Raw genomic sequence first — 144179 nt, forward strand, 5'->3', positions numbered from 1 at the left:
AGTTTCTTTCAGTTGAAACACCTCAGATTCACATTTTAGTCTGGGACTAGGCTTAAGCCTTGTCTGTGAAACCGGGGGATAGCGTTTAAAATATACCTTCTGTAAAAGTCGTCTTAAAGACATATCAGAGGCAAAATCGATTTGGTTATAGTTTAGGGGCATTTTTTTTTTCTTGTAAACTGTTATTTTTGTATAAAAAAAAAAATGGTTTCATCATGTTTGTATGAGAAAGTGATTTAGTCTAACTGTGTGGACTGCATGATGTACAATAAAAAACATTTAATGCATAAAATAACTGATTAAACACAGTAACTACCAAAGTATATACTTTATTCCAGGCCAATTTTAAAGTAATATGTAAAGAGATATAATGTAACAGAACTTAAGGTTCTAAGGTACATGCACATACACGGATTAAAAAAAAAAAAGAGATACATGGATATAAATTCATTCTGGGTGCATTTAAAAGAAATCTAAATACCAATCCATTAACTTGTGTGATTAGTACTACCACTACAAAAAAAAAGTAAACAGTTACTATATATTCTGAACAGTTGCACACTAAGCAAGCATAAAATCATGTTTAAGTGACATACATACACATTTTAGTCAATGTTCTATAAACGTGCAATACAATCACTGTATCCACAATTCAGAAAACATTGTTGCATTGCTCTCTCCAACACTGTTTTACCCCATTAGAGTCTGCCATCAATACTATGTTTGCAAAAATATATTTCTCTTAGCTTCTCTTTTTTTTTTTCTCACCACTCTTATTTTCTCTATCTTTCATTACTATGGCCTAGTTTGCTGTTTTTGATCATAAAATTTGACCATAACATTTTTGCTTACAGAGGCAAGTGAATTATAAACTTCAGCGGTATATTCACCCCCAACAGATATTATACTGATAAAACTTCACCTTTTTTGAGAAACAAAAGAATCAGTACAACACACATTTAGTGTACGGGCCAGTTATTGAGCCATAATCATGTAGTGTAAAGGTATATTGTAAACAAGAGGAAATATTCATATTACTGAATTCAAAGCATCTGCAGCAAATCTGTAATGGGCAAAGTCCATGTAGTGTTCTGCTTTAGTGAAATAATGTAAACCTAGGTAACCTGCCTAATGTGTTTTATTAGTACTGACATCAGAACCAGCATAAGAGGACCTGTCAAATCTTGCTTCATTAGAAATCTCCTCACAAATCAATTAGACCTTTTCTCATTAGCTTATGTCTTACGTGTACATAAAAGTATAAGAAAGAAATAAAAACGTCTTTGGAAGCCTCAAAGAAATCCTGACAGAAACGATAACTGATTGTTTCCATAAAAGTCTACTCTATCATTCATATCCACAGTTACCAAATTCGAATTCAAGCTAACAGCTAATCTACAGCACTAACCCTCAAGACATGCTCATCTATCCATCTAAATGTATCAGAACCTTCCTTTTCCTGCCCAATATCCGTCTCGGCACCAAACACCATCAACTGGCACAGACTCTACTGGAGCTCATATCAGAGATGTCTGTCTATTGATCAAAGTGCCCTTGATATTTTGTTCATTGCTTTTGGATTAAAAAAAAAACTGATATTTTCACTAAAATAAGCAAGCAACAACATATCAACTGAGATACTAAAATCGTAAGATATAAAAAAAAAAAAAAAAAAAAAGATAATCGGTAACAAAACCAAACGATCCCCCCCTCAGATGTAGCAGAAATGATAGCGTCCATCCAGTTAGTGTTCTTTGTGAATCAGTTCATATACTATAAGGCAGCTCTTAGAATAGTTTTTCTGTCTGAAACTTTTAAAATGAGAGCAAAAACAGAGACGATTTGTTCTTTGATCACACATGAATGCCATAACCCTCAAGAAATCAAAATGAGGCTTAAATAAAACTAACACACAAAGAGGCTAGGGTTCTTTAAAGAAAAAAAAAAAAAAAAAAAAAAGGCAAATCAAACCCTAATTCCCAACATATTTTTTATAAAACCTTTGAAAGAAATATACTTTGATTAATGAAGGGAGTAAGTAAAAGCAAACGTCAAATTTGATCTACGATCGCTAGCGTAAAAACGTCAGGAACATGTTTCAATTTTTTTGTCTGAAGGCACTTGATTACAGAGTTTCTAGTGTGATATGCTGGCACAGCCAAGCAGCAGTATTTGTTTAACCAAAGCCACACGGTAAAACCCTTACGATTTAGACCTTTCGATCACAATCCCATCACGTACAGACGACCTCCTCATCGCTTTTTGGTTTCTCAGGCTCATTACTGTACGAGGAAACAGTCAGTTGTAGGCGAGCTGAGATCAGGGATGTTCTGAGACGGGAGCTGGAGTCACAGGAGGTTGATTTCGGGGTTCGTCTGTCTTTATTTCTCTCGGAGCCCTCTCGGCCCTGTTCGCCCAGCGAGGCGAGAAACGACACTTCGCGCACACAACTTCACATTCGCATACTTGCACACAGTACAGCCGTGAAAGAGATTTGGGTACTTGTGGATGCTTGTCTGTTCATGGGCCAGCCTTGAGGATGCAGACATGAAAAAAGACATAAGAAAACAAAAAAAGAAGCCCAAAAGGACCAAAGGTTAAATACCTCGGCCAAACGTAGTGAATAGAAGATAACGAAAAAACAAAAACTGTCCAGTAGAGTGAAATGTCTGTTCTTTTCTCAACTTAGCGCATCTACACATCCTTCACAGATTGTATTAGGCAGCAGTTCAGCATGTTGGAAGAGAAGGCGTAGTGCTGGATCCCGGTGCTCTATAGCCAGGTTAGAAAGTTCTCCTTGTCAATCTTGGTAGCTGCCAGCACTGACTCCATGTCGTTGAGGATGTCGGAGCTCAGGGCTTCCTGCAGGCTGGGCATCAGCTCCTCGCCCTCCACCGCCATGCTCTCCCCCTCCAGGGTGCCCAGGTCCACGTCTGTGCCCGGGATCGCGTCTAGGTAGTCGGGGAAACGGCTGGGCTGTGTTGCCATCGAGCTGGGGCCGAGGGTATCGCCTGAGAGCGAGACGGTTGCTCTTAAAATGTGCTGACATCATGTGTGTGGTTAGATTGAGTGTTCTTGTTGTGGCGTACCTGTCTCCATCTCGTCCACGCTGTTGAGGAAGTCATCAGGAGTGCGGGGGACGCTGTAACTGCTCATGCTCAGGCCACTGTCTGTGCTCTCGTCTCTGGAGTGATATGTCCCACTGCACAGGAAAACACCAGGCCACAACTGCTTAGACCAATCTAAACTGTGTGCATATGTATATTGTACACTTACACTACTCGTTCAAAAGTTTGAAAAAGCAAGATCATTTGGAAATAAATTAATACTTTTATTCAGTTAGAATGCATTAAATTGTTTAAAAGGAGGCATTAAAAAGACATTTAAAATGTTACAAAAGATTTGCATTTCAAATGAATGCTGAACTTTATATTCATTAAAGAATCCTGGGGAAAAAATGATCACGGTTTCCACAAAAATATTAAGCAGCACAACTGTTTTCAACACTGATAATAATCCAAATGTCTCCCGAGCATCAAATCAGCGTATTATAATGATTTCTGAAGAATCGTGTGACAATGAAGACTAGAGTAATGGCTGCTAAAAATTCAGTAATAAAATAACAAATTACATTAGAAAAAATATACTAAGACAGAAAAGAGTTATTCAAGATATATAGATATATATATATATAAACTTAAAAGAACTCTTTCCTGTTTTAGTATATTTTTATAATGTAATTTATTCCACTTGTATTTAATAATAATTACATATATACACACACATATACAACTTTTTAGCAGTTTTATACAGTGTATATAAATATACGTTTTCCATGTTTGTTTGTATTGTAAAATGTATCCACTACACAGATGATGTCTACAAAAACTAAATATACGGTGCCATTAGGTCAACACACACTTGATTATTTATTTTTGACCACAATCCAAACCCAAAACAAGCTAAGAATATAACCGTGCAACGCACTGAAATCCAGCACAGATGACTGGGAAAAAAAGTTACTTAGAGAATCACAATATTATTAGTTGGAAGAGAAGCTGTGGAGACTGTACATAAGTATGTTTTGATTTGTTTAAAACACTTTCATATTTGTGTTATTTCAAGGTTTTGACGACTATAAATAAAATAAAAATTCATCCACTCATTCTTAACTTGTGCAGATTTATCCAGAATAATTGCTAACAATTATTGCTCATTCCACTAGTGATTACTTGAACTACACGCAATGGCCTGCTCTGAACTGCCTTTGAGAGTCATCGTAAAAGGTGTTGTTTTGCTGGTGGTCTCTCTATAAATAGCAGGCAGGCAGTTCAGTACAGAGTGCTCAAATAAAGAGGGCAGAGGACAGCTACATTGAAGGAAAATACAGCAAGTTTCTTCTAATTAAGAGAATGAAATGTGGCTTCAGTGCATGAGAGCTGCTGGATGAATGAGCTCTTTGTGAACGCAGCAGAGGTGGGAGGGGGCGGCCTTGTCTTAGACCGAGACCACATGTTCTCACGGACCGCCTTGTTATTCACATCAATCCCTTATCTACTCTCATGTAGGAGGAGAGATTTATGTGCTTGACCGCCACTGGAGGACGCAATTCTCTGCAAAAGCAGCTTAATCGGGACTTGCTTTCAACCGCTTCTCCAGTGAGTGTCACTCAGCGCACACACAATGCAGCCAAACATCCTTTGTGGGAAGGTTCATTGCACTTATGTGCCTTTTAACTGGTAAATACTACCATGTGCAAATGCAAAAGTGATTTTTCTTGTATGACTGCTTGATGGGTCTTACCTGTTCAAGAACGGGTCAGAACTGTTGGTGGTCATGTTACGTGCGTCTTGTCCCATGCTGGGTGAGGACACAGGGTTTTGAGTGCCGCCATCCTGCTCCATGCTGGTCGGCAGCTGGTTTCTCAGGGCGAGCTCCTGTATGCACACGCACAAATGAAAGAATGTGTGTCAAAGTGCGAAATTCATAAAGTGAGCAGACTGGGTTTGCAGGAACGGAAGCTTAACGCAAGACAAAATTAATGATTTTCTTTGGAATTACTCCAAGTACTGAGATGAGAGCGGATACATTTTTTTTCTATTGAAGGAAAAAGGACAGAACAAACTATACTGGTTTTTACTTTCAATCTACACACACGTACGCGAAACAGTAAGTGAGATATGGGAAGGGGGGGAGGGGGGAAACTAACTTAACCTACAAGTTTTACTTCGTTTCCTGTATCACCCACTTGAGCCTCTCTCATCCAACAAGTCATGAGTTACAAATCTGGTTATCATTTGTCAATGGATTGTGCAAGATTGTCTGTCAACATCCTTCATTATTTTACTGCCTCAGCTCAAATTGGTGGTTTGCAGAGACTCAAGCGAAGGTGTGGGTTTATTGCACATCATTTAGTTTACAGCAGAAGGGTCAGATCTTTGCTTTTTATTACAGACTTCCTATGACTAATTGAAACTTAAATACGGTCACAACTTTCACTGATTAAAGGACAACTCAACAGGCTGTCACCACAGAAAAGTCTCTAACACGTCAACATGACATTAACGCTGACCCTATTGACTATCTTAAAAGTGCTTTGGTCATCTTGTTGCAAATGATTCATTTAATCACATTTAAGTTTTAATTTTTGTGGGCTTTTTTTATGCTTTATTGGATAGGACAGTAGAGAAATAACATGTCCTTCTGTTTTGACTGATATCTTTAAATTTAGTTTGTATTATTTTCATTAGTTTTTACACTTCATTTGATCGGTTTATTTTAGTTGAGTTTTAAATTTTGTGTTTTTTTATTTTTTAAATATTAGCTTTCATATTTGAGCTGCCAGAGTTGGTGTGTTAACTGATATCATTTAAATAAGGGTATTACATATCAATGCAGGTGGCTTATAAAATTAAAAAAAAATTATAATGCATTCTGTATTTAAAACTAAAATGAAAAAATAAAAAAGTAAAAAATAAAATGTGCCTATTTTTATTCTTATTTTAATTAAGTTTAGAATCATGCAAATGTTTATTTCGTTTATATCCAAATTTAATGTTTTACATATCTTTTAGAAAATTTTATAATATGTTTTTAGTAGGAAATATGTAATAATATTAAAATAGGCTGTGAATGCAATTTTATGATGACTGAGCGATTCATTATAGGATTTCCAGCCACCACATCAATGCTTTCAAGTGTATTTGAAGGCCTATCTTTACTGGTCTTTTAAGTGAGCTGCTTCTAGACCCGGTAAGATCATCCCTGAAGATCTCTGTTTATTTAGTTTTCCAGCAGGGGGGTCTGCAGCACTGAGTCAACACCGTGTTTACATTCCAAAGCAGGGGCAGCTGAGTAAAACCTCCTCCACCTCCCCATCTGCCCCCTCATCTTCCAACCTCTCATTTAATAGCTCACAAAAACATACACAGCAAGTATCTCTACCTCAGATTTACCCACCCTACACCATGTACTGAGAAACAAAGTGCAACAGGTTGCTTTGAGGTGCAAGGTGGACCAGACCTCATGCCAATAATCTGTCAAAACAACCAGCACAATTCTACGATACGGTACATTACAAACAAAAATACGCAACATGAACAGCGAGTACACACAGCACAGATCAGGCTTGTTTCTGCAGCAGAAGACTATGTGCCCATCTAGCATGTGAGGACATTATGTTCTGACAGGTGTGTGTGTGTGTGTGTGTGTGTCAGACCTGGGGTCTCTGGCGAAGGAGCTCTTGTTTGATCCTCAGTCTCTCTTTCTCCATCTGGATCTGCTGCAGCCTGATCTGGTTGTTTCCACCCAGCACTCCACTCTGTGGACTGGAGGGCAACTGGGAGCCTTGCTTCACTGGAGCACTCTGGGAAATTCGCTGCTGGTTCATAGCTGACGACACAAAATCGATTACGTTATGATGCTTCAATCTATTATTGATTAGCGTTAATTATATAGATTATATTTAAAAGCAAATATCCTAGCACTAGAAAATACAGTATCACACATGTAAATAAAACATAATACTTTTCATTTTTGGCATTATAGTGTTACTATTTTGTATATGTATGTATGTGAAACAGATTACTTCAGATATTAATCAGAACCCAGGACGTTAATCATAATAATGTATGCGTTTATGTATGAAATCTGATTATACATTTATAAATTCAAATAAGCACTTACAAGTCTGAATTTATTTAGTCATTTATCATTTATTACATATTCAGATTTACATCTACATTTTCCATATTTAGACCTATAAATGTATGCATGCATGTATGTGTATTTACACACACACACACACACACACACACACACACACACACACACACACAGATTTGCATCTATAGCATTATATATTCAGATTTATAAATATTCAGAATTTTAAATATATACTCAGATTTTCCTGTTGGGCTCTTCATGCACAGTCTATACTTTAAAACAATAATACATTATTTTCAATAATTTTGTATTAATTTATTTACAAAAATTGGCGTTCTAATTTTAAATAAATGTTTAATTTATGTAAACACCTAAGATTCAATCTCCAGTCAAAAATAACATTCATAAAATCTGTCACTAAAAGGGGTAGTAGCAATAGCCAGGTATACGATAGAGGGTATAAAAAGGCCTATCAATGTAAGTGAATGGAGCAATGTGTATCGCCACAGATGCAAACACAGAAAAAGATGTTTTGGACAACAAGTTGGGGTGGGGTGTTACAGTAATTGGACCAATGAAAATGGCTGTTTACTTATGCACTGAGGCCACCAGTGACAACAAAGCTGTGATGGAGCTGGCGTTGTCATGCGCAAGGGAGCCCCGTCTTCCCCACTTATCCTCATCACCATTCAATCAGAGTGTGTTTACACTACCTCAGGCCTGAATGGGTCTCCGCTCCCCTCTCACCATGGGAATCAGATCAGAGACTCACCACGCCTCACACACACACACACACACACACACCGCAACCACCATCCCCCACACTGCCTGAGGCGTGGAAGAGTGTGTGGGAATGTATACGAGTGCTAGTGGGGGAGAGTGTGTGCGTGTTTGTTTCTCTTTAAAGACTCTTATCTCGCATAGATAGGGGTCTATTGAAGCCGAATGGTGGAGCAGTATGGCTGATCTCAGGGCAGGAGTGACCAGTTAACACAGGCTGAACAGGAACACAACAAAAACAACCTCTTGATTCTCAGGTCTGGATTTCCCTGACTAGTCTGTACTTGACTGCTGTGGGTTTCTCACTTGGGAAACTCCATACCACAGCACGAAGATGACAAGAACACACAAACAAGTCTTATCCATGTGGCGGAATGACTCCGTGTTGCATAAGTTCGTGCCACAGACGTGTTCTTCTACGAGCCAGCAGGAGGAGGAGGAAACGTGCCAGAGGAACACAATTAAAACAAGCGAGTGAGAAAGATAAACTCAGATTGACGTACACTTCTTCTGGAACACATCCATCCAGTAATAAGTCTTTATCAGGCACATCTCACAAAGCTGCCAGCCAATAGCAGCTCCCCTGTCATTTGCAGGTGAGACTGAAGGGGTGTTGGGAAACGTCAGGAAACGCAGTGCCAGGACCTTTGAAGCCTTTGTAAATATTTGCTGGCTGTCGATTTAACAGGTTTATTGTAGAAAAGCAGCACTCAAATTGCGTTTCCAGTTAATAGATATGCACATAAAGCAGAGGAGACAGGGAAAGAGAGTCAATCTGTGTCCACAAGAAAAGCCTCTCTATATCCTATCATACATAAACCTCAGCGGGCCACACAAAAGCAAGCTGTGAGCTGCCGGAAGCCAGCATGAGGAAACTCAGCTGTGACTAGAGTGTAGTAGAAAACCAGTTGAAAGCAAGATGGAAGCCGTATCACTTACAAGTAGAAACAGCAGGCGGTATATTTATACATCAAGACTTGGAGACTTTCACAGTTATTATTAGTGATTACTGCAGTGAGAAATGCAAATGTGTTTCCGTTATTCACAATAAGCCACTCAAGTAATATGTATCGCAGTTACGTTGCAAATAATTAATCCGGACTGAGTCATTAAAGTGATTTCTAATAGGTCCTTGACTTTTTCTTTTCACACACACACTGTGTTCTTCCAATATGCTCACTAGGGCTGCACGAGATATCGCATGCGATTGTCATGCACATCTCGTCAGTAAAGCCGGTTCTGTCATTAGTCAGTGAACTACAGCTGTGTATTAAATGCCGCTCCATTTGAAAACAGGTGATGGAGATTTATTACTAATCACAGAACCGGCTTTATTGACGAGATGCGTATGACAATCGCATGCAATATATCGTGCAGCCCTAACGCTCACCTTATTTAGACACAAATATCTGATCATTTATCCAATTATTTCACTAGATTACACTTGGAATGCTTTTTTGCTCTCATTTCTTTATACTTTTTCAGAGAAAGAAATGAATTGTGTGCACAAAATAATAATTCATTCTACTTCCCGTCCACATACTCATAAGCATGTTGCTGCATAAAACAATAATTATTTTGTGCACGATTTACTTAAAACGAGGGAACAAATTAGTAAATCATACATACAGTTTACTTTTTTTGCATGTCATGTGCTCCGTAGTTTTGAGTAGTTCAGAGTAAAATAAATATGAATTTTGTTTACTAAATAAATTGTTTACTACTTATGCATTTACATAACGACTGTTACTTTTGTATTGTGATTACTCAAATTACACAAATTTGACTGTTAATAGTGTTTACATAATAATGCATAGTTCTGAGTCTGAGGATGTGAACAGCTTGAGTAAACATCCCATGTTGCCATCTTGTAATTATGACATAGTATGAACGCAGCAAAAGATGTACATGTAATCTGGTTTAAAAAAAACAAAAATCCAGATACTATCCGAGTGAACGTTAATGCCATGTGTTAACTGGGAAATAGGCACTTGGGAGTAGCCTATTTTGACTTGGGCTTGTAAGCAACCACCCAAAACATGCTAGCACCCAAATAGCAACAGAACACCCCAGCAACAACCATTTGAACTGCAAGACGAAGCACTGCTAACATTTACTTCAGAATACAAACTCTATGAATGCACTGATATTCTGTCACCTTTGAATGTGAACCACTGATGTCACATTCGTCATCCTGTTTCCCAATAAGGCGAGCGCCTTGGGAGTCGTCAAGTGTTTATGCAACCGTTCATGAGTTTGTGAGTCAGCTCAAAGCTCTGGAAAAGATGAGTGCTTCACAAGAGCATGACATCACTCTGCACTTGCCAACAAGGTGCCAACTCCTGAGCTTAAGTACTATGATAATTCCAGCACATGGCCGATAACCAAAGGTTCCAATCAGCCTTTGTGCTCAAAAACTACACCACCACCACAAAAAAAAGATGGAGTTTGCATGATTGTTTTTGAGTCTAATGGCCAGATGAAGTGTGAAATACATCATAAAGTCCCATGGTGGACTCTCAAACCAGATCTCGCAGCCTGTTCGCCACCTCTTAGGAAGGAGGCATAAGTTTATCCTGTGGGCTTTCTTCCTTTTTCTCCTATTCCTCTTTCTTTTCCCTCTTCCCTTCCCCCTCTCTGGCCCTGCCTCCGCATGCCCCCTTCCTCTCTCTCTCTCTCTCTCTCTCTCTCTCTCTCTCTCTCTAACATTGGGTCTCTGACTGAAAAGGTCTGGAACAGATTAGGAGTAGAGCTGCAGCATCGAGAGGCCTGGCACCGACTCAAGTCCGTCTAGATGTGCAGCTGAGAACAGTTCTGCCTGTGCTTTGCCTCACGAGGGGTGGGAAGTGTGTGTGTGTGGGGGGGGGGGGGGGGGGTACAGAAAGAGAGAATGTCCAGACTTCAGTTCTCTGTTAAAGGAGTACAATCCCAAGTGTACCCAATGGGTGAGCGGAGAGCCAGACGGGACAACATGTCAGGTTAGCCACACATTTAATGTTTTTTTGGGGTTCAACTGGTGCAAGTAGGAGCTAACACGTTTTTGAAGTAGGCGGGACCTCACTGAGAGGAGCTGAGGGATGAAAACACAAAAACAAAGGTCATAATAAAATGCAGATACAAGCAGTTAAATAAAAACTGCATGGGAACGCCCAAACATTCTCAACTTGAGGCAAGGAACGAGTTAACCATGTCTAGCCCCTTGCAGTTCTCCCCCTCACATTACGGCTGTAATTCAGGGGCCCACCAGCCTTGTCCGCTGAACACTTATAAATCTTCAAAGGGCTTCACCCACCAGTGCCGACCCCCCCCCCCCTTTTTTTGTCTTTCGTTCTTTCTCGCTCTCTCTCCTGCCTGACCCAGCCCTTCACAGACTGTTTACCACTCTACCCACGACCAGTTGTGTGTTAGGTGTACGTAAATCTGTTTTGTAGTTGAGGATTTTGGTCAAAAATGGTGCAGAACATGCTTGTTCATACATGAAGGTGATAGTGAGATAGTGTCCCAGAGGAAAAATCTTTTGGGATGAAGGGAAAGCACTTCAAGCGTGAGTAACTAAAAGTGACATAAGTAGAAGGCTTCATCTCTTTGTGAGCCTTACGTGCTCATAGAAAGAGATTAAAGAGAGGGACTGAAAGGGGTAGAAAAAGGACAAACATCTCAGTCTGACAACCTTTCAGTGAACCATTTATCTCCACAGCAAAAAAACAGATGATTAGATTAACGTGACAGTTCCGCTGCTTAGATATGTTTCATTGTCTCTGCGTATGGATTATGGATGCATATCTGAACAAGGGGTTTAAGGAACAGCATAATCAGATGCAGTTTGAGCTAGTTTGTGTTTGTGTGTGAGTAAAGGGATCACATAGCAGAGTAGTGTGGAGCAGTTTTGGCTAACCTCAGTATGAGTCACAGGAAGCAGGAATACTCTCTGAATATTGTGGCACAAAAACACACTCTCACTTTCATTCGCACACAGCGCAGAGAGTAGCCATCTATACTCGGTTTGTAATCAGTATAATAATACAACAGTAAGAGATAGTTGCAGTTATTTTACCGCAGTGGAACCAAAATTAAAGTTCTCGTTGATTCAAAAACAGAAACCAAAAATAAAAATTCTGTAATTAAATTTGGGTAACTGAACTCGGTTCGCAGCTGAGGGTGTTCACAGGTGATAAACCAATTATAGTAAAGCTCGGTCGCCTCTCAATACTTTTTTTTTTTTTCTTTTTTTTTTTACACATACTTCTAGTAACAATTTTGGTCATAGTGGACCATGCAGACGTGTTTAATTGTTGTTTGCTCATCCACACACTTGAACATATGTTCAAAACATGTCATCGAAGAAGCGTTAACTGTTTCCATCAATGAAACTTAATTTTTTTGCAATTTCGATTAATATTTTTAGTTGCCGAAATTTCAGTGCATCACTACTCGGGTGGCTTATTTCTTTTCAAAAATGGTGGCGACGCTGTCATGCTAAGAGATCAATGTTCAATGAAAAGTTTGATTTATTATGAGACTATTTTTATTTTTATGAACTTTTATGACTTTAAGCTCACCGTAACGCGGGTCAAGTCGTGGGTCCAGCCAAGAGGTGGTTTTGTTCTTGTGATTGATGTAGTAGATCTCTCCTTCTGAGGTAATAGCTTGCTCCCAACCATCAGGAAGAGGACCTGAGAGAGAACAGCCAGTGTACAGAAAATTATCCATTACTAACGAAATGATCATTTTAGAAATCTTTGGCCATAATCCACATATTTGTTTTAAATCCAACATTTTCACGAGGCCATGAAATTTTGGAAAGAAATCTCCACCAATCACAGGATCTTGGAAAGCAAAGTGATTTTTGCTTTGATTCAAAGTTTGTCATGTTGTGATTCACCTCCTAGCTGGCTTATAACTATTTAACAAGACTTTTTAAAAATTCCAATTGAAAAAATTAATAGGAAACATTCTTCCGGAATCAAGGCCGCTTCGAAAAAAGTGGGCAGAAACTGCTGCACTCCATAGTTTCCAGGACCAAACGACTTTCCAAAGAATGACATCAAAGTCTGTGGGGAACACCTTAAAACACTGAACAGGACCGGTCTTGTCTGATTCTAACAGCTCCTGTTGAACCTTTCATAGTTTGGACACCCAGGTCACTATTGTCACTCCAACCAGACATGTCTACCTAATCATCAACTGTCATTCACATGCATTCGTCTGCCCTGATAAGGTTTCCGTGTTTGCTGAGGTAGAGGCGGGTTTGGGTGGGATGTAAACAGAGACTGATACACCCGTAGAATTACCATAAGAATGCAGGGACTGAGAGTGTAGTGTTTTATATTAAATGAGTGTCTGGAGTTTCTGACCTGAGGCAGGGTTCATGATGTTCTGCTGCTGCAAAGGCACTGGGCTGGCCGGGGCGGCCTGGTTCATCTGAAGGAGGGCCTTACGTGGATCCTGCCAGGTGGTCGTCTGGTCATTATGGCTATGAGGAGAAAGAGACGTACATAAGCAGGACTATTAGACAAAAATACTGTGGCTGTGACCCAAATCCTCATGAGCTTTCTCTTTGGCTTGACATATAGGATCAAAACAACCTGCCAATTTTATACACAAGTATGTATGCGTGTACAGACAAACACTTATTCAGACACCTTCAACATTTCTCAAATTATCACAGTTTATTCGCTATAGTTTAGAAAATGGTAATAAAATATGACAAGAACTCATCAAGAACAAATTCATCTTGATAATGTCAGATAACTTTGATAGAAAGGTATGTAATGAACAGCTGTCAGCTGTTAAATTTAATACACACTTCGATAATACCAATTTATGTCAAGCCGCTACCAAGCAATGCTTAATTTTGTTCAGTCTGTGGTGTAAAAAGGTCGCATTAGAAATTAAAGAAAAACACTCAGGTCAAAGTGTCTGAATAATTTTTTATCAATTTTACCGGTAGTCCACTGTATGAAGAATTTTGGGTGTAAAATGTCACAGTTTACTTTATTTTGCTATCTTCACTTACCTAAATGAACTATAGTGTCGTGCACCCATTAATAAAAAGATAATCAAAAATTATATCTGGTGTCTGAATAATTTTTGGTTTGACTGTATGCATTATACTTTTATAAGTGACAAAACTTGAGTGCATAAATCTATAATATTTCAAGGGCAGTGCACTACCATATAAACCAGTGTTATATATCCCACATTGGTTTATTTGATTCAAACAGAGTGCTCAGATAAAACTCCCAGCAAGTGGAGATCTTTACAAGATCTTTGTAAACACCTGAACACAGATCCATTTGGACAGCATCTCAGTCCTTTAATCTGCATAAGCAAAAGCGAGCAGGAACCAAAACATCTCCGAAGCCTCCTACAAGCAAGTGTAAATGATGGTCTGTCCTGTTAGCAATGAAACTCCCATTCATTTTGTTTGCCCTGGCTGCTAAAAATAGGCTCTTATAAAAGTCCATTTCATAAACTTTACAATTGCCACCCACTCTTGTGTCAGACCTGCTGATGCATTGCTGTGGAGGAGGGAGCATGGATAACCGTAGGCCGTTGAGTGAACTTCGACCCCGTTTACATGTGATTTGCCTGCGTGCAGTGGACTGAACCGGTGTCATCTGCACATGAAGTCACAGATTACTGTGTAAGGTCAGCGATGAATAACACTGTTACTGGAAAACGAATCAGCAAGTCTAAAAGGAGAGACTGAAGCCAGGCTTACACCCTTCTGTTTATTCAGATCTTAGACAGCAGGGTGGCAGGGAAAGCAGTGCTGCTTGACGCAGTCAGTGTTGTTCTCTTTTTTCACTGCAGTTTATCACTTAAAGGTTAAGCAGTTTATGCTGAAAAGGAGGGCGTTTTTTGCCTCAATCTCAGCATGAATACCCAACAGAAGTACTTTCATTCGAACAACCAAAAGAAACAAGTTAATCCTGAATTATTTACCTCCAAAACCAACATTTGTATGTTTTCAGGTGTACTATCACGCCACATTTCATGATCTAATCTCGCAGCTTCCTTAAGATCAAACCTGACAAGACATCACCTTCCAAAACACTAGCTGCTATCTTTCACATTTTCTTTGAAACAAGTAAAGTTTTCCAAGAAAATGGTTTTGGTGTCCTGAAGGCACAAGCATGCAATTTACGAGCAGTGTTAGGGATGGAGTGGGCGGCTCAAAAGACCTGCGATTAGAGGCGTTGCACGTTCTGTCAGGTCTATGAAACTACAGCCAGAGCAGATTAGGTTTTTAATTCAAAATATTGCTGCAAGTACACACTCTTGAAGGAAGCAGATTTATGTAACTTCAGGACAAACCAGGAGGCTGTGAAACACTACTCGCATCTATTCTGCAGTGAGAACGGGCTGCAGCACTCGGTGTAGAGGCGTTTCTAATGACTGCTTTGTCGAGGCTTGTTGCTCGATTAAGATGTAGAGTTAACACAGGAAAAGGCCCCTCTCTTTCCCGTTCTCTTTCTCTCTCTCTCTCAGGCGAGGGCCTGTACATTCAGGCAGGGTCAGTCATGGGTCTCCTCCCAGGAGGTTTCTTTCTCTCACTGTCTGTTCCAACACACTGAAGTGTCAGGCTCTTTAACAATCTGGCGCCAGTTTTACAAAGCTTTCACCTGCTGGACAAAAGCTCAGACCAAGCTACGACCCAAAACCCTAAATGCTATTCACTTGCTCCTCTTTTCCCCCAGTTCTGCTCTCTTTGCCTATTTAAGACAGTTTTTGTCACTGAAAACATAAGATTTGCATGCACTGAACTTATGTTTGGCCATCCTGACTAGTGATAGACCAATAAATCTATTTTGAGATTATTTGCATTGACTGATAAACATGTTTGATTGGCTAATAAATAAGTGTCACCACCTCCTTGTGTCAGTTTCTGAATCTACTGACAGCCTTTTCAATAGAAAAAAAAAAAAAAAAAAGAAAAGTCAATTTTATAAAAATATTATGAAACATATTCTGTAATTTCCAGTAATTCCTTAATTTAAGACAATTTATATGACCTTATTTACATTATATAACTGAACTATGTATAATTAGGGTTGTCAATAAGTACATTAAATTGCAATCTAATTGTTTTCATAGTTAACACGTTAGGGCCTTAACATTTCTATAAAGGATGATTTTTTTAAAAGTTTCAGTTACTAATAAATTATATGTAGAAAGGTTTAATTGTTTTAGAAATCACACAGAACACAATTCACTCTACTGTTCATAAGATTTTTTTGTTAATGTTAATTTTTTAAAGGTGCCATAGAATGAAAAACTGTCTTTACCCTGGCATATTTAAATAATAACAGTTCTGTACATGGAAATGACATACAGTGAGCCTCAAACACCATAGTTTTCTCCTTCATATGTAAATCTCGTGATTAAAAAAGACCACTGAAAAACAGGCGAATCAGAACATAACACCGACTGTGACGCAACAGTCGGGATCACTACGCCCCCAACATTTGCATAAACCCGCCCTTGTTCTAAGCCGGCCGAACCATCAGAAGCTCTGCAGGTATTGTAAATAAACAAGTGCGGACAACAGCGAAAATAACAAAATAAATGTTATGTTCCAGGCCGTGCAGGGGGTGTGAAGTGCAGGGATGGGTTGGTGTCTGTATTCAGAAAGGCACAGAAAGCAAATAACGCGAGCCACTAAAGGGACATGGTTAGCTCCTTGCTAGCGGTAGCCTGTTACAGTACATAAGATTTCACTCTCAGTAAGGAGAGATGAGGATGATGGCGAATGACTTACAGATCCTGAGCACCACTGACAAGCATCTGATCTTGTGAAATGTGTGGTAAGTAATGTTGCTCCATAATGTAAACAGTTTGTGTGATCGCGTCTCTTAAAAGTGAAACTATAACGCGATCGATGGATCGTTCAAAAGCAGTTTCAATGCCTCGCATATTAATAACGGCTCCCTGATGCCCGCGTTTTATATACAGTATAATTACACGACGATATAACTGCGAGAGAAAGTATTTAAATATATATTTTCCTCCCTGTGCTTCCTTGTTGCTGATGAGCCGTACTGTGAAACAGCCAGTCAGAGCAGAGCTCATTATTATTCATGACCCTGCCAAATAAGCCAATAACAGACCGTTTCATTCTAGGGAGAAATCCTAGGGTTGTAAATGGACATGTAAAATCGTTTCTGGAGATTTTTTGCCCTTACCTAAGCCACATACCTTCTGTGTAGATATCAGAGAACAATTTAAAATACTGTATCAATGCATTCTATGGCACCTTTAAATATGTTTGTAATAAATCTATTATGCTCATTTAATACAGTAAAACTAGTAATTTTGTGAAATATAATTACAGTGTAAATATACAATAGAATTTTCAGTGTCAGTGATCCTTCAGTAAATGTTTTTTTTTCCCAAGACTCTTTGATCAACAAAGTTCAAAAGAACAGCATTTATTTGAAATTTGTAACATTAAAATGTCTTTACTGTCACTTTTTATCAATTTAATGCATCCTTTTCTGAATAAAAGTATTAATTTATTGGAAAACAAATCTTACTGATCCAAAGCTTTGAAAAGTGGTGTATATTTTTATTATATGGGCATCAATGTATACTAATATACTAGCATTATATGAGCCACACTGAACTCTTGATACTGGAATCAGTGATTGAAAAATCCATGCTGTTTTTGCCACTAGTCTTGATAGATAGACGGCTGACCACTAGTCTACTGGAAGAGAAACCACAGCACAAAAAAAGAGCCTGGGAGGATGTTTGACCTTGGATGAATGAATTCTGCATCTTTTTGACAGATTTTGTTTGCAATACTGAATTGGCAAGACCCTTCCCCATCATAAACACAACCCAGTGACCATTTTTTTTTCTGCCGTCACTTTCTCTTTGCCACCAATTAGTCACTATTCCGCCATCACTGCCTTATGAGAGACGGAGGGAGCAAGAATAACAAAAAGAGGAGAAAGAGAAAGAGAGCGACTGACTCAGCACTTCACCACCCCCTCTTCTCTAAGCTCCCTCTTGTTTATGCTTTACTGATCAAAGGATCTGCCAAAAACTGCCCCTCTCCCACCTACCTACCAGTAAGCCACCCTACCCCCAACCCACACACACACACACACTCACTCCAGGAAAACAGCCCAGGCCGCAGCAGACGAGGAACAGGGGGCCTCTTCAGGAGGGTCACGGGGGAGGGCCGAATGACCGTCAAACAAAAAGAAAAGGCCACAGAGGAGGAAAAGGAGGAGGAAAAAACGAGCACGGAAGCAATCCCTCAGAACTCCATTGGCTGAGTGGATCGCTGTGGTCCTGTTACACTTTGTCACCCCGATCCTCCCCCTCCTATTGCTGCTGGAAACTATGACAGAGACACGGGGGGAGCGAGGGAGGGAGAGGCGGTGTGAGTTAATTTTAATTGGAGCACAGGATGTCGAGTATGAAGATCTCCTCTTGGGTTTCAGCGAGGGCAGACGCAGGCGCACTCACACAGGTGGGCTTTATTACCCCAAGCACTCTGCCCACACGGTGCCTTTTCCATGCAAAACACTGACGCTTATGTTTAATTCAGTGCCGCGATGATCCAGAACGAGAACTATTGACTGTAACCAACACAAGCGACAGCTAACTTGTAACGTGCTGTTTTCTGGCAGTGGTTTGAATGCAAAAATCTCCAAACACTCTGAACTCAAACTAAAAGATTAGCTTTGTTCCAAGACCTTCTTCGGGGGCATCCTAAACATCAGAGAACCTCAAAAGAATGATTTGGAGTGCACTATATAGTGAGCAACTCTACAAAACACACATTTGACTCTGTACGGAAGTTTTATGAAATGAAAAAAATAGCCATTCCTCTCGTCTTATTTCTTTACTGACCTCAAGGCAAAGCATTATGGGATTGCCGTCTTTGTGAAGAATCTCTTAGAAGGCAGCATAATTATGTTGCTCACCTTCTGGAACAGATTTTATGTCTGATGCTGCTGTCTGTACAGGCAGCTCTCTAGCTTTTGGAAGAGAGCAAATGTGTTTTTGTAGTCAAAAGCACACCATCCAGTCTGGGTCAGAGCCCTACATTGCATCACTCTTGAGCGTCTGCTCATGCAATGTTCTCTCTGCACTTCCAGCACACACGAACAAACAAAACTTCACAAATGAGGCAGACTGGCTTCCCTTTACTCAGTGGGAAAGTACCGGGAAAATGGGAGGATAGTCAAAAAGCAGCCAATAGTAACAATAATGGTGAAACCCATATGCATATATTACTTTGCCTGCCATATATTCATGATGCCAACCTGCATTTGATGAATTGAAGTGTTAAAGTCCTTGCACACCGAGTCCGAAAAGTTTGTACATGTTTTTTCTTTTTTTCTAGTGCTGTCAAACAATTAAATCGCATCCAAAATAAAAGTTTGTTTACATAATATGTGTGAGTACTGTGTATATTTATTATGTCTATATAAATACACACATATACATGTATATATTTAAGAGAAATTTGTTATGTTTATATAATAAATATATCTTTATCTGTAATTAGGGGTGGGCGATATGGGAAAAATATCATATCACGGTTTTTTATAGAAATATCACGATTCACGATTTTTATCACGATTCTTTGTTAGTTTTACTATTTTGGTTTTACAAGTTGTCTGAGCATTACAGCCAAACTAGAAAGACAAAGATGCATGGCAGATATTTAGGCCAAAGTGGGCGAAGATAAAAAATCTTTGTCATTATTTTATTTTTCTTATTAAAAAATAAGAACAAAGATACACATTACAAATACACATAATATACAAATAAAACAAACAGTGCTTTATTTCCAGGTACAATAGGTGTATTTAGCAGAGCATTCAATGAAATTGAATGAACAAATATAAAAATAAAACACTAGATAGACTGATTCCTAAAGCAACTGTATTAAAGTTTTTCAGTCAAGAATAGTGAGTGATTTTGTTTTGTTAACGTTAAAGGAATAGTTCCCCCACAAATTAATATTCTGTCATCTGTCTGTCAATTCTGTCATAATGTTGTATTTTTATATCATCATTTACTCAAAAGTTGTTTTAAACCGGAATGAGTTTCTTTCTTGTGCTGAACATTTATAAATGCTATTTTGAAGAAGGTGGAAAACCAAACAGTTGCTGGTCCTCAGTGACTTCCATAGGATTTTTCTTTCCTACTATCAAAGTCAATGTGGACCAGCAACTGTTTGGTTTTCCACTGAGTAAATAATGATAGAAATTAAATTTTAGGGTGAACTATCCCTTTAATGACAGTCGACAGCACGTTTAGTGTCCTGTCCCTTTAAGAGCTGCACGCATCTAATATACAGGCACGCATCCGTTTCTCTTAACTATTTACTTTCATTTTAGAGATAACCAACTCAGTCTGTATGTAAACCTTGTGTGTTTTGACAGTATTAGCGCAAAATATAACTTAGTTGAGTAATCAGGCGCTCGCGCTGTTAGACAGGCGTTTTAGTGCGCGTGCTTCAGGTGTATGCGCTCAGAACAAGCGCACGTCAGACCAGCGCGCGAATTAAACATTTAACCAGCAAGGCTTGTATGCAAATAATGTACTTTTGCGATCGCGAATAAGTGCAGTGTCCTGTCAGAGTAACTCTACTGCTGTATGTCGTGTTGTACAGTATATAGAGACGGAGGCGCCAGAACTGTATTTGACAATGTGCGCTGTAGCACGATACTACGATATTTCTTAAAAAGCAGATCGTGGAGACATTTTTATCGTCCACGATCAAAAATCGTCATATCGCACACCCCTATCTGTAATATAAATATATATACACGTAAATATTTCAAAATATATGCTGTGTGTGTGTGCATTTATATATACATAAATATTACACAGTACACACACACACACATAATGCAAACAAAAACTTTTATTCTGGATGTGATTTGATTGATCATTTGACAGCTTCGTATTGGTCATCCTTTTCTATCAAATTGCTGACTTCTGATGCGAAAATGCAGAAAATCAAACCTGATCCAATTTTTTTTTTTATGACGGATGAAACTTTCGGAGGCAGTGTGTAAACATGATTGACAATGTGAGGTCGTATGTATTTTTTTAACGTGCGAAAATTTTGGACGAGAATTTCGGACTCGGTATGCAAAGACCATTAGAGATAATCTTATTATGTTGGGTCAATACATTTAATTCAACTTTACCTAGCTAAAAAATGGGATAGAAACCATTTTCTCTCAGCAATTGCACAAAATAATGACAAAAAAATGGCTTAGTAACACACTGAATGAAATGTATTTGAATATTTTATTTGCAACTTTACTGTGCAGTAATAAGAGACCAGTTAAGTTCACTCAACAGTGCAGTTTAATGAGGCCGACTGCACATTCAAACCAACAAACACACACCTATGGCAACGGTATCCCACACTCCCACCGGAAAAACATCGCCACTCAGGGCCATTACAGATCACTGGGGGCCACCAGCTGAGAAGCGTTATTGAAGATTATGGGGCCAGAGATGGAGACAAAAGCACAGACAGGACAGACGTCCGCTCAAGAGACCCCCACAAACACCCTCCAGAGCTTCAAACATCATCAGCCAGACAACTGCAACCTTCTTTCTGCAGCACTTCTTCCATCCCAGACTAAGCAGACTGGGAGAATGACAAACAGACAAAGAAAGGTCTACAACCCTGGTAGCAGGCTTTTGCTTTAGAGCCAATAGACAGGGAGAGCGGAGGTGGGGATTCTGGCACTCAAATCACATTGAGCCATGACCACACAGGAATCACTCCATGACACTAAAGGAGACAGTGCTCTATAGAAGCTCACTTCCTGATTTCCTCTCCAGCTGTTATCACTGCTCATGAAACCAGAGAGCGCTCGAGGAGGAGGTGGTGGTGGTGGTAGGTAGAGAGGGGAGGTTAGCAAGACCACGGCACTGGGCCTAGACCCACCCAAGCGCTCGACATGATTGATGGCCCAATTATCAGGGCCCTGCTTATTGTGCTGCAGTTATTTATAACACAGCAGAGCTTGAGGTGCAGCGATGAATGCTTCTCACAGTTGCACTCAACTTCGCCAGCTCTGCATGTTTTCCACTTTGCCTAAGAAATAAGAAATATTGACCTCGAAATATGGAGCACATAGGGGATGAGCTGTATTCAAACTAGCAAAAAGTCAACATTCCCTATTCTCTGTCTTTGTCCAAAATTAGCATTATACTTACTTTCACCTGAGAATTTAGTGTGAAGGCATATTTCAGATAAAATACAAGCTCCATAAACAACATCTGTTTACCATTGAAAAACATTCTGTAGATGCATTAATTCACTTTTTTGTTTTTTTTAAGATGAGGAATTAACCATTTTCATTTTCAGTAATATTTTACAGGATTGCACTGTTTCAGGCAAGAATTTTGTTGTATTTCATATGAACATTCAGTAACACTTTATTTTAAGGTGTCCCTGTTACACGTTACATGCACTTACTATTATAATAACAATAAATGATGCATAATTACACGCAAGTAACCCTAAAACAAACCCTAATCCTAACCACACAGTAAGTACATGTAGCTAATTAATATTACGCAGTATGTAAATGTATAATTACACTGTAAGAAATTGTAAAAATATTCTTTTAAATTAGTGGTCAGTGAATATTTGTTTTGCTTTTTTTGAGATTAGGGTTGAAACATAATGAAAATAATATCATTTAATTTATTACATATATAATTACCTGTTGGTTATACATAATACAATACGTAAAAGCAATGAGTGTCTCCATATCGGACATTAAAATGTTTGAGGTTTTATCATTAAAAAACAAAACAAAAACAGTTTCCACAAAAATACTAAGCAGCACAACTGTTTTCAACATTGATAAAAAGAAGTGCATATGAGAATGCTTTCTGAAGGATAATTTGACTATGAAAAGATGGAATGCTTTTCTGAAGGATCAATAATGGAACAATGGCTGCTAAAAATTCCGCTTTGCCATTATAATATATTAAAACAGAAAACAGTTATTTTAATATGTAATAATATTTCAGAATTTAATAAGAAATCTTATTGAACCTAAACTCTTGAACAGTAGTGCATCTGTCTATTACTAGTAAACACTGTTAAAATAATGACTTGTACACTACAACTGCATACACAAGGACTCTGTATATTAGCTTAGCATAACACACACTGCATCTAATGAGGCCAAAATGAGGCCGCCATTATGAATGACTGAATGTCAGCTCTCCATTTCTCCCTCACGGCCGAGCGAGCGTGCGTGCATCAGGACGGGTGGATGAGTGACTGAGCTTCCGTCAGCAGGACATCATCAGGAGAGATTATTGAGCGACCTGCTGACCTCTGGCCGGATTTAAGTTCCTCTTTGAAGGAGGGCTCATATCACAGGAGTCAGCGGACAAAGCAGCGAGTTTACAGAAGCAGAGAGAGCAAGAGAGAGAAATACTAGAGAAAAACTTGGGTAAAGGTTATGAAGTTCTCAGAAGGGCTAGGCAAGCTATATTTTAACATTTAAATCATTTATCTTTTTCTTTTTATTGAAAATGTACAGTTAAACTGCTGCTAATAAGAAACCAAAACAGCATGAAACTGAATGAGACACATTCAACACACTCCCTGTGATATTTGGTAAATGTAAAGAGCATTTTGAACGAGACCCTGGTCTGAATACATAGGCAGGGGTTTTTCTTGAGGCAGTTTGTTACCGCAGTGACAGTAGGAGCATTGATGTCTGGGGCAAAGGTGTTACATCAGGACTGAGTAAACACTGGTCTGGCTAACTCTGCTTTCTATATGTGTACACACAAACACACACACACACACACACACTCACAGATGACACTCTAACAGGAAAGGGGCTTCTTTGTGCGTGGTCAATAAAGCCCAAGCTTGACAAACACACATTTGCTCAAAGTAAATGCTTCACACTAGATGAGCTGAGAAATGAATCCACCCTGACCTGGGAAACTAAACATTACAAAAATGAGGCCACTGTAATCTAACAAATGACTTAAACCAGGAAATGGGCCTAAATGGGTCTTCTGCTGATGTCGTAAAGTACGAGTTCAGAAGTCAATTTAGGCTCAAACGCGAGTTAAAACTACACAAGGGGTGTACGACCAAAATACTGTGTATTATATAAACAATTATATTATGTACGAATAATCATAACAATAATATGCCCTATAGGGGTCAGATTTCTAAAAAAATATTTTAGTGTATTTTATTTACGATAAAATAAAACAGTAATATTGTGAAATCTTATTGCAATTAAAATACATTATTCTTTATTTTAAAGGGGTCATATGACGTTGCTAAAAAGAACATTATTTTGTGTATTTAGTGCAATGCAATGTCTTTATGCAGTTTAAGGTTCAAAAAACAGATTATTTCCACATTCTGTACACTATTGTTGCTCCTCTATGTCGATTTTTACAAAGCTCATTGTTCTGAGAAGTGAGGCGTGCTCTGATTGGCCAGCTATCCAGTGCGTTGTGATTGGCCGAAAACCTCAAGTGTGAGACGGAAATGTTACGCCCCCTTACCTTATTGTGATACCGTGTCCCGGTGCGACGACACAAAAACAATAAAACCCACTATAAACGAGGCATTTGTTGCATCCAGTGGGGACATAATTACTGATTATAATGACATATACTGACTTTTTAAACATTACTACATCTGCATTTGTGATTGGAGTAACGACAAATAACAAGCGCTACTCTACACTGCTCAAAACTGCCGTCAGTGGCAAATTCTTTAAATAAGAAAACGTACTTATAGGGGGAGTCAGAAGCGTCAGACTGTCCTTGCAAAGTTGGAAGTACCCCACTTTATAGAAACAGCCTTTGTGCAAGCCAGCATTGTAGGCTACTCTTCCAGGTTCAGGAAATGCGCTGCACATACTCTAATATTTGGGTTGAACTGTTCTGGAACATTGTTGTAAATACAACTTAACCAATGATTTCTAGTTGTGTCCTCTTTTGGAAGCCCAAACAAAGTACTTTCACAACGAAACACACAGCGTCTCCACGACTTGGCGCAGCAACAATAATAATACAGCGATTAATAATAGTTATATATACAGCGAATAATAGTTCCGCCTTCTTTCTTTGCGTATACATTTAGGCGGTGCTTTGCAAATCTTCCCACACCGTGATATAGACATGTGGGGGTGTGTTTAAATGAGCCGTTTTAGGTGGGGGTGGTCGAATCTTAACTTTTATAAAGAATATCTCTTTGGTTTTGAGACTTTAGTCTTTGCAACTTCAGGGATCTTATCTATGCACAAACAGCTTGTAACACTCCAAAGAGAAAGGAAAACTCGAAATCGCATCATATGACCCCTTTAATACATATTAAAATGTAATTTATTCCTGTGATGGAAAAACTGAATTTTCAGCAGCCATTACTCCAGTTTTAGTGTCACATGATCCTTCAGAAATCACTCTAATATGCTGATTTGGTGCTCAAGAAACATTTCTTATTAATGTTGAAAACAGTTGTGCTGTTTAATAGTTTTGTGGAAACCATAATAAAGTTTTAGGATTCTTTGACCAATAGAAATGTTTCATTTATTTGAAACAAATCTTTTGTAAAATTATAAAATGTCTTGACAGTCAATTTAATGCATCTTTTCTTAAATATATATGTATATGTATGCATGCATGTATGCACAATATATATACATTTCTTTATTTTAAAAATCTTCCAGAAGCCAAAACTTAGAAAAGTAGTTTTTCAAAATAATTATTTAATAAATGAAAATAATAAAATTACTTTACAATAAAGTTACTAAAGCTATACATTTACATTGGTAGTTAGTGGACAGTCCTGTCCACTGATATCTCCTGTTTTATTAATGGTATAACAAAATCTCTACCGATTCACACATTTCAACCATCACACAGTATTCACCAGCATTACACCGCCCGACACTAGGAGAAAGGCCTATAAAAAGGCCTGGATCATGCATGAAACAAAAGTATGATTGTGGTCTGGGTTTGTGGGGAGGACAGCCTCTCCCTGTGATGTTGATCACATTTGCAATAGCAAACTTTCACTCCCTTCACTGGTCCTCCACACAAATGTGCTACAAATGGAGCTGGGAAGAGAGGCCTGACCCAGATGGCTAAACCGTTAGCCATCAAAGAGACAGCCAAAAGCAGTACAAAACACGCCTGCTCCAAACTCACACATACGAGGGTGCAATTCAACACAGCGTGATTCACACAAAGCCTCCCGATGAGCATATTTAAACAAACAGGAGTGGCGGAAAATGAAGTTAAAAATCATATGAACACAAAACTCTTCACAATCCTGTCACGTCTATATTTTGCCCGTAAAATCCAGATGAACCGTTTCGGAATTGAGACGGATGTGAATTTAGCCTATACCTCCTTTCAGAAAGGGGGAAAAAGGCAGAAAAGCAAATATTTTCCCAACTGGCCACAGAAGTTTGAGTGTGTGAGGAAAATCCCCCCCAAAAAAAAACTGCAGCACTCAATAACAAAGACTAAGCTAGCAGTATGTGTCTGGACATGCGAGTACTAATACTGTTTTCAGCAATGAGCAATCTGTATTGATTAATTTTATATATATATATATATATATATATATATATATATATATATATATATATATATATATATATATATATGCATATATATATATATATATATATGCATTTTTTTTAATCTTATATACACTTAGGCCCCGTTAACACTAGTGCGTTTTCGTTTTAAAATGGCGTTTTAGAATGAAAACGATCCCCGTTTACACTGGCGTTTCCGCTGCGTTTCAGAAACGATCTCTGTTTACACTACATGACCGAAATGCCGGAGTAGTATAAACGATAGGCGTAACCGTAGCAGAAGTTATGCGTTTTAAAACAAAAACGCACTAGTGTAAACGGGGCCTTAAATTCTGGATTATACTTCATCTCAGTTGTTTGGATTTTATTTATATCCTGATGGACACAAACCAAAGTTATTCATTTATTCATAATATAACACTTAAGTTAAGCACAAAAGGCTCAAAAGACTAAACAATAAAAAATCAGTTTGTTTCCATTATTAAATCAGTGCAAAACTAACCAGTTTCCCCTTAATAACTCAATAAGTATTAACATTGTTTACACCAGTGAGAAACGTGTATAACATCTCAGAAAATGTGTTTGAGTTTCATTTAATATTTTGTGACCCTATAATACGCTGTAACCAATATGATAGCAATACATCAGCATCTCTAACTTATGAAATAGTCAACTTAATGAAAGAGTCCTAATGATATACATTCAAGGGAAGCCCTGCCATCATGTGTCCTTGTGATTTTCCAGTTCGTCCAAACATGCTCACCTCCTACCCAAACCAAGAAAATCCCATGGTGGGAGCAGACAGCAGGAAGGAAACAAGGGGGCCATTTTTAGTCTACGGACCTTGAGGCCACACCGATCTAGTGGTGGAGTAAGTTGCGAAAACCAAACAGTGCTCATTAAATCACTTAACACCATGCTTTTACCATTACCACCGGGTCCCCTCACACTCTTACGACGGGTCACGTCCTTTAGCTCCTCACCCAAATGGTAGATCCTTTCAAAATGATTTTAAAAACATTTCAAAATGACCTTATCAGGCATATTCAGCAACATTTCTAAACAAGTAAGACATTTGTGATAAACATAAGTCTAAATGCATGTGCAACTAAGATTTGCCTTCAGGAGAGACTCAGAGATGCACCTTTTGTATAGTATTTAAAAGCAGCATGTTTTAAAGCGGGTGGAGGGGTAACGGTGGTTCCCATCACAGGGTCTAATCCCTGCGATAGTTGGGGTCCACATCCCTGAGGGTCCTTCTCGGCTAGGGCTGCCCTCCCATGGGCTAAATCCCCCCCACTGAGTCCTGGCTTAAATAAGAAAACGGAAACACTGATTAGCCCCTCTATTTGGCCACATTCTCCAAATTAGAATCCTTCATTAGTTTATGACCCTCGTCTCAGTGTTAGTGCCCTGTGAACTTAACCCCCCCTCTTCCTGAGGTCCCAAAAAACAGGCAGGCGAGAACTAAACAAGATGACCCTCGACCGCCCTAAGCCCCCCTTTCCCTCGGTCCGAGTCTATTATAAATCAAAGCTCACAGTAAACTGTTGGAGAAAAAGGGAAAGAGAGGAGGTCAACACATCATGTTGACCTTTCCCACTTCTGTCTTCCACAGGGTTAATAATGAAAGCAGGAAGACAAGGGGGAAAACAGGAGACAGAGACCTAGGAAGTTAAAAAAAAGACTAGGCAACAACTTGTTTTAATCTCCAGTAAATCTAGATTCAATCTACACACACAGTGTGCAAAGAGAGTTGTAAAAAATTTAAATAATGAATCTGTAAACTCATTAATGTTATAATTTGCTAGAAAACTGTATAAATCATACCGCTGACTGGAATAACAACACGCTTGACAATGTAGCATATTTTCCTGAATAAGATACACTGTTTTTGTTTAATAATTTGAAAAGTGGTGCGACTTGTATTCCAAAGCACATAAAACATGCATATACAATAGCACAAACATTTTGATTCCTTTATAAAAATGTGTGTAGACATACCATTTATAATTAATGTCACAATAATTTTGTTTGTTAAGCTGATAAATTTGTTCTGTTCTAAGCCCTGCTAAATGTAAAGGATTTGTTGTGCTGTGGAGTACTTCACAGTACTTCTTAATGTAATAATAAAATAGGACTTGTACGCCAATGCAAATTATCTGTTTGTTCTGTTTTTTAATCCAACTAGTATAATTTTGACCCAATTTATAGTTAAGTTTAAATCAAATTACAGTCATCTTATTTTCCAACTTATCTTCCTGCATTCTCAGGAAGATCCACAACTAGCATCTGGAAGCGCCACAGAACTAGTTCCCTATAATCCTGGGCTTTTGAGGCAGCGTTGAAACAGTCTTCAAATGACTGGGTGTTGCAGGTTGATTACGACTTCTGATAGCTGTGTGTTTCCTGTCATTTTCTTCCCGCTATCAAAGTGTCACGGGACACCACTGAGGCCTGAGCGAGGGGTGAACTAAATATAGGACAAAAAGGTTACAGTGTAACCATTCAAAGCTAAAATCTAACTAGTTTTAACGCAATAGATATTTCACTGTGTGTTCAGAGTCTTGTTTGTTTGTCTATATCTGACCAGGTCACATGAGTGTCACTGGATAAATAAAGCAACCCACTCATCTTCTCTCTCTCTACTTTATCTCCACTGGGCGGATTCACAAACTGCGCTTTCATTCATGCCTAAACTGAAACCAGGCTGCTTGTCAGACTTCCCTTAGCTGTGTGACTCGCATGTGGCCAAATGTGAGAACCATCGGGATCCTTCGCACACTGCCGTCTGCTTATCTGCAACCAAAATTAATGGTAACAGATATGCTCTCTAATGAAATCTCTGGACTTAGGAGAAAACGACTTTCTCGGGTCGTGTACATGCAGAACAGTAGTGGTCACCTGAAAGCAATGTGAGCTTGACATAGTATCAAACAGGTTGGCTCACAGCCCTCTCACCACCCCTCATCTGAAGAGGGCCTGATTATAAATAGGAGTGTGTTTGTTTTCCAGGACAAGCTTCCTGAAGCCTTCAGTGTTTGTAGATTCAAACGACACCTTTAATGTGCAATGGGAGTTGCAAGGAATCTGAATTATTCAACATTTTATGCATCTGGTCAATTATTTTGTATTTACCAGCTGACTTCCATAGTATAGAAAAAATACTATGGAATTCAATGGCTACCATCAACTGTTTGATTACCAACATTCTTCAAAATATCTTCTTTTGTGTTCTACAGAATAAAGAAACTCACACAGGTTTGAACAAGTGGAGGGTGAGCAAAAGATGACAGAAGTTTCATTTTTAGGTGAAATAAGGCCAGAATAACAATGGATATCAAGCTGTCAGCATTTGAAACTGTAACGGGGAACCACAAAACTCAACTAGTTGGTCTAAAAGAAGCACTGTATAATTAGGCTGGTTTCAGATTCATCTGACCTGAATCACAGTCGCTCTTAAAAGTTTTCATAAGATGTACAAAGCAATGGAACAAAATGTCACATTTTTAAGTTGAACTATTTTTGACTTGACCAATTCTCTCAGAAACAATGCTCATGACACTTAAAAACAGGTTTCAGTTTCACCTGACATGAATCAGAATCTTTGGAGTTTATATAAGATGTAAAAAACAATGGAATCAAATGCGAGACACATTTTAAGTTAGTCTTAGAAACAATACTCATAACACTCAAAAATATGTTTCAGATTCACCGGCCCTGAATCAGGCATGTGCTTAGGAGTTTACATAAGTTGTACAAAGCAATATAGCAAAGCACATGGGTCTTGAGACACTATTTTTAACTTGACACACTGTCTTAGAAACAACCCACAAGATGCTCAAAGACATCTGACTCTTCTTTCAGCTCTTGAATTTGATAGGGGGTAACAGTGAACAATTGCTCACCACAAAAATGAGAAATTGTTGACAAACCATGTCAACTTCCTGTGGGAAAAATATCCACAAACAAAGCGAGGGTCAACAACAATAAGAGCCTGCATTTCTCTAAAACCCCAAACAAAGAGAAGTTAAAAAGAAGAGGGTTGTACAGACAAGAGGAGACGTTCATTTGTGCATTTCAGCAGTGACAGAGTCGGGATGAAGATCAAACGGTGCCCACACACAGACCACTCGAAAAGGTAGCAATCTCAGTGTTTGCTTAAAACCTACATTTTTCTGTTCAAGAAGAACGAGAACTACCAGACTAAATTTGGAGCTGAGTCTTAAGGATTAGGCGTCCTCATTGTTGGATGCATTAGCAGTTGCGACATTTCCAAAACATTAGCCTTGGTCTTGTGAGTCGTCTACACAAATTTCCCCTTCCTGTCCCTCAACCCCCTTTTGCACAATTCCTGGAGATCTGGTCCAAATGAAGCAGATGTTCTCCAGATGTTCCTCTTCTAAACATCTGTTTTTAAAAGCCCTCTGTTTTATCATAGTAAATTGGAGGCTAATCATGTTTGTCTAGAAGCGATTGGTCAAAGGGTCACGGTTCCAGACATCCCAGAGACTTTGCATTCAAAAATTCAGTCCTAATATAGCAGCTATTAAATTAATAGCAACAACTTGAATAGAACTTATCAAAAAGACACAATGTACTCCTTAAATCTGCCTTTTTAACTCCTCCTGTGTGCAGCCTGTGTCCTGTGGACAGGCTTCTGTGGCCAGGCAGATGAGTTTACCAGGCCGGCACGTCCTCCACTCGTTCTACGCTGCTACACTGGGCCTTTGTTCCCCTCTGAAACCCAATCCGCAGAAGCACTAAGTACCCACACACACACACATAGAGAGAAGGAAACCTTGGCACACAGGCTAACACACTAGCAAAGACTAAGATATATAAACCAGCTGGAAAAAAAGACTCCTTATTGGCAGTTTTGATAAAAAATGAGCTTTCATCTGCACATTTAAAATAAAAACCAAAGTCATTTTCTTAATGGAACTATCAGCTTTCAAGCTTGACGTCAAACACCACCGTTTGGGTCCAAAAGCCAACAACAAATGGTGCTAATATACACTCACAGTGTCTTGTAATACTGTTGAAAAATCTAAATTTTAATCTTTAAACGCATTTCAATTAGAGACAGTGATTCATTTTTTTATGAATCGTAAGTCTGTAGTGTACAATGTGACTTTCTACAAAGCTTAGCTTAAATATGTGATATTAATAAATTGTGCTCATAAATGGCTGTTGAAATAGTATTCTCAATTGAAACTTGAGTATTCGATACAAAGACCTCAAAACAACATTGCAAGACTTTGTCCACTAAAATTCACCTTTGTTGTAAATCTCTACACGTAGCAAGTCTTCCATCTTTAAAATGACTGGGAGCACTGCAAACCTGACCCCAATCTGAAGGTCAACAACGCCTGATCAATTTAAAAGACATCAAACAGCACAAAACCATGTTGACATAAATTTCATATCAAGAATTAACTCACTTTAGGAAGTATCTCTGGCCTGAAGGGGTCTTGGCCATCTCCCAGCCTGGGGGCAGCGGCACATCATCAGGTATTTCGTAAGAAGACTGGCGGAGGTGCTGAGGTGGGGCGTTTGCTGGTACCATGCTGCTCAGTGTGCCAGGAGAAACTGCACCCAGCTGCAGGGAGGCGGGTGAGGAGTGTGCCCTGATGTGCTGGGGCGTGAGGGTACCAGCAGTACCTGCATCCGTGCTGGCCTGTACAGGGATAGAGGATTATTTTAGCATAAAGACATTTAGATTAGGATTAGATTTAAAGCAAAAGGCTACAAGCAATAAATCTCTTAAATAGCAAAGAGACTTTTGTCGAAACCTTAATCATTCAAAACACAGATGAAATCACATAAACACACAAAGAACAAGCACACACATATGATTGTTAACCTTTGTAATTCAAAGATGGCCCATTGTGAAGGTCATATACTAAATATTTGTATTAGGTTCTTCTCTTGCACTTCTGCTGAAATGATGACAGAAACTAGGGTTAATGCATGAATACATTCATTAATCATGATTAACCTTACAATGTAATTGTTAAAACATTTTTTCTTATGCTTTTTGTTTTCTTTCCTTTAATATGTAACAAATCGGTTTTCTTGATGCAGTAAGTCTTAAATACTCCACATGTAAAAATTGTTACTGTAACTCATTCTTTGTTACTGTAAACTAGCTCATAACATTTTAAAAGGAAACATGAGGAAAACAACATCTTATTTTTATGCATTTTTTTTTTTTAAATATCCAGAGTAAGAAACATTATTTAAAGATTTTGCATTTGAATTAAGCTATTTAAATTAAATGCTTTGAAATAATTTTTAAACTATGTGAACTTTGGAGGGTTATCGAAAAATGGGAAATTAGTCATTTCTTTTCCAGTTAATACTGAGAAAGTCCAAAGATAATTGGATAACAACAACGTATTTCCAACATGAATAAAACACCATACATGGAAACGTAAAAATGATTAAATTTACACAAGGGCATTGTCCTTTTGAATCATAGCTGAGTGTTGCTTTCATTACTTTTATCAGCTCCTTTTGCAATAACAAAAAGTTAAGAAACGGATGTGGCCCAGGCTGGAGACTTTAGGAGGAGCTAAGTAGGAAACAGGCTGTTCTGGGGCAACTTTTCAGCAGAACTTAACATGTACGCATGCGCGAGATGTGATGCCAAATCCGAGAAAACTCGATTAGTTTTGTTGACTTTTCTTTTTTTCTTTTTTTAATTAAGCTTTAAAAGATTACCTATTTTAAGTATCTTCACTCGTGGAACAAGTGCTGGAAACTAAAGACTATAAACATCATATTGTTTATAAACCGTTTATCGCCATTTTTATATAAAATGACAGATAAAGCATTACAAGTGAAGGTCAGTTGCAATGAACAAAACACTGAAAAGCATATTTCAGGAATGAAGTCGTATGGTCCGCATCGCAAAAGAATCACTCGTTTGAATCGGTTCTTTTGAATGAACGGCATAAGCGGGTTCTGAATCACTCCAATAGCTCACTCATGAACTGAATCGTTTAGAGAGGCTTCACTCCGTAAAACAGTAACAGAATGTTTTATATAACAAAGAAAAATAAAAAAGCGCTAGATGAAGTGTAGTGTAATGTTTACCCAGCTGAAATCAAACCTGGGAAATAAATCTTATCTTGTGAGAGTTCATGCAGCTAGTGAATGATTTTGTACTGTCGGTCAAGACATTTGAACCCACTAAGTATCAACATACAAAGAGTACAGAATGATGTGACAAATTACCATGTATTACCATCACTGTACCCTAGTACAGCCACAGAGGTACCCCTTTTTCAACCTCAACTAGTGCTAGTGGTGCATAAGAGACAACTCTTTTCTTCTGTATTAGATCAAACTTTGTTTGTTTGTTGCAGTATAACTAGCTAGTTTCTGAAAGGAAACATTCAGTTCAGCTATTTTCCCTGAGTAATAGTTGGTATCTCTGATAGTAGTTTAAGAATAATACATTTCTGAGGAATTGTAACCTATGTGTTATGAGTATTCTATTCATTTTTATTATAATTTCTATTTGTTATAAATCACGATTGACATGCCATTATTATTATTTTACTTTATACTCTGCTGTCATATGAGGACATACGTCCGCTTATGCACTTTATTGCTTATTTAGCATTATTCAGTGCATTTCCCCCCCTTAAGCAGTGATTACTGTTCTTTGCTCATACAATAACAAATCTGCATGGCCAGTTACACACTAAACGTTATAATCAGCAGAAACTGAAAATGCCCCTCGCGCCAGCTGCAGTGTCTGTGGTTTCTGTGGGGTGGTCTCTTACTTGTCTGGAGTGGGACTTTGGCTCTGGCGGCTTGAAGAATGAGTCTGGCAGCTTTCTCTGTCTCATCGGCACGGAAGGGGGGATGAGGGCGTTTTTCGGGTTCATCACAGCGTTAAAAAGAGCCTCCAGATCGGTCTCGGAGTCTCCCCGAACATGGACGATCTGGTGGCCGACAGGAGGGTTGTGCTGGCTCGGATCCATGACTCCAGATAAAACGTAGCTCTTCTTTCTATCCGACTGAAATAGTGGAAACAGGAAAATTGGCTGCAACCATAAAATGCCAAAAGGTTAAATCCAAACAGCTCAAAGCTGTTTTCTGTCCGTCCGCTTTATTAATTATCCAAGCCTTGCGAAAAAAGTAGGCAACGCTGTGTTTTTCTGCTTCCCGAGAACACCCCAATAAATGTGGAAACGCGCATATCTACTAAACTTTGTCGTTTAAACTTCTTCTGAAGTATCTGAACTCTTTAAAAGCGCTGTCGGTGTGACTTTCCCAAAAGTTTACGGCTCCTCTAACGCAGACATTGGTAATGACTGTATTGCGCATTGAAAATCACAGCCCTCTCACTTACCCAACTAACTTTTTTTTTTCTTCTCTCAACTTCTGAAAGTTTGGGCAGGACATCAAACTTTATGAGTCATGTGACCGCTGACTCAGAGGGGCGGGGTTTAAGCAAGAGCCTTTAAAGCTACACGATTTTCTTCTATGTGGGGCCCATAAATATTTATATTTCAGGCATTAGTGTTTTAAGAATGATTAATAAAGTGTTTAAATATCTATTAGGGCCGTATATATCTATATAATAATTTATTTCAAGCTAATACATTTGTATGCGTATTTATTTACTTTTAATCTGTATCATCAAATAGTTTATGATAATAAAACAATCATCGTCACGCAGCGTTTTATTTTCTTTTATAAAAAAAGTGGTTATTCAATGCTGATCTGAGTGTGTCACAATTTTTCATTCATATTTATGCCATGAAGTGTCACTCATATCACCACGGAATGAATCTCATTATACAAAAATACACCAGTGAAGTTCAAGCACTCGCTTCTTTATGAATAAAGAAATACATTGTCCTTCATTATGTAGAAAGCTGCAGAAAAGTAGTTCCATGCAGTTCCCATGATTGTTATGTAAATGAGCCTTCCCGGGCCATTGAGAAATCATTTTGTTAAGACTGAGCCCAGCTCTTTTCCCATACATTTAACACTGAGTGACTGATTATGAACCCTTTTAATCCCCTGCGGGAACTGTAAGGGCATGATGAATGGATAAAAAAAGTTACTTTGTACTTTTCCCTTTTTTACCAGCCAACCAATATCCAGCCCTAACACGAACTGTCTCTGCAAGCCATATATAATTAACCACATTATGTGTGTGTTTTTGTCAGTGCCTTGTCTTCTAGATTCTGCTCTGAATTATCTCTGTATTAAACTCTAGTGATCATGAAGTGAATGCAGGGGAGACCAGGGAGCTGTTAGTTGTAACACTATCATTTGTGAATGGTGTGAAATCATTACTGGACCATCACCCTCCTAATGTGACCTTTGAAGACTCTTTTTTTTGCCATTTTGAAAGTGAAATGAAAGTGCTGTTGGATGACGGTAGGACTATAACTACAATTATTTTTGTACAATTAAATTTGATTACCATAGTTCAAGCACACATTTTAAAATGTCAGTGTTTACTACAAGTTACAGTAGTGTAAAGGGGTAGGTTGTTTTTGCACTCTTTGTATTTGACATTCATTTACACAGTGTAGTGATAAATAGTAGATTTTAATCAGCTTTATTTTGTAGCAGACAGATATGGAAATATTATATCAAATTTTTTGACATTTATTGAGGAAAAATCCACTGAGTTACCAATGTTTAAACAAAATTCTCCCTGGTTTCCCCCACAATGTGAATTTCTGATCAAGTTTTCAGTAAAAAAAAATCCTTCAGTCTCTTTTATTTTACCACAGTATTTGAAGGTTTGCAACAGTATTGTGACTTGACATGATACTCTAAATAAGTTGCTGTCTAAGAAAATATTCCTTAATTTGACTCTCCTGTGTGTGTGTGTGTGTGTGTGTGTGTGTGTGTGTGTGTGTAAGATCATTAAAGAGTGGTAAATATCCTGAAATGATTGAGGCAGTATGTGAGGTTTGTTCTGGGGGTTAGCCCAACCCCTGGGGGAGACCACCCACTCAGCTGTCCTGATGGTAACTCCATCATTTAGTCAACATGTCCCAACATCTTTGAGCCTGTGACAATTATCTTTGAGCCTGCGACAATTATCTTTGAGCCTGCGACAATTGTCGACATCAGTATTAAACAAGAAAATGATTTGTCAATGCTTTAGAATTGTGAAACAGTAGGCCCTACATTAAAAAATAAAATAAATAAATATATATATATATATATATATATATATATATATATATATATATATATATTGCAAAATTCGCCTATCTTTTAGCTCGCTTGTCATAAATGGGGTAATATCCTATCTTTCAAATAAAACAGCTTATTTGTTTAGTTAATAATCCCCGTGATAATGTTGATAATGAAGATAGCAGTGGAAATGCTTCCATAATCCTCATCTGAATGGAAATGGGAGCGTTTGTGCGCCCTCTATAGGTCAATAACAGATGAGATGATCCAAATCATTAGACATTTTATTGTAATATGTTTTATCATCTTGATTAATCTTAATTAATTTTGGGCATTATTGAAAAAATATATTGTATTAATAATAAAATGTCATCATATTTTCTCTCTGACACTCCTTTACATAAGTAGTTAGGCTACCAACCTTAAAGAATGGAATGAAAATTTACTCACATTCAGGCCATCCAAGATGTTTAATCGGAACAGATATGGAGCAGTTTTGCTTTACATCACTTGCTCACCAACTCTGCAGTGAATGGGTGCCATCAGAAGTCCAAACAGCTGACAAAAACATCACAATAATCCACAAGTAATCCAAATGACTCCAGTCCATCAGTTAACGTCTTATTTAAGTGAAAAGCTGCATCCATCATTAAACCATTTTAACTTAAATGACTTTTTTTTCTGTAATATTGTTTTTTACGGCACTGACACTATCGGGTGAAAACAAAACTTTCTCCTAATTGATCTGAATGATGACACTACTGTTGTCTGAGCAGCTTTATTGCTTAATCATCAATGTTTCAAATTTGATGAATTTTGCCACATCAACACTTGTTAGAACTGCTTCACAGCAGAATTTGAATGTCTTGTTTTTGCTTAAGTTTGCATCATTGATTTCTGTTAATGTCCTGTTTTTTATAGTGCAGCTGCATGGAGACAATCTGTATTGTATAAAGGCGACTTGACTTGGAAAGGGTACAAAACAATGCTTTGGAAGGTTCATGGAGCCACCCAAAGAAACGTGAAAACGGTTGGCCCTCAAATAATGAATGATGATCACTTTGATGAAAATACAAAGTTCAACAGGTAAAGCAGTAAACAATGAAATGTTCTCCACAAAACAGGCTTGTAAGGCTGCAAAGGCCGTTCAGCAAAAATGACGGTGGAAGCACACCTGAAATTTGCCCAAAAACCTAAATAGAATATGAATAAAAAGCTAAGGTTTCTGTGGCACTCAAACCAGCAGGACTCTATATGGTGCTTAGCAGGGTCTGAGACTCCTGCTATAAACAGGCAGGAATGGATAGAGCAAAATACAAGGAAATACTGCAAGAGAATCTCTTTCTGTCAGCAAACACTGAAGCTTGGTAGTAAATTACCTAAAATATGTCCATGTCTTTGCTTAGTCTCGTTGACCTGAATATTCTGGTTAGCAAACACTAATCTGAACAATCTGTCTGCGAAGTTAGTGTAAAGGACTTACCACAAAATATTAAAACTAGAACACTGAGGAATGTATTATCCAAATAGAATTGTAAACATATATAAAAAATAATATATTTTTATGAATTAAATTATTTATTAAGTTTTTTATTATTATTTGTGTTTCAGAAAATTTAGCAAGCAATAAAATAAAAAAGCAACTTTTGGTTGTTTGGTAACAAACGTGACTTTTTTGTAGGACGCCCAGCATTCGGTTTTCTTCGACAGAATGCTGCTGATGTGTTACGCTAATCACAATTTTCCAATTCAATTATTAACTTGGATAGCAGGCTTACAGGATACCAATGCTTACTTAACCGCTCATGCAAAAGAGAAAGAAAAACACCCTGATAACTTCATGCTCTGTGTGGTTTAAGATTCACCGGCGTTCATTCTGTCAGGTCTTTCTGGGAAGGGTGCAGTCTCTTCTCCAGTCAGCTTGCCTTGGCTTGTTGCAGCGGGTGGAGGAGGTCCCTGCACCTTTGAAGAATTTGGCAGAGATTGCCTTCCCTCTTTGAAATGTGACAAATTGAAATGCATTGCAAGAACACACTTGCAGAACAGGTTTTCGACTCATTGTGTGTCTGTACTGTCTAAAGGGCAGTTTCTCACCTAAATTTCTCTTTCCACTTGACAGGGGGAGGTGTTCCTTTGCTGATGGATTTTATGTTTCCACTTTATATACAAAAAAATGTTCCAACTCATCTCAAACTTTTAAGTACAAATGCTGTTTGTGTGGAGAACATGGAATCATGCATTTCATTATCTTCACATGACTGTATGTTGTTCTCTTTTTAACTTGTTTTTAAAATGAATAATGGATAATTATAAAAAGAGACTACTAGAGATGAGTAAACTAAAAACAAAACGATTTATTACCTCTGGTGTGGTTCGTTACTAAAAATAAAAAAAACTTAGGACACGATTGACTTTGGGTTAGGGATGCACCGATACCACTTTTTCCAGTACTCGCCCGATACCGATACTTTAATTTTTGATACTTGTCGATACCGAGTACCGATACCGATATTTTTATTGTATTTTTACATTTTTTAAATATTGGGTAAAGAAAACAAATGAGTATGTAAAATGTTAGTTGATTAACTTCATTTATCAAATAGATACTGTCAAACCAAAATTTATTCAGACACCTTCAACATTTCTCACATTTTATTCGCTATAGTTTCTACGCGATGGGTAGGGTTAGGGTTGTGGAGTAGATGCGTATCATATGTACGCAAAAACATGCGTATCATATGCACGCCAACAAATTTCGTATATGCACGCGAAAAAAAGTATTATATGCACCCAAACGTGCGCTTCATATATACACCAAAGTCCATTTTTGCGTATCAATACCACGAGTTTTCGTTTTTATTTTGGCAAGCTATTTATGAGGTGAAAAGCAGCATGTTTGTAATAAACAAAAAAGGACATTGTCTGAATCAGGAGAGTGATATGCACAGATCAAAACAGATCTAACCAAATATGCTGGTGGATTTTGAAGTGAGAGGACAACAGGGGATGGATTTTTAAGTGTTATTATGGATTATGAACTGATATTTTGGCCATCACTTTACAATTGTTACGAATCCTGGCCATGCTCTCCCGGTTAACCACCACTAGAGGTCACCCGTTCACCACAGTGACTATTTTCACTCACAAGCACATTGGACTCCATTTCCCACCATCCATTGCACTCCCTAATCACGCACAGCTGTTTTCAATTATCACACCCACACCTGATCACCATTTCACAATCACCACCACTCACTACTTAAGCCTGGGACTTGCTCTTGTACACGGCCGAGTATTGTTAGCATTTATCACTCACCAAGCGATAGCAACTTTACAGAGCCATAATCATTGTCCTAGTCCTAGTCCTAGTCCTAGTCCTAGTCCTAGTCCTAGTCCTAGTCTTAGTCTTGCCTTGTTTTCCTGCCGTGTCTGACCCTGCCTTTGTCTCCTGGATTTACCCCTTTGCCTTGCCGTTTGGACTCTGTTCGCTCCCTGTTTGGATTATTGCTCTCGTCTCTGGATTATCTCTCTGCCTTGCCCCTTTGGATATTGTTCGCTGATCGTTGACCCACGCTTGCTCCACGGATTGCTCTGTCTTGCCTCCACCATACCTGTTTGCCGATCTCTGACCCTGCCTGTCTTGACCATGTTGTGTAATAAAGCTTTGCAAATGGATCCGCACGTCTCACGTCTCGTCAGCCCCGTAACAGAATACTCGGCCCCACAAGGATCCAGCAGCTTTTCAAGAAGACATTGGCCAGGTATGGACTCTGCACGAATGCTATTAACCCTCGAGCAGGGCTCGCGACCGCTCGAGGTTTATGTACAGGAGTACTTAGACCTCGCCTATGTTTCTGACCTGCCGGACTATGCTCTAATAGATTTTTTTTGCGAGGGCATTAATCAGCCGCTCCGGTCAAAGTTAATCCGCGAGGGTCCCCGTTCATCTCTCAGTCAATTTATGGAGTATGCTTTGCTGTGTGTGGGCTCTTCTTTTACTGTGGGTGTCGCGGAGGAACGCGACACCGCACTCGCTCACAAAATGGCGGCAGCAACAGCACCCCCTCACGTCGTCGCTGTCAAGCCAGAGTCCGCTCACGTCGTCGCTGTCAAGCCAGAGTCCGCTCACGTCGTCGCTGTCAAGCCAGAGTCCGCTCACGTCGTCGCTGTCAAGCCAGAGTCCGCTCACGTCGTCGCTGTCAAGCCAGAGTCCGCTCACGTCTCAGTGCTCCAGCCAGAGTCTGTCACACCCAAGGATTTAAGGTCAGTCCTTCGAGTTCCCTGTCTGGTTTCCAGCATAAGGGATCCACCACTGATATCGGTGCGAGCAGCTGGCATTCCCAGGGCCTCAACCCGGGCTGTTACAGAGACTGTTCCCCTGACCTCAGTGCTTCCCGTTATGGCGGTCGCCATTGTGAGTGTGTGGGCTGCACACTGTGCTCCTGAGGCCTCTCCTGTCCACGAGTCTGTTCCTGAGGTCTCTCCTGTTCACGAGTCCGCTCCCGTGCCTCCAGAGGTGGCGGCTTCCGCTGCAGAACCTCCCGAAGTGGTGGCATCTACTCCCGAATCCCGAGAATCCAGTTCTCATGCCACGGAGGCCGTTCCTGACCTCATGGTCTGCCCTGTCACGGCCATGGAGGCCGTTCCGGACCTCATGGTCTGCCCTGTCACGGCCATGGAGGCCGTTCCTGAACTCACGGTCTACCCTGTCACGGCCACGGAGGCTGTTCCTGAACTCACTGTCTGCCCTGTCACGGCCATGGAGACCGTTCCTGAACTCACTGTCTGCCCCGTCACGGCCACGGAGACCGTTCCTGAACTCACTGTCTGCCCTGTCACGGTCATGGAGGCCATTCCCGAACTCACTGTCTGCCCCGTCACGGCCACGGAGGCCGTTCCTGAACTCACTGTCTGCCCTGTCACGGCCATGGAGATCGTTCCTGAGCTCTCGCCCTGTCCTGTCACGGCTAAAGAGGCCGCCTGTGAGCTCACACCCTGTCCTGTCACGGCCAAGGAGGCCGTCTGTGAACTCACACCCTGTCCTGTCACGGCCAAGGAGGCCGTCTGTGAGCTCTCGCCCTGTCCCGTCACGGCTGAAGAGGCCGTCTGTGAGCTCTCGCCCTGTCCCGTCACGGCTAAAGAGGCCGTCTGTGAGCTCACGCCCTGTCCCGTCACGGCTAAGGAGGCCGCCTGTGAATCCTTGTCCTGCCCAGTCACGGCTATGGAGGCCGTCTGTGAATCCACGTCCTGCCCAGTCACGGCTATGGAAGCTTCCTTTGAATCCTCGTCTTGTCCTGCCACGGCCATTGAGACTGTCTACGAACTCTCGACCTGCCCTGTCACGGCCCCTGGGACCATGGGGACTCTCTCTGTGTTGTCTGTCTCTGTTCTCCCTGTGGTGTCTGTCTCTGTTTCCCCCAGAGCCCTGATCCTGCCATGGCTTCCTGAGCAGTCTGCTCTACCGTGGAGATCCTCTGCCCTGTCTACTCCACACTGGTGGGCTCTGGCTCTGTCTGCTCCGCGGTGGTGGTCAGCTGCCTGGCTCTGGGGGTCTCCTGCTCCACCCAGGTGCGCTCTGGTCCCGTCCTGCCCTGCCACGGCTCCTGAGACCATGAAGGCTCTCTCTGTGTTGTCTGTCTCTGCTCTCTCTGTGCTTTCTGTCCTTGTTCTCCCCAGATCCCAGTCTCTGTCGTGGGTTCCTGCCCTGTCTGCCTCCCTGTGGTGGTCCTCTGCCCTGCCATGGTGGTCTTCTGCTCGGGTCTCGTGGTTGTCTGCCCCGCCGTGGTGGTCTTATGCTCGGGTCTGGTGGTCATCTGCTCCGCCATGGCGGTCCTCTGTTCCGCCCTGGTAGGCTCTGGTCTCGCCTGTTCCGCCCTGGTGGGCTCTGGTCTCGCCTGTTCCGCCCTGGTGGGCTCTGGTCTCGCCTGTTCCGCCCTGGTGAGCTCTGGTCCCGCCTGTTCCGCCCTGGTGGGCTCCTGTTCCGCCTGCTCTGCCCTGGTGGGCTCCTGTTCCGCCTGCTCCGCCCTGGTGGGCTCCTGTTCCGCCTGCTCCGCCCTGGTGGGCTCCTGTGCCATCTGGCTCCGCCCTGGTTTTCTGCCCTGCCGGCTCTGCCTCGATCCCCGGCCTCTGCACTTCCGCAGGGATCTGGCCCTCCATCCCTCCCCCTGTTCCGCCTCCGCTCCACCGCCCTCCTTGATTGTATCGGAGCGTCTAGAAGCCGCTCCTTGGGGGGGGGGGGCTATGTTACGAATCCTGGCCATGCTCTCCCGGTTAACCACCACTAGAGGTCACCCGTTCACCACAGTGACTATTTTCACTCACAAGCACATTGGACTCCATTTCCCACCATCCATTGCACTCCCTAATCACGCACAGCTGTTTTCAATTATCACACCCACACCTGATCACCATTTCACAATCACCACCACTCACTACTTAAGCCTGGGACTTGCTCTTGCACACGGCCGAGTATTGTTAGCATTTATCACTCACCAAGCGATAGCAACTTTACAGAGCCATAATCATTGTCCTAGTCTTAGTCTTGCCTTGTTTTCCTGCCGTGTCTGACCCTGCCTTTGTCTCCTGGATTTACCCCTTTGCCTTGCCGTTTGGACTCTGTTCGCTCCCTGTTTGGATTATTGCTCTCGTCTCTGGATTATCTCTCTGCCTTGCCCCTTTGGATATTGTTCGCTGATCGTTGACCCACGCTTGCTCCACGGATTGCTCTGTCTTGCCTCCACCATACCTGTTTGCCGATCTCTGACCCTGCCTGTCTTGACCATGTTGTGTAATAAAGCTTTGCAAATGGATCCGCACGTCTCACGTCTCGTCAGCCCCGTAACAACAATCAGGTTCATTAGTTAACAACATTAGTAAACATGAACTATACTTCTACAGCATTTATCAATCTTAGTTCATTTACTAATGCATTATCAAAATCACAAGTTGTGTTTGTTAACATTAGTTAATGCACTGTGAACTAACATGAATAAACGAAGAATATCTGAACACTGACTAACATTAACAAAGATGAATAAATAGTGTAATAAATGTATTGTTCATGTTAGTTAATACATTAACTAATGTTAATAAATGACACCTTATTGTAAAGTGTTATCATTTTTATGTTTAATTTAAGCACAGTAGTGGCCATTCCATAAAAACAAAACAAAACAACAACAACAACAAAAAAACACTAGCAACTTTTTTTTTTTTGGAAAGAAATTCATCTTACTAATTCTTTTCAACAAGTATGCAAATATGATCAAAACTAAAGGTTACTAAAGGTTTATTTTTTTATTTCAAATAAATGCTGTTCTTTTTCTATTCTACTCATCACAGACTCCAAAGAAAAATGCATCATGGTTTCCACAAAAAAGCAGCACAAATGTTTTTAACATGGATAAGAAATATGTTTTTTGAGCAGCATATCAGAATAATTTCTGAAGGATCATGTGGCACTGAAGACTTCAGCTTTTCCATCAAAGGAATAAATAAAAATGATCAATATTAAAAGATAGAAAATAGAATTGACAGAAATAGAAAGAAAGTGAAAACAATATAAAATAAAAATGACAAAATAGAAAAGATTTTTAAAAATAGAGAGAATAAAAATGAGAAAAAATAGAAACTGTAATAAAAATGTGAAAATAGAAATTGTAATATATTACAATATTACTGCTTTTACTGTACTTTTGATTATTTTTACTGTGAGTATAGGAGACTCATTACAAATACTCATTTAAAAAATGTTTTATATAAAGGTAATAAAACAAAAAATTGAAAAATATATGTAAGATTCTGCAATGACAATCAAAAAAGCAAAGTTGTAGCAAACCGAAAATGTAGCCTTCCTTGATGTAGCAATTGATTGCTCAGAAAAGTAGGTTTTGTAAAATGACAGAGGGGTTACATGACATGATGACAGTTATAGGGTGGTAATGGCACAAGAGCATCAGGAGTTTGACTTCATTATCCTGTAAAGCCTGTGTGGTGAGTCTCTAATGCACTGGAGTAATTAATAGTCACTCAAACGTCACTGTCACACACCTAGATAAGCTTTCCCATGTATACACTGATTTCACACACACAAACACAAAACATCACTCACACAGGTCACAGGCACACAGATACAAACGTAAAATACACACCCAGAAAAACCTGTCATGATTATGCCACACATACAATGTAAATCTGTATCTATTTTATGCTTAACCGACACTTGACTGAGGTCAAGTTACACAAAAAGCCCTTTATTCTGTCTTGGCACTAAGAAAACAAAGAAAAACAAACCTTTTTTTTTTTCTCAAATTAATTTAATTTTCTCCAAGAGTCAAGATTGTTTAGAATAAAAATACTAATATGTATACATACAATTCTTATGAAAATATATTTAGAATATTAAGGTAAAAAATAAATACCAACTAATTAGAAGGCAAACAACACATGAACATAAAATACATTTTCTTTCAAATGTTTTTTTAAAAATGTTTTATTACACAAACATCAAGCATTGTGTATTGCCAGAATAATTTCACACATATTAAAGGAATCGTTCACTCAAAAATGAAAATGTACTCACCCTCAGGCCATTTAAGATGTAGAAGAGTTTGTTTCTTCATTGGAACAGATTTAGAGAAATTGAGAGAAATTTTTCCTCTGCAGTGAATGGGTGCCGTCAGAAGGAGAGTCCAAAGAGCTGAAAAAAATAAATAAAAAATCACAATAATCCACAACACTCTAGTCAATCAATTATCATCTTGTGAAGTGAAAAGCTGCCTGTTTGTAAGAAACAAATCCATCACTAAGGCTTTTAAACTTTAAACTGTTGCCTCCAAAATCCATAATAATACTTCCTCCAGTAAAAACTTCCTACCGTTATCTTCTCACATCAAAATCTTTCACATTTGTTTACAACTGTTTTCGCTCATAAACACTGCTTGATCTGTGCATAGTTCTCTTCTGATTCAGAAGAGACAACTTTTTCACCGGGAAAAGCAATATTATGAATTAATGAATATTGGAAGTTAAAAATGTCTTGCTGGATTTGTTAATTACAAATACGCTGCTTTCCACTTCACAAGATGTTAATTGAAGGACAGTCATGTGGATTACTTGTGGATTATTGTGATGTTTTCATAAACTGTTTGAACTCTCATTCTGATGGCACCCATTTACTACAGAGGATTCATTTGTGAGCAAGTTATGCAAGTTTCTCCAAATCTGTTTCAATGAAAAAAAAAATTCATTTACATTTTGGATGGCCAGGGGGTAAGTACATTTTAAATTTTAAATTTTCTGCAAATGTTCATTTTTGGGTGAACTATGCCTTTAAAAAACAATTAAATACTCTCAATACCACTCAGATAAAGTATTTGAGTATGTCTCAGCAATATACAGTATATAACCATCAGGTTTGAAGGTTTGCAATGTGCAGTTGAGAGAAGGAGGGAGTTGTGGATCATGGGAGGTGTAGTCAGTAACGCTGTTGAGTTCTGGTGCGATTATCAGCAGAGGCTCCTCGCCTACGCATGGTGACACCTACAGTCTCACTCGTCTGGTTCTTCAAGGATAATAAGACAGAAAGAGGGGAGCAGGTCAGATTAGTTCAAGGGAACACATCACTTCTTCTGAACACATGGGCAATACTCACATATGCAGGACCCAAAGTAAAGATGCCCCTCACTGCTGGGTTGCCACCAGCTGTATTTTGCACATCTGTTAAATCAAGTGGAAGTGATCAGGAACACAGCTGTTGACATTTTGAAAACATTAAAACAAGAAATGCACACATAGGGCAAAACTAAAAGGTCCTGCCCTCACCTCAAATCTATGATAAACATATAAGCTTTGACTGTGTGGATTAAATGCATATTTAAAATGAAACTGACATTGCAGGCGTTGATTAAGTCTCTCGAGTGACTGCAGGATCTTCTGCTCCTCTAGTGACAGAGCGCTGACACTGAGCGACTGTATTCTCTGGCTCAATGGACCAATCGGACCGTTGCAGAACTTATGGGTCTGAGCACAGTCCACTACTTCATGAGCACCGCCTGACACCTCTGGGCCGGTCACAGTGGAAAAAAAAACAATGTTGATGCTTAAAGTCAAGGGTGTTAAACAATTTGGCTTCTTATAGCACTTTGATTTAAAAACACATACACACTACCATATCAAAACAAGTAATCATTTTAACAAGTTAATTGATCAAAAGTGACAGTAAAGATATTTATTTCAAATAAATGCTGTTGTTTTGAACTTTCTATTAATCAAATAATTCTTTAAAAAACGATCAGGGTTTCTACCGTAATAAATTATCTTCGCCCTCACAGCAATAAATTACATTTTAAAGTACTTCACACTATTATATTTTTCCAGTATTATGGAAGAGACTTGTTTCAAAAACACTAAAACAATCTTACTGACTGTAGTGTGATGGTAGTGTAAATTTGTAAAAATGAGCAAAAAAAAAATAAAAAATGGAAATGAAATCAACGATTTCCCTCATTTTCATATTTTAGGGGGTGCCAATCACACACACAAGGGATAATCAACGACTAGCCATGCATTAAAGGATTAATGGACGACGTGGAGGCGTAGAACCACCCGACGCAAAGTGGAGGGAGGTTGCCTCCGCGAAGTGCATTTAAAATCCTTTAATGCACGGCTAGCCGTTGATTATCTCGCTTATTCCATGGTCATTTGCCAAGTTATAGACAAGTTAAAACTATTGCTCTTTGCAGCAGAATATTTGACCAAATGGGTAAAAATTACAGTCATTTTCGGCACGTTAGCGCAAGCATTCTGCCCGCTTTAAATCATGAAATAGTGTAGTAAGACCACATTTATTTGAATTAATTATATCATGTATTTCAATTAATTATCGATCGATCGATCGTTTGAGAGAGAGAGAGAGAGAGAGAGAGAGACAGCGAGAGATGACAGTTGTGTGTACCTGCTTGCTGCGTCTGCGCGCGTCTCTCTGTACAAACAATTACTTTTTTAAAAACAGCAATTTCACCACCTCGTTGCTGGGGAATATAATGTTGCGATCTAGTATCTAGGCTATTTTATTAATAAAAATCGCGGGGAAGCGTTGACAACAAGTGTATGTGTGTGTGCAGCGCAATCAGCGATCTCCTCTCTCTCTCTCTCTCTCTCTCTCTCTCTCTGTGTGTGTGTGTGTGTGTGTGTGTGCATGTAATGCGTGTTGGTTTGTGTGCATCAATTAAAGCAGCGCATTAATATGGAGCTGTGATTAAACTGACTTGGAACTACCTGTGCATTAAACGGTTCTACTGCATACCTGCCAGCCAATCAGAATCCAGTATTCAGACAGACCATGGAATAAATAAAATAAAATCAACAATTAAGTATCTTAAAAGTCCATCTTGTGCACTATATTCCAAGTTTTCTTAAACCATATGATAACTTTAGGAAAAAACAGAATGAAATTTCTAGCAATATTGACTGATAATCCTGCCCTCCCTGGGAATTATATTGTGAGTCATATGGACTAATTTTATGATATTTTTATGGTGCTTTTTGACTATTTTTGGAGCCCGAGAGCTGTTGTCACTATGAACTGTCATTGTATGGCTGTAAAACATTTTCTCAAAAAAATTATATTTTATCCTATAAAGAAAGAAAGAATAACAGCACATGGGACTGAAATGACAGTAAGTAAATATTAACAATATTTGGCACAATAATAATTTTGTGTATAAAAAGTTTGGTTAAGCAATTTTTTTAAAACATGCTGCACCTTACATGATTGATGTATGTTTGTACATGAGAATAAAAGATTTACATTTTAAAAATGGTTTGCTTTTGCCCTGTTGAAAATCTGTAGAGGAGACCCATTTATAACAGGATATCAGATATTCATTTACATGATAAATTACCTTCACTGTCAGCTGCATGACCATTTTTATTTGGGTATTGAGGTTTTGGCACAGTGACCTGTTAAGCCAAAAGTGAACAGTTAATGAACACTTAATCCAAAATGTTAAAAAGCCAAAGCAACATAACATGAAAACATCATCATCAACATTACTTTTATTATTTTAACTACACACCAGATGAGCGGTAAGCAAACTTCCAAGAGGCAGCTTTAATTAAGTTTATTTTTATTTATTTACATATTTTTTTATTCATCAAAATGATATAAATATCCTCGTCAGTTGAAAGACACCTTTGGAAACACCTTTCTTTGCTTTCTAGGACAGTATCTTTAGAATATGTGCATGTTTACCTGATAAGGAAAACTAGGCTTTCTCTGTGTTGTTCCTGCTGTTTGGTTCCTGCTGTTCTTCACCATATTACTCTCCATGGCCTGTCTCCTTATTGGACTTCTCACTGGTTTACAGAAGAAACTCAGATTAAAAGTACATTCATATCTAAGCAGCTAATTTCAGCAAACCACTTCACCTTAGGTAACTGACCCAATTACCATGAATATCTGAAAAAAATAATGTCTTGATGTATGGGCTCAAATGTAAGCTCTGTTATTAAAGTCTAAATAACTCTAGTGAAGCATCTGACATGTCTTTATTCATTTTTTTATCACTTATATTGTGCTAGCAAGGGCAAATGTCCCAGCTTTTGGTCTTTTAGGAGATAAATGTATTACAAGAGCCTGTTTGACATCATTAATTACATAAAACTATAGACTCTTACTGTTAGAGGAAGACAAGAAAAATCCACCCATTTTTGAGGCTCCTTTGACACCACTGATCAGACTATCACCATTGATAGTGACATGGGACAGGCTGGCACAGACTTGAGGCGAAGAAGACAACGGGCCATTGTGAGCAAGAAAACTTTGAGGGTCACCTAAGTCAATTCAGAGAGAAAAACACAAAAAGACAAAAGAAGAAGACGTAAGACAGTTTAATTAAAATGTCCCAATGCATAAAAGTCAGTTATCCTGTTCTTGAGGTCTCTGTCCTCAAAGGTTTCCTGATGATATAAAAAATAATTGACCCCTGAGGAACAACAGTCCATCATTAAATGGATCCATTTCAACAGAGTAGTAATCCCAAGTGGTGCAGTGCTGTGTAGAGGGCCAAAGAAAACAGACTCTATTGATCCAACACTAAAAAAATAATAATTTTCCAAAGACTAGAAAAATATCCCCCCAAGAACCTCAAAGAAGGCTGCTGTTCTTTCAATCAACTCTCATTTGACTATATGACAAGGTGCAGTGAAAGTTCATGGGAAGCTGATGATTCCATGACTGTTGGTTTTGTAATATGTGGCCGGAATGTTCTTTGTCAGTTGAAAGACACCTACTGAAAATGTTTCTTTTTTCCACAGCAGGTTAATAATCATTCCCAACATTTGAAAGACATAAGGCAGAATGGAAAAATACAGAAACAGGGAAGTAATTAACTTTTGTAAGTAGTATAAATATAGGTTGTAACTTGTTACAAGCATGGTGCAACAAGTAATTTGTCAGAACACACTGTAATAGAAAATGCTGCACAATGTGACACAATTACAACATATTATCAATAACAACATATGTATGCCTACTAAAGCCTCAGTCTACACCATTAACATGATCATAACATGAATATTAAGTCCAATTCTTGCTACTAACAAACCACTGACTATTAATTTGACCGCAATAAACTCCTGATTTGCTGCTTATTAATAGTTGGTAAGGTAGTTGTTAAGTTTAGGTATTGGGTAAGATTAAGGATGTAGAATATGGTCATGCAGAATATGTGCTTTATAAGTACTAATAAACAGCCAATATGTTAATAATAGGCATGCTAATAAGCAACTAGATAATAGTGAGAACTGGTCCCTATACTAAAGTGTTACCACATGATCAACACAAAACTTTTGTATACAATCTATCTATGCGTATTTAATATTTCATACATTATTTATAGAAAAAGTATGTTGAAAATGCTTGTATGCAGTGTGTTTGTATGCAGTGTAATATATGTACTTGAAGTATATAAATAATCATTGTAATGCATTTTACATATTAACTAATTATGGTAACACTTTAGATTAGGGAACACATATTCAATATTAACTAAGTGTTTTTCCTCAATAAACTCTTAATTTGCTGCTTATTAATAGTCAGGAAGGTAGTTGTTAAGTTTAGGTATTGGGTCGGGTTAAGGGATCTAAAATATGGTCATGCAGAATAAGGCAATAATATGTGCCTAATAAGTACTAATAAACAGCCAATATGGTAGTATTATGCATGTTAATAAGCAACTAGTTAATAGTGAAGTGAAGTGACATACTACCAAGTATGGTGACCCATACTCGGAATTCGTGCTCTGCATTTAACCCATCCAACGTGCACACACACAGCAGTGAACACACACACCGTGAACATACACCCGGAGCAGTGGGCAGCCATTTATGCTGCAGCACCCGGGGAGCAGTTGGGGGTTCGGTGCCTTGCTCAAGGGCACCCAATAGAGAGAAATGGTCCTTAAAATAAAGTGTTACATCTGTGGCATGCTTGATTATTACATTTTCAACCATTTTCCAATTTTTAATACATATTATAAAAAAAAATTATGGATTTATTTACAGTGGAATGATTATTTGGAATTGTGTTTAGTTTTATTATTATTCTGTCTACCACAAAAAGTTCCTTCATTAAAAATATTTAATTCAAAAATTGTAAATGTAATCAAAAACACATTTTTTGATTAATAAATTATAAAAAAATCTTGATATAAATCAGGAATTTATTATAATTTATTGACACAGAAAAATGCACCCTCAGAATATTTAATGTGTCAGGCTTCACAGAGTTAACATGTTATACACCGATGTGTAGTGGGATTTTAAACTCAGGTGAATCATTTAAAAAATTTATTAGGATAGAAATACAGAGTTTGGGATTTTCTTTACCATCTTTACTGGCGAGAGCACTTCGGACTCCATGCCACAGTAGTGAGATCTCCTCATCTGTTGGAGTCCGGTCCAAACATATCCCGTTCTCTCCATACCTGTGCCTGGCATTGTCTGCAAGGGCATCTGGAGGGGAGAGGGAACAGATGCCTGTCTCATGGGTGTAGGTACAGTAGGGTGGCACTGGAGCACAGATAGCATCTGTTTTAAGGGTAGGCCGATGAACTATTGCCTGGCAATCTGGAGTGTCTTTGCAAAGGGCCAGATCCTGCAGATCCGGTCTGATTTGCACACCATTGTCATTGCTGGATGCCTTTGAGATGTACACGGGACCCTCAGCTTCAGGTTTTGGAGGGGGTCGAGGCACCAAAATGTTCCCCTGGGTCTTGGCCACATGTTGCGCTTCCCTGGCAGATTGCGGTCTGATGATAGTGCCCTTCCTGGCCTGGGAGGTAACGGGACACGAGCCGACTCTGGCTGAGCGTGCTCTCCGGGGAGTCCGTGGGCCCCCAGTGCAGAGGGCTCTTCTTTGAGAGGTGGGCTCCTGTGTGCGGCTTTCTTGGGGCCCTACATCTGCCCAGGCCTGTCTAGTGGATTGGGGCCCAGCAGGGACAGTAGAGGACTTATTGGAGATGTTCTTTGATACCCCTGTGAGTAAATTCACATGGTCCGAGTGATCTGCCAAGAGCTGTTTATGGGTTTGTTGAGGCAGGTTTGCATGCCTGCTGGGGTCTCTAAACACTCGGTCCACCCCCCCAACCCCATCTACCTCGTCAAACCAGCGTAGTTTCTTCTTAACGGTCCTATTCTGCTCTGGCTCATTGAGTTTTGTCCTGGCCAGCTCTACGCTGTCCCGGATTAATATGGCCACTTCTTTGGTTAAAAGCAAATGGCCAGGACTGTAAGTGAATTTGACATTTCCTGATTTGGATTTTAAATGGTTTTTAAGAATCCCTTTCAGGAATCTGACATTGTTGTTAGGGGCAGAATGGGTCACGGGGTCTGCAGATGTTCTGTTTGGTTCCTCCATGCTTTTAGAAGAATTCAGCATTCCAGCTTTTGCCAATTTGGTGACATCCGTTTCATTTTTAGGATCTATGCTTATACTCTCCTCCATGCTCAGTGGTTTGGATTCTATCTTGAGCCCTGTGGCAACATATACATCTGGTTTGCGCTTATGTGACTGTGAAGAACTCAGTTCTTCTATTGGTTGTATGTTCGGGGCACTCGTGTCAGTCCGATACGTTATGCTAAGATGGGCAGAGGAGCTCGAAAAGGCTTTGAATGAACTGTTGCTGTGTTTGCATCTGCTGGCTGGAAGAGCCGTCTGTGTTTCTGATAAATGTTTAGCATATTTCTCCTCCAGCGTTCTTGTCTGCTGCTTGGATTCTGACTTGAAGTCTTCAGTCAGACTTGAGAATTCCAGGGGTGTGGTATCTGGCACGGCCAGTGTTTTGCAGTGGGCAACCACAGATCCTTTATCTTTTAAAATGTTCCCTTGAGCGTTTCTGTCATTATCATGAGTCATATGTTCTGAATTAGTTGCTAAGTCCTGCTGAGTCAACTCTTTTTGGCAACTATGGGTGTTGAAGATCTGCAATTGGTCTTTTGAGTTATCAAATCTTTCTTGCGTGCAATTCCGGAGACTCCTGTTTTCTTCTGTTGACTCATGATCCTTTGGTGAGGGTGAGTTGAGACTGAGTTTGCTTTCCTGATTTAAGAACTCCTCCAGGAAGCTCTTTGCTATGGAAGAGGAGTGGTGAGATGGTGAACATGGGTTATTGGACTGTCTGAATGGTACTGCAGGATTTTTGGGGTCTTGGAGCTTAGGAGGGTCCATGGGGAGGTAGAAAGACTGGGTACAGGTGGTGCTCTGGTGGGAGCAACAAACTGGTGTAGTTTCATGGGTCTTCTGAGTGTCTCCGTTCTCTAAGCTGTCCAGACTAGACAGACTCTCTGTCTCGCTACATGGGGTATCAAGATACTCCTGAAAATCAATATATATAAAACACATTAGAGCACTTATGCACTAATACTGGCAGATTGGTTGTTTTTTGGAGATCATGTTGCATGCATGCTACAGAGGGATGGGAAATAAAACATAGTTAATATTTAACTGTAAGGGAAATAATGTTTATACTACATTTTTTTTAATTGAAGGACAGATCAATATACATATACATTACTAAGATATTTTAATGTATTTGAAAGAAGTCTCTTATGTTCAACAAGGCTGCATTTATTTAATAAAAAATACAGTAAAAACTAAAATATTATTACTATTAAAATAACTGTTTTCTACTTTTAAATATTTTAAAATGTAACTTATTCCTGTGATGGCAATGCCAACTAAAGTTTTTAGTAACCATTTCTCCAGTCTTTAATGTCACATGATCCATCAGAAATGATTCTGTTATATGCTGCCTTGGTGCTCAAGAGACATTTCTTATTAGTATCAATGCTGAATGCAGTTAATATTTTGAATAAAATGTGATACATTTTTTTCAGGATTCTTTGATGAACAAAGTTAAAATAATTGATTTGAAATTGAAACCTTTTGTAACATTTTAAAATGTCTTTTATTTAAATTTCTTAAAAGAAAAGGTACTTACCCCAAACCTTTGAATAGTATTGTAAATATATATTCCTTCTCAAACATTGATCTACAATTAAGACAACTGAGTTCTTAAGAATTTGTATTTATGTATCTGTTTAAAATGCATGAGTATCACAAATATTAAAATCTTCTTACCCCAAAAAAATAAGACAAGTAAAATCATAATATATAATAGCATACTAAATATCCAGAGGGAAAACTAAAGGCAGATAGAGCATGATGGTGACAAATGTAGTCAGACTTATGGAATGCCCTTCATGTCTGTGTACTGAATGGAACACTTTTCCAAGAATACCTATGCCTAAAACTTATCCTATAAATAGGGTTATTACCTTCGGTGTCCTGCTCCGTTCACAGTTCACTGTATTAAATTATGTGTTGGCTACAAGCCAGTGCAGGTAACATTCCAGCTGGTGTGTGTAAGAGGACATAACTAAATGTGTGAGAGTGAAAGTATGTTTGTTTGAGGTATAGAGAAAGGGGAATGTGTATCTGTGGTTTTAATATGTGTTTGTGTGATTTAAAGCTTCAGGATGAGCTCATCTCTTTAAAACACCTCAGTTTGTTCAGAAGATGCTGCAGCATGTTGTAGCAGGAGGAGCCCTGGGCTAAAATTACAATGTCGTTCTGTTTCCGCAATAGTTGGAATTGGATCTTAAAACCTTCACACACTCCTTAAGCAAATTTGCCAACAGGCCTTTCAACAAACACAATCACGGCCCTAGTGAATCACTGTGAACTATCATTTGTACCAGGAAGTTGATCACAATTGCAGTCTTGTAACTGTAAACAAACAAAAGCCTCAACTTGGCATTGCATAAACTTCCAGATGATGGACTAAACTCATCAGAAACATTTTATTATAAAAAGTTATTTAAATGAATACCATCGGGTATGGTTTAACTATACATTTAGCTTCATGAGTATGCAGATTAACCTGTAGATCGGCCTGCTCTTTTTCTTTCAGAACAGCCTGGGTCTCCTGTTGCTCACTGAGGAAGAGCAGCTGGTTGTTCTTGAAGTTGCTCAGGCTCTTCTCCTGCAGGAGTTTGGCATAGGCCTCAGCTGCAGATAAGGCACGTAGGTGACGGGCGCCCCCTGACGGCTTTGAGGAGGGAGTGCAGCTCCTGAAATAAAGAGGCGATTCAATGCAACCACAGTAATAATGATTACAACACATTTATATAGCAAATGCAGCCAAAAGTGTGTACAATGCTAAAAATATTACAACAAGCATAAAACCATAATTACCATTATTAATGTAACATACAATTAAAGATGAAAATTATCAACAAAATGCGTACAAAATATTTAAATTAAAATATGGAATAAAAGAAAAAGATAATGCATGGAATGCTTCAGAAACGTCATTGCTAATTAAAAGCTAAAATAAGTGAAGAGAAGTTTTTAGCTTCCCTAATATCTAAAATTGTATAGAACTCTATGATTTTTTAAGTGCTGCTAAAAGTAATGTTTTTCAAAATGTTATTCAAAAAAGTAGCTACATTTACATATATATATTTATATATACTATTCAATTTTCACTATTAAATTATTTTTCACATATACTATTGATTGAGCTTTTACTTTTTAATATTTAATATGAAATATTATTTAGATGGACTTAATTAAAGTTCTAAAAATTATTACAAAATGTTATGTATCTTCAACCAATAATATATTGCCATGGCAATAATGTCGTACCTACTAATGGTGAAGCCACTTGCCAAAAATGGAGATTGTTGAGTGTATAAGTGCGGACTGCCCTGAATATGATGAAGTGCTTCATCAAGGTTGAGTGCTCTTCTCTTAAAGGCTGCTGAAGGACACAAATGACTTTATTTAAACAAAGGATGAGATGTTTACATCACATACTGACCTAATAATAACCGCTAACAGACAGTTCAAGAGATAAAGAGAGCATGTAGACACATGGATTAGGCTGTTTCGCTGAATTTACCTGGTCTTTTTCTCTGGGAAGGAGGGAGATGAGCTCTTTGGAAGTTCTCTGTGGCATCCTGAACCCTCTGATGGCGCTGCTGTAGAATATTCTCCCTCAGTCTCTTCTCCTGAACATCCCACTGTTTCCTTCTCTCCTCTAAAGCCCTAGAGAGACAATCAGACAGTACAAAAATATGTGACCTTTGACAGTTAGACAATGCACAGTTTGCACACACTGTGTCCTCTTAAAGATATAATTAATCATTTTTAAGATGGATGGATGAGAATTTTGGCAACCGTGTGCAGCATATCAAATACACCACTTGACTTAATATGGAAATGAGACTTTAATCTAATTTGCAATATCAGCTCATTGCACAAGCTGGCGGTATCTCAGACGTTTACTTTCCAGGGTCAACAGAAACCTGAGACTTCTGTAACAGATGCATTTCAGCTAAATTAATTTGTTAATGGCACAGAAACTAGTACATGCCTGTGCTGCGCACCCACTGGGCTGTCAGTCAGAATTGCAACTAAATTGATGCAAAATAATTTACCATAATAGCAACTTGAATTAACCTTGTGTTGTCATAAAAAACATTAAATAAATCAATAAATATTAAAAAATATATATTTTAATAGACTTATTGATCTTGACACATAGGCACAGGTCCTACCTAGAATAAGTCTTTTTTAAAGAATTTAAACTTAATAAGGTTTCTACTGTGTAATTGCATTCTTTTAATGAAGTTTTTTCTTCAATATGATATTAGGACAATTTTATCACCCTGATATTTTTAACTTTAAAATATTTACATTTATTTTAACACATAAATTAAAAGCATGCACATCATAGAAGTGTTTTCATATGCATGGACTTTGCATTTTTTATTTATTTCTGAATAAAGACACTATTGCACATAGTCAGGAATGTATACTGTAATATATGTTTTAGGAATTATTTAATCGCCCCCAAAATAGCTCCGGATCTGTGTCCCAGCCTTCTGTGAACTCAGTGGGGGGACTGCCTTCTATAAAGTAATGTTCCTTTGCTCTTGCTGATTAGAGCTTCTATTTCAAGCTGGTAAATCCTGGCTGACAAATAAAGGATTGTATAACAGTATCTGTGCCCTGTAGGGTAGCTTCACTTTCAATGTGCACAGGGACTGACCAGGTCAAAAACCCAGACTGAGTCATTAACAGCGTGGAGACAGTTCTTAGTATATCTGACACTCACTGTCAACCCTAGATTTAGCAGCTGTGCATTACTTCTGATCTCTGGGACACTCACCCGGCAGTCTTTTAGCGTAGTTGCCTCCTTGGGGAATACGCTGATGCTATTTTTTTCTTGTTATTGCCACCTCATCTAATAACAAGTCCACAGAGACTGAAAGGCTAGAGCTGTGCAGTTTAATATCCATGCTGCAATGTATTAAATGTTTTAGGAAATAGATGTTGACATACTTATAAATGTATCATTTAGATGGAAACATTAAATTATCTATTCAATTCGTTTTTTCATTGTTGTTTGGTGAAGAATTTACATATTTCCCTAAAATGTAAGAAAAGGTCTATCACTGACTTAATGTTAAGTGACTCACAAATTTAACAGGAAGTAAATAAGATGTTTTAAGTTAAGAATAAGCAGTGATTACTTATTTGTACATCTAAAAACTAATTTGGACAGGAGTTGATTACAAGTGGTTAAATCTTAAATAAGTAATTAAATAAATAAAAACTGATACATCATCTAAATACTTATCTCTCATACAAATAAATGCTTTTTAATTTTTGATTCATGTCAACTAAAAAATTATTTCTCAAATATAATCACTTAAGGTTTTTACTCAGTAATGAAATAAATCTAAAATCTGATTTATTTTTGACACACTTACTTTCGTCTGCGATTTGTTTCCAGGAAAAGCTTGCGAGCCCGAGTTCGACAGTACCTCTGTTCTTGTACCAACGCTTGTCTTTCATCTTCATTCTCTTCATGTACATCTGATCTAATGTTCCTAATGTGATACAACGTCAAGGAAGGTATTATTATTATAGGATAAAACATTATCTCATGATATGCACAGCACAAAGATACAACAACAAAGAAAACACAATAGTAATATATAAGTAATATCTAAACATAGACGACATTATAGAACATATAAATATATACAGGTGGTGGCCAAAAGTTTGTAATAATGAAGTTTTTTAAAGATGCTCACAAAGGTGCATTTATTTGATCATATACAGTAAAAAGTCATCTTGTGAGATACTACTACAATTTAAAATAGCTGTTTCCTATTTTATTATATTTTCAAATGTTATGTATTGCTGTGATTGCTAAGCTGAATTTTCAGCAGCCATTACTGCAGTGTCACATAATATTTCAGAAATCATTCTAATATGCTGATTTGGTGCTCAAGAATTATTTCTTATTTTTATCAATGTTGAAAATTGATTAAGGTTTGCTGCTTAATATTTTTTATGTAAAACTGGGATATACTACCATTCAAAGGTTTGGGTTAAGAACGATATATTAAAAAAAGAAGAAGAAAAGAAATTAATACTTTTATTCAGCAAGGATGCATTAAATCAACCAGAAGTCACAGTAAAGGTAATTATAATGTTAAAAACAAATCTGTTTTAAATTAATGCTGTCCAATCAACTTTCTATTCATCAAAGAATCCTGAAAAAATATGTGACCCTGGACCACAAAACCAGTCATAAGTGTCAATTATTTGAAATTGAGATTTATACATCATCTGAAACCTGAATAGATAAGCTGAATACATCCATTGATGTATGGGTTGTTAGGATAGGACAACATTTGGCTGAGGTACAACTATTTGAAAATCTGGAATCTGAGGGTGCAAAAAAACCCAAATAAAAAAACAACCCCCCCAAAAACAAAATATTGAGAAAATCGCCTTTGAAGTTGTCCAAATGAGGTTCTCAGTAATGCATATTACTAATCAAAAATGAAGTTTTTATATATTTATGGTAGGAAATTTTCAAAATATCTTCATAGAACATAATCTTTACTTAATATCCTAATGATTTTTGGCAGAAAAGAAAAATCTATAATTTTGACCCACATAATATATTGTTGCCTTTTGCTACAAATATACCCGTGATACTTATGACTGGTTGTGTGGTCCAGGGTCACATATATCAAGGTTTTCCACAAAAATATTAAGCAGCAAAAACATTTCAACATAAGATATTAATGATATTCTAGATACTAATAAGAACCATTATTACTAATTGAGCACCAATAATAACTGAGCTTCAAATCATTAGAAAGATCTCTGCTGAAAATTCAGCTTTGCCATCACTGGAAAAAACAAAACAAACAACAAAAAAAAACATTTTAGGATATATTGAAATAGAAACTTTTTTTTGAAAATTTTTAAATAATGTTTCACAGTATAGTACCACACCTATACTTGCTCATTAGTTAGCCAAGTCCATTATGCAAGCATAATAAATAAAAGCTATAATGTTTTTCTAAAGTACAGTAGTTTATGCGCCACCACTAGTAAAACTATGAGAACGACCTCCATATAAATAGACGAAGTAAAGGATACGAGTAGCAAAGAGTGTCCTCCAGGACTGGCATCCCGATGACAAGCTGATGACAGATCTCCACACACCACACTTCTCATCCCAACAAGAAGAGCTGCATCTTATTGATGTTGGCACGGCCGCACAGTAACATAGCTGACACGACCAGAATTTATCTGCTCAAGTAAAATATTGTTGCACTGAAGAATGAAAGCAAAATGAAGACTGGCCAGCCAGTTACTAAATAAATACAGACAGACAGCGCAGAACACTTCCTACCTATAACTTTATAACTTCCTGTAGTTTGATACGAAATTCACCTAGACCGAAACCGAGTGAATGCTATCTGGACATTGTTTTAAATTAAAGCAGGCAAAGGTAAGCCTTTATCGTCGTTCGCTACAGCCGAAACAGTTGCGCCGCGACTCGGTAACTATCGACGCGCTTCCTTGACAACAGACACAAACACGCGGTGGAGGCGTGGTCACGTCTATCAGAAGCGTTTGACGTTCATAATCTCAAGGGATGTACTATATTGCTGCCACCTGCTGGATTAAATACGCAACAGATTTTGCCACATTTGTTGCATGCAAAGGTTACATGAGTGGAAGTCCAACTCCTTTCCAAGAAACAGCAAGTTTCAAAGAACCGGTTAAATAATGTGATTATTTGCGTCTTGACGCAATTACGTAATCGCGCGCTCCTTGTTATTCTTGCGTGGAACGCTAAAACCAAACAGGTAGGCTACATTTGAATGTTTATGTTACTTTGTCATTTTGTATTAAGATGTTTATGGCAATTTCTTGTGTCCTAGTTCAGTTTTCTGCAGCCATTTATCTAATCCCTTACGAAAATTAATTTTAGTTTTATGATAATAATGGTTTTATTGTAGTAAAAGTGTCGCAACCATAGTGTTTGGCGTATTGATTAGCATTTGTATAACCACAGTTATACTACAAATACTATGGTTAAAACTATGGTTAGTTAGTGTAGCAAAACCATGTTTAATTTGTGGTTACCATGGTTTAACTATAGTAACCATGGTTTTCTGGTCTTTTTTTGTGGTAAAACCATGGTTAATTTTCGTAAGGACTAAAACCTTTTATTTAGAAACTAAGTAGCTTATAAATTGTATTAACATAAATAATACTAATATTCATGTAACCTGCCAACTGGCTGAAAATTGTCACATGCATATAACATCACACAATCAAATCATAAATTTACAGTACGTTTTATTTTTTAACATTTTTGCTTGTCAAGTAACTTACTTTTCACCCCATTATTCCAAATGCTCACAAGGAATCTCATATGAAAGAGTCAGTTAGTCAGTCAGTTGTTGCCTGGACTGGAGAACCCCTCTTGCTGATTCAATTCAATTTGCGAACAAGTGAACAGAATTCATTGAACAGAAGGATTTGTTCACCAATGGGATGTCACTAGTTCCAGCAGTCTTGCTTGCTTAGGTTCTTCATCCATTTACCTGTACAGTCAGTTTCGTTTTTCTTTATTTGAAGATTTTTCGCACATTAACTGCTTTAAGTCACTTAAGTGAAGTTGTGAATTGCAGGTCCTCCCAGGATTGATCCTGTCTTTCACAGCTACTGCAGAGTGTGAATTGAAGCGAAACTGCTGGGTTAGACTGCGAATGTAAGTAGCTGACAAGCCGCTTCGACCCGTTCAGGTATGGTTCTTCTAGCATGACATAGCCCCTTTTGAACCAGATCACTTGCTGTCCAGGATCTGTACTCTACTGTCTGCCTGTGAGTGACTCTTCAGATGCATCAATATGCCAGAAAACCCTTCTCCTGTGTTGAGCTATCCACACGTGCCAAAACATAGGGGAAAAAGAAGAGATATAGAGAGCATAAAAAGTGAGTGAAAATGCAAACTTCACACATGCAGTAACACAACAGTGGAATAAAATAATAATATAAATAATAATTTATAAGCGAGAAAATAAATTGATTTAAATATTAATTTTAAATTAATCAATTTTAATTTACATTTAAGTACATTTAAAAATACAAAATAAAGTTCTGAATAATGTAGAATTATATTACACATTTTAAAGGAAGATTTTGCATTTTCTTTAACATATTTGCACTTCTTTACTCATTTAGTATATATTAGCTTTGTAAGTGACTTTTCTACACTATAAATTATTAGTTTTAACTTCTATAATAAATTATTCATTTAAGTTTTTTAGACAGTTCATGTATTTACTGCTCATGCATCTATTATTCATTCATTCATTCATCAGGACTTTTCTTATTTTCTGTACAATTCACATTAAGAAAGTTCTCAGAATAATAGCCTACTTTACAATACTGCATGGGACTGTATGTTTTATACAGTTAAAATACGTCATTCGATTATGACATTATCTACATTACAAGTACAACTTTACATCTACAAATAAAGCAGTAGCTGGATTAGTTTTGATTTAAAAACTGCAAAGAGCGAAACAAAAGTTCCCTGGTAATATCTGACCTTACACAAGCAATTTTTTTTATCAGCCATACTGGCTTGTTGCCACAGTTAAGCTGGTGTTTACAAGGGATCTGAAATGAATTAATATGACTTACACTGGCTCCCAGGTTCTTGTTGCTTCTATTTCCCTGTTGAACCCCCGTTTGTACTAAGCAAATAATAAACCCAGGCTAAGCATGTGGAGGACAAATGTAATCCAGATCTCTGTAATCCAGTTACTGTGAGACATCCTCTCTGATCCGGATTTACAGTCACAATGAAACACTGAGGGTGTGAAATGTATACTGCCACAGAAGTGCTCTTCCACACCGGTACCAAAGAAATCACCTGTGTCCTGTCTCAATGACTACCGTCCCATAGCACTGATTCCAATCACGATGAAGTGCTTTGAGAGGCTAGTCATGCATAACATCAAAACCAGCCTCCCCAACACACTCGACCCGCTCCAGTTTGCATACCGTCCAAACCGCTCTACGGACGATGCAATTTCCTCCACCCTCCACCTGGCTCTTACCCACCTAGAAAATAAAGACTCCTATGTTAGAATGCTGTTCATTGACTTCAGCTCGGCATTCAACACAATAATCCCACAACAGCTCATAAATAAGATAAACCTGCTGGGCCTTAACAATTCCCTCTGTAACTGGATCCTGGACTTTCTAACTGGAAGACCTCAGTCAGTCCGTGTCGGCAACAACACCTCGAGCACTACAACACTGAGCACAGGTGCCCCACAAGGCTGTGTGCTCAGCCCGCTGCTCTTCACACTGCTGACCCACGACTGCACTGCCAAGTTCAGCTCCAACCACATCATCAAGTTTGCTGATGACACAACAGTGGTAGGTCTCATCAGCAACAACGATGAAACGCACTACAGAGAGGAAGTGGCACAGCTGGCTGAATGGTGTGGCACAAACAATCTGTCCCTCAATGTGGAGAAGACAAAGGAGGTTGTGATGGATTTCAGGAGAAACTCCGTTGACCACCCCCCACTGACCATCGACAGCTCGACTGTGGAGAGAGTCAGCAGCACTAAATTCCTGGGGGTGCACATCACAGAGGATCTCACCTGGACCACCAACACCATGTCACTCTCCAAAAAGGCACAACAGCGCCTACACTTTCTCTGCCGGCTGAAAAGAGCAAGTCTCCCTCCACCCATCCTCACCACATTCTACAGAGGCACCATTGAGAGTGTGCTGACCAGCTGCATCACTGTCTGGTACGGGAACTGCAGTGCTGCTGACCGCAAGACCCTCCAGCGGACAGTGAACACAGCTGCAAAGATCATCGGTGCCCCTCTCCCCTCCATCCTGGACATCTTCCTTACACGATGCTCCAGCAAAACCAACAGCATCGTGAAGGACTCCACCCATCCCTCCCACAGTCTCTTCCAGCTCCTACCATCAGGAAGACGGTACCGGAGCATCAGAGCCCGCTCCGCCAGACTGCTCAACAGCTTTTTCCCCCAGGCTGTGAGAGCCCTGAACTCAAACCACCCCGCCCCCCTCTGAAACCCCATGCAAACCCCTACCTCCTGAACATGGACCACCCCCCACCCCAAACCTTACCACACCAAAGAAAAACTGTATGGAACTTTAATTATTTTTTTATTTATTTTATTCTTATTTTTCTTTACACTATGGACACTCACACTTTACACTATGTGCACTATGGACACTTACACTTTGCACTATGTGCACTATGGACACTTACACACACTGCTGCGTGTGCACAATCTCACAAAAAACTCAGCAATATATGTATTTTTACATGCTCATGCACTACAAATCATCCTGCTCTGTTCCCCAACCAGCTGCTGACTCAAATGTCTCTCTTTGCACATGTACAGCATTTGTGAAGCATTCGTATAGTTTGTATTTTTTATCTTCTTTTTTTTAGTTTGTATAGGGTGAATATTTATGTGAAGCATTCGTATAGTTTTATTTTTTATCCTTTATTCTTTTAGTTTGTATAGGGTAAATACTTATATATAGTATACTTGTAGTTAAATCTGTTAGTAGTGTATAGGTTTATAGTGTTTTTTTACTTCATTGTTGTATGTCTGTATTTATGTAGCACCGTGGTCCTGCGAGACACGACATTTCGTTCCACTGCATGTCCCCACATGTAGCGGAATGACAATAAAGCTCAACTTGACTTGACTTGACTTGACCGCATAGGGATTAAAGCTGTTTATACAATCCGGATATTAACACACATTACAAAAGCCCTTGAGATACTGGTCTCCTTTCATCTTAAGGGACCAAAGGTTCATCGGAAAAACAGTAGTGGGTGTGGTGTCACTGCAGGCACAGTAGATAATTTCCTCCAGCAGGAGACATTAATGCACCATCAATGGCTCTTAACTGACTTCTACTTCTCCGTCTCTGCTCTAGAGGGCGCTGTTGTCCCTTTTATTTGGCTCCAAATCGTGGGTGGGTAAATGTGTGTGTGTGTGTATGTGTGGCAAAGATATTCTGTCTGGAGAGATGGGGGTCAGATAAATTTTGCTAGTACAATTGTGTCGAACTGTCATCTGAGGAGGAAAGTGCTTCAATAGCGCAGAGAGTCTGACAGTGAAATCCAGCTTTCCTTCCTTTTATTTTGGCCCTCAGGGTAACATGAGTGATCATTTCTCCCAGACTGGAGGCTGACGTGTCACAAAAAGTGCCTCACAAACTGCATCGTCTGGGATTGATTGGCCCTCTCTTTGTTCAGTAAAACACGAGGTAACCGGATTTCGATTGGACTGTGTTTATCCTTTCTTATAAAGGATGAATTTGTCCCCGTGTTCTGAGAAGGAATAATCAGGAAGTAAATAGTGGAGACTGGGGCCAGCTGTCACGCTTCTGCCTTTCTTTTTGAACGTCAATTTATATACAGACACCTACCTTGAAGTCTTAGCTACAAAAGAAGCTATTGAACATTTCTACTTCTGTTGTCCAGAAAAAATAAAAAATAAAAACAGCTGAACACAAGTTGAATTTTCTGTGACAACATGCCCCAAATAGTGGGACATATTGTTTTGTCACGATGGATCCTGCTATTAAGCAGCCTGTTATAGACTGCTCAACAGTAATGAAATGCAAAAGGCAACATGAAAAATTAATAGCAAATTAATTGAAGATTTGGTCTCCCCAATATGGTTTTTGAATAAAGTAGAGACACAAGTTAAACTTTGTGCAGTACAAAATGTAAAGTAGTAACCCATTTAAAGGGGTAATTATCCCAGCAATGAAACTTCTGTGATCATTTATTCATCCAAACCTGTGACCTTCTTTCTTCTGGTGAACACAAACGCACAAAATATTTCGAGAAAAAAACCCACATAATGTTTTGGCCACATAATGAAAATCAATGAAGTATAAAACAATTTTTTTTGTGTGTTTCACAGAAGGAAGAAATGCATGCAGGTTTTGAATGACATGAGTAAATGAAGAACTTTCATTTTTGGGTAAAGTCAATGGTACTCATTATGCCATTTCCTGCAAAATCACATACAGAAATTCTATTCCCTTCTTCAAAATGAACATTTCCTGTTATAGGTTTGTTATTTAAAGTCTAATCTGATTGTGGGTTCTTAAAGATAATACCATTATAAAACCTCATCTTTTAATTAGCCAATTACAGAAATGCTTAAGGTGAATAACTGCGTGGCTGGTACACACTGTTTCCCACCTGAAAGTAGAGTTGCCTTCTGGGCTTTTGCATATGATAATCTGATGAGGTGAAATAATGAGTATCCTAGTGAAATTTCCCTCGATGATATTGGTCAAAGCTTCAAAACTTCACATTGCCGTGAGGAAAACTTTCTGCATTTTGTACAGAGAGTAATGGTCTTATCTTTGAAAGCTTTCATTTATTAGCATTACAAAGTCACCAACCGAAGAAGCCTAGAGAGGCAGAATAATTACTGCAGAACCTGAAGGCCACATATACCTGTCTGCTTGCTGCTGCCTCACAGATTTGTTCGGACTGTAGTTTATTTTGTGATCTTGAGGTATGTGGTAAATGCACAAGGTTATAAGGTTTGTGAGGATCTGTATGACTAGTCAGTCTGAATCACTTACCTCAGTTCTTTTTGTAAAGCTAGCAGAGTCACTTTTTTTTACAGGCAAGGTAAAACGTACTATTTATTGTATCATTATTTTATGACACATGTGTATGGGCTGATTCACTCTGCCCAAACAAAAAACAACAGGCTTAACACACTGACCCCAACAAAACCCCACAACGATTGGAATTTGTTGGTATCAGTGTATGCTGTTTAATGTGTGATTGAGAACCAATACCAGCTACCTGAAATTTTTAACTACAAAAAAGCTATATCGAACATTTCTACCTTTATTGCACTGGAAAGAAAGATGCAGCTGACACAGGTTGACCTTTTGTGACAACATGCCCCAATAGTGTGGCATATTTTTAGACTATATGGGTTGTCACAATGGAATCTATCATAGATTTTCAGCAAAATTTAAACAGTAAAACAATAATGAAATACAAAAGGCAACAAAAAAATTAGCAAATTAATTAATTGACAGCTAGCCCCAGTCTCCCCAATATACTTACTGAACAAAACAGATTTGTGAAAACACATTTCACTCTGTAGTATTGATCAAAATGTACTCCTGCACTCTTTCGCTATTATAATTTTCTTCCTCTTCTGTTCTGGTTTGAAAAACACTTTAGAACTTTAGTAATATGAATGACAAATGCTGCCTCTCTGTTTCTCTTAAACGCTCAATTTTAGTCAATCAGTCAGTCGGGCGTCTTTGTCTGCTGGATGCTGATCTCCCCTGTGGCAACTGAGTGTTTCACAGTATACCACAACAGACTCTTTATTTCATGCCCGTGTCCTTCAAATAGCCCCTGCTCTCAGCCTATTATCACCATAATCATTTCTGTGTCCAAATACAGTAAACTGTGCAAAAAACCTCTCAGATGTGCTAATGCATCATCTGGCTGTATTGTGCGTTATGCAATCTAAGACCATTATTGTTGCTTGTTGTTTATACATTCGATTATTTAATTATTATTTTTTTTTTTAATGTAGCACCAGTTAAAGGTAAAAAGTGTTCTATCAACTCATAAATATAGAGTAGTATTGGACAAGCAGCTTTGTTTGTTAGTAATATATAAAAATATATAACGTTCATACCTTGATAAGTCCTGCTGTGTAGCTGATGATAGTGGTGATGATTGTCCACAACAATGCTGGAAATAGAGAGCATCATGAGACAAAAGCAATAGCCTTGTAATTGTTCATATCAATTACGGAGTCACTTGATTCCAAAAATTGGAATCAAGCTAATTCCAAAAGAAAAGACGCTTTCTTTGTACCAGTGTAGGTGCTGGTAACCTTTTTGATATGAAGTGCTATCCCATCATTTACACAGTGATGTTTGGATAACAAAAAGCAACAAAAAAAGAGACCAAAGTGCTTTAGCGCTGCCCTGAGTGCTGCCGCATACCCAACTGAACCACACAGCATGCCCCACAGGTCACCCCATCCATTAACTTGCACAACCCATTGCAGCACAGATCAGTTTTTGTCAGATTTATGGTTTGGTTGCTTACAGTGAGGAATATTCCACATATTTATTGCCACATGAAGATCTAGAGAAAAATATCAGCATCAGATAAATTTTCCAACACCTTCATTTGTGAGATTAATCTTTGATTTTAATCACTCGTATCATTTGTATAATCAAGGGTTGGATTATCATACTTAATTCAATTAAAATATTTTATTCACTCCCCAGAGCTAACTTTTACTCACATTAAACCCTTCTTTATAGGTTCTTTATAGTGGAAAAACATTCTTATGATTTTATAAAATGTGCACTAAGAAAATAAAAAACAGTTCTTTTAAGTACTGTTCAGCAAAAACGCTTCTATGGCATCACTGTGAAAATACTTATGGATTGTATAGACTTGTAGAAACAATTTTCACTTTTACAAATTGCTAGTAAATTTCACAAATAATTGTCAAGTCAAGTCTGCTTTATTGTCAATTCTTCCACATGTACGGCACATACATACAGATAATTGAAATTGCGTTACTCTCAGACCCTTGGTGCATACAGTTAACATTCAAGACACTGACAGTAGACGTTCAAATACAGATAAATACAGTTTAAACATATGTACATACAACTATACAGATATACAATGAGGACATTGTAGAATAATAAAGAAAGTGGACACTGGACCACAAAACCAGTCTTAAGTGTCAATTTTTAAAACCTTTATAATCTGAAAGCTGAATAAATAAGCTTTACATTTGATGTATGGTTTGTTAGGATTGGACAATATCTGTCTGAGATACAACTATTTGAAAATCTGGAATCCGAGGGTGCAAAAAAATCTAAATATTGAGAAAATCATCTTTAAAGTTGTCCAAATGAAGTTCTTAGCAATGCATATTACTAATCAAAAATGAAGTTTTTATATATTTACGTTAAGAAATTTACAAAATATCTTCATGGAACATGATCTTATCCTAATGATTTTTGGCATAAAAGAAAAATCTATAATTTTTACCCATACAATGTATTTTTGGCTATTGCTACAAATATACCCCAGCCACTTAAGACTGGTTTTGTGGTCCAGGGTCACAATAAACAAAAAAGGCTAGTTAATTGAATTAAATTTGGAATTTTTAAGTAAAAAGATTGAAATAATATTTCAACACTTCTAAAAGAAGCAACAAAAACTTGGGGTCAGAATTTATTTATTTGGGGCAGTTGTGACCTAATGGTTTAAGAGTCGGACTTGTAACCCAAATGTTTTAGTCTTGGTACCAGCAGGGATTGTAGGTGGGGGGAGTGAATGCTCTCTCTTCCTCACCTCAGTCATGACCACCACGACTGAGGTGAGACCCTTGAGCAAGGCACCAAACCCCCAACTGCTCCCCAGGCTCTGCAGCAAAAATGGCTGCTCACTGCTCCGTGTGTGTGTGTGTGTGTGTGTGTGTGTGTGTGCACTTGTATGAGTTAAATGCAGAGCACAAATTCCGAGTATAGGACACCATGCTTGGCTACACGTCACGTCCTTTCCCTTTTCAGCAAGGAAGCATTAAACTGATAAAAAGTGAAAGCAAATCCATTAAGAATTAAAAATGTTGCAAAGATTTGTTTCAAATCCATTACATACTTCTATTTTTTTTCTTTTGAAATTTCTATTACTCAAAGAATTCTAAAAAATGTATTATGGTTTCCACAAAAATATGAATATTTTAAATGTTAATATTTTTAAAATACATTTGTTTCATACTAAGTATAGTTCAAATCTATTATCATAATTACTAGCATATTGCACAAGACTTACTGATATACAAATTATAATTACACTTTATTTGGAGTACTGCCTGTGCACAATGAATATTTTTAAAGATTAAAACTAAAATGTGTTTTAATGCCACTATTGATGAGAATTGTATGATCTTTGAATGATATAGATTTTTTTCCTCACATTTTGGCCTACCCTTTTGTGTACTAGCAGTGGCACTCGCTTCTAAGGCTTCCATCCCTTTGCTAGCGTTAGCCATTCCCGTGTGTTTTGTGAAAGTGGAAGATTGGGTGATATCTGTGCTATCGCTCATCCTGTGTAATCAGCATGCTGTGTCTGAGGTGTGTTTGAGGCTGAGTGGTGTGAGGCTGCCATGCTGATTCTCGCCTGCTCTCAGGTTCAGCCTTGCTGCTCTTCTCAGCGTCTTCTGACTGTAAAACACTGACATAGGAGACAAAATCAGAGAGGGCGAAGTGACCTTATTGCGCTCAATGAGGGGAGACATGTGTGGCGGTGACTAATGGCCCATATCTAGGCGAGAACGAGCTTGCGCATGAGTTTAACAATGTATGACTGAAAACAAATTATAACTCTGGCTACACCAATGACTACACCACTCCACTGATTATAGCAATCCCTGACCATTTATAAAGGAGCCGTGTGGACAGTGACTAATAGTGGGGGAAGCACGGTAAACAGGTAATATTTATAAAGAAATATGTATACTGTAAAATCTCATCTGTTGTGTAACTTACATTTACATGCTCATGTTGTTTCCGCTTCGTATAGACGGTTTAAATGGCAACAACATAAACAAACGTTACTGCGCATGCGTGCTTTTGTGGCCCTAACTTAACTTCCGGTAGACCAAATAGAATCAATAACAACAGCTAGCCTAAGTCCCTCTAGAGTAGATTATTTTTTGATAAGCAAAGTCTTCCTTCAGAAATACAGTAATATAAAAACACCCGCACATCATTTTGATTTTTAAACGTGCATTACGTGTTCATGTTTATTCAACGAAGCCTTTTGGAAAATCGGTCAGTTTTGATATCGTGGCGGGTTGCCACAAATAAATAAATGTATGGTAAACACATCCCACAGCACAACAACCTGAGCCCAACTTCATTACTCATCACTTCAACTTTGTAGCCGGAGCCACTAACCAGACCTATAAACAAACACAGACCGAAAGTTAACTTCGGGCCAGGCGTGTGCGCCCGATGAAACCGTCTATATCCTGACCTAACCTCTCAAGTCAAATATAGCCATCGCGGTGTTGTTTTGTTTCCATGGCAACAGGAGCTGACAAGTTCACTATTGTGTGTGCAACTGCTGTGCAGTGAACCTCGCAAGGACAACACTTTCTGTTGTTTGAAATGCTGGGTATGTAACTTCAGCTATTTTATATTAATACTAATTATTGCAATCTTTTCCTCAAGGATCTTTGTCTGTCACATTATGTTCAGTTCAGTAGTACTTTAGTAATATGAATGACAAATGCTGCCTCTCTGTTTCTCTTAAACGCTCAATTTTAGTCAATCAGTCAGTCGGGCGTCTTTGTCTGCTGGATGCTGATCTCCCCTGTGGCAACTGAGTGTTTCACAGTATACCACAACAGACTCTTTATTTCATGCCCGTGTCCTTCAAATAGCCCCTGCTCTCAGCCTATTATCACCATAATCATTTCTGTGTCCAAATACAGTAAACTGTGCAAAAAACCTCTCAGATATGCTAATGCATCATCTGGCTGTATTGTGCGTTATGCAATCTAAGACCATTATTGTTGCTTGTTGTTTATACATCCGATTATTTTAATGTTTTTTTTTTTTTAATGTAGCACCAGTTAAAGGTAAAAAGTGTTCTATCAACTCATAAATATAGAGTAGTATTGGACAAGCAGCTTTGTTTGTTAGTAATATAAAAATATATAACGTTCATACCTTGATAAGTCCTGCTGTGTAGCTGATGATAGTGGTGATGATTGTCCACAACAATGCTGGAAATAGAGAACATCATGAGACAAAAGCAATAGCCTTGTACAATCTGTCTTTTCCAGATCACCAGTTCAGTTATCGAAAACCTTCCCCTGTCTATTATAAGGCTCTTCACAACTCCGATATAAAGTTTACTGCAGATCTTTTTTACAACCTCCATTCTTGTGCTTAAATGTAAACAACTAGGGTCATTTGTTTGCTGCTTGTCCTTGCTAGATGTGTTTCCTTTTATCTTCATAACTAAGAGAATTCATGGATGGATATGATTTCAGGCCAAAGAGGGTATACATTCTCCCTGCAGACTAATTGCAATAACTGTAAGCTGCAATTTGCTATACGGGTTATTCAGACTGAATCAATCCTGAGAGAGTTAAAAATACAATATTTGTCATTTTGAACATTTTCTTTCTTCACTAGGCTGTTTCGATGGGACTAAAATGAATCTCATGGAAACAACACTGCCATGGAAACATTACACATGATGTATGTAACTTCAGCTATTTTATATTAATACTAATTATTGCAATCTTTTCCTCAAGGATCTTTGTTTGTCACGATATGTTCAGTTCAGTTTATTTCTTGAATAAATAGAATAGTGGTAAATTAATACTTAGCTATTGTAAAAGAAAGACCAATTGGTGAAACAACTATAGTTAATCATCTGCATGCCAAGATTAAATTTTAATCAGGACAGAAGCAATAATTATGCCGTTCTCATAAGAGCAAATAAACATGAATGCATCCACCATTAGGGCTGTTGACTCAAATATTAAAACAGTCTTTCAGTAGATGAAAACACTACAATCTCAAGTTAGAACACACAGATTTTTTCATGGGACATCCAAAGATGCAACTACATCGTTCATTTTTTATAAGCCTATAGCTTTCTTACATCACATGTTACAGATTAGCTTTGATAGTTTTAAAGTATCTCCTATTAGCTCTTTCAGTTATTATTATTTTTTTAGGGAGGTTTGGGTGGGTGGGGGGTTATCAAATATCTGTAAAAAGTAATGTTTCTTTTGGGGCAGCACTGGAAAGTTCTAGAATATTCTAGTCTATTAATGCTTTTTACAGTGTATATTGTTTCAAAGCAGCTTCATAGAAAAGGCATGCTAAAATATATGAGCATAATTATAAAATAGTGACTCATTGTGAAAGAATTAACAAGCAATGTTGATGACTATTAAAATTAATTGTTTTTATTAATTAAAATAAAAATATTAGATAAACTTTAAAACTTTTATCCAAATACAAGTTTAATACAAAAAACTAATGAAAATGCATTTCAGAACAAAAATTTATAGATATACATGGATAAATAACATTTTCAAACATGTTAAACTGGTTATTTTAACTAGTAGTAATATTTCTTAATATCTCTATTTTTACTGTTTTATTTTTACTATATAACGCAGTTTGCAGTTTACTGTGTTTGACCAAATTATGCAGCCTTGGTGAGCATAAGAAGCTTAAATCATTCTAATGATTCATTCACCAAATCAAGACAACTTTCAACAGTAACGTTGAACTTGAAATCGAGAATTGTTACCTTGTTATGCACACTTAAGCATCTGGAGAGACCACATTGTGAAATGAGGCCAGACTAGGCCAGACGTAAGTGGTATTTTAAATAAATGAACAACTGCTAAATTCAATACCCCCCCCCCCCCCCTCCCCCTTTAATTCTTTAACTTTGGTCTCCTATATCTGAGCTGCATTTCCCATGTTCCTGTTCTCCTTCCAACATTCAGCAGCACACATCATATCACTGATCGCGGGGGTCACATTGCCCCAGTGGAGCTGAGATGCAGAGCCGTATCTACCTTGATCTAATTACTAGGAGGATTCAACAGGACACTCGCGGAGTCTTCATTTCTTATTCCTTTTCATAATGTTCCTTATTCAAAGAGCTTTTCAAATTTGGTGTCATCATTCTGTACGTTCTCTGCGTAGGAGGGAGATCTCCCTGCAATACTGTACGACATGAAAGAGAAAATGCCCTCTACAATCATGAATCTATCAGAGCAGGTGTCAGCTTGATGTCATCACTCCCTGTATTGGCACTCACCATTAAACCGATCACCCTGGGTGCACAGAAAGGAGAGAAAATATTTTATAATTTCTTTACGTATACACGTTTTAGACCACAATACAAAATGAGACTCAAAATACATTGTATGGCTTTATATATTAAGGATAGTTCAACCATATTTTTTTCTTCTGCATGGTAATCGTGCAGTCGTCGTGTGAAGCCCTCTTAGTGTGAAGACCAAAGAGTGTAAAGACCATCGACTCTACCGTGCGACTCCACCGGGCAGGGACACCGGCAAGGGATAGTAGTAGCTTTTTATTTAATTTTTTCATTGATATGTTTATTATTGAAATGTTGTTGTTATATGCATGTGTTAATTTTATTTAATTTCTTTATTTTCTTAAATATGTGGGTAGATAGTATTTATAGAGTTGTAACTTTTTAGTTTTAGTTACTTTTTCTTATTTGTAAGTCGCTTTGGACAAAAGCGTCTGCTAAATGACAAAAGTAAAGTAAAGTAAGTAAAGTAAGTAATTCAGCATGATATGACAGCAATGGATATGACAATGTTAAAGTATTTGGTCTTGGTGGAATAGAAGCTGTGAGTATTTAAGACATACTGCTGCTGCACAAATAGCATATATAATAACCCATAGGAGATCCATACAGGTGGAGCTGGGGAAGGTGGTGGGTTTCAGAGGAACCAGCCATTTCAATGTAATGCAGCAAGTTCATTGGCTATGTATGCAACATGAACAAAACCAGCTTGTGCCAAGTAGTTTAACACTGTGAATATCATCATTTTGCGTTAACGACCCATCAGCCTGATCTAGAGTTTCAAGATAGAACTTGGTCTTTTGTCACTTCATTGTCATTTATAAATCCTCTTTCATGGCCTCATAGGATAGGGAAGTGTCCATCAGATGTGCATTTCAGAATCTCACCAAAACTAGTAGGTCATCTGGGTACTTTTCACCTGCTTTTTTAGGTTACTATATTACTCCATTGATATAATGTTTTTCATGTACTATATAGTAGCCTTAGTAGGGAAGTATTTGATTTTGGACGCAGTGCATGATAATCAGATGTGGGTGAACTACTAACAACATAGAAGCAAAATGAGTTAAGACATGTTTTTTGGGCATTAAATAATGGCACCAATAGCAGTAAACTGACTACTGAAAACCTTGCATGATTCATTAAAATACTCTGCTTCCATAAAATTTGTGCCTGAATAGAAAACTCCTACAAATGCATTTGCAATCAAAGAATTTAGATATACAAAGACAGTGCATTCATATTACTTATGAATGGGAGAAAATGCAACACACACAAAATGGCATAATATTCTCACCCTCTATATAAAAGCTAATTGCTAATTGGTCATTGCGTCACTGAAGCTGTTGTTAGAAGCTCCAATAGAATTATATAGAATTCTGCTATATAACAATATAACAATCAGTGTTCTGAGACACACCCTTAGGACCGAACATGTGCATTGGCTGGTCTTAATGCTATTTGAGCATTAAAAAAAAAATTACACCGTAACATTGCCAGATTTCACTGATATTTCAAATATGGAATTTAACTGTAAGTTTGGTGAACAGCTCGGAGAACTTGATGTTTCCTTTTTCAGAGCGTTAGGAGCTGTACTTGTATGACTGAAATGGCTGCCCAAGAGGCATTTCAAAGATGGCTGCCGAGTGAAATTACTTGCCTTAAAGGGCCTTTGTATGCAATAAGGTTAGTCACAAAACCGTTTCCACCTCAAGTCTTTAGTAAATCCTGCCTGATTTTTTTTTAACATCTGAAGACGATTTATGCTGGCACAAGCTGTTATTAAATATGGCCCTAAGAATGTTGGTGGAGTTTGCAGTACATTTAAAGCAAATCTGACATATCTTGTCAGACTCGACACAAATCAGTTATGAACAGAATCATAACTGATTTGTTGAGTCTTCTAATTTATAGTATTTGAAAAGGCAAACATATTTGTTTTAAAAGGAAGATCAAAATATGATATGTTCTAGAGTCTAGAGGTACTGCCAAGTCTATTTTTCCATTTACAATCTTACATCAGTAGGTGGTGATAACTGCCTTTATGAGTGAAGCATTAAATCATTCAGTCAGCTGATTAATTTGAACACTGATTTATTCAAGAACGAAACATGTGATTGTCTTTGAGTCACTGAAACATTCACTCAACGCGATTCACTCAAAAACACTGGTTCACTGGAACAAAACACAATTACTATGTTTAGACTGTGTAGCCAACTTGACAATATTTTTGTGAAATTTAATGACTTTTCAGATCGATTTAGTGACTTTTTTTCTACAAAAAAGTGACCAATCTAGCAACTACACAAATCTAGCTTCTGAGACTTACTATAAACGGATATATGCATAAAACAGTCTAGCAACATTTAGAACCTTTCAAGCAGGCTTGAGATAGGCATACTTTCCATTGAATGTAGTCTGCAAAAGTATGTGAAGCTCAGAAACGCCCAATGGTTTGTTCTTCTGTGGCACTGTTTGGAAATATTTTGTTGCTGGAGCAAAAACTGACTGCAATATTTTGTCTAAAGTGTTCATTATTGTATATGAAAAATGCTTCTGAAAAAATTAATGTAAGTTACATGACTAACTGAAGTCCATGTTACAAGAAAATATCAACATTCATGCAATTGCATTTTATAATGTTTGCTAGCTCTTAGTGATTCATAGTTCTTGTGATAGTGGGGAGAGAATGTAAAAATATTTTTAAAAAAGTATGAGGCAAATGTTCCTAAAAAGGTGTGCAGATGGTTATTTTGGAGAAGTTGTTTATACATTCCCTGCATCTCTTTCTGTTTCCCTGTCTAGTTTTGGTCCTTTGGCAATAATTGGTAATATTATTACATTTTTTGGTACGGTATGCCTTCAGCATCATTCTGGACACACGCTCACACAAACGCACACGCACACACACACACACAAAAAAATTATATATGTCAAGACATTTGCAAATATGATTAAAAGATGAATATGAGACAAAACTACAGAATGTCACAATTTATTATTAGCCGTTTCAACACATACATGTTTTACCAAATAAAAAGAACAGCACTTTTAGAGTCCATCCCACTCATTGATGTGAGCATAAGTATTGGGACAGTTAGTAGTAGTAGTAGTAGCCCTTTATTGTCACTAGTCACAAGGACCAGCGAAATTAGCCATCAACCTGTCCGTACATACACAAACATACATACAATACAATATGACAAGGGGGTGGACAGGACAGGAAGACAGGGAATTGAGGAAAAAATACAGCTTAAACATGAGGAAGGAGGGGAGAAAAAAATAACCCCCAGACTATGCTCCTATGGGAGTACAGTGTGAGAACAGAAAAAAACACCCCAGCAACAAAAGCACATAATCAATACACCATAGACACACGACTTGCAACAGGTGGGGGGTAATCCAGCTCCTACAAACAGCCATCCGGTCCAGCAGCTATTATCAGCGCCGATCGCAGACCCGCCTGTCGGACTGGCGGAACAAAGCAGCGAAGGCGAGGGATCGGGGGTGGGGGGGGGGTGAATGTAATGTCTGTATATATGGGTATGTGTGTGATGTGAGTTCTTGTATTTGTAGGCCTGGAAATCCACCCCGCTGGTATCCAAAACAAGTTGGCTCAGTCTGCAGATTGTGATAGCGATGCAGCAATTGCATTGCCATGGAAACGGTCTTGATCGGGACCCAGACGGAGTCGACAGTCACCAGGTGTCTGTGGGAGGGGTCAGGAAGCAAGAGCGTCTCACTGCAGTGCCCTTCCGGGGGAGTTGTTTCCAGAACGACCTTGTCCGAGGCAGTTCTGTTGTTTTGGGAAGCCGAAAGATGATAAGATTGTTTGGTCTTGGTGCGAGCGGCTGCATACCAATTTCACAGCTCTCTTTGTCCATTCTGGTCTCCAAGTCCATCAATTTTTCTCAGCACAGCCATGAGCTTCTCCATGATAGAATCCATATTGCGGTTGATGGTTTCAGTCTCAATGCTGACCGCTCTGCCCACTGCTTCAATCATGACGGGCAGCCTTGTGAGGCTTTGGGCAGCTGTTCCCGTCTTCTGAATTCTCTGATAACCCAGGGCAAAGCCTAATACAATCAGCAGAAAACCCGTTATCATGGTTCCGAATAGGTAGATGTCTTCAATGTCCTCCACGGAAAGAGCCGCCAGACACACGACCCACCATCTCTCCAATGCGTCCATCGTGTAGCCAGTAGCGAACGTCCCGTCCGGACAATTGGGCTCCCCCGAGCCCAGGGCTCTTGTAGAGAATATGGTGTCAATTGCGTTGAGAGACCAGTTGATCAAATCCATGATTTTTCGGTTTGGAGAGCAGTGCAGAAAGAGTCTCTCAAGTATTAGACAATAGACAAGACGAGAGAGCAAGCAGGGAAGATAAGGGGAGGAGAGGAGAGAAAAAGCGTCTGCCTTCGCAGAGAGCCAAGAGAAAATAGTTGAACATAAGGCAGATATAAAAGATTAAAAGCTATTATTTAGTTGCAGATCTCTTGCGCACAATTACAGCAGTGAGTCTGTGACCCATAGACATCACCAGACTCTTGGACTCATCCTTTGAAAATACTTTTCCCAGCCTTTAATGCAGCCAGTTCCAATTGTTGCTTGTTTTGGGGAGTTTCTGCCTTTAATCTCCTTTTCAGCTGGTGAAATTCATGTTCAATCGGATTTAAATCTGGAGATTGACTTGGGCAATCTAAGACTTTCCATTTCTTTGCCCTTATAAATTCCTTGACTGAACTGGCAGGGTGTTTTGGGTCATTGTCCTGATGCAATATGAAGCACTTCCCAATGAATCTGGTGGCATTTTCTCTCTGTGTCAAAGTCTCCTGAGGACAGTAGATTGTCAGAGCATCACCCCAGCTTTCTGGAAGTTGTTGGTGATTTTACAGACATGTCTTTTAGGATTCATTTTCACAGCTTTTATGATTTGTCTGTCATCAACTGCTGTTGTTTTCTCAGCCGATCAGGTAGTTGTTGGTTGCTGGTGTCGCTGGTGGTTTCCAAACTCTTGATTTCTCCATGCCCTTTGTTTTTGCTATAGCTCTAACTGACTTCTTTTATTTTGGCATCCAAATTGCTTGCTTTTCTCTCGAAGTCAGCTCCTTCATCTTCATCCTGGTTTGTGTGTGTCATCATCGAATGCAAGATTCAGAATGCAGAAGTAATGGATATAACTGATACGACACATTCCCTGCTTTTAATATCTGAAGAATTAATGCAACAGGACACAGCCGATCACTTAGAAAGACCTGTGAGGCAACTGTTCCAATACTTATACTAGCATCAGATAGAGGGATGAAACTCTAAGGGTGCTTTCACACTAGCACTTTCGGTGTGCACCCGGGTGCGATTGACTTCAGAGTTCGGTTCGTTTGGATGATGTGAACACTGACTTCCGACCTCGGGTGCGCACCCGCGAACCGCAACCGTGTCTGCTTAAAAACGGTAGTCTGGGGTACGGTTCATGTGAACTCCGGTATGGTTCGTTGCTGATGTGAACGAAATCGTACCAAATCATGGAAGTGAACTGCTATTAACGACGTATTATTTGATAAAAATGTGTGTTTGTGTGTTTCACTCACTTTCCTGACGAGCGGGACTGACGCGCTGCTAGCAGAGAGCTGTATATCTAATTTCTGTTCACTTTCAGCGTTCTTTAGAGCATTTGCAGTGCATTTAAGACGGACGTATAAGTGCCATTATGCACTGAAGCTTTGTAAAGAAAACAAACGGTTCAAAAACATAAATATATAAAAGTGCAGAGAGCAATCTTATGTATTTTGCCGCCTTCTACCGCGCCGTCGTTACTAAGCAACGGGGTAAACAGCTGCTGGCTTTATGACGCAAACGAACCATGGTTCGGACCCAAATAAAATATGAACGCAGTCGAGGGGGGAGCAATCGAACTCAGGTTCGGACCAGGCAATCGAACCAAGTGTGAAAGCACCCTAAAAGTGCTGAACTTCTTAGCTGGTAAAACATCTATGTGTTGAATCACCCAACAATAAAACGTGACATTCTATAGTTTTGTCTCATAATCATCTTTTAATCATATTTGTAAATGTCTTGACTCCACAGCCAACAGAGCAATTTTGACTTTACGGTTCCAATACTTTTGGAGGGCACTATATATACTATATATATACAGAATGTTTTTTTTTAGTGTTCGAACAAGTCTTTTTCAGCTCTGTTAACTTAAAGTACACACTCCCTTTTGTGTTTTCTTATTTTAATTGTATTGTTATAACCAAGCTGTCAAATCATACTGCATATTGTTTTTTTATTTATTTCTTGTTGCACAAATGCATTTATATTTAGTCAAAGAAATTTGCTATTTGCTATCGATCAGAAATATATTTGTGTACAAGATAAAGACATTTCTTTTCTTTGATGGTGTAAAAATGTCTCAAAGGGATTTTGACTTCTTGCCATGCATACATTGCCCTAATCACGAGTGGGCTTATATGGCTACAGTGAACTAAGATGGTGGTTTTTCATGTAATCCCTGCTGCTCAAAATCCCCTCTCTGGAGACTCTACATCTATTGAATCCATTAGTGGCCTATGCTTTCAACATCAAACCCCAAATCTCTGATTAAACCACTGTACGCCTCAACAGACTTTCATCTTAGTATGCTGCTGACTGACACTGAATGACAGAGCAGGCATGTCTGTCTCCCACAAATAGTAACAGAAGCTGACATGTATCAGCAATCTATCCTTGGGAAAGATGAGTTTTCAAGGTAGTCCATGCTAATACTCCAGATTTTTTTTCTTGACTTGATATTTCAACATTCTCTGGCTACTTTGACAGTCTTTGATAAATTTTTAATGCACTCCGAGGGATTCCATAGTAACTTTCACCATTCAGTGGTAATTTTCATCAGAGTATCATATCATTCCTCAGTACAGTATTTCTGAATCTTCAATATGCCATATATTGCTTGAAACAACAATAATAATAGTAAAATATGTGTAATAATAGTAAATGTTAATTAGATTAACATACAAATCTGTTGCAGTGGCAGATTTTAAACAGGCCAGTGATGCAGAGAGATACATGTTCTCTCTCTCTCTTTTTTTAAATTTTTTTTTTAAAAATAATATAGCATTAGACTTTGACAAACAATAGATTCAGTTACACACACATCTCAACACCTGGCACACAAAACACAAAAATGGTTACAATCAGTGTATAATTTCTAAACCCAAACAATTCATAGAAAATTAACTCCAGGTGATGCAAAACAACTTGCTTTCAAAATAACAGTGTAAATAAAACTGGCAAAATGCAACAATATTAATTATTCATGCCCTTATGCAAGCTGGGACTACCAGCACATTAGTCCAGTCTATATAACTTAATTTTATACCTTTTTTAAATTATTGACTGCTTGAGTCTGTTTTTTTTTTACTTTGGAATTAAATAGATGAGAACTTAATACAACAAACAGTCTTAATATTTAGTACATTAAAGCTGTTTTCACATGCTCAAGTATTAATGTTTAATATTCACAACTAACTAGAAAATATAAAATCTTTTTGCTTTATTTACTGTATTTTTTCTGCTGTATTATTTTCTGCTGTTCAGGGTCCTATTGCCCCAGCATGTTGATGGAAACGTAAAAAAAAAACAGTCTTTTCGATCAGAAGTCAAACTTAGGTCGTGACTCTCTGTGGATACTAAAAATCCCATTACCACCTAACCATCACATTTGCTGTTTGCCTACAACCGTCTCCATCTCCTCTCACCGTCAGCTGGTGTGTGGAGCGCATTCTTGTGCTCTTTATCTGGAGTTGCATCATCCAGGTAGATTATAAACACTGGCGGGGGCTCAGAAGATTCAGAAGATCTCTTTTTAAAATGTTTTGAGCATGAAAAAAGCTGTATATAAAAGTAAGGAATTATTATCAGTAACGTGCACATGCAGATTGTGCTAAACATTTCCTTGGAAGCTTATAAAAACAAAGGCCTGCACTAGCTCTTTTGGAGTGTGAGAGTGTGTATACCTCTTTTTGTTCTGGGACTTCATTAAACATGCCCTTTTTTAGCTGTCCTCACTCTCTCGCTGTTCTTTCCTTCTGTCTCTTTGTCTCTTGCCAGCACTACCACTATGTGAAGTGCAGTTCTGAAAGCCTGTCATTGTCTCATACCACACATCTTTAATGGAATCCTGCTGCGGCATCAAAGAATTGCGGCAACCTTCCTATCCCAAGCAATCCCTTGACAGTGTTGTGAAAGTTCTGTCTATGTGGAAGGGGGTGGATGGGCATCAGTAAAGCGTGCTTGGCTCACGCTGTTTGTTGGAGAATTGTTATTCCAATAACAGGCTGAGTTTAAACTGTGAATGGTGTATTATCTTGTTTCACAGTTTGGGAAGTGAAGAATTTAAAGGTATAGTTCACCCAAAAATGAAAACATTTCATTTACTTTCATCATGTCTTTCCAACCACCTGTGACTCTCCCATGAGACCCCAAAGGAAAATATTGGAAGAGTTGTTCTTTTCCATGCAGGGAATGGGGCTTTAAAACTCGAAAACACCATAAAAGTTTTACAAAAGTGGTCTATATAGGGTGATCATCTGTCCAGTTTTAGGTCAGACAGTCTGGTTTTGAAATACCATGTTCACCTACCTGCACCGCTTTCATTTGTCCTCCTAAAATCATCACTGTTTTACACTTTATCCAATGGTATCTAATAATAAATTAATGAATTTAAAAATATACCATGTTTTAGTTAATATTACACGGCCTACATTTTAAGGCCAGTTCACACTGCATCGATAGATGCAGATAAACAGCAACAGACACGTTTAATGGGTTTTGTCTGATCAGTGTGTAAGGTCCACGCAATTGGCCCAACGAAGGTATCCAATGGTGGCTGAAGGTTTCATCCGTCATCATCAACATCAACATATACCCCAAAGACAACTAACATAATGGGGTATTTAATAAAGAACCATTAATTACCTATAAAAGGGCTAGTAATATAAGGAATAGAGTTGTAAAAGCATGTTCTATATACATACTTTTACAGGTCAGGTTTGATTGGGCAATTTTAAATGTGGCAATTGTGTTAACTGTAAATTCACATAAAATGTAAAGTTTTTTTTAATCATCCTGAAAATAAAAGTCCTATTTTATCAAGAGTTTTATAACATGTAAGACAAATAATGTGATTTATATACAGGTGCATCTCAATAAATTAGAATGTTGTGAAAAAAGTTAATTTTTTCTTGTAAGTTATTTCAAAAAGTGAAACTTTCATATATTTTAGATTCATTGCATGTAAAGTAAAACATTTCAAATGTTTTTTTGTTTTAATTTTGATGATTAGAGCTTACAGCTCATGAAAGTCAAAAATCAGTATCTCAAAACATTAGAATATTTACATTTGAGTTTCAATTAATGACCATCCCTACAGTATAAATTCTGGGTATCTCTTGTTCTTTGAAACCACAATAATGGAGAAGACTGCTGACTTGGAAATGATCCAGAAGACGAACATTGACGCCCTCCACAAAGAGGGTAAGTCACAGAGGGTCATTACTGAAAGGTGTGGCTGTTTACAGAGTGCTGTATCAAAGCATATTAAATGCAAAGTTGACTGGAAGGAAGAATTTGGGTTGGAAAAGGTGCACAAGCAACAGGGATGACTGCAAGCTTGAGAATACTGACAAGCAAAGCTGATTCAAACACTTGTGAGACCTTCACAAGGAATGGACTGAAGCTAGTCTTCAGGAAAAGGGCTACCAAGCCACTTCTGAACCAGAGACAACGTCAGAAGCGTCTTACTTGGGCTGTGGAGAAAAAGAACTGGACTGTTGCTCAGTGGTCCAAAGTCCTCTTTTCAGATGAAAGTAAATTTTACATTTCATTTGGAAATCAAGGTCCCAGAGTCTGGAGGAAGAGTGGAGAGGCACAGAATCTATGTTTCTTGAAGTCCTAGATTTGGGCTGCCATGTCATCTGCTGGTGTTGGTCCACTGTGTTTTCTGAAGTCCACAGTCAACACAGCCATCTACCAGGAAATTTTAGAGCACTTCATGTTTCCTTCTGCTGACAAGCTTTATGGAGATGCTGATTTCATTTTCCAGCAGGACTTGGCACCTGCCCACACTGCCAAAGGTACCAAAAGTTGGTTCAATGACCATGGTGTTACTGTGCTTGATTGGCCAGCAAACTTGCCTGACCTGAACCCCATAGAGAATCTATGGGATATTGTCAAGAGTAAGATGAGAGACACCAGACCCAACAATGCAGATGACCCGAAGGCCGCTATCAAAGCAACCTGGGCTTCCATACCACCTCAGCAGTGCCACAAACTGATCACCTCCATACCACGCCGAATTGAGGCAGTAATTAAAGCAAAAGGAGCCCCTACCAAGTATTGAGTGCATATACAGTAAATTAACATACTTTCCAGAGGGCAAATAATTCACTAAAATTTTTATTTTTTATTAAATGTGAGCCTAAACCATCACAATTAAAAGAACCAAAGACTTGACTACTTCAGTCTGTGTGCATTGAATTTATTTAATACACGAGTTTCACAATTTGAGTTGAAATACTGAAATAAATGAACCTTTCCATGGCATTCTAATTTATTGAAATGCACCTGTAATTCTATGTCCATGTAATAAAATTTGTTGAGGAAACATCCCGTTCATTAAAGGAAAGGATCACAGAGCACAGAAGTGCAATAAATAGAAAGGATCTAAAGAGTCCTGTTGCAAGACATGTTTGTGAATGTAACCATAAAATATCATCTCAATTCATTCCTGGTTTTCCGCTAATTTTCTTAAACTTAACAATTCTAAAACAGAAGTCCTTCTCATAGGTACCCCATCCATTCTCTCCAAATACAAATGCTCTTCAATAGTCATTAATAACTTATCTGTTTTTCCTTCCCCTCAAGTTAAGAGCCTGGGCGTCATCCTCGATAGTACATTATCTTTTCGGTCACATATCAATACTATCACTCGATCTGCATATTTTCACTTACGTAATATCTCTCGTCTTCGTCCTTCACTCACCCCCCACACCACTGCTATCCTCGTGCACTCCCTCGTCACCTCCCGGATTGATTATTGCAATTCGCTTCTCTATGGTCTTCCTAATAAATCCCTCCAGAAACTGCAGCTCCTTCAAAACTCTGCAGCACGGATCATAACTCAGACTCCGAACTTTTTCCATATCACTTCTACTTTGCAACAACTCCACTGGCTCCCCATAAAACAAAGAATTAACTTTAAAATACTCCTCATTACATTTAAAGCACTTCATAGTCTGGCCCCTTCTTATATCTCGGATCTTCTTCATGTTGTTATTCCAGCTCGCACTCTTCATTCTTCCTCTACTCTTCAGCTTTCTGTTCCACCCGTTAAACTTGTGACCATGGGCCGCAGAGCATTTGGTTGTGCTGCTCCCCAGCTCTGGAATTCCCTCCCCCCAGATCTCCGTGCCATAGACTCTCTTCCGTTGTTCAAATCTAGACTCAAGACTTATCTGTTTCGTTTGTCTTACATCGATTAGTCATGTACTTACCTTGTCATGTTGCACCTTGTTTTAACTGTTACCTGCTCTGATGTTTTAAGTGTATTTTGTTCGTTGATTTGTACAGTGTCCTTGGGTGTCCTGAAAGGCGCTTTCAAATAAAATGTATTATTATTATTATTATTATTATTATCTTTCTTCTTTCTTGGAATTGAAAAGGTTAAACAGAATTCAAGAGGTGGTAACATTGATTGTATAAGAAAGAAGCGGGGAGTGTTTTGGATTTGAAAATTCTGTTTCCAAATGGTATGAACAAGGACTTTTCTCTTAGAGTTTCTATGATGTAATGTATGTTTTTTAATGTGTGTTAATTTGATGTGGACTTACTCTGATTGGGTGATTGTTACTTGTGGAGAGTTAACTCCTATTAATCAGTGTGATGACTTGAGTTAAGCTTGTCAGCTGTTGCTAATTTGTGAATGAGTAATCCAGTACGGAGATGTGCTTTTCGCGTATAATGTGCGTTGAATACCCTGAGGAAGGCTCTTACGCTGAAACATGTCGGTATTGTTTAAGTAATAAAGTCTCCTTCATCACAAGTAGTGCTGGAATCTTTTTTTCTCACACTTGAATAAAGCAACATTATCTCTAGCCAGAGGTCATGACCACTACTAAGATATAAGCCGACCAACATTACTTTCTCTGATAGTAGCTTTGGTTTGGTTGTGTCATGGTTTCCCATATATACTTAGCTAGAGTAACATTACAGTAAATAGAGGTTAGGCTCACCCTATTTAGGTTGGTTGAATAACATCCAGTTGACCTAAACGGAAATTCTTTTAGCCCTTACAGTCCAAGTACACTTGAACTAATATCAAGTGTTAGCTGGATCTCTAAAGTAGAGCCCTGCACGGGCCTCAAATTTAGGCCCTAGCCCGGCCCTGGCCCGAGACTCTCAGGCCCTAGCCCGGCCCACGTCCGACACGAGCCCGTCTTTTTTTCCCCCTTCTCCTAAAACAGTTTATACTACTGTTTCGGCTATTAAAATAGTTCCATTTTGTGTGTAATGGCAAAATTATTATATTTCGTTTTGTTTTTTTATTAAATTAATTTAGAAAAACGTTTGGAGCATTTTTGTTCGTTAAATAGCCTACAAGTTTTTGTTTTTTTTAAAGTAACGACCAAGGGGCCAGCGGCATGAGCTGATCATAGCCTATGTTTGATCAATTTAGCCTTCTCATATCATCACGACTTGCCTAAAATAAAATCTATAGATATACTAAAACAGTTCAAGTATATAACAATGTTTAAACGTTAAACCTGCTATAATAATAATGTGCGCTAGCCTATATCTAAGTTTGTGTGGAGAGTGGAAGCTAAAGCGCGCTCTGCAGGACATGGAGGCACCAGCAAACACTTGCATTGCTTTCAGTGGAAACAAATAATAGCCTTTCGGACATCATTAGGACCTGTAAAGGGTCTACTTGTATTTGTGTGCACTCACAATACCAACAAAAGGTAGTTCTTTTATAAAACAAAGAAAACAAGCATGCGCTTCCTGCCGTCTTGAACAGGAGCGCTTCACAAAAATGAACCGAAGCTGAGCGAATACATGCCTCACAGACATGATATATATATCTATAGAAAGCTTTCAATTATCACTTAACGAAATAAATTGAAAACAAACTCTTTTATTATAATTTTAATCATAATCAATAAAGACGCATTTCTCTCTAAAGGTGCGTCTAATGAGGAGACGGCGAGTCAGGATCAGCAACTTCATCCTTGCGACACAGACTCAGAAAACATTAGTTTATTAGTAAATAATTCAAATATCTCCTTACTATTTCCCGCAGACACATTCATGGTTATGTTTGCTGGGATTTTTCAGCAAGCTTTAGCCTATTGAATGCAGAACTATTCAGCTGCTGAAGTCATTTGCGCACCTGCTGCTGCGGGACACTAAACACCATCGAGCTGCTCTCAGTCGTGGCACGGTCTCGTGTTGTCTCCACCAGCGCGGCAATTTTTTTCATCGCTAATCAATAGATGTCTACATTATAAAATAAGGAGAAACTATGCGTCTGAACTATGATGTGGAAATTGGCCCGAAGCCCGGCCCTAGAGGCGTAAAAAAAGTCGGGGCCCATCGGGCCCGGGCCGAAATGCAGGGCTCTACTCTAAAGATCCAGTTGTTGTGCCCATATGCTCCATCATATGTTACTAACCTGATGCAGAAATGCGGTAATAAGGATGCAACGTAATCTACTAGTCAACAATTTCAGAGAAAACACTAAAAAAATTTACATTTTGAAAAATTTTGGAAACTGACAAATAAATATTGGCTCAACAAATTGCTTCCCAATAATTGTCCCCAAACAAAAAAATGCACTGTAGTAATTTTAGCTGAAGGTCTGAAGTTAAAATAAAAAATTTACATTCACAGAACATATTAAATTGTGCTCAGCCAATCTATCAAGCAGAAGTGAAAAATCTGTGTTGGCCGAACAAGCTTTGCAGCAAAAAACGTGTGCGCATGCGCCTGAGAGAAACCGAATTCACCGCAGTAGTGAATTCAAGTTCCTGTGCGTGGTGAGAGCGAGAGAGCCGAGCCGATCAAGTAGGGCTCGCTGCAGTCCACAAGATCCACCTGTTAGTTTCTAACATAGTTTCTGCTATAACTTTTTTTTTTTTTTGTTCCCATTAGTGTAACCCACCATTGCTAGGTCTGAGCTCACGAGGCACCATTTAGTGTAGAAAAGGAACCACTACGAATTTCACTGTGAGTATTTAACAGTAGTTTTTATTGGATATATGTTTATTCCATATTAGTGTCAAATACTATTAGCTCTTAGATGTCATTTGTGAGGAGTTGCTTTATTGAGAGCTGCCATGAGACATGGCTCGGTATAACGTAGGCTGTTAATTCTAATGTAGACTTAGTATTGATATTATTATTATTATTATTTTACAGAGTACAGATCCATTGGAGAAAAATGGGAATTCTTGAAAAAGTAAGGAGCAGCAGTTGCACTCCAAGGGCGCTATCAAGTGTGCTGAATGTCTCCGTTGTCCTGGAAGAGGAGCTGAAGCATGACAATTTAGTAGACTTTGTTAATGAATTTATTGTACTTTTTTGGATTATTGTATGCACTCATCCTGGAGTACAACAAGGATTTAAAGGGATAGTTTACCCAAAAGTGAAAATTCTGTTATTAATTACTTACTCTCATGTCGTTCCAAACCCATAAGTACTTTGTTCATCTTCAGAAAACAAATGAAGATATTTTTGATAAAATCCGATGATGAAATTTGTTTGATGAAATTTTTGATGAAACAACGGTCTTATTGATGTGGAACCACATGAGGGTAATTAATGACATAATTTTAACCTCAAAGTACCTCTTATGAATTTTTTTGGCAAACATTTGACGTGTAAGATGCAGTTTCATGAGCTCAAAGTACCTCTTGTGAGAATGGTAGAGTTCATGTGAACTCTACTCTGTTCATGTACTCTAAACACTGGGTGAAGTAACCTCAGATAAATTATTACTATTATTTATTAAATTATTATTATTTTATGGTGTTTTTGACATTTTTGCATGTTTGTGAATGTATTAATTTATAAGGTGCAATTCATCAGCTTTGTGTATCTTACGAGAATTAAAATGCATGATTTTGTAAGGTATACTGTGTAGAAAATTTCAATGTACCTATAATTTTAAGGTATTTTCACAATATTGCTGTATATTTCATTAAAAGTATTAAAATGTGGCAGTGTTTAGTGTATCATTATTTAATAATATTTTCCTTTTCTTTTGGGACAACAGGGAATAAACAATTCAGTAAGGTTGCTTTAGCACTTCTTTTTTCCCAATTGGCTCAACATATTATTTCTCATTGAGCCAATGTTAACAGACTGTTTCTAGAATTGATAAAATTCAGCTAGCAGAAATTCAATTGGGCCAATTGAAAAATTTTGATGTAATCAGTCACTAGAAAATTTTGAATTGGGGCGGTCTAAAATTTTTTACAGTGCAGAATCAATTTAAATGTGACAATTTATTATCAGTCAGGTAAATATGTATTATGCCAATTACATATTCACTTCAGAGATAATCAATAGAAGACATCAAATCCTCAAAATAATCTAAGAATAAAGGATGCTGTAACGGTTCAGTGATTGTAGTCAGTGAGGCGCAAGACGAAGGTATAAACAAAAGTAGGAATCTTTAATGAACAGCTTCAACACACTTAAGACACTTAGTTAACTTCAAGATCCGACAAACATAAAGGCAGAACTGAGGACTTATAAAGGGAGAGGAACAAACGAGGAAACAAGATGATTAAATCAAACACAGGTGATGGGGATCATTAATTAACAGAACTAGGACAGGAACTAAAACAGGAAGAACCAAATAAGGTAGAAACAGAACAAAACCAAAACTGACACGTTACAGTATCTCCCCCTCCCGGAAGGTGCGTCCCGCACCGTAACAGCAACATCGGGCAGGGGGGGGCGGGCGGATCTGGAGACTCGGGAGACCATGGCGGGACTGGAGACTCGGAAGACCATGGCGGGACTGGAGACCCGGGAGGCCCCGGCAGGACTGGAGACTCGGGAGGACATGGTGGATCAGGAGACTCGGCACGCCATGGCGGATCAGGAGACTCGGCATGCCATGGCAGATCCAGAGACTCTGCATGCCATGGCGGATCAAGAGACACGGGAGGCCATGGCGGATCGGGGTCCTTGGACGGCCATGGCGGGATTGTAGGTTTGGAAGGCTATGGCGGATCGGGGAGCTTTGTGGCCTTGGCCTTTGGCCTTTGGCCTGGCCCCACAGACTGAGGCTATATGGCCCCCCCCAAAAAAATTTATTTGGGAACGTTCCCCTCTGGCGGCCATACTGGAGGAGCAGGTTCATGGGAACGCTCAGGAGGAACGGGCACATGAGGGCGCTCTGGAGGAGCGTGCACTTGAGGGCGCTCTGGAGGAGCGGGCACTGGAGGGCGCTCTGGAGGAGCGGACTCTTGGGGGTGCACGGGAGGCGCGGAGCTGTACAGAACCAGCGGAGACGAAGGAGAGCTGGACGGGACCAGCGGAGACATAGGAGGGCGCTCTGGTAGCGCGGACACTTGAGGGCGCTCTTGCAGCGCGGACTCTTGAGGGCGCACGGGAGGCGCGAAGCTGGATAGAACCAGCGGAGACAAAGGAGAGCTGGATGGGACCAGCGGAGACGCAGGTGGGCTGGACGGGACCAGCGGGAACTCAGGTGGGCGCTTGCAAGGTGCAGGCACTAGAGGGCACTGGCGAGGAGCAGGCACTGGAGCCCAAGACATCCCCTCATATATTATTAGCACTCCTACCGGTACCCGAATTTCCTCCCTCGGCGGCTCAGAGTGAGCCGTAGTAGGTGGCGGAGCCCTCTTCGCAGCGGACGGCGCAACGTTCTTCGCCTTTTGCGGCGGTCTTATCTTCGCCGCGGGTGGCGGAACTATAGGGTTGGGCAGGCGGGAGGAGCCGTTGGCGAGGTATGTGGAGGATCCCGGCGAGGAATGAGCTGGGGAGACGCTGTGTGTTCCTGCTGGAGCGGAATGACGAGTTTGGGGAATCTCCTCGACTTCTTCATCGAGTCCATTGAGGAAGAAAATGAGATTAATGAGCTCGACCAAGGAAAAATCACCTGTGGGAAGCTCACAGCGAATAACCTCGTCATTCAACCCCAGCAGGAAACGCGCACCCAGAGCTGCGTCGTGCCAGCTCACCCGGTTGGCAAGCTCGAGAAATTCCTCCACATATCGCGCCAACCTCAGGCCGCCCTGCCGCAACCTGCATAGCGCGACTTCGGCCGGAGTCATGATGTCCTTGGTCTCCGGCGTTCATGTGGCTTTCTGGCAGCGGTCGGATCTTCTGTAACGGTTCAGTGGTTATAGTCAGTGAGGCGCAAGACGAAGGTATAAACAAAAGTAGGAATCTTTAATGAACAGCTTCAACACACTTAAGACACTTAGTTAACTTAAAGATCCGACAAACATAAAGGCAGAACTGAGGACTTATAAAGGGAGAGGAACAAACGAGGAAACAAGATGATTAAATCAAACACAGGTGATGGGGATCATTAATTAACAGAACTAGGACAGGAACTAAAACAGGAAGAACCAAATAAGGTAGAAACAGAACAAAACCAAAACTGACACGTTACAGATGCATACCTGACTTCAGTAAAATACATAGTATGGCGTGTATGGGCACACTCCATGCTACAGGCTCATCATGGCTACAGAAGCTCCCCGATCTTCTTGCAACATTTCTTTAAATGCTCAGACCAAGACAAACATCTTTCAAATAAAGACAGGAACTAACAATTGGATTTTGCATTGATCAAGTCCCTGACATTGAGAGTTTTACACCTTTTGGGGACAGATTATCATTTGGTTGAAAGACACTGGGAAATGGCACACCCTCTACAGTGAGCAAATATCTCTAAACTCTTAGGATCTTTATTACCTTTTAGCCTACGTTTTGTAAGATTGAGACCATTGTACCAGTCACACAGAGACAATTCAAATGATACCAAACATGGCTGTGAATATCACTTTCATTCATGTAGAACATTGTCGACCATTCTGAGTGAGCTGAGTGAAGGGAGATGGGTCAGATGAAGGAAGTGGATGAAAAGGATAGGTGAGAAGGGACTTTTCTTGCATCTTCTCTCAGTGAGATGTCGAAATGGATGTCTGTATTGTAATACGCTGTGTGTGTATTTTCCGTATCTCAGAAGATCAAAATGTCTTAGGTTCTTCAAGTCTTACAAGTACATTAACCCAGTCAGCATCTATTGGCATTGATTGGCCCTTATTTTCACAGGTTGAACATGTCAAATCTGTGTCAGAAGTGACATACTGTAATCTGGAGACTGTCGGCATTGGCCTTTAGACACAATACTGTCAGTATTGACTGTTTTTTCTTTATGCCGCCAAGAAAAATAGTTCTAAAGTGAGTCACAGTAGAACCATTGCATTTCCTAAGACAGTTGTGTTTCGTGTTTCAGAGTTTTCTAAATGAATTTTCTGAATGAATTGGGTGAGTCAATGATTCAATGACCAGTCACTTGCTTGAAAGAATCAGTAATTTGGAATGAATTGGCTGAATGAAACAATGATTTGCCACCAATATTTCATATTTCTTTATTCAATATATTTTATATTTAAACAATAAATTCAGTTTAAGGCAGCAAATGTCACCTCTTATAATGGAAAAATTCATTTCTGTTACAGCTTATAGATTGTGGCTTCACTAGATCCTGAAATGTGTCCTACTTTTTGGAGTTATAAAAATGGACCCCAGGTCCATAAATTCCAAGTTGTGAACAAATCATTCATTGAAAAGATATGACTAAAAATAATGACAAATTCTCTAATAAACTCTCATGAAGGTAACGGGTAGACTTAGGGACTTTTTGAATCTTTAAATTGCATGTACAGAAGTCCAGTTCTTCAAAATCTTATTTTTTTCATGTCTTCTATTTTTTGTCAATGACAGAAGAAAGTTGGGAACCACATGATAGTGAGTAAATAAAAATGCAAATTTTTTTTTTGGGTGAAATAGCCCTTTAAGGCTTAAGTAGCAACTGAATACCCATTTAAAAGAATAAGAGAAACCGCTTGTGTTATTATTAAAATTCTACTGTCAATCTCTAAGATCCACTGATTAAGTGAATTGTTCCTTCTTGCAGATAGTTTACAGAGTGCAATCAATCAGGCCCAGAATGCTCTGAAAGTGAATGCCAAGGAGCATTGCCAGGAAAGGCACCGTAAGGCATAACAACTATGTCAAAACATACAATTTCCCCTGTTGCGTTTTCAGACAAATGTTCTAATCAGAAGAAACTGAATATACCCCACCATCGCACCACTCAAAGTACATTCATGATCACCATGGAAACCACAACCTGTGTAATGGCCTTTCAGGCATTATGTTATCATCACTGCTCCCACCAGTGATCCCACTGATCCGACTGGAGCTGTGCTATTGATTGGTGAGCCAGCGTTATCTTTTGGTTATCAGTAAATCTATACTTAAATTGGCAAGTAAATGTTGTTCAAAAGTTACTTCTTTCTTTTACCTTTGCACTGAATTGTGTATTGCTACTAACATACTGACTCATTTAGAATAAATTAAGGATGTCAATTGATTAAACATTTTTCTGAGTTTTTTTTTGCGAGCTGCATGCAAAAACAGAAGCACAACTAGTGAAGTCTGATTCATGAACAAATGGTTCTTATGAACCAGTTCTTTTTATTGATTCAACAACTCAGCTCTGGAATAACATAAGGACTTCATGATAAAAACTAAAAACCGTTTTAAGCTTGAACTCAAAAAAATCTATATTCTGAGTGCCGTTCCAATGCATGTCTTCGCCACTTGTGCTTCTTTAAACATAAGAGTGATTTTCTTATTACAATGATTGGGCCTCCACGTTAGAATTAAGAATTCTGCCTCCTAGCTCTAATTTGTATGTTAATATGTTCATGTGTTTTGCATAATTAATTAAATCTGCTTCTAATCCTGCTCATTAGTTATTACATTTCTGCACTTTGTGATAAGAAAAAGCACACTTTCCATCCCCCCAGGGTAGGGGAACAGTACGGTCCAACAGAGACTGATATAGAGATCTTCTTTCAGCTTTGCCTGAGGTAAAGTTTCACATCCCTGGGGGCCAACACAGTGTTTTGACCCACAGCATGTTCTTCTCTAAATCCACTTGATAATAATGTTTTACCTGCGGCTCCAGTGGCACTACAAGCCTTAACCTATCAAAACATAAGCACAGACATGTCATGGCCTGTCTGGCCCACAGACAGTAGTACAAAGTCAGAGTGAAACAGCTTCATCTCTCTTTAATTATAGTCCTCCTGTGCTTGATTCTGTGATCTGGCTTCATAAATATTTTTCTTACCGCTTGCTTAGAAGACGAATTCAGAAAAACAATGCCCAAGGCCGGTTCAAGCCGCATGCTGATGTGTAAAAAGCACACTCAGTTCAATGCGACCGATTGAATGTTTGACCCAACTTTGCGCTCCTGCTGTGTCCAGTGTTTTGTTATCTGACGTTATAGTAGATTCTTCCCTTACTAAGGATATTTTGTCATAGATACAAAATCTTGAACAAAGATAATTGTGTATATATATATATATATATATATATATATATATATATATATATATATATTAGTGCTGTCAAATTATTAATCACGATTAATCGCATCCAAAATAAAAGTTTTTGTTGACATAATATATGAGTGTGTACTGTGTATATTTATTATGCATATAAATACACACACATGCATGTATACATTTGTTTGACGTTTGACAGCACTTATAATTTTTATAATATATATAATTTTTTAAAAATATATATATATATTTTTATGTGACCGTTAATGGAACATTTGGAAACATTATGGAAATGTTAGTTTTGAATATTCTCTTAATATTCTGAAACATGTAACGTTTAAACATTTTTAGACAAATGTCCTAATTAAAAAAAAAAAAAACACACAATGTCAAACATTTTTGTGCTAATGATTTGGGAACATAACAGATACAAAATAAACCAGATAACTTTTTTTTTAATCAACATTTTATTTGAGTTGAATATATCAAAAACATAGTCAAAACAATAAACCAGACAACATTGTAATAACGTTACAGCATGTTTATTTATAACTTTGAGAGAACCTTGTCAGAACATTAGCTGAGAACATTGTGTAATTCTCAGATTCTTAGGCGTCTGTCTTTGCGTCACATCTCTTTTCACCCTTAATAGAGCTGAATAATTCACACCGACAGCTTCCTGGGAAACTCAATGAAGCTGTTTTTTGAATTGCTGATCACACCGTGTACAAGCCGTTGCTATTGATAAGGGCTGATGTGTTGACCTTGAAGACTGAAATGTGATTCTAAAGCTTGATGTCTTCTTCTGTTTGTTTTCTCCGCTCTGTCCCTCACCTTCAATTCAGCATCATTGTTATCTGAAAGTTCATAGTGGTGAAAAACACAATTACTTTCAGAATCACTTTAAAAACTGGTCTCGATGCTTATTTTGGTATCAGAGCCAGAAGGAAAGACTGATTCTTAACATCAGCACAGGTGTGTAACTGAAGTTCTGAGGACATCTGCAATATGATCAAGGTCATTTAGGCCTGGAGCACAGCAGTGTCTGATTGATTGTGACTGACTGACAGGATTGCTGGGTAAATAGTGTACTGACAGAGGAATACACAGAGATCTGATTGTGTTGTTTATTTGCGCACACTGCTGGATATGAGGGATGCTGGAGACTAACGTGATCTATCATACTTTACTGAGACTGAACATGAATGCTCCATCTAAATCGGTTCTTTTGAATGCAGTTGTTCTAAAAGTTTGCAGTTCTACACCACGAGTTAGAATTTTCTGCTAAGCTACAGTTTTAGTATTTATTTGTGTCTTTTGGTTTGTTTTAAAAAACGTACTCACAGTCTTTTGTGAGTAAAAGTCTATGATGAACCAAAGTGTTTGATGCTGCAAAGAATAACAATGATTCTCACAACACAGAGTGACTTTCAGCACATTTAGCACCTGATCAAACTAGACTGCAGGTGTACAACTGTTAGGTGATTGAATAACTGATTGGTTGTTCCATGATGAGTTTAAAATTTTGGACATTTATTGCAATGAGAATGAGAATGTTGCATGTATAAATATACAATTTTAGCTGTGAATTTTAGATTTTAGCTGTGAAAACTAGCTAACACCCCACTGCTTACACAATTTCACAACTATCTCTGCATGGTGAACTTGAACATGATCCATGACCTCATGCTGAAAATCTTCAGCTTTAGCAGGTGTATGTGGGAGATTATGTTCACCTGCCATCTGCTCTGTGGAGTGGCATATCTTCCCTAGTGCATTAAAACCTCAATGACTTTCAGAGATATATTTTCAAATAATATAATATCTTGAAATCACCGTCTCATACATTTTGCTAGATACTGTATTAGCATTATGTAAAGAGACAAGACCCAAAAGATATAGTTATTCAGATATAAAAACAACAACAACAACTCTGTTTAGGAGTGAAAGTAAAAGTGTGCCAGTAACTTAACTATATTTTGAAGTACCCTGACAGTCAATTCGCAAAACTATTTTGTTTTTTCCAGTAATCAGCTACTTTTTACGTACAGTTGTTTCATTGCTAGTTTTGTTACACTGTATTGCACAAACAGCTTTATAGATAAGTGAGCTGAGGTAAAATGCAAACACACTCTCCTAATGTGTAAATATCTTCCCTAAATCACTGGGATGTTAGATGCAGTTTAAATTCATTAGGTTCATTTAGATCAACTGATTCTAAAAAAAACAAGAGTCCCCGTGTCTTGGTTCAATATATATAAAATAATATTTTTGTCAATATATAAATATTTATATCAGTTATATACATACTGTGGCGGGAGGAGCAAACGACAGACACAGTGGGCGTGGCGTCAGGCCTCGGAGAGGTTTTTATTAAACAATAAATAGACAAAATAGTGTCCAAAGGGGGAAAAAGTGTCCCAAAATAAACAGGGGGATCTGGTGTCCTCGTCGTGCTGCGGGGCTTGTGAAGGAGGGCGGTGTTCAGGAGGGAAGGGTCCAGGGAAGGGGCGGAGTCCGGTGGCCTCACGCGCTCCCCTCTCGGGTCCGGGAGCGAGTGGCGGCGGCTTCTTCCAGCGGCGACATCACCAGCGTGCATGCACGGGGAAGAGACCGGTCTCCCGAGGAGAGGCGCGCTCGGCATTTAAACAGCGGCGGTGATGAGGCTCTATTCACATCAGGTGCGCCTCATCACACGCCGCCAGCCCTGGCTGTTTCACCGCCCCTCCTCTCTCACCCACCCACTCCCGTCGGGAGCCTGGTGATGGGCGGCGAATATGGGACGGGGTGGTGATGATGATAAGGGGGGAGGCAGCCGACTCGTCACAATACACACATATACATATTCATTTTATACTGTATTTTCTATCCCCTTACCCTAACCTTACACCTAAATGATCCCCTCACAGAAAACTTTCTGCATTTTTAGATTTTGAAAAAACTTCCATTCTGTATGATTTATAAGCTTTTTTTCCTCATGGGTACCAAAAAATAAATAAATAAAATAAATGTCCCCACAAGGTCAAAGTTTAATGGTATTACTATCTTTGTGGGGACATTTGGTCCCCACAATGGAGATAATGTTTCTTTCATATCAGAAGAATTTCTGATGGATCAACAATTCATGTTTGCGTTTACAGCAGAAATTACATTTTATACTGTATAATGACTTTAATGCTTAAATGCTGGTGTTCACAACAATTTTAGAGTCAAAAACAAAAAAACAGGACTTCAAAAAGAAACATAACTAGTACCTTTCATGTTCAGTTAAAAGAATGTTGAAGTTTGACCCCTATGGTGAGAATGCAGACTTAACGCAGTAGATGATATAGAGAAAGTTCACTTTGAAAATGCCTTTAAGGGTCTTCTGAGACCAACATTCATTTGTAGTGGTGCTATACTGTAGTATATAAAGTGAAAAAGGCAAAAAATAACTGTTGGTTCCAGTTATATGACCATTAGAATCTGCTGAGGAAAAAATTCAGCCCTTCACTTCAAAAAATAACTGTCAAAGTCCTGCTAAGATTCAACAAAACCACACGATATCTCAAGTCTCCATTGACAGGTCCAAAAAGACAGTGCTGGAAAAATCTGTCAGAGTGTGAATACAAAAACACACCAAAAATGTCATTAAATGCACATACTTCATTCTTAAAAAGAAATCACAAAGCTGTCACAAGATTAATGGAGATTTCAAAATTTCACTTGTTATTGGCCAATATTTCTCATCTGTCATCAATGTAGATTTACTCACACGGAGAACTCAGAGAAGCTGGGGACAGGGAGATGCCAACCTTGCCATCAATTAAAAATTCATAAAATTTCTTTCGACTCTCTTGCATGAATTTCATGCACTATCAAACACATCATATACAACTTTTATGCACAATGGAGAGTAGAGAATAAGATATTGTTGTGCTCTTAGTCATCATTATTAAAGTAATGACCTGTCTGAAATCTTTTGAAGCGATCCTGACAGTGACCCTATATGAAAGTTAGAGATGAATAAGTATTATTTATTTATTGTTGGAGTGTTTAATATTTTATTTACATTAAAAAAGATCTCTTAAGATAATGGCCTTTATACATATTTAAAAAATGTATTACAGTATATAAACTTTTAAAAAATCAAACAAAAATGTTTATCTTTATTGACAAGCATTTAAATGTAGCCATTTGTTCTGCATGAATAAACCTGAATAGACTTTAAAAAGTGCTGGGTAGTTTTTTTTGTAACTAAGTTGCTGGGTCATTTTAATGCTGTTTTTTTTTCTACCCAACCGTTGAGTTGAGCCTTGAATAAGAGAAATGGATTGTATTCATTATAATACAGAGTTTAATTTAATTTGATGTTAAAATATGTTCTCTAATCTCAGAACTGTTTGTTTTTGGGCAGATCAGTCACAGCATATTTCAGCTAAATGAAATATGCCGCGAATAGCAGCCCTTCACCGGTTCAGATTTCGGCGATACACTGGAATTAGCACAATTTCGGTAAAAAGTGATTACAGAGAACAGTTGAATACACTTGAATTAAGAAGCTACTTTTATTCTATTATTTTATTTTATTTCTAAAATGATTGTTGAAGGAGTGTAAATCTATGTAATATTGTAAACTATGCTGTAGGCTATTCACCCAAATAAATTAAATTTGTCTTGTATTTTGTCCATGTGTTCTTGATTAATAATAAATCTAATAATCTTTTGATTATTGCTTTTGCATAATTCTGTAATTCTGTGTGATTTCATTTTTTTTTTTTTTTTAATTTCCAGCCCATTTTAAGGCAGCAATATAATAATTTTTAAACAATAGTTGACTTAAATAAAACATCCCAGCATGTTGGGTAAAAACATTAACCCAACCAGCTGGTTAAAATAACCCAGCATGTGTTCTGTCCAATATTTACCTAATACATTGTATGGGTCAAAATTATTAATTTTTCTTTTATGCCAAAACGTATTAGGATATTAAGTAAAGATCATGTTCCATGAAGATATTTTATAAATTTCCTACCATAAATATATAAAAACTTCATTTTTGATTAGTAATATGCATTGCTAAGAGCTTCATTTGTATAACATTTGTGATTTTCTCAATATTTAGATTTTTTTTGCATTCTCAGATTCCAGATTTTCAAATAGTTGTATCTCAGCCAAATACTATCCTATCTTAGCACACCATACAACAATGGAAAGCTTATTTCAAAACTTCAAAATATTGACCATTATGACTGGTTTTGTGGTCCAGGGTCACATATTTCATTATAGTAGATGTTTAGAAATTGACGGATGATGCTTAAAGACAGTACACACACACACACACACACACACACACACACACACACACACACACACACATATATATAGTACCCTCCATAAGTATTGGAACAGTAAAGACAAAATTGCTCTGTTGGCTGTGGAGTCAAGACATTTGCAAATATGATTAAAAGATGAATATGAGACAAAACTACAGAATGTCACATTTTATTATTAGCCGTTTCAACACATACATGTTTTACCAAATAAAAAGAACAGCACTTTAAGAGTTCATCCCATTCATTGATGTGAGCATAAGTATTGGAACAGCTGAACATAAGGCAGATATAAAAGATTAAAAGCTATTATTTAGTTGCAGATCTCTTGCGCACAATCACAGCAGTGAATCTGTGAGCCATAGACATCACCAGACTCTTGGTCTCATCCTTTGAAATACTTTCCCCAGCCTTTAATGCAGCCAGTTCCAACTGTTGCTTGTTTTGGGGAGTTTCTGCCTTTACTCTCCTCTTCAGCTGGTGAAATTCATGTTCAATCAGATTTAAATCTGGAGATTGACTTGGGCAATCTAAGACTTTCCATTTCTTTGCCCTTATAAATTCCTTGACTGAACTGGCAGGGTGTTTTGGGTCATTGTCCTGATGCAATATGAAGCACTTCCCAATGAATCTGGTGGCATTTTCTTGAATATTGGTAGGCAAGATTGTTTTGTACCCTTCCAAATTCATTCTGCTACTGTCATCATACATTAGGTCATCAGTAAAGATGAGAGGGCCTGTTCCAGAGACAGCCATGCAGGCTCATTCCATGACAACACCTCCACCATGATTTACAGATGAGGCTGTATGCTTGGGATCATTTGCAGTTCCCTTTTTTCTCCACATTTTTGCTTTCCCATCACTTAGATAAAGGTTCATCTTTGTCTCATCGGTCCATAAACACAGTTCCAAAACTCTTCTGGCTCACCTTTGTGCTTTTTTGCAAACTCTAATCTTGCCTTTCTATTTTTGGTGCTGGTCATAGGTTTGGGTCTTGCTGTGTAGCATCTGTAATTCTGTGTCAAAGTCTCCTGAGGACAATAGATTGTCAGAGCATCACCCCAGCTTTCTGGAAGTTGTTGGTGATTTTACAGACATGTCTTTTAGGGTTCATTTTCACAGCTTTTATGATTTGTCTGTCATCAACTGCTGTTGTTTTCTCAGCCGATCAGGTAGTTGTTGGTTGCTGGTGTCGCTGGTGGTTTCCAAACTCTTGATTTCTCCATGCCCTTTGTTTTTGCTATAGCTCTAATTGACTTCCTCTTTTTTCTTTTAGCATCCAAATTACTTGCTTTTCTCTCAAAGTCAGCTCCCTCATTTTCATCCTGGTTTGTGTGTGTCATCATTGAATGCAAGATTCAGAATACAGAAGTAATGGATATAACTGATACGACACATTCCCTGCTTTTAATATCTGAAGAATTAATGCAACAGGACACAGCTGATCACTTAGAAAGACCTGTGAGGCAACTGTTCCAATACTTATGCTCATGTAATGGCCTCAAAGAATTGTTATTGTTATCTTTTTTTTTCTCCTTGTGCAAATGGTTATTGTGGTTAATTTGCAGTAATACAACCTAAAGCGAATAACATGTAGAAAACAATATGTACACAGCTAGGGGCGCTGTGGGAGGAGAGACGAAGGGGACAAAAAAAAAAAAGAAGAAGTGTTACGAGTGTGTGTAGTGATTTGTTGAAGTTCGACCCCGAATCTGTCACAGAAAAAAAAGGAAAAAACTGGGGCAAATAAATCTACAGAAAAATCAAGTGGAAGTCCTGATCATTGTCCAAGGGGGCAACACTCACATCAGATAGAGGGATGAAACTCTAAAAGTGCTGAACTTCTTAGCTGGTAAAACATCTGTGTTGAATCACCAGATAATAAAATTTGACATTCTGTAGCTTTGTATCATATTCATCTTTTAATCATATTTGTATATGTCTTGACTCAGAGCAGTTTTGTCTTTACTGTTCCAATACTTTTGGAGGGCATTGCATACACTATATAGGCAGGGGATACAGATATTATACCAATTATATAAATGCTAAATTTTATAATGCACCTGAAAGAATGCACACAATAACTAGGATATGTTGAATACTTGGATATAAACCGATCTGGAAAAGATTCATTATATGCTACAATGTTATACAATGTCAAAAGTCAAATGTGGCTTGGCTGAAAGTTGAAAAGCTGTGGAGTACTCTGACTCCCTGTGTTCTTTGCAATTGAACTGCATCTTCAGATCCGACTCCTGAAAGCCTTTCTCTTTGAGCTGTTTTTGACTCACGCTTGAACTTCTGCTATACTGCATCACCTTTAATCCCACTCAGAGATGACACCAAAAAAATATGTATTTCATATATTTCTGGGAATACCAAGAATTTATTCGTAATTGTTCTTTTTAACTGTTAAATATGAGACAGTTTTGTTAAAGGCAAAAAGAAGTGTGAGTGCTATAATGACAATAAACACAGTTTAGAAACGGACCGAGCCAAGCCGCCATCAGCTGAGCTTGAAGCCCACAGTCCTGTCATCTGAGGTAAATAATTCATACGATTCAGTTTGAGAAAGGTTTGAATTTCAAGGAGCGAGTGGGCTGAAAGGAATGGAGTGAGTTTGGAGAGCGTGTCAGAGAATCTCTCCGAAGTTTGAAGATGGTTCCTGTAGAAAAGCACAGATCATTTATTGTGACTTCATTTGCACAGAGAATGAGAAATCTCTTTCATTGCTCGGTGCTGTGGTGACAGCTTATGCATCTCAATTCTTCAGCTTGTTAAAAACAGGCCTTTCATGAGTCGAAGTTATGGGCTGCAGAAATACAGAATAAAAAGACAGGCAACTTTTCAAGCCGTGCTGATTTTACCAAATACATTTTCAAGAGCATGTTTCGTCTGAATAAAAACATTCAGTGCATTCAGCTGAAATTCTCCCGTTAAAAGAATTACTCGTTCCACGTATTTCCATTCAGACACGACTCTGATTGAATTGGAAGTACAATAGGTTGCCTGATTGTTTTATGATGTTTTTTTGCTATGCAACTGTATCCCCATCAAGATGTGTGAATAATTACAGCAATCTCATGGGAAAACAATGCCTGATGTTGCCTGCTGTCATTTGAACCTTAGTATTAGCAAAAGATGTGTTAAGCACAATGGCTCACAGGTGGCAACAGATTGAGCCTTTACTAGTGGGAACGACTCTAACAGAAAAGATAAGAAAAGACCCATTGCTGTTCTGTTCATCAGACTACTGAAGGCCTAAATGGGCCAATATTCCCCCGATGTGAAAAATGAGATTTTTCTCTCATAGATCTGTCATATTCACTTTAGGTGCTCATACACTTTCCTTTCTCCGTACCACAGCTCACTGCTTTCCATTCAGTAATCCACCCTGACAAACAGAAAGAGGTACAAGACACAGAGATTGTTTTTCCTCAAGCCTTTTGAATTCCAAGAATCCTGAAAGAGACGTTCTATAAATCATTTCACTGATGTAAACAGACTCCAGCAGAGTCATTACACAGACGTATGGAGGGAAACAAGACAATCAGAGGAACATTTCAGCGCATAGGATGTTGTGATGTATAGGCACTAATATAATAATTATGTTCAATAACGATTTTCACTGTAAAAATATATTTATTTGTTGTATAACCAAGGCTGCATTTATTTGATCAAAAATACAGTTAAAACGGCAATATTGTGAAATAATATTTAATATTATTAACATATTTATTATTATTTAACACTTTTTATTTTTTAATTAATACAAAATTATTAAGATTATATATGACTCTCTCTTTCACATTTTTTCATGAGAAGTCTGCTATGCTCCCAAAGGCTGGATTTATTTATAAAAAAATATAAAAAATAACATTTAGTCTAGATTCTTTTATAAACAAAAAGTCCAAAAGTTCACAAATATATACTGTTACTTTTTTTTTAACAATTTAATACAACCTTGTTGAATAAAATCATCAATTGCTTTTCTTACACAGTAGTGTTTGTGTGTGAAAACATATGCATAATGAAATAATTAGATTTATTTATATAATAATTATGCATATATTATTTTTATGATTTAATTTTTGTCATAATATTCATGTTAGAATGTTGAAAATGATAATTAAATATTAATTATGAATAATTTAAATTATTACAATTTGGCCAGATTGTGTTACAAAATCTACCACCATCAATTTTACTGAATTGATAGATACTCTTCTGTGCTTTCAACCTAAAATCTACGGGAACTATTCGCACAGTCAGATGGTACAGTATTTCCACTATTGCAGTCATCATGGGTTTGATATTTCTGTCAGAAATACAGATTCCTTCTCCTCTTGTGTTTATAGAGCTATACAAAAACATGAGAAGTTTGGCCTGCTGAGCTTTTACCTGAGTTTGTCTGCTCAAAATTCTGCAAGGTGTTACAGTTCTTCCTGTTTCTGTTGGGATCACTGAAATAAAACATGCAGTTCTAGTTCAGTGGTTGCTCTACTTCTGGTAGCATCAGGCCTGAAAAATGATCTCTGAGAAAGCAAAATATTTATGTTTAGCCCAATTCTACAAGCTCACTTTCCAGATGCACACTCGAAACTAATTACCACTTAGACGTTGTAAAAACAAACCTGTCCAGCTGACACATTTTTCAATGTCATCCAAGGGTAGGGTTTTCTAAAAAAAAAAAAAAAAGTTAAAACCACAATAGTAGATCACGATGGAAGAGATGTATTCAAATAATTGCATACTGCCATCATACAGGAATGTTTTTAAAGGAAACTGGTGGAAATGTGTGCTTGAATCAGAAAGAACTTAGGGATCACAGACATAACTAAAAATAGCCTGAACACACAAGTGAACAGACCGGGGTGAACCATAGTGTTTGAACCACAGACTAGAGCTGCAGTATCCTGCATTACATTGAGATAGCCACACAAAACGATCTGTGCTGCAGTGTGCCACACAAACTGTGAATTCCCAGATTCAACCATGATACGATCAGCCTGTGTTTAAATCTGTTTGTGATCTTGTTTGCCAGTTGTATGTGTAATTTAATTTGTTAAGCGAGTAATTAGGTATTGCGGATCTTCGATTCAGAGCTCTTTAATCTCTCAGTAATCTGTCTTTCTTATCGTTGACAGAAGAACCAGTCCACTTAAGACGGACCACATCAATTACCAAGATAAAATTTCATTTCAAGGAGTTCATTTGTCTTAATTACCAAACAGTTAACATGGAAAAAAGAGAGGATGGAAAATACTTGTAAAACCTGAAAGCTGAGCATGCATATTGCAACAAAATTAATTAAAAATAAATAAATAAAACTTTTCAGCTTTCATTAATTTACAATCATTTTTTTTATATGTCACAAACTAGCAGCAATCACAACAAAACAATCACTGATGAATAATGAAGGTGTGTTTCTAATGTAGAATATCTGTTCTGACATTGACAACACCATGGGCAATGTCACTATGAAACCTTTATGAGTCAGCTGCAGGAATGTTAATCACTACAGTTTAGACAGTTAACAATGCTAATTATTTACATATTTTCATAGTCTTTAGCTAAAGCCTAAATAAGTATGTGCAACTTTTTTGTACACTAATCGTAAAATGTCCCTACATGACAGTTATCACTGAATTAGGTTTCATTTTACACACATATATATACTACAGACACAACATAACGACGAGTCCAGCGTGATGCTATTGGTCAGCATTTGTGCAATCCACTAGACATAATGAGTATGAGTATAAAACAAAATAAAACACCCAATATCCCTGATCAAGCCATGAAAGAAATCAAAACCCAAAACCTTTCAAAAATACCTGAAAAGCTTAAATTTGCGTAGTATGAAGCGGAAAAAATGTTCTGAAAAGATATAGAAAACAAAAGATACAGCACCAACTAAATGTACAGTATCCATACAAACAATTGAAATGTTGAAGTTAAAGCTAAAGCTAAGCTGAATAGAGTTGAGTGCACCTGTGAGAATGTGACCTACCCTTCGACCTAAAATATTATTTTTCATATTTAAGTTGCATGAATATTGGGGTAATACATGCTTGTCTAAAATGCTGTCTCAGAAATAACCCATTTACCCCAGATAAACTATTTAAAATGAAAGGTCTGTCATTGTTTTCATCCATTATGTTGCTCAAACACAAACCGTTATTATGAAAAGGCGTTATTATGAAAATGTCAAAGCTGTTGTCGTTATCATTCAAATAAAAATGTGTGCTGTCAAGTTCAGTATTTATAAAAAAAAAAAAAATCTTTGAATAAATAACATATTTGTAATAATAATAATACTATAGAGAGTTTACAGGTATATGATCAATTATTGATTTTATTATTTTTAGGGCAAGGACATCTATTACCACCAACTTAAAAATTACTATGTAACTAATTACAGATGTTTTTAAAGATTTTTTTTGTCTTAACTCTTCCTGTATGAATAAAATGCTTTGTTATAGGCCTAACAGTTCAATAGGAATGCACTGTTCAATGCAAGTCTTTTTCTTGCGAAAATTCACATTCAGCGTAAACAGGTCTTAAATCAAAGCAACAGGCCCAGGCTCTAAGACTCAATTAAATCAAGAGCTCAGGTGAAATCAGCTTTTCAAGGTGGGCTGAAGCTCCTGTTTATACCTGCAAGGGTACAATCATAAAGCATGCTTTTGCTCGGTGCTTACCCTCAAAATTAATTCCGTTTCTTCACCATTCCACAGACCTATCATCTGAGCCTGGATTTTTTGGACTGCAAAGCTGAGATAAGGAAACACGTTCAAGCTTATTCAAATGGGGAAATTGGTTTTGATCACATTGCTGAGGTTTTTGAGCTGTGGCGAAAAGAACTCCTTAGTGAGTGCTCGCCAGGCACGGCTCCAACTCGATGAAGACATATTGACTGAGCGAGGATACAAAAATCTTCCATTCAGTGAGCTGCAGGTCCTATTCAATGACTAACACAATTATACTAACAGACACACCTCCATCCGCTTTCATAAAATCTGGGTTATACGCAAGCACACACGTATACAAGCACACATGAACCCACACACACAGAGCCTTGTACTGTTTGTTTTTCATTGATTATACAGGCATTCGTTTCCAAACAGCTCTTCACCTAGACTCCACACTGCTGCATACAAGCAACACAATGCACTCTAACCAGAGCAGATGCTCAGAGACTTGAGTGTGTGCAGCATGATAATGTACTAAACCTTTGTACACCTCTTTGTTGGGAAAAATTCTCAATTACACGTACACAAATAGAAGCATGGATGTACAAGAAAATACACTTCTGTAAGGCTCCATCTGTGGGAACAAAAAGGCAAAGATCATTGTAAACCAAACTAAACTTCTTTGATACCGCTAGTAATAATTTCATTAAAACTACTAAGCAATATTTTTATATAGCCACCTCTCTTCAATGTCATCATGCAGACCAATTGGAGGTATATGCTTCTATTTTATTTTCAGTCAATTCTGAAGGTTACAATATGCAGGTATCGAATAACTGTCATGAACTCAGCAACAGGGTTGTATGAAATGCAAGGCAAAGCAAGGTAAGGCAAGTTTATTTATATAGCACATTTCATACACAGTGGTAATTCAAAGTGCTTTACATAAAAGGAAGTGAAATAGTCATTAAAATAATAATAATCACAACAATAAAAACAAAGAATTAAAAAAAATATATTAATCAACAATAAAAACAAAATGATATAAAAATTTATTTAAAAAGACTTTAAAACAGTTAAGAATGGAAAATTATTATACATAGTGCAATCAGTTCGGACGTAGCACAGTGCTCATTCAACAAATGCACAGCTAAACATATGAGTTTTGAGTCTGGATTTAAATGTGACTAATGTTTTAGCACATCTGATCTCTTCTGGAAGCTGGTTCCAACTGCGGAATAATAGCTAAAAGCTGACTCCCCTTGTTTTGTGTGAACCCTTGGTATTTCTAACTGACTCGATCCTAATGATCTGAGAGGTCTGTTAAGTTTATATTCAGTGAGCATATCTGCAGTGTATTTAGTTCTTAGGCCATTGAGTGATTTATAAACAAGTAAGAGTACTTTAAAATCAATCCTAAATGTAACTGGAAGCCAGTGTAAGGACCCGAGTACTGGTGTGATATGCTCAGATTTTCTGGTTCTAGTCAGAATCCTGGCAGCAGCGTTCTGGGTGAGCTGCAGTTGTCTAATGGTCTTCTTTGGAAGGCCGGTGAGGACACCATTACAATAATCCACCCTGCTGGTGATAAAGGCATGACCAAGTTTCTCCAAGTCTTGACTGGAAACAAAACATCTAATTCTTGCAATGTTTTTGAGATGATAGTATGCTGATTTAGTTACTGCTTTGACATGACTCTTAAAACTAAGATCTGTCTTCATAATCACCCCAAGATTTTTGACTTGATTTTTAGTTGTTTGACCCCTAGAGTCAAGGAATGCATTCACCTTGAGAACGTTCCAAATGCAATGACTTCAGTTTTATCCTTGTTTAACTGAAGAAAGTTCTGGCACATCCAACTGTTAATTTCATCAATGCATTGGCAGAGGGAGTGAATGGGGCTATAGTCATTTGGTGATAAGGCTAGGCAAATCTGGGTATCATCAGCATAGCTGTATAGGCAATTTGGTTCCTTCTCATTATTTGACTTAGTGGGAGCATATACAGGCAAAACAGGAGTGGTGCAAGAATTGAGCCTTGTGGGACTCTGCATGTTATGGACGTCCACTTAGACTTATGCTCTCCTATACTCACATAAAAACCTCTCCCTTCTAAGTATGACCTGAACTATTTGAGTACCATCCCAGAAAGCCCAACCCAGTTTTCCAGTCTCTCTAGAAGTATGTTATGATCGACAGTGTCAAACGCAGCACTAATATCTAGTCGTACCAGCACTGATATTTTGCCAGAATCAGAATTGAAGCGAATATCATTTATTATCTTAACTACTATTATCTTAATTACACGCGGTCTCTGTGCTGTGATGCGCTCGGAAACCAGATTGAAAATTGTCCAGGTATCCATTTGAGTTTAAGTAGTTGTTCAGCTGATTAAAAACTACCTTTTCAATAATCTTACCAATGAAAGGATTTGATATTGGTCCATAGTTACTCAACATTGTGTTATCAAGATTGCGGTTTTTCAGAAGGGGCTTAACAACTGCAGGGAGTTTGGAAAAGTCCCAGAAATAAGTGAGGCGTTCACCACTTCTAAGAGGTCTGCTTCTAAACAGTTAAGCACACTTTTGAAAAAAGATGTGGGAAGTGTGTCAAGATAGCAGGTTGACGATTTAAGGTGCTGTACTATTTCTTCCTATTTTCTTCCTTCTTTTTGAAATTGCGGTCGAATCTGTGTGACCTCTGCATAATTAGAAGATGTGCCAATCTCCTTTCTGATATTATTGATCTTCTCAGAAAAGGAGGCAAACTCATTGCATTTGCTGTCGGAGAGCATTTCACTAGGAGTCTGACTTGGGGGCGTTTGTCAGTCTCTCCACAGTAGCAAAAAGAGTGTTGTTTAAGTTACTATTTATGAGATTTGAGAAGAAGGTCTGTCTAGCTGTGGCTAGTAACAGATTGAAAGCATGAAGGCTGTCTTTATGGATGCTATAGTGAATTTCAAGTTTCGTCTTCCGCCACATCCGCTCAGCTTTTCTGCATTGTCTTTTCATACTCTGAACTGGTGTTGATTTTCTCCAAGATGATTTTTGTCTGCCAGTCTTCTTGCTGACCCTTGCCGGAACAATATCATCAATAACATTCTTAACTTTTGAGTTAAATGAATCCAGGAGAAGATCAACAGAGTCTGCAGAAATGCTTAGTGTTAAATATATAGCCTTCATAAACAGCACACTAGTGTTCTTGTTAATGCATCTCTTTCTGACAGAGACAGATCTAGATTCAGTGGTAACAGAGATCAATATATCAAAGAAAATACATAAGTGATCAGATAGTGCTACATCCTTAATAACAATGGATGAAATATTTAGACCTCTACTGATGAGTAAATGTAGAGTGTGTCCACGATTGTGTGTGGGTCCATGCACATGCTGAATCAGGTCAAAAATGTTTAAAACAGTTATAATTTATTTTGCAGTTTAGATTTCTGTATTATCTATGTGAATATTAAAATCCACTGCAATAGTAAAACAGTCAAACTCTGAGGAAATCATTGATAACAGTTCTGTGAACTCTTCAACAAAAGCTGGAGAGTATTTTGGAGGCCTGTAAATAATGATAAACAGAATGTGTGGAGTAACTTTCAGCACAATACCTAGGTATTCAAAAGACAAATACTGACCAAATGCCACTTGCTTGCATTGATAAACATCTTTAAATAGAGCAGCTACACCTCCACCTCTCCTAACAGTCCTGCAGACACTTATAAAATTAAAGTTAGGAGGGGGTGTTTCATTGAGGACTGTTGCACTGCAGCTGTCTTCAAGCTATGTTTCATTTAGAAACATAAAATCCAGGTTGTTTGTGGTTATTAAATCATTGATCAGAAATGATTTATTTTTTAGTGAGCAAATGTTTAAAAATGCTAACTTGATGGAATTACATTTTGACTCTACAGCAATCTTAGATTGATGCATTATAAACCGCAGATTAGATGGGTCAGCCGTACGGCTTGAGAAGGCCTTAGACTTTCTATCACGTGATAAAACAGAAAAAAATGCAACAATATGCAATTAACTTGTTAATATTTAAAGCAATGTGGCATAGGATGAATGTAAGATTAATGTGTCAAATCAACTTCAATTATTTTCTAGTAGAACTAAAAGCAGAAAATAATGACATATCCAGTATGCATCCTTTTCTTAGGGATACAGAAAGCAACACTTTATCAAAATGAACAACAAATCTTTTACTTGAGTGAATTTTTGTAAAAAGTTCCATGGAGCATCAAAGGGATAGTTCACCCCAAAATGAACATTACTCTATGATTTACTCACCTTTAAGTCATCGTGAGTTATATTTAATTATATTTAAAAAATCCTGGCTGTTGAAGTGCATCCATCCATCATAAAATGTGCTCCTCACATTTCTGGGGGGTTAATAAAGGCCTTCTAAAGCAAATATGCATGTACACAAGAGAGTGACATTCCAGCTGATCTAAAATTTTTTGTAGATTAAATGTAGGTGTTAATTATGCCAGTTATGTCCTCTCAGTTCTGTACTCTCCAAGAGTCTCCTCTGGTGGACTGCAAAGAATGAATGGAAATGCTAATTTCCATTGGAAATCAATAACGAGCCATTCAGATTTTGCATGGTTATGTCAATGAGACCTAAATTTGGTGAGTGCACACCCGTATTGTGATGAGAAGTCAAGGGTTTCTCTAAGGTTATCCAGGTGTTAAGGGAATTTTAGCAGTCCTTTCTATTCTCCCTCTAAAACAACTATGATAAGCATGGGCTGAGTGCTTCTTTTGTCCTTCTCATGTAATGGCAGCCAATGGGAATTAGCTGCATGTGATTCCTCCGCCCCTCTTGTTAACCATGTGCTTCTGTTTTGTTGGCAGGCCAGGGTGATGGCAAAACACGCTCACAGGGCTAACTCTCACTCGCTTGCATGCACACACAGTCTTGCCAGTGTAGCAGAATATTATGCAGTATGAATCAATGTGGTGCAGCTGGCTGTAAATTCACAGATGTGTGCTCCCACCATTTCATGGGCCAGCTCAAAGTAATGGCAGCTATCATTAAAAGTGACATGTGGCCGCACCACTACATGGTGTAATGACACTGGGATTTATTCAAACCTGTAGGGCCGAGCACTCTGGCCAAGGCTGCACATTAAGAGTTATTATAGTAAGTTAATATAGCCATAAATGTAAAAAATAATGATAGAGTGAAACGACCAAAAGAATTAAAGGAACAGTTCACCTAAAAATTAAACTTTGCTGAACATTTATTAAACCTTGGGCTAACCAAGGTGTAGATCAGTTTGTTTCTTCATCAGAACAGATTTGGAGAAATTTATTTAATTACATCACTTGCTCACCAATGGATCCTGTGCAGTGAGTGGGTGCCGTCAGAATGAGAGTCCAAATAGCTGATAAAAATATCACAATAATCCAGAAGTATTCCACGCAACAGTTTTGCGAAATAAAAAGCAGAATTCAATGTTTCACAGTAACTTAAAATTGTTGCTTCTGGTTGAAATACAAGTCCTCTTTATAATATTGCCTTATATTAAAGTTGTCTTATCTGAATCAGGAGAGAAATATACACAGTTCAATCAAAAACAATCCAAAACAGTTATGAACTGTTGGTGGATTTTGATGTGAGAGGACAACAGGGGATGGACTTTTTCACTGGGCCAAGCGTTATTATTGATTATAGACCAACATTTTGGCCAGAAGTGGTGGTTTACAGTTTGAATGTCTTAATGATGGATTAATTTCTTACAAACACACAGCTTTCACTTCACTTTTCTCTTTCATTGTGGATTATTGTGATGTTTTCATCAGCTGTTTGGACTCTTATTCTGACGGCACCCATTCACTGTAGAGGATCCATTGACAAGCAAGAGATGTAATGCTAAATTTCTCTAAATCTGTTACAATGAAGAATCCTCTACATTCTGGACGGCCTGAGGGTGAGTACATTTTCAGCAAGTTTTTGGGTGAACTATTACTTTAATTGGACTAAGTTAAACTATATATATACAACAGACAAAAACAGAAATACATTACCCGTTGGGCTGTGCCAAGGCTATCTGGCTCTAAAAAGATCTGTATAGACAGGAACACATGGCTGCCACAGGAAGTAAGTCTGTGTCCATGAAATCAAGACAGAGCTGTGTTTTTGGACAGAATGTACACAGTACACACAACAGTGAACTGTTCTGTGTATTCAGAGGACTCAAGGACTACCATAGTACAGTGCATTATGTCCCTGCATACCACTGTCTAAGAGCCCTGTCTTGCTGCCTTGTGTTGTTAATTATCACAGTTACTGGGCACATTTAGTCTCAATCTTAATCTTACTTGATTACCTTTTTTAATATTTCTTCACCCTCATGTTGCTCCAAACCTGTATGACTTTCCTTTTTCATTGGAACACAAAAGGATCAATATCCGGTTGGGTGAATTCAGTAGATTGTGACTCACTTTAATGCTTAAAGCACCCCAGAGTGTCAGTTAAATGTCCATGTGGATTGCTGATCATTTACTGATGTGCTCTTATTGGTTTTGATGAGTAATAACCTGGCATTAACCCAATTGTAGTCGTAAAATTAAAGCTTTATCTGGTGCTACTGCTATTTTGAATTCACCCAAATGGATATTTATTGAATAGTCTCCTTTTGTGTTCCACAGAAGACAGTCATACAGACAGGGGAGTAAATGATGACACAAATTGCATTGGTTTAATTTTTTTTTAAGGTATAATTGTTACTGTTTACTTGGCACAGTCTCATTGTACACAGCTACAATACAAATGAAGAGCTTTTGTAATGCCAATAACAAGCACCCTAAATTGACATTTAAATTGAGACACAGACAGAACAGACCAAAATTGTAGGTCTTTAAACTGAAAAACAAACACATATTCCCAAGGTTAATTAGACCCAATAATAAGTCTTGGCTGGTTTTATGAGTAAGGTGTAGTAATTATAGGAAGGAGAGCTTTTGTGTTATTGTGTAGGTACTAGCATTTCCTTCCCACACTTAATGACATAATGACACCTCACAGACTGCAGGATACAAACATGCAATCAGTCAAACATTGTAATTTAAACTCACACTTCAACAAATTTAAGTTCATACTTGCAGTTGTTCCCATAAGTATATATTTGACTTTTCCTCACAATACACAGTTTGCATTACCAAGAGATTTGAAACAACATAACTTGGATTTATGAGTCTGTTAAACACTGGGAATCATGTCAAATGATCTTAAAAGCCAATTTTCAACAGGTTTCACTTTATTTAAGAGGTAATTCTAAAAATGTGGCCAGATAATGATTATATGTTATCAGTTTATTAATGCTATAGTAAATAACGTCTTGGTTACATAGGTAACCCTCGTTCCCTGAAGGAGGGAACGGAGACGTACGTCGGACTGACCGACGAATAGGAATCTCGCTAGAGAGGCCAATCTTCTTCAAGTGTAACTAAAACGAGCCAATGCACATTGGCATGCAATCATATGCAGCAGCTGCTCACCTCGCAGCGCGGGTATATAATGAGCAGCAGGTGCGTTGCAGCTTCAGGGTTCCGATAAGGAGCCGAACAGCTAAGGCGGCAGCATCAGCGGGGTCCAGCGACTGTGGCGACGGGACGTATGTCTCCGTTCCCTCCTTCAGGGAACGAGGGTTACCTATGTAACCGAGACGTTCCCATTCAGTTGGTCACGTTCGGCGTACGTCGGACTGACCGACGAATAGGAATACCTACCAAAGCGCCACAGGAGCTGTCCCCTTCCAGCGCTCTGTAGCAAGGCTCCTGTACCCCCTTGCTTAAGGATGGTGGGACAGGGCAAACAAGATCACTGCTGTTCGCCAAAACCCATTCAGTGAGACTATTGTATAACACTGAGAAAGCATACCGTTTCACTGGAAAGGACCGCTGCGGAAGCCACATCCTTCCCCGAAGGAGTTATGTGGAGAAGTACATATTGACTAACCCTGTAGGGCTGTACTACATATGGAAGTACTGGGGTGACTCCAACCTGACGAGAAGTGGGTTCTCCCAAAGGGAAAGACACAGGCTTCGTTTAGGAGCAACCCGTGGAATAACACACATGGGATCCCTGTAGGGTCATACATATGGAACCCAGCCTAAATCCAGTTCTCAAGGATACAATGGAGTAAAGGCCCGGCGCCAAATGCTCCGCCATGTCTGTCTGCCGAAGGGTGATCGGAGGACTCAACAGGGTCTGCCTTGTAGGGACTCTCTGGAGCAATAAGCGCATGTAACACAGCAAGCCGACACTAACGCAGCAAGCCGACACGTCTCGTAGATGGTGCACGTGCCGAAGCAATGGTGTTAAGTACCTCAGGGGGTAAGTCACCTAGAATCTCCGCGTCCCGTCTAGGGACCAGACATGGAGTTTCCAGAGGTCTGGACGCGGGTGCCAAAGGGTGCCCCGTCTCTGAGAAAGAAGATCCTTCCTCAGAGGAATTCGCCAGGGAGGGGCTGTCGCGAGGAGCGTGAGTTCCGGGAACCAGTGCATCTGTACCGAGTGTTCCCCGGACAGGGAGTAGAACAACTGGCAGTGAGAGGTTTCTGGCGAAGCAAACAGGTCTACCTGAGCTTCGCCAAACTCTCGCCAAATCAGCTAGACCACCTGGGGGTGGAGTCACCACTCTCCCGGCAGCGCAGCTCGTGAGAGCTTGTCTGCCACACGGTTGAGCACACCAGGGACATGAATGGCGCGAAGCGACCTCAGATGCTTCTGACTCCAAAGGAGGAGATGGCGGGCGAGGTGAACGATTGCCAGAAGCATCTGTATTTTATAAATAAGCCCTGTGTAAAACTGTTATTGTGTGGCTGTAATTCTGTAATTAAACCATGGATTTTCATCAACAGTCTCAATTCTGTTTACAGTCCATAGTGTAACACAAGTGGAGGCTTGTTAGACCTGAGGCTCTTGTATTGACTTTACCCCACACTGTCTGAAATGTCAAGCCACTTCAACTTACACCATGCTTCCCTGCTTCCAGCCCTGTCTTCCATGAGAAACATGCATCTAATTACCAAGCAAATAGGAGGATCTTTTTGAATATTTTAAGATTAAATGAGTTCATTCAGGTTGAAGCCATTTTAAAACCTATACTATATTTAATACTTGGGGACCTTCTTGCCCTAAGATCATTTGAGACATGGTTTTACACTTTGCTAGGTTCTGAATATTTAAAATGGCACTTTATGCTTTCAAATAAACATTATCACTTTTTGCATCTTTAAAAAAACATTTAATAAATTGTACTTGTGCAATTATAGTAATTTTACTACCTCGGCACAGATATAAAAGATATTTACATGCATATATCAGTCTAACCTGCTTATACGTTTGAGCATGAAGTCGTCGACTGGAATCTCATGTAGGTGAAGAGTGAAGAAATCTCTGTGGTTTGCCTCTGGCCTCTGGAGCCCTTCCATGCTTCCAGGAACAACGTGATCTGCAGTGAAGAGCACATAGATAATAAATGAAACACTCACTGGCCTCTTCATGAACATTTCATATACCCAACAAGGTTGTCACCCTTTGTGGTTTACATCTGAAAGGGAAATCAATCTACACTTTGATTGTCATAAAGCTGTTGGGTTATGTTTAACATTTCATAAAAGTTTAATGTGTGTGCACTATTACTTCCTCGGGGAGATCTCCTATCCCGGACAGCAGTTGAAGTTCTGGGCGAGCTGATACTAACTTTGAGGTTTGACTGCTGGAAATGTATTGGTCCTGCAGGTGATGGTCATTGGCAAGGATGTCTCTGTAATAACTGGAGAAAGCTTTTTGTTAGTATTGCCTCATATTGTCATATCTTTGCTTTTGGGAACTCATCTCCACCTCTGAATAAGCATACTTTTATACTAAATTGAAAATGCTAAAAGCAGTACATCCAGTGAGTAGGATGTCCTAATATAAATAAAACAGTAGGACAAAAATATCCCAGGATAAACTACTGCTTCCACTAAGATACTGAAGACTGCTGCTGATGTACAGTTTGCTATTTATCTAATAAATGAATTCAAAAGCATTATTGCAAGTGTTGCAGCCATAAACAATTTCCATACAAAACTGACATACAGTCCTGACACTTTTACTCTATTACAAGTTAATACTGAGTAACGTACACTTCAGATACAATGTCACCAGCTACTTTTTAGTGAATTCAACACACAGTCCTGAATGAATTAGTGACTGAATTGGTTAAGTGAATGTTTTAATGACTTATTTGTTCATGCATGAATCAATGGGTGTTTCTCATTTGGAAGGCTTTGTCTTAATAAGTCATATCTCAGCTGCCACATCATCAAGCCCCATTGAAAGCTGTCTCAATCTGAAGGATCCTTGGAAGGCAGCCTTTGTTTCACACCCTTCATGCAGCATATTTTCAAAGATCGTATCTTTCCTATCCTCTAACCACTAAAACTCCTTTGCACACATTCAAATTAATGAAAAATAATGGACAGAAAATAAAACAGCATTGAGCTTGCAAGATTTCATTATGAAATGCAAGATAAAAAATCCCCAGAGATGAATCCCCAAAATATTTTATTTTATTCAAGTTTTTAATATGAAGTATTTTTCAAAATATATTTTAATCATATTTTAACACTGTTATTTCAGTGGGCAGAAACCTTTATGACAGCTAAGATGCTGCCTTCAGACCAAGAAGCACCCAGTGTTTTGAACAAATCAGTTAAGTGAATGATTCAATAACTCATTTATAAAAGTTGTTTCATTCCTGAATAAAGCAGTTTTTTGAATGAATCAGGTGAGTGAATGATTCAATGACTCACTCAAAAGACAGGTTTTGTTATTGAACGAATCACTGTCTTTATAAAAAAGGGTTGAATAAGTGATTCAAAGACTCACTCATATAGGCCGTCACTTGTTGCGACATACTGTAGAAAGCATGTAACCTGATAAATGAGTCAGTCAAAAATTCCCATTACATACAGACTGTGTAACAGGACGGCCAGGCTCTCCCCCCACTCAACTTCCACGATCAGCTTCACCTGCCTTCTGAACCACTCACACCTGCACCTCATCACTGTCATCATCAGGAGCACTATAAAGACACTCACCAGATTCACCCCAGCGTCCGATCTCGTTGTTTCAATGTGGACTCCTCTCCTACATCTCCAGAAGCCGATGAGTATACCTACCTTCAACTACCCTGTTTGTCTAACCTGTTGTTCTCCGTTCCGTCTGTCTCCCCTGTCTGCAGTCTCGCCACTGTTGGGGGCTCATCTCGTCTGGCTCTGGCTATCCTCTCAAGTCTCGTCCTGTCATACCTGTGAAGCAAAGGACAATATCAGTTCAGTCGTTAGATCCCCTGGCATCCAACCTCAAGTTCACCTACTCACCTCTCAGCACGATCTCCAGCACATTCACTGTAAATAAAGGCACATTGTTATCACCTACCTCCGTGTCCGCCTGCTTCCGTAACAGAAGATCGGACCACACAGACGACATCATGAGCACTCACGAGCCATTTCAAGAATTGGTAGACACCTTAAAGAGACTTCTCACCCAAACTGCACCACCGGCCTCACCTCCCGCTCCACCGAATCCACCAGCCATCAATTCTTCTTCGCCTGTGTTGTTCGCCAGTCCCATGGCCACCCCAGCGCCCTACTCTGGTCAGCCGGAGGAATGCAACGGCTTCATTATGAAATGTTCTCTAATTATTGATCTTCATCCTCAGATGTTCACCACCGAACATTCCAAAATCGCCTTTGTCATCACATCCCTCACCGGTCCAGCGCTGAAGTGGGCAGAGACAATTATGTCCCAAGCCGGTCCTGCTACTCACTCATTTTCACAATTTATAGCTCATTTTTGTGAAGTCTTTGGTCTATCTCCAGGAGATTCCACCATGGGCGAACAGCTGCATCGGCTGCGACAGGGCTCATCCACAATCCATGAATACTCTCTCAAATTTCGCACCCTAGCGGCGGCGAGCGGATGGAACGAGCCTGCACTCCTGACAGTATTCCGCCAGGGATTGAACCCCTCTGTGCGTCTACACCTCACGGCGTATGATAACAACCATGGCCTCGAGAAGTTCATTCAAATGGCGATACGACGCTCCAACAGAATGCAAGCCTGCGTTGAAGAAACCCACGAAGTGTTGAAACTTAACGCTCCGCCCGTCTCGACATCCCCTACTAGAAACTCACCTGAACCCATGCTCACTGACTCGTTTCACCTTACACCTGCTGAAAGGCGCCGCCGTTTGCAAAAGGGGTTATGCCTGTATTGTGGAGACAACACCCATCGCATCACAGAGTGCAACATCCGTCCATCCCGGCTGATGGTGAGTGGTATTCGACCCAAATTTCCCCAGATGAAACCCCTTACCACTCATGCCCAACTGATCATTGGTGCTCACTCCCTATCAGTCACCGCCCTCCTGGACTCCGGCTCTGCGGGGAACTTTATCTCAGGACCCCTCTGCAAACAGCTCCAGCTCCAGACCATCGCCACTGAAACCTCCTATCAAGTCCAAACCATAACAGGTAAATCCCTGTCCCGCCGTCTTGTTAAACGCTGTGTTGGCCCATTACAATTACGAGTGGGAATACTACACATAGAAGAAATTAATCTCCTTATCCTTGAAGAATCTGGGGTTGATATCATCCTGGGCCTACCATGGTTCGTCCAACACAACCCAATCTTATCCTGGCACACCGGCAAAATATTAAAATGGGGTGACTGCTGTTTCCCGCGATGTTTCCCACAGATGCCTCAGCCTAAATCGGAGAATTCAACATGTCTGCCCATCTTTGCCACCACCATTGAAAGCCCTGTCGCCCTGCAGTCTGTAGACATTCCTGAGGAGTACCGGCAATTCAGTGACGTCTTCTGCCCACGGAGAGCATCCCAATTACCTCCACATCGGCCATGGGACTGTGCAATTGATCTGCTACCGGGTGAGTCAGTACCGAGAGGCCGGATTTACCTACTTTCACTTCCCGAACAGAAGGCCATGGAGGAGTATATTGAGGAGGCTTTACAGCAAGGTTACATCACTCCATCTACCTCCCCTGCTGCGTCCAGCTTCTTCTTCGTGGCCAAGAAGGATGGTGGTCTCCGACCCTGTATCGACTATCGTAAGCTAAACGACATCACCATCAAGTATCGTTACCCTCTTCCTCTTGTCCCTGCAGCCTTGGAACAACTACGCGGCGCCACCATTTTCACCAAACTGGACCTCCGCAGCGCCTATAATCTCATTCGAATCTGAGAGGGGGACGAGTGGAAGATTGCTTTCGTCACGCCCACTGGGCATTATGAATATAGGGTTATGCCCTATGGGTTCGTCAACGCCCCCTCGGTCTTCCAAGGATTTATGAATGAGGTGCTCCGGGAGTACCTTCATCGATTTGTCATCGTCTATATTGACGACATTCTGATTTACTCTCGGAGCCCGGCCGAACATCGCCGACACGTTGCGGAGGTCCTACAACAACTCCGGAAGTACCATCTCTACCTCAAGGCTGAAAAGTGTACCTTTCATCAAGCCAGCATTCAGTTCCTCGGATATCTCATTGATAGTGGTGGCGTCCGCATGGACGAGAGGAAGGTGGAGGCCATCTCCTCTTGGCCACAACCCACCACGATAAAGGAGCTCCAAAGATTCCTAGGTTTCTCAAACTTCTACCGACATTTCATTGCCCATTACAGCTCCATTACAAGCCCTCTCACAGACCTGCTCAAAGGTGGAACTAAGATCCTGGCGTGGAACGATAACGCCACGACTGCCTTCAGGAATCTAAAGGAAGCCTTCACGACCGCACCTCTCCTGGTCCATCCTGATCCCAATCTGCCTTTCGTTGTAGAAGTTGATGCATCCACGACAGGGGTAGGTGCGGTTTTGTCCCAGCAGCAGGGGACGCCTCCCAAACTCCATCCATGTGCCTTCTTCTCACGCAAACTCAGCCCGGCGGAGAAGAATTATGACATCGGGAACAGAGAGTTATTAGCCATCAAACTCGCCCTGGAGGAGTGGAGGCATTGGCTGGAGGGGGCCTTACATCCGTTTCTAGTGCTGACTGACCATAAAAATCTACAATATTTACGTGACGCTAAAAGGCTGAATCCTCGGCAAGCCAGATGGGCTCTCTTCTTCACTCGCTTCAATTTCAAAATCACCTACCACCCCGGATCCCGAAACTTAAAGGCAGATGCCTTATCCCAAATCCATACTCCTGATGAAGTCAACGACGAACCCGAGAACATTCTACCCACAGAGGTATTGGTTAATCCCATTCAGCGGTCCTCTCCACCAGCTGCCTCTGACACTCCTCCCGCCAATCCGCCGGGCTGTCCCCCAGGACACCAGTACATCCCCAGGACTCAACGAACACCTCTCATATTCTCCTCTCATACTTCCCTCGGTACTGGCCACCCAGGGGCCAACGCGACTCTCTCGCTGCTACAAGATCGCTTCTGGTGGCCCAACATGGCCAGGGACGTGCGAAGGTTCGTTCGGGGCTGTCCGGACTGTGCCATCTCCAAAAGCTCCCGTCATCTACCCGCCGGTAAACTCCTTCCACTTCCCACACCCAACCGCCCTTGGTCACATCTAGGAGTTGACTTCATCATGGATCTACCTCCCTCCGATAAATTCACCTGCATCTTTGTCATAGTGGATCGTTTATCGAAATTCTGCCGCCTGATCCCTCTTCCTGGCCTACCCACAGCACTCCAAACGGCTGAGCTGCTTTTTAACCACGTATTTAGGTACTATGGCATTCCAGAAGACATTGTGTCCGACAGAGGACCTCAGTTCATTTCACGGGTTTGGAAAGCCTTCTTCGCACTCCTAGATGTGACCGTCAGTTTAACCTCTGGTTATCATCCACAGTCCAATGGACAGACCGAACGCAAGATCCAAGACATCGGCCGTTTCCTGAGAACCTTCTGCCATAGCCGCCAGAACTCTTGGAACCAGTTTCTGGGCTGGGCCGAGTACGCCCAGAACTCCTTGCGCCAAGGCTCCACTGGACTCACACCTTTCCAATGCGTACTCGGCTACCAGCCCCCACTCTTTCCGTGGTCAGGAGATCCATCCGACGTTCCCGCAGTAGACCACTGGTTCCGAGAGAGCGAGAGAGTCTGGGACGCTGCGCACCACCAGTTACAGCAGGCAGTGCGCAGACAAAAGATCACCAGCGATGCTCGACGTTCGGTTGCTCCTACCTATCAGCCGGGACAAAAGGTATGGCTATCTACCCGAGACATCCGTCTGCGCCTGCCTAGCCGAAAATTAAGTCCCCGATTCGTTGGCCCCTTCACCGTTCTCGAGCAGATCAATCCAGTGACATATAAACTCCAGCTACCATCACAGTATAAGATACATCCCACGTTTCATGTCTCACTCCTCAAACCCTTCTCTCCTTCTGTCTCCCCAGAGCCTGGTCCGGTCGAGGAACCCCCTCTCCCACTCATCATCGACAAAGGAGCCATCTACAGGGTTCGAGAGATCCTGCATTCCCGGCGCCGTGGTGGTAAATTAGAATACCTGGTCGACTGGGAGGGTTGCGGTCCTGAGGAACGATCATGGGTACCAAGAGAGGATGTACTTGATTCGACACTCCTAGAAGACTTCCATGCCTCTCATCCAGAACTTCCTGCTCCGCGAGGTCAGGGCAGACCACCACAACGCCGGGGTCGGCCCTCAGGAACGGGCCGTGGAGAGGGGGGTACTGTAACAGCACGGCCAGGCTCTCCCCCCACTCAACTTCCACGATCAGCCTCACCTGCCTTCTGAACCACTCACACCTGCACCTCATCACTGTCATCATCAGGAGCACTATAAAGACACTCACCAGATTCACCCCAGCGTCCGATCTCGTTGTTTCAATGTGGACTCCTCTCCTACATCTCCAGAAGCCGATGAGTATACCTACCTTCAACTACCCTGTTTGTCTAACCTGTTGTTCTCCGTTCCGTCTGTCTCCCCTGTCTGCAGTCTCGCCACTGTTGGGGGCTCATCTCGTCTGGCTCCGGCTATCCTCTCAAGTCTCGTCCTGTCATACCTGTGAAGCAAAGGACAATATCAGTTCAGTCGTTAGATCCCCTGGCATCCAACCTCAAGTTCACCTACTCACCTCTCAGCACGATCTCCAGCACATTCACTGTAAATAAAGGCACATTGTTATCACCTACCTCCGTGTCCACCTGCTTCCGTAACAGACTGACAATTTTTCTGAACCACTGAAATACGAGGATTAGAACTAACTCTTGCATAATATTTTCAAATAATCAAATATTTGCAAAAAAGAGGCTAGTTTTTAATGGCTGTCCATGGATAGATATGCTAATACCATTGTTTTAATCATACGCTAGATTTAATTATATCGTATGGAATTGATCTTACCGATATAGATATCGTACCTCAAAGTGATGATGTTACTGATCATTTCCTTGTATCGTGCATGCTGCGTATTAGTGATATTAATTATATGGCTCCGCATTATCGTCCGGGCAGAACTATTGTTCCAGCCACCAAAGACAGATTCACAAATAACCTGCCTGATTTATCTCAACTGCTCTGTGTACCCATAAATACACATGAACTAGACGAAATGACTAGCAACATGGGCACTAACTTATCTAATACATTAGAAGCTGTTGCCCCCCTCAAATTGAAAAACGTTAGAGAAAAACGTACTGCGCCATGGTACAACAGTTATACCCATTCTCTCAAGAAAGAAACTCGTAATCTTGAGCGCAAATGGAGAAAAACTAACTTGGAAGTTTTTAGAATTGCGTGGAAAAACAGTATGTCCAGCTATAGACAGGCTCTAAAAGCTGCCAGGGCAGAGCATATCCGCAAAATCATAGATAATAACCAAAACAATCCAAGGTTCTTATTTAGCACAGTGGCCAGATTAACAAATAAACACACGCCGCCTGATCTAAATATTCCCTCACAGTTTAATAGTAATGACTTTATGAATTTCTTTACTGATAAAATAGATAACATCAGAAATACAATAACAAATGTATATTCTACTGCGTCTAGTATTTTAGCTTCATTAATCGCACCCAAAGAAAAACTGCAGTGCTTTACAACTATAGGACAGGAAGAGCTAAATAAACTTATCAGTGCATCTAAACATGTTTATTAGATCCTGTACCCACTAAACTACTGAAAGAGTTGTTACCTGTAGCAGAAGAACCACTTCTCAATATTATTAACTCATCGTTATCTTTAGGTCACGTCCCAAAACCATTCAAGCTGGCGGTTATTAAGCCTCTTATTAAGAAACCACAACTAGATTCTAATGAACTGGCTAATTACAGACCCATTTCAAATCTTCCGTTTATGTCTAAAATTTTAGAAAAATTTGTGTCTGCTCAATTGTGCTCCTTCTTGCAAAAGAAAGATATCTATGAAGAATTTCAGTCAGGTTTCAGGCCTCACCATAGTACAGAACCTGCACTTGTTAAAATTACAAATGACTTGCTTCTTGCTTCAGACCAAGGCTGCATCTCATTGCTAGTATTACTTGATCTTAGTGCTGCGTTCAACACTATAGACCATGACATACTCATAGATCGATTACAAAACTATACTGGTATTCAAGGGCAGGCTTTAAGATGGTTTAGATCCTACCTGTCCGATCGCTACCACTTTGTTCATTTAAATGGGGAGTCATCTCAATTATCACCAGTAAAGTATGGAGTACCACAAGGATATGCCCTAGGTCCTCTGCTATTTTCAATATACATGTTGCCCCTTGGTAATATTATTAGTAAATACGTGATTAGTTTTCATTGTTATGCTGACGATACTCTACTATATATCTCAACAAGACCAGATGAAACTTCTAAACTAAGATAATAGATTGTGTAAAAAATATAAAAGATTGGATGACCAATAATTTCCTCCCATTAAATTGAGATAAGACAGAGATATTACTTATTGGACCAAAAAACAGTACATAAAATCTTGTGGATTACAATTTGCAACTAGATGGATGTACTGTTACGTCCTCTAAAGTAAAAAATCTGGGTGTTATATTAGACAGCAACTTGTCCTTTGAAAATCATATTTCCCATGTTACAAAAACAGCATTCTTCCATCTTAGAAACATTGCCAAGCTTCGAAACATTCTACCTGTTTCTGATGCAGAAAAGCTAGTTCATGCATTCATGACCTCTAGACTGGACTATTGTAAATGCAGTGACTAGAGTTCTTACCAGGTCAAGAAAATATGGTCATATTACCCCAATTTTACAGTCTCTGCACTGGCTACCTATTGTTACAGATCGGAGGACACAAGGTTAGCAGGTAATGGAACGTTTATTGACAGGTAAGCAATAGAGAGGTAAACAGATGGCGCGGCTTTCTTGATCCCGGAGTTCGTGAGCTTGAACTGGGTAGTAATGATGTGAATCTTTACTTGCAGGGATAACTGGAGGAACCAAGGACGATCGGCAACCACACACGCACACCGCAGACTTGGGAGCTTCGCACCGGCGATCGTGGAACTGGCTTGGAGCAGGATCCTGGAACAGGTAAGTATATACAGAGACAGGTTAGTAGATTAGCAATAGGGAATACAGGCTTTGTGCTGTCGTAGGAAGTCCTCTTCGCAGAAACGAGACCGGACATCATGTGCTGGGTGGTGTGTGGTTTTATAGCTGACTGGTGATGAGGGACGTGATGCGGGACAGGTGAGCGTGATTAGAACTCAGGTGATAGGGATCGCTGTGATTGGGAGGTGGCAGAGCCTGGCATGTCTGTAACACCTATTAAGTTCCGTATCATTTACAAAATATTATTACTTGCCTATAAGGCCCTAAATGGTTTAGCTCCTGCGTACCTAACTTGTCTTCTACCACGCTACAATCCAACCTGCTCCCAAAGGTCGCAAAACTCTGGACTTTTGGTAGTATCTAGGATGGCAAAGTCCACTAAAGCAGGTAGAGCTTTTTCACATTTGGCTCCCAAACTCTGGAATAGCCTTCCTGATAACTTTCGGGGTTCAGACACACTCTCTCTGTTTAAATCTAGATTAAAGACACATCTCTTTAGCCAAGCATTCACATAATGCATCTTATAATCTTGTACTGCAGTTACATCTGATCAAATGTACATTATTATTATTATTTAGCTTGGGTTGAACAAATCATACAATCATACAGAATTACCAAATTTTGCCATAAGTTAAATATATTAAGGTTCTGCAATCTATAAATATATTGTGGAAACTTAATTTCCTGTAGAGCTGCTTTGCAACGATTTGGATTGTAAAAAGCGCTATACAAATAAACTTAAACTTGAACTTGAACTTAATGGTGTTGTTATGGCATCCACCAAAATTAAACCATTCTAGCCAGCCAAACTTGACACATTGGTCAATAGAGCTTAGAATGGAAATGAAAAAGGGTAATGGAGTGTGGTAAACCAAGCCTCAGAAAAAGACCGCAACAACACATACCCACTCACACACAGGAACCACTATTTTTCCTCACACATACACACGTTAAACACACGTTTTCATTGTTGCAATCAAGCTGAGTAAAATGAGCCTTTACTACATTATAGGTTTTGTTGAACATAAGGTTACAAAGTTTTCTGCCCACACTTTAACCTGGAGTGTGACTGGACAGCTCTAGGTGAGAGGTTTTCTCACGAAACCATTACGGTGACGGATGGTGACACTTGCCAGGGATAGTAAGCTCATCGCACCTCACGTACACCAGAGGGACAGGCAAATCTGACTGACTCCGACAGGGTAGACAGGGTGGAATATGTATGCATACTATGAGAGAGAACAGCTGTGTATAATTCATGGTTCTAACAATGTGACCTTTTCTAGATATGCACCATTACACTAAGCCGTCCCATACTGAGTGGGCTGTGTCATTTTACAATAGGGCTTCTTTTCGGTGGATATATAATCCCTGCTACTTTGAGCGGTCTCTCTGGAGGCTTCACATCTACTGAATGCATTACTGGTACCTCCTTTCAAGATCAAACCCCAAGTCTCCAATCACACCACTACATGCCACTCAAGCGGCTTTCATCTCAGCATCGAAAGCCGTGGGGTTGCATATCTGATAGCTTAGCAGCAATACACATGTGCACACACATGATTTAATGGAAGTCGAGACACTTTCACCTCAGTTAAAATGGACTAAGCTAAAGGCAGTTAAATAAAACAAAACTATTCTCTCAATATTGGCACCAGAAAGCAGGTGGTCTTGATTCCAGCAATGCAAAGGTCGTATGATTGCGCTGTTTAAAAAGTTGGATGCATCTATAATGATTAAAGATGGATGAATTTCAAAATATTCAGTTTTACCAAGGGGTCAAGTTTGGATGTTTAGCATGACCCTGTAAGTTCTTGCTGGTAAATGTCCAAAGCATCTTATTTTTCTCCTTTGATGGCCATTCAAAATTAGCTGTGTATTTTGCAGTCTTTTTTTTCAAGTATTTTATACCTTCTTGTGTTTTACTTGAGTTTATGCCAGATGAATGCTTACAATTGGATTTGTTTGCATAAGATTCTGTTTGTTGCAAATATGGCACAAAACTAACCAGGTCATGCAAAGGTCAGGCTAATAATAATAATAAAAAAATAATTTCAGAAAAATAATAAATTCTACAGCATTAGTGCTATTATTGATTCAGCTATGTGACTTGACTGAGCATATAGAGTTGATTCAAAGGCAGACATTGCATGAATTCTGTAATTATAACTCTTGGGGAAAATATTTTCCATATGTCAGAAGATGCTATAAAAGTGGTGAATAGTGTAAATATATATTATATAATAAAGCAGACGCCTGGTGCAGGACCTTTTTGAATTAATTGATTCAAAATGGCCAAGAAATATGAAATATGCATAAACAAACAAAACCTTTTCAGTACAAACATCCTTTAGTCAATAATAAATTAGACATCCAGATACAATACTGTAAAATTTAGTCAAAAGAAAATTCTAAATTCTAAATTTTAAAGTGAAAAATAAAATCATTAAAACCACAGAAATTCAACACTTTATGGTTAACAGATATTTCTTTCAACCCCAAAACACAACACAACGCATAATTCAAAATATTGGAAAACCCAGTAAAAATCAATATTGAAAATTCCTTCATATTAACACAGTACATTGGCTGTATTTTTGCAGACTTTTCTTAGAGTGTGGGAATTAGGCTACTCTATGTGATCTAGTTGTGAGTAAAATGTAAACGGAATGTTTGTTTATCCAAGGACCTTGTGGAGATCACACTTCAACACCTGAAGCGGTTGACAGACTGCATGAGGGAGTTGAGGGTGGAGGTTAAAGATTCCCTGCTGTCATACTGAGAGATGCTTCAGACTGGAGTGTGATGATTCTGGGCTGTATGAGAGCCCTGCTCATGACAGTTATATTGATGCTTAGTAACTGAGCTCTGAATTAACACTTCTTTAAGAGCTTTTCATTGAATGGGTGTAAAATGTGGGTAGGGAAAGTGAGCATGCTTTTCATTTTCTTCCAATGTAAAACAAGCTAAACCCATGAAGTTTTTAATAAACTTAATTTACCTAATAAAAAGTTGATTTCTTTGTTTTAAAGTAATATTTATTTTAAAACACCTATAACTAATCTAAACCCATAAACAAAGACACTATAGGGTCAGATTGACTGAACAGGGCAAATTAGTGTTAGAGTGCAATTCCCTAAAAGCGCAGATGGGTGGGGAAAAGTTTGCAGGTGATTTACCAACACTATTTACCAATAGCAGTGCAAATTACCGCCTGCTTTAAGTTTTAAATAATGGCACAAATACCAGTAATTTGATGAGCGCTAATGTTAGTAAATCACGTTGCTTGATTCATTTTAATACTCTCTTCCCATCAATTTTGCCCCTGAAAGGGAAACTCCTACAAATGGATATTCAATAAGATCAGGCGCAAAAATAACTGTCCACGCCTTTTCAGCACTAATTTTTTACTGTGCCTCTTTAGTAAATCTTGACAGTACTATTTTAACGCCAAAAGATGGCTCAAGCTGTTAGTAAATCTGGCCCTTATTTTATTAAATAATCTAAAAACCTCTTATTGTTGAGCACTAATGTACACATGAAATTTGCAGAAAATTGCTGCAATGTTGCTTTTTTTTGGATAAAAGTGTCTGGTAAATGACTAAATGCAATTCTATCGTCCTCTTCCCATCGTCATTTTCTGTCACTGCTACACTATCTGATCCCTTTAAAGGCACAAAAAACATAAAATTCTTTTTAAAAAGAAAATCTGACACATCAAACCAATGTATAATGCATTACGAATTTGGGATTTTAAAGCAATAATCCCTACACTAATCCCTACACTGCCTGAAGAAAGGGCAGTTATCAAACTCCCATCCAAAATTACAGCTGCTCGCAGCTAAAAGTAAAGTATGCAGAAATCTTATCACAAGTCATAAGTAGTCTAACCCAAAAAGTAGTCTGACAGAATTCATTATGCAATTCTTACCAGTTCATTGCTTGGCTGTACTTCTCAACTTGAGAAACAACACAATTCATCACAAGAAATGATTTCTGAGGTAAATGTCTCATAGTAGCCCAAGGTCCCTGGAATTAGTCTTACTAAAATGAACTTACCCAGGGTCACAAGGAACAGAGGCAGATAAATGTTACAATTTTACCTGCATTTTCAGTCACAATGAAAGTGTAAATGAGGGTTAGTCCACTGTACCGAGGAAGGCCTCCAGGATGATGCTAATGATCCTCCAGGCAGAAGCACATTAATTCAATTGAGATATGTGAAATGAAAGTCTTGGGCTATAATTCATTCACTGAATATTTGCTGCTGCAGAATGTGAGGGGGAATCTGTGCACTACCTGGAATGGGCATTTTACACTGAATGAAATGAAAGGCAATGGATGAAGATCTGTTTGTGCGATGCCTCACAATAAAACTCTGTATACCACACTGTTGATTTTTAGTTGTAATTGTGGTGATGATATTCACATGCTTCAACATCTTTGTGTAATATGGGTGTTTCTTTAAATCTGGACACCTTGATTTGTCAGGCAGTGTTGCCAGACTGGATGGGCAATTTCCAGACCAAAACCCTCCCACTCCAACAAAAAACTGACAAACTAACCCCAAATCAGCCCAAATGTCAGAAAAAAATCTTGCAACACTGTTCCTAGGTGTTGATTTTTATTAAATTGATCAGATTTCAATTTTTTTTTTTGTTATATCAAGATTACAATAAATCTTATGGAAAGTTCTTAATATGCTTTCTTATATTGTTTCTGTTTTTCAAATGCATTTTTTATAACTTGACTTTTACTTGTCCCAGATCCAGATTTTAAATCTTGAACTATGAAAATCTATATATATATATATATATATGAATACAAATGATTACATGTAAAACTATAATAATCTGAAGAAGAATGAAAAAAATTTAACATGCAAATTTTGTGTTCAAGAAACATTTCTTCTTATGAATGGTCAAAACATTTGTGCTGCTTCATATTTTTGTGCAAACCATTATACTTTTTTATATCCTTTGAAGAATAGAAAGTTGAAATGAACAGCAAATATTTCAAAATAGAAATATTTCATAACATTATAAATACTCTATCTTTACTGTCACCTGTCATGAATTGAATGCAACCATTCAGAATAAAAGCATTAATTTCTCTAACAAATCTAACTGACCCCCAAACTTTTGAACAGTAATACATTATTTACTGTATGTCTCATAGTGTGTAATATATATTATGTCCTACCAAGACAATGATGCCACCATGACTCCCTTGATGATAATATTCTGAAGGAGAGAGCAGCATATATTACACATGTTCAGAAGTTCATGACCCCATGGATGCATGTGGTATGATGTCATGATGTGTGTAGAAAAAAAGATAGACCATTATATCCTTCTCGGGCATTTTTCCACTCTGTATTCTGCTGTGTAGATAGTTCTGTGACAGCACATGTTCGATTAGCATTGGTTCAGGGACGTGACAAATGTTTGTCTCTGCTCTGAGGTCTCTCAGGCCTGACTGCACCTTGAGAGTCCCACATAGATCCAGTGCAGGTGGGAGTTTCCCTTCTGAGTTACACTCCTGATTTCCCTCCCGCCAGCACAATACATCAAAATATGGCCAAACTAGGCTGTTAACCTGTCTGTCTCCAAGGAAAAAAATATTATTTTTTTCTATTTGTAGACTACCTCCTATATTCTCTTATCTTTCAGGGTTGTTTGCTATCACAGCAGTGATATGCTGCAGAACATATAGGCATATAAAAGTCCCCTTTGTACTAAAATTTAGGATGAAAACAACACTCTGAGTTATTATTTGCATTAGTCCTATCAACTTTGTGAAGACAAGAAAGAGATATGAAAATCTAGAGATTATATAGAACGTTTCATGATGAATTCAAATTAACTTTCTCATGATGAGTCCCTTTTATGCATAAAAAAATCAATTAGGGTGAATTCAGATGGAAAATTAAGGTGCACATCTTCTCACTGGCTGAGGTATGACTCATTATTAGAAATAAACCAACTTTCAGCAGTGTCTTAACTTTGCTACTTAAGAGTTTTGAAATTGCTGAAATGGAAGGGAAAAAAATAAAAAACATCATGCAACAACTTCCATCAATTCATGCATGGAACTTTTCCCATCGCTTTATGGACAGTAAATGAGTTCCCAGTCATTCTGAACCGAAAGCCTGCTCCGCAGTGTGCTACAAATGATTCACAGCCCCAGTGGTGCTAATTAGAGACAGGATGTGCACTGGGATCTACTTACAGTGATGATGAAGGGAGAGATGATGCACAGTGAGCTCACCTTTACAGCACCTAGATATTCTCATTTTCCAGCTGAACTCTCCCTCATTGATTTTGCATTATTTCAAATTGCCAAGCTATGAAAACGTTTGTGTACCCCATAGAAAATGAATCACGTAATTATGTTGTTTTGCAGCAGGAATAAACAATGGGTTTCATTATACATGAGCAATTTACAAGGATGAGCGGGTGACCTGGGGTTATTAGAACATCGCAAGCTGTCTGTCGCTTGTTATCGTCAATTGTAACGGTATTGTTCGCACGTTTTCAGAGCGAATCTGAATAGAAATGCCGTTTTATACACCGTCAGCCATCTAGATGAAGCCTGGTAATTAGTTTATACGTGATTCACAGCAGATCAAAACTATTCTGACGAATCCTCTGGGCTTGATGTAGGTTAAGACCCAAGTGGAGATGCACATTGATTTTAGAGTGAATGCGAGCAGCGGTGTTATCGACTGTTGTGGCTTGAACCTCTGTCCATTAGTTCCACAAATGAAGGTCCGAGACATTTGTGCAATCAATCTATAATGCGTTCATACATCTTGAATAAGATAGTGCCTGTTGTGACACTGGCTGAAAGTGAAAAGCTATTTGAGGTATGCCGCTTGCAGTCCATGCAAATGACTGCAGCATTGTCTCCAGTCCTACGCTCTTTGTTGTCTCCAGCAGCATCGGGTAAAACACAGCAGAGAAAGGCAGAATATTCATGAGAGAAGCACGGGACAGTCAGTCAATGGACGCACAGCACTTGAAGGATACTTGGATCAGCCTGGATACTTTCTGCGAGTCAAGAGAAAGTCATTACTGTTCGGCATGCCATTCACGCGCCACCTCGACTCAGGTTTGCTCTCTTAGCTCCATAAGAGCTTTTCTCATCTGCCATTTTCAATATCATGCCCGGAGGCAGTCCTGATGCTGTGAAATGTGCTGTGAAAGAGATGGGAGAATCCCCTCTGCTCCTTTATTCAATACAGTATCCTCTTTAGATGTCTAAACTGAAGTGGGGCAATTTGGAGAGAATGAATTCTGACAAACATGCAATTGAACGACCATAAAGACGTGGTTAGGATATTAGCGCTGACATTTTCCTTTAATCTATTTGTCAGTCATGTGCTGACTCCTTCTTAATGACCTGCTATCATGGCAAAAAGATTGCTGACATGCTCAATCTCATTTCCTCCCCTCATCAGCCAGAGACATGGCCCAATTTCCCCAGAAGTCCTACTGATGACCACGAAGGTGCTGGCCTTTAACGGAGTGTTTTATGGACCTAGCTTTATTGCCCGATGTATATTGATACGGTGATGTAAAATTGATATGTTGAGCTCATTAGGAGGAACCGGTGTCTTGCATCAACCTCCTCCGAGGACATTGAAGACTCTCAATAGAGTGTTTAATGAATATTAAACTGTGTGTTTGGTCTCATAAAAATGCAATCATGCTGTCATCAAAGAAACTTTCTTGTGGAATGAATATAAATCATGCAGGTAATTATGTGTGGATTGCACAGAAAATGCATTAAAACATTTTTTTTTTGTGGGCAAACTTCATGAATGCCTATGTTGAATGTCCTGGCTCTTGTTGGTAGTTCTTCATGTAAATATACAAATCAGAGTTAAAAATGCATTGCGCATAGCATTTATAATCTTTTCTGTTGGTTAGGTTTTGCTGTGTTTATGTTTTTCAAGAGTTTTCGATTTAACCTAAAGGCCTACTACATGGAAGATCATTGAGAAAATCTTCCACATTTACCTCTGTAAGTGAATGTTCCTATTTGCATAACACTCAAATTATAAATGGACTTAAATGAGAGCTTTTAACACAGATTGAACAACTTGCAGAATTATCACATTGGTATTTTCTACAGCTTTGACTGACACACAACCATGTTTTTATTTTCATCTCATAATATCATAAATATTAATATATTATTTACATTATTTATTAATATATTATTATTCTTTCATTTATCTTTGCAGGAGAGTTCATTGTGCACCCAGAATGGGACTACTTCAAAACAACCCACATGCTTTAAATGTTATGGAGGAATTCATGCATTACATTCTGTGATCCTGGGTACTTTTGAAGGGGTCTTTTGAGGACTCCTGATAGAGAGCTATTAATTAGGTCTTTTAGTGAATAGCTTTTGTAGAGTGAGATGTCTGTATCCAAGACATGTGTCATCTAAAAGAGAAAGAGTATAATAGTGAATACTGCATTAAGAGATATTAATATGCATTTCATTTTGGGCTTGTCCAGTTATGCACAAAGAGCTGAGCAGATTCTGCATTAGAAATGACCATTAAATATCAACTAGAGCTCATTATGCAATCTAAAGAGGAACAGATCAAATATGAAGAGATGATATGTGAAGAAAATGAAGAATAAGCTCTTATCAAGAATGGCAGTAAATATCATTAGATAATATAGAAAAGTATACAGTAAAAAAAAAAAACTCACAATAAAGTCTGTTGGAATCACTAATTCACAGATTCTGTTGGACTGAAAAAATGTAAAAACAAGTGGGACTATTTTTGCAGTCCAAATACAATCCTTCATTAAAAAAGCTTTAGTAGAAATGTCTTTTAATCACTGTTGTGCTAACCTTTTAATTTAGATTGTTCTGTCATTAAAAAATGTTAGAGATACAAAGAGTTTCATAAATAGCATTGCAGTGCTGTAGCGTTAATGTAGCAGAGTGTCCCTGAGATGTAAACCAATTAACCAGGCAAAACTACAGTCTTTGCTGGGTAAGTGGATGCCTGACCTTTGAAAATGATGACATTTTAAGATCTCTCGTATGAGTCGAGTAGACTTGAATGACTTAGAGAATTTATTGGAAAATGGGACTACTCTTATTAGGAATAGGAGGGAAACCAAAAATAACATTTTAAGCATGTAAATGGTCCTGAGCTGTTCACAACTGGTTCAAAATGGTAGCTGTGTTATCATGAGTAGTAAAAAGAATATCATTAACATTAGCAATATTTGTCACCCTGGTTGGCAGAATGTTAAAAATGTAATATCTTTAGAAAGGTCTTGATGCCAGATTCCAAGAAAACAGATTTTCTGGATGAATATCAAAGAGAGGAATACTGCATGACAAAGCAAAATACTACCTAATAAATGAAAAGCAGTCATGGAATTCTAGAATAGGTGTATTTATGTACTATATACAGTACATTCACAGGCCACTTTTTAGGTACACTTTGCTAGCACTGGGTTAGACCCCCTTTTGCTTTCAGAAATGCCTTAATTCTTCATGAGACTTTGGTCCATATTGGCATAATAGCATTACACAGTCTCCCACCACATCCCAAATGTGCTCTACTGGATTGAGATCTGGTGACTCTGGAGGCCATCTGAGAACAGAAGACTCATTGTCATGTTCAAGGAACCAGTTTGAGATAATCTGAGCTTTGCTATCCTGCTGGAAATAACTATCACAAGATACTTTACCATGTTCAATGTCACTAAAATCACTTTTCTTCCTTATTCTGATGCTTGGTTTGAACTTCAGCAGATTGTGTTGACGATGCTGAAATGAATTGAGTTGTCGTTATTGGCTGATTAGATATTTGCATAATTGAGCAGCTGAACAGGTGTGTGTGTGTGTATATATATATACACACACACACACACACACACACACACACACAAGCAATATACAGTTATAAAACAGGATGCAGGGCGTACGTATCTAAATAAAATATTTATATACATAGATATGACAAACCAGCTGAGGAAAATAAGATGCAGAGGGAATAAACAAGTTAGTGTTTGAAATACAGCCAAACATTCAATATCCTGCATATGACATCCAAAGACAGACAGTGAAATTTAATGCAGGCAAATCTAGACAGCTTTCCGAGTATGTTATTAAATAATATGAATGAATCACCAAGATAGAAACAGAGCCTCAGCTGGTAGAATTGTTTTAAATCAAATTTCCACCTTGAAAGAAAATTACAACATAATATGCATGACAAAGAGTAAATCAGGGGAAAAATGAGCCACATAAAGAATCTCCAGTCTCCAGCTCATGAAGCTTTTGCTTTGGATTCTGGGAAACCGTAGCCATGAAAAAAGAGATAATTAAAACAATAAGCTGCTTGATAACTTTCTGACAGTCTGCTGATTAGCTATCCGTCATGTATGTCTAGAGAAGAAAGAAATAATGAGGCCGTGAAATGAAAGTACAAGCATTTCTGCTAGGAAACTATAATTGACAGGACTTCAGTTTGCCGCTATTACTGCAAATAAAAGTTCTTATTTCACTCTAAAAATAACTAAGTACAAGACTAGATGCTGTTTTTTTCTTTCTTATTGTTTTTATTTCTTAAATTTTGCATCGTGTTAAATGAATCTAACTTCTGCTTATACCATGCTTTCTTTTTATTTCAGTTCCTTTTGTATCATACCAAAGCAGTGCAGCTCCTTTCTTTTAATCAGTGACCAAAAAATCTAATACTTTCTTTCAGTAGAGAAAACCCTTCTGGAAAGGTCGAGACTGAATATTTTATGTGACTGCCTCCAAATTTGTATTTATTTTTGTAACTTGAACTTCCTCCTAGTTCATGGCATTATAAAGGTGTAGCAGACTCTGAAATCTAAGCTTTAGCAAGTAGCTCTAATTAGTTCTGCTCTGACAAGGTGATCCAGGCAAATTCAAGCCAATTCCTTTAATCTTTTCGAAGATTAGACCTGTCATCAGTTCAAATGGTTGGTGAGCAGCCACACAGTCAGTGGTTGATGAAACAAAAATCTTTTTTAGACTGTTGCCAAAGGATTATTTTGCGAAGCCAAGTAAGGTCATCTAGTGTTAAATGCGCAAATGAGCTGCAAAACAGAATTAATCCGCAAGGCAATCAAGACCGCCCTTGTCTAAAAACCTCAATTTACACCCTCTGGATTGCGGTATTTTGCCCAAAATAACATGCAACGCTCACCAAAAGCCTGGCCTCTTGAAACCAAGTATGGTTTCTTAATTTCGTAAATTTCACATTGTGCGCACAAAATGTCATTATCTCTGTCTGTCAGGCACTTCAATCCAACTTTCATGTTCCTTCGGAAGTCATTTAGGGCCAAACATCTGCCTCGAGGGCCCCCGATGTGATTGAGTTGCTGGTGTCCTAATACACAGTGATGGTTCATACATAACACCAACACATCCTGCTTGTCTGATAAGCTCTCTTCTTTGCCCGGTGACCTCTGAAGAAATGCCATGCTTATCATTTCCCAGTAATTGGCTGAGGGAAGGGGGGAGTTTCATTCGGACAAATGAGATCGGAAATATAGCTTGTTTTTTGTATGTTTGCAAGGAATTTGTTTCCATTACTGTTTCTAGTCTGTCCGCTGTAAGCCATAGTGGGCAAGAAGATCTTTTGCTGTCATTTTGCAACATGGGAGTGGTTCCTGACAGATACCAATTTGCATACAATTGTAAGAAATGAGATATCACTGTCACCCTCATTACAAACTTTGTTAGATGGCCGGGTGTAACTTTACTCTCGTACAGCGTACAAAGGGAACCAATAAAACCGTCCAGTACTTTTATAGTAACAGCATTGCTAGAATCTGCGGACAGATGTCAAATGGAATATTGACTTGCATCATGTAATAGTGTCCAATAATTTCCAATGGCATTAACATTTTACTACATCTGTTAGTTCTGCTCTGCTAGAGAAATGTATTTATGTCCTGGCTGCCTCACTGCCTGCTGCTTGTAAAAGCTGTTTATTTGCATATTTTATTTGCATACTCTAAATTATATAATTATTTCTAATATAAATCAGGGGAATACCATAAACTGCAGTCTGTCCGTTTATTTGAAAGTCACCTTTATATACATTTTGTAGTTTTAAAAATGCCATGACATATAACAGAATTTTATGAGTGAAATAAAAAATTAAATAAATAATGTACAGTTCTAAGATGATACAAATTATGCAGTTAGTTAATGTCATGTATTCATTTAAGCAGAGACAATAAACACATTATAGTAATAATTACATTAAAGGAAAATTTGGATGTTTTTTATGTTGATTCAGAGTTAGCATCATCTCTTCACAGGCATATATTGTTTGTTAATATTGTTAATATACTAAGTATATGAAATAAATTCCACCCATTAATGGTGTTAATTTCACATATTATGGTCAAAAAAGTGGTAAACATCCTCTTCACATATACTTCCTCTTTTGAATCTCATTTTTCATATTTCTCCACATTTTAACAGCCCACTTGAGAATGTATTCGAAACTTTATCACCCAACAAACCCAATTAGATCATTTCTAGTGACCCAGCTGTATTATCGGCAATAACAAATTTGTCATAAATGGTCATGAATTATGAAAGCATATGATTCTGCAGAGGTGGCCTAAAGGCTTCAAGTTTAATCTGTTATTACTTATAGAAATATTTTGTGAAATAATGAAATAGGGTTTATGCACTTAAATAATGCTATTTTAATAAAACAAATGCTTGCTTGTTTTGTGCACATGCTATTTGTTTGGAGCAATTAGATTTAGATGAGGACTTAATGAATGTAAGGCTCTGAGCCAACAAAGACTGTTGGGACTGTAAATTCCCAATCTATTTGATAATTCATATGAAATTGTAATATAATATAATATAATATAATATGAACTCACATAACCAGAATTACACTTGGCACAAAGACAAATACTCCTATACTTTCAAAACTCAAAACAGATGCAACTTTAAATTTCCATAGCAACAGACTAAACTCCCGAAGGGAAAAAGTGGTTGATGGAATTGCAGTGAGATGAACAAAGAAAGACTTTATTTTTCCCCAGATGGCAGTCCGGTAGTGCTTTTTATTTCTCCTGACGATTACGAGTAAAATACAGACCATCCCTGGCAGAATCTCTGAGCCTTAATCCTCTTCTGAACTGAAAACCTCAGTTTTTGTACTTCTAACATCACAGACAAAAGCTTAACCGAGGTACCAACATTATCCTCTTTAAGACAGAATTGTGGACTTCATAGCACACAGATTATCATGTGCTTTTGTTGCTCTTGCTTATTGTGTTTCATTCTATCAGTACCTATGGAAGTCACCCATGTGTCACCACATCATTCCACTGCTTAATGGTTCATGGTTTATGGTTCTGTTGATTCATCGATTGCCCTATTGAACATCGCAGAGGGAGATACACAGTCACTGTATGCAGTAAGTTTTCTCAAGCAGCAATTTATCTTCATGTTTACTGAAAACAGCACCCATTAGAATCGTCTTAGAAGCACTCTAAAGAACATTTTGTAATGCGCTTGACACCAGGAGCCTCTACTGGACTCATGACCGATGTGACATTTTGAAGCAATGCCCACATTGCAGCACACTTCTGAGACAGTAACGAAGAAAAAACCTGGGATCAGCACTGAAACCACATTAATAGCTAGCTATTCTCATTCCTTCTTGGAGGTTACTTAGTAACTTTTTTCCCCATGATGGCAATATGAGACTGGGGTGAGTTGCTGCACTTCAGTCTGATTCATGTTGGTACCCTCTGCAATCTCAGGGCTATCCTACAAAGGAAAAGCAGAGGTGAGTGCGTCACCTCTAATAATGTCTGTAGGCCACAATCTCCTCTAGCCAGAGCCAGTCATCTCACAGTCTTTCAGACGTACTGTATCAGAGTAACGCAATAAACCAGCCAACGTATACTTTCAACCAAAAGTTCGAACAAAGACGAACAAAGATGCTTGCAAATAACTACAGTAGCAAGACCTTTGTGTTGTGAAAGACATGAAAAACAGTTACACTGACTACATAGAAAGCAGTGATGACCAATAGCCAAGCCAATTTGACTGAAGATGTTAAATTACTCTTTTCTCAGACTATGGAGGATCCATGTGTTTTTTTACAGAAATTATATGTCAAAAAGATGTTGTCAGCTATAGTAGTAACATAAGATACTCAGAGCAAACTAAATCTGTGTTTTATATATTTTCCAAATCTTAAATAAATCTTGAGAAGTTCATGCTGTGGATTAAACATCAGTAGGAAAAAAATACATTTACACCAAGGTAAATTACTTCATTACTTCACATTACTGTTTGTACTGTATTTTTGATTCAACAAAAGCAGTAATAGAGACATTTAAAAAAACATTTTTTTTACTCACCCCAAAATTTTGTACATAAGTATACTTGTAATTTAACAATGTTTTTAAAGATAAAAATGCTCTGCAATCTCAGAAATCATTCCAAGTACAGATTACTAAAAATCATGCTGAAGTCTCAAGTTTATTTCTATGGGATGCTTTGTAAAACTTGTATAAGTTAGCAATAATGTGGGTGCTGTATGTGAACTGCATTCCAGGAGGTATTATATTGTGAGGTGGCCTTAGAATACCTTATGGAGGAATTACACAACATAAAAGGACAAAAATGAATTATTTTATAAAAATCATTTATTTTATGTAAATATATCCTAATATGTTTTAGAATAAATTGGATTTTTCTTTGCCATTCAATTTAGTCTTCCCTATTTTCCACTCTGCATCTCTAATCCTCCAGCCGTGGCGGCAGCAGCAGAAACTAACCCTAAATCATCTTGAAATCAGGCAAGTGGAACCACTGATTACAGCATTTCATAATCCACTGACGACTGGCACAGCAGACTCTATAGTGTATAAAGAGAGCCAAGCATATGTGGAAACTAATAGTGTGAAAACTTAATAGCATTAGAATAGAGGCTCCTTCCAGCTAAAGTCAAGAGTGCACTTTAAAAAAATATGGTTCTTTAAAGGTTCTTTACATGCAGTAATGGTTTTATTTAGAACCATAGCATTCTGAAGAACCCTTTTATGCCAAAATGGTTCTTTGTTAGAGTTTAGGGTTCTTTGTTCCTGCCCTTTTGTTTTTCAAATCTATAACTGTCAAAGCGCTTCATTACTGATTTTCTGGAGTTCAGTGATCCAACTACACAGACTTTCAACACACTCTCAACAGGTAAATGATTTCATTCTTAAATTTAAATACATAATACTTTAAAATTGTAACCGGTTTCCAAACAAACATGTTCTTATCTTTTTGTTTAGTTTTTGGTCACATATAGCCTAAGTGTGTACAGCTCTGCTAAGCTTCGGAAACTTCTCTCCTCTTCTCCACTAAGTAAGTAAAAGAGACAAAGAATTTATTATTAATATTGTTAGACTTTTTAAATTATTACTTGGGTTTATGTATAAACATACCTTGTCACAAAAAATATTAAAACTATCCCATGAGTTTTTATCACTTTTTTCTTTTAAGATTGTGAAGGCTTCACATACTGTCCATTTTTGCTTTTGGCCTTCATAAACATAATTGTTTTTACATAAACACATGGACACAATGTAACTGCAAACTCAGTATGTATGTTTCAGATGTATCACTTCCGACAACCTCATCATCTGCAGAGAAAAATCACCACTTAATCACACCAAAATAATGTACTTAAAGGCATCATATTGATTGGAATGTGATTGTTTCACTGAAACTTTTTGTTCTTATTTTGTGTTTTACTTCTTTATGTATTTATTCATGTTCATTGTTAATTGTCATTCATTAATGTATTCAGCTAATAACTGTTGTCAATGTCGCATGTCAATAAAAACATACTTATTTCACCCAACATGCTGCAGTTGTGGTTATTGTTGTTGTTGTTTTAATGTGAGACGCTAACCGAGGCTACACTCTAAGATGCATCATTACTGATTGTCTGGAGCTTAGCCATCCAACTACATAGACTGTCAACACTCTCAACAGGTAAATAATTTCTTTCTTAAAATATCTATAAATTATAACTTTCAAATGCTAATTGGTTTTTCTATGTCTTTTCTCTTTTTAGTTTGAGAGAACATGTACGTGTGACCAGCTCTATTCAGTTAAGGATATTCTCCTCTTCTTCACTAAGTAACAAAGATATTGAATTTATGATCCATATTTTTATTACTAGGGTTTATGCATAAACATATCCAGCTATCCATGACTTTATGTTACTTTTTCCTTTTAACATTGTGAAGTGCACACATACTACTTTTGGCTTTCATAAACAATTGTTTTCACATAAACAAATGAAAGGAGACACATTGTATATCTAAACTCAATTTTGCATTTCAGATGCTACAACCTCATCCTCTGCAGAGAGAAACTGCCATTCAATCACACCAAATTACAGATAATGATTAACGTAAAGGCGTCATAGAGGATTGTGAAGATATTTTACTGGAGCTTGGTCTTCAATACACTATTTTATGTTCTATTTTGTTTTACTTTTTTAAGCATTTATTTATGTTCAACGTCCATTGTCACTCATTAATGTATTCTACTGATAACTGTTGTTAGAACACTGTCATTTTTGCTACAATTTCACATCAATAATAATAAAAAAAATTACGTTGTTGTTGTTGATTTGATGTAAAACCCTAATAGACGCTTATATTATAAGATATTACAAGTATATTATAAGATATAAGACCAGGCAGATAGAGGGGGAAAAAAAAGAATATTAATAAATAATATATACAAATATTAATGATATTAACATACTAATATTAATGAAAACCTATCACTAAAAGGTTATTTATAACACCATTAAGGTCCTATATAGCATTTTCAAAGCATGGTTCTGTATGGAACCCTATTAAATGTTCTGTTTAGCACTAAAAAGGGTTCTACTATTGTTACAAGTCAAAGAACCCTTTTCTGGTACTGTTTTTCTTAAGAGTGTGCTGCAATGCAAACACTTGAAGAGATGGATGTGCACTGGTCAAAAAGAAACAGAGAGAAAGTGAGAGATCTTGCCCCATGTAGACTGTAGATGATTTTAAATTCCCTCTTGTTTGCTTTGCTCTGTACTGTAGCCTGCAGTTGGGATTTTCTGTATTTGCTTGTCCTTCTAGAGGAAGGCTGGAAACAGGGTAGTGCTGTGGGCTTAGCAACTTAAAGCAGGATACCGGATTGTACTGTAAAACAGAAAAAAAAGTTACAGCAGGCTCAAGAAACTAACAAAGCAAACACAGCAAGCATTGAATTTTAAATAGCGGGTCAAGACCTGTATTTGAGAACCTACGAATACAGTTGTACCTGGATATGAGGAAAAGGAAACATCTTCAATGACTCAAAACTATCTTCTAAGCTCATTTTGTTGTTGGATGCATGTAAAGGACACACATGTGGATATTTTAAGCCTCCTCTTCTTGTAATGTCTGGCTTCCCTTTACTAAGTTAGGTTTCTTTACGAGATCTCTGATTCAGGCAAACTGCTTGGAATCCAAAACGCATCAAAGTTTCTGATGAATCAGAAATTGTAGGATCTTAAGTGTCTTCTTCTCTTACAAGTTGATGTCTCGGTACCCGTGAGAATATCTGGTGGCAAATTTCAGCCTCGGCATTTACGATACATCATCACTACACCTGCCAAACTCATTAAGAGGAATCAAAAATAAGAAAATTAAAGTCACGGTGGTACCAAACTGTGTTTTCCAATTTTACTTTGTTTTCTTTGAACTACAGAGTGAGTTTGAAGAGGAGACATCTGCATGTTTGATCGTCTTCTCTTCACTTTCTCCTGACAATGCTCAGTGCTGTTGTGAAGGGAATCTTTGGGAGACATGTGTAGACTGACAATGAATCACACTATTCATTTCCTCCTGCTTATTTTCCACACATTTCTTCCTGTTGTTCATTTGCTGGAGGAAAATTAATAACTCAGCACCAGTCACAGTCACTACAGCAGGGAAGATGACGATCGTGGATGGTGCGACTTCACTTCTGTGAAACCGAAATACATTTTTGTAAGATAACAAATGATTGAAATAGCATCAGCAGATGAAACATAGCTCATAGCTCAATTCTGATAGAAAGATAATCAGTAAAGAGGCGCTTTATTTACAGTGTTTGGGTAGATGATGGATTTTGCTCCTGTGAATTTATCAGATTTATTACTGTTATGATTTTCTCAGAAATACTGTCATCATTCATGCGTTTTGCAAAGTACTAGATGGATTAGATGCAAAGGGACCGTTTTTGAATTTTTATATGCTGTTTTATTCGACTTGAAAAAAGTTTATATAGTGTTTGATAGGGATAGGGATAGTTCACCCCAAAATGAAAATTACCCCATGATTTACACATTCCTGGCTCTTCCAAGCTTTATAATGGCAGTGAATGGTGGTTGAGATTTTGAAGCCCAAATAAGTGCATCCATCCATCATAAAAAGTGCTCCACATGGCTCCGGGTTAATAAAAGCCTTCTGAAGCCGTAATCTCCCGTAATTATAAACCGTAATCTCTAGCTTCCGCTAACAGTCGTACACGTATTCATGAGAACGAGCCGTTCCAGCAGATGTCATAAGATGTGGGTGTAGCGTAAGCCAGGAATTTGTTTTGATACAACTCTAACTGTATTTGTCTGAAAGAAGAAAGTAATATACACCTAGGATGTCTTGAGGGTGGGTAAATCATGGAGTAATTTTTATTTTTGGATGAAATATCCCTTAACTTAATAAAGTAAACTAAACTACACTAAAGTAAAATAAAAAAATATTTAATTCATTTTTACTTTATTTAAAACTTTATTTATGTTTTGCTATATTTTATTGAAACACCAATGTAAGACTGCTAATGTGTATGCTTGTGGTGGAGCTGTATTAGCTGTACTGGAGTGAGAGAAAACTGACTTTCTCTGACTTTCAAAAACATGCTCCTCACTCCAGGCAAAATTATGCAACTGCTCACATAGTCTGACGGCAGTGTAACATAGACCCAAATAGAGGTTGAGATGATTCAAACACTAAGATGAAACCATGACTGACACTTTACACTGCAGTACAGGGAAATACTGTGATATGCAAGTGTAATCAGAAGTAATTTAATAATATAACATGAAACTAATATAAATAATGTATGTAGCTACATAAACATGGTCAGAAAGTTCAAATATTAGTGGATGTAGAGAATAAAGTTTTTCATTTGTGAGTGACACACCTCAGACTTTGTAGTAGCTTGGACCCAATGCT

At 38.5% G+C, this 144179-nt stretch overlaps 2 protein-coding genes across 3 annotated transcripts; both read right to left on the reverse strand.

The window, feature by feature from the left end:
- Positions 1-265: 265 nt before the first annotated feature.
- Positions 266-34948, reverse strand: LOC306842855 (transcriptional coactivator YAP1). 2 transcript variants are annotated; one of them, XM_079373997.1, is made up of 8 exons: positions 34343-34948; positions 31991-32226; positions 13299-13417; positions 12504-12617; positions 6719-6891; positions 4804-4937; positions 3090-3202; positions 266-3011 (listed from the first exon to the last, which is right to left on the reverse strand). In XM_079373997.1, the coding sequence occupies exons 1-8, from the start codon at positions 34541-34543 to the stop codon at positions 2773-2775; spliced, it is 1329 nt and encodes a 442-aa protein (XP_079230123.1). In that variant the 5' UTR covers positions 34544-34948; the 3' UTR covers positions 266-2772. The 2 variants fall into 2 exon arrangements, with proteins under 2 accessions (XP_079230123.1, XP_079230124.1); XM_079373998.1 differs by lacking the exon at positions 12504-12617 and having other exon boundaries at positions 302-3011.
- A 10084-nt stretch (positions 34949-45032) lies between these two features.
- On the reverse strand, positions 45033-90978 carry LOC306843003 (centrosomal protein of 126 kDa-like; the record flags this gene model as incomplete). The annotated part of the gene is given in 13 exon segments (XM_079374250.1): positions 45033-46290; positions 46381-46445; positions 46619-46787; positions 48621-48689; positions 48982-49085; positions 49407-49562; positions 51618-53604; positions 55172-55361; positions 55939-56053; positions 56195-56340; positions 58071-58190; positions 71470-71525; positions 90487-90978. Coding segments are annotated over 13 exon segments (3756 nt in total). The 3' UTR covers positions 45033-46203.
- Between the last annotated feature and the right edge of the window lie 53201 nt (positions 90979-144179).

Source organism: Barbus barbus, assembly GCF_936440315.1.
Source record: "Barbus barbus genome assembly, chromosome: 23".
Lineage (NCBI taxonomy): Eukaryota > Metazoa > Chordata > Actinopteri > Cypriniformes > Cyprinidae > Barbus > Barbus barbus.

Bases quoted from the DNA above. Each gene is read 5' to 3' on its own strand.
- LOC306842855 (XM_079373997.1), bottom strand. From the start codon at position 34,543: ATGGATCCGAGCCAGCACAACCCTCCTGTCGGCCACCAGATCGTCCAT. The intron at 6,892-12,503 runs GTGAGCTTAAAG...TTGTGTCGTCAG, and splicing joins ACGACTTGACCCGCGTTACG to CTATGAACCAGCAGCGAATT. The intron at 3,203-4,803 runs GTAAGACCCATC...TTTCCTGTGCAG, and splicing joins TCTGACCCGTTCTTGAACAG to TGGGACATATCACTCCAGAG.